The sequence below is a fragment of the Misgurnus anguillicaudatus genome, chromosome 19, assembly GCF_027580225.2.
Source record: "Misgurnus anguillicaudatus chromosome 19, ASM2758022v2, whole genome shotgun sequence".
Classification (NCBI taxonomy): Eukaryota; Metazoa; Chordata; class Actinopteri; order Cypriniformes; family Cobitidae; genus Misgurnus; species Misgurnus anguillicaudatus.
The window spans coordinates 34499169-34621064 of NC_073355.2; the positions used below are offsets into that span (position 1 = coordinate 34499169).

At 37.7% G+C, this 121896-nt stretch overlaps 7 protein-coding genes and 1 long non-coding RNA gene across 19 annotated transcripts; 7 read left to right on the top strand and 1 right to left on the bottom strand.

The window, feature by feature from the left end:
* The first annotated feature begins 2687 nt into the window (after positions 1–2687).
* On the top strand, positions 2688–13130 carry LOC141350893 (uncharacterized). 2 transcript variants are annotated; one of them, XR_012358988.1, is made up of 6 exons: positions 2688–2860; positions 4725–4851; positions 5191–5445; positions 7337–7426; positions 8760–8815; positions 12003–13130. It is a non-coding gene; the product is annotated as an uncharacterized lncRNA (long non-coding RNA). The 2 variants fall into 2 exon arrangements; XR_012358987.1 differs by having other exon boundaries at positions 4722–4851; positions 12003–13129.
* A 2539-nt stretch (positions 13131–15669) lies between these two features.
* LOC129436438 (BEN domain-containing protein 6) lies at positions 15670–36443 on the top strand. Of its 5 annotated transcripts, XM_055194571.2 has the most exons (8): positions 15673–16014; positions 16433–16492; positions 16764–16869; positions 17107–17357; positions 17627–17813; positions 21410–21549; positions 22278–22413; positions 34311–36443. In XM_055194571.2, exons 1-7 carry the CDS (start codon positions 15832–15834, stop codon positions 22308–22310), a joined length of 960 nt encoding a protein of 319 aa, XP_055050546.2. In that variant the 5' UTR covers positions 15673–15831; the 3' UTR covers positions 22311–22413; positions 34311–36443. The 5 variants fall into 5 exon arrangements, with proteins under 5 accessions (XP_055050548.2, XP_073713636.1, XP_055050546.2 ...); XM_055194570.2 differs by lacking the exon at positions 22278–22413; XM_055194572.2 differs by lacking the exons at positions 22278–22413; positions 34311–36443 and adding an exon at positions 32423–32535.
* Positions 36444–39065: 2622 nt separating this feature from the next.
* prr15la (proline rich 15 like a) lies at positions 39066–55340 on the top strand. 2 transcript variants are annotated; one of them, XM_073857538.1, is made up of 3 exons: positions 39076–40863; positions 49468–49738; positions 54165–55340. In XM_073857538.1, the coding sequence occupies exon 3, from the start codon at positions 54191–54193 to the stop codon at positions 54512–54514; it is 324 nt and encodes a 107-aa protein (XP_073713639.1). In that variant the 5' UTR covers positions 39076–40863; positions 49468–49738; positions 54165–54190; the 3' UTR covers positions 54515–55340. The 2 variants fall into 2 exon arrangements, with proteins under 2 accessions (XP_073713638.1, XP_073713639.1); XM_073857537.1 differs by lacking the exon at positions 49468–49738 and having other exon boundaries at positions 39066–40863.
* A 583-nt stretch (positions 55341–55923) lies between these two features.
* Positions 55924–58809, top strand: atf4b (activating transcription factor 4b). The gene is made up of 3 exons (XM_055194595.2): positions 55924–56082; positions 56849–57247; positions 57361–58809. The coding sequence occupies exons 2-3, from the start codon at positions 56947–56949 to the stop codon at positions 58365–58367; spliced, it is 1308 nt and encodes a 435-aa protein (XP_055050570.2). The 5' UTR covers positions 55924–56082; positions 56849–56946; the 3' UTR covers positions 58368–58809.
* A 1259-nt stretch (positions 58810–60068) lies between these two features.
* LOC129436447 (GTPase IMAP family member 8) lies at positions 60069–61687 on the bottom strand. The gene is made up of 3 exons (XM_055194594.2): positions 60943–61687; positions 60283–60864; positions 60069–60195 (listed from the first exon to the last, which is right to left on the bottom strand). The coding sequence occupies exons 1-3, from the start codon at positions 61619–61621 to the stop codon at positions 60143–60145; spliced, it is 1314 nt and encodes a 437-aa protein (XP_055050569.2). The 5' UTR covers positions 61622–61687; the 3' UTR covers positions 60069–60142.
* A 1643-nt stretch (positions 61688–63330) lies between these two features.
* adsl (adenylosuccinate lyase) lies at positions 63331–72345 on the top strand. The gene is given in 13 exon segments (XM_073857539.1): positions 63331–63545; positions 65978–66183; positions 66275–66319; positions 66401–66484; positions 66910–67080; positions 68379–68425; positions 68565–68655; positions 68819–68888; positions 68993–69140; positions 69432–69522; positions 69641–69730; positions 71848–72024; positions 72188–72345. Coding segments are annotated over 13 exon segments (1452 nt in total). The 5' UTR covers positions 63331–63400; the 3' UTR covers positions 72275–72345.
* Positions 72346–73963: 1618 nt separating this feature from the next.
* Positions 73964–78322, top strand: tmem150b (transmembrane protein 150B). Of its 3 annotated transcripts, XM_055194604.2 has the most exons (8): positions 74354–74441; positions 74787–74816; positions 75351–75434; positions 75521–75580; positions 77011–77078; positions 77151–77278; positions 77366–77543; positions 77666–78322. In XM_055194604.2, exons 3-8 carry the CDS (start codon positions 75370–75372, stop codon positions 77863–77865), a joined length of 699 nt encoding a protein of 232 aa, XP_055050579.2. In that variant the 5' UTR covers positions 74354–74441; positions 74787–74816; positions 75351–75369; the 3' UTR covers positions 77866–78322. The 3 variants fall into 3 exon arrangements, with proteins under 3 accessions (XP_055050578.2, XP_055050579.2, XP_055050580.2); XM_055194603.2 differs by lacking the exon at positions 74787–74816 and having other exon boundaries at positions 73964–74441; XM_055194605.2 differs by lacking the exon at positions 74354–74441 and having other exon boundaries at positions 74471–74816.
* Positions 78323–86477: 8155 nt separating this feature from the next.
* Positions 86478–120597, top strand: pdgfbb (platelet-derived growth factor beta polypeptide b). Of its 4 annotated transcripts, none has more exons than XM_055194585.2 (11): positions 86478–86749; positions 89791–89845; positions 93248–93433; positions 93516–93613; positions 105027–105113; positions 109692–109779; positions 110807–110869; positions 113188–113381; positions 113485–114559; positions 119258–119396; positions 119585–120597. In XM_055194585.2, the coding sequence occupies exons 5-10, from the start codon at positions 105108–105110 to the stop codon at positions 119380–119382; spliced, it is 1551 nt and encodes a 516-aa protein (XP_055050560.2). In that variant the 5' UTR covers positions 86478–86749; positions 89791–89845; positions 93248–93433; positions 93516–93613; positions 105027–105107; the 3' UTR covers positions 119383–119396; positions 119585–120597. The 4 variants fall into 4 exon arrangements, with proteins under 4 accessions (XP_055050560.2, XP_055050559.2, XP_055050558.2 ...); XM_055194584.2 differs by having other exon boundaries at positions 86481–86755; XM_055194583.2 differs by lacking the exons at positions 86478–86749; positions 89791–89845; positions 93248–93433; positions 93516–93613; positions 105027–105113 and adding an exon at positions 105547–106370.
* The last annotated feature ends 1299 nt before the right edge of the window (positions 120598–121896 follow it).

The window sequence follows — 121896 nt, forward strand, 5'->3', positions numbered from 1 at the left end:
TAAAACATATCAACACGTAAAATCAAATAAAATCAACACGTAAAACAAAAAAGCTTTGAGTAGACTATATCAAAAAGTAGCCCTCCAGATTGTTTTATCCATTGTGGTAGCCCTTGCTCACAAAAAAGTTGGAGACCCCTGTTTTAGATTATTTTAATGCTTGTCTTATTTTAAGGCTTTCCTGGATGTTTGTTGAGGCCCTCTAGTGGACACTGATCACCTGGCAGAGAAACACTGCTTTAAATGCACATACAATGCAGTCATGGTGATTTTCCTATTTTGAGTCTTCCTGGGAATCAAACCAACGAGCTTGCTAGTGCAATACCCAACTGAATGCAATACACCCTAAAAATAGCTGTCTAACCCCATTATTGGGTAAAATATGTGACCCTGCCTGTGAAAACCCATCTAAAGTCTTTTTTTTGTGATTTAGGGGTGGTTAACCGCACAGGGATTATCTTAAAACAGGACTAGGCCTTAGTTTTAATGGGAAATATAACTAGTTTTAACAAACATGCCTTACTAAAACATTACTTGTGTGCATTTTCAGGCAAAGCAAAAAGCACTGATGTATTTTATGATATATGTCAGTGCAAGTTGTTTTCCATTTGGACAGCATTTATTTTAGTCTAATCCCTGTCCGCCCCTTAATGTTTTCTAAATAAAATGATCCCACACAGTGTAAAGAACATTCTGTGAAAATATAACCTTGATATCTTTAATACTGAATAAGGTCACATCAAAGACTGAGATCAATAATTGAAATCAAACTTTAATGCTTCTAATCTCATTATTAGATTAAGGGGCGGTTTCCCGGACAGGGATTAGACTAGTCATAGACTAAAATAAACGTAAGAGCTGTCCAAACTGAAACTTGCACTGACATATCTTAAAATACATCAGTGCTCTTTGTTTTGCCTCAAAATTCACACAAGTAATGTTTTTAGTAAGGCATGTTTGTTAAAATTACTTAGATTTTTTAATTAAACTAAGGCCTAGTCCTGGTTTAAGGTAAACTCTATCCGAAAACCACCCCTGCAAGACATAAATCTGGATTTTACAGATGTAATGTCACTTTGATTCAGAAATGGAATAAAGTTGTGTCATGTTAAAACATTTATCCCTGTTTTCTCAGGCCTTTGGGTTTGTCCATATCCAAAGCATAGTTAGGATTGACACACTTTACATTTTTTGTGATAAACATTTAATAGGATTTTGTATTAATCAAAACTAAATCTGACTTTGGAAAGAAGTCGATTATCAAAGGGTTCACTTCTCAAACAGTGATGGGTCATATGCTCATCTATAATGGGCATACATGACATCTGGGGAGTACCAGCCACAACGCAGGTGTCACGTTGTTTTCTTTACATCATAGAGACAGTTGGCATATAGTGAGACCTTTGAACTGTTCCTCATATTTCACTTGTTGGCATATCTTCATGCATGACATGGGGAAATGTTACCGCTGGCCTGTTTTAATAGTTTGAGAAACATAGGTTGGTTATGAAAAAGTGTGGATGGATGTGATAAGAGGAGTTTGTGTTTACAGTTATTCTACACAAAAGTAATATGTGTTTGCATTTTGATGTTGTGTTGGTGTGATATCAAATCACAATATCACAATATTTGGTAGTTTTAAAATCAGGTGGTTTAAATATTTTTTCCATCCAGATGCAGGATATATGATCCATAATGAGAAATACAAAATATGAAAGCGCAATCTCTCTTGTATCTGCATAAACTCCACCGTTACGCAAACAAACTCCAATCATCTGACGCTGCATGGGGTAGCTGCATATATAGAAGATGGAGTGAATTAAACGAGTGTGATTGGCTGGCAGCTGCTTAACATATTCTCCATGATTGGTGGAAAAGCAGACATTGATGGATTGGTTTTTTGCTGATTGGCTTTTCTAAAAAATGACGTTTGCGCATGTAGGGCAGGGCTAAAACTAAGGGGAGTGGCTAATTTAATGTGCGCTGTCAATCATCACCTCCCAGCAAACAAAAGAAGCCGTTTATCAGTTTTTGCCGCCAACACTTTGTTTTAAAACACATACACCTTTAAATTTAGTATGTTATAATTTAAAACATGATTCAACAACACACATAATTTCACTTTTGATCCCTCTAGAGACCGTTTTTGTTTACTAAGAAAACAGGGACAAATGTTGAAAAATGACACCTATATTACATTTCTAAAACAGAGTGACATTACCGTTTTTAATTTAACTCAAAAAATAAAACATCACTTAAAAAGTGCTGAAAGAAAATACGCACCTAGTTAAAGCTATATACAAGAAGAAATTAACTCGTTTAATCGTGCGTTTCTTGGAATAATGAAATGGCAACATGTTGTAACCAGTCTGTGTTATTTCACTATCATCAGGCTTCTTATTCGTCATAGTAAATTACAAACTGCTGTCATCTGGATTTACAGTCACATTTAAATACGCGTTGTGCTGAAATTATTCCATTCACCCCCTTTCAGCCAGACCCTAAACGCCGTATGGAGAGCCTGAGCTCACTGGGCCCGCCATTTCTCTCTCTCTCCTGTTTCTCGTCAGAAAGCTCGGGTCGCCTGCCAATGCGTCTCCCAATCAGGGCGTACAGAGGAACACATGGCCCGCGAAGGCTTTTCAATACCCTCGCGTGCCGCACGCCCCATTTCAAATAAACACCCGGGTCCGCTTGGCGCGGCGGGACCCGCCATCTGCCCAAACAGAGCGCACGGGAAATAAATGCCGTTCTCCTAAACAAATAAACCCGTGCGCCGTTCAGCGCTCTCCAGCTCGCCGGGAGCGCGGTGGAGATGGAATCACGGGCAAGGAAGAAACACGATTTATCCTCGCGAATGGTAAACACGGCGACAGGCCCATGAACGTATGGGTGGAGTGGAGAGGTTTCACAGAGTATATAGTCAACAGAAAAGTAATCAGGAGGAAAGTAAAGGCGAGGTCGTTTGAGGAAATAAATGATTTCTGAGGCAGGATAGTGCGTAAAAAAAACTGTGGGCTCAAGTTATATCCGTAAACTCCATATTTCACTTTCAAGTGTTTATGTTTCTTATAAAGATTAAGATTATTTCTCAAAAAAATCTTTAGGTGACTTTACTAGTGGCAATCCACTTTGGCCCAGCAATAGGCCCTTTAATCAGTGGCGGTTCTACACGGAGGCCAAGGGTGGCCCGTGCCTCTGTAGACAAGTCCCTGGCCACCCCTGTGGCCACCCCGTGCTGACCAAATAAAAAAGTATACATTTATTTTGATTTTACACGCGAGCGCCAAAAGCGGAACTAATCCGACGCATAACGTTCTAAACGGGCAAATTAGAGCGGCCCACCCAACCACTGTAGCTGGCTGCGGGTGTTGGGTGCTGCTCAGCGAGTGTCTCAATTTGTTCCCAGTTTCCCGATGTTGAGAATGTGTATCCAGGTTTGGGCACTGGTAAGGACTCTAGCTCACTTGACATTAGGACACTGTTCACTTGTTCTCCTGTGACGTGGCTGCTTAAGCGCGGTGATCATTCACAGCTGTTACTCATCAACAACCGGCAAAACCAACATCTCGCTAACTTTTTAAAGTTTACACATTGTCAAAAGCGCTGTAATTATGCTCTTACATATACGTGCATAAAATTGGAGGAATATAATTAAATGTGTCATATAAAAATGTTTACAATTTAAAATAAATATTATTTTAAATACTGATTAGATTGTGGTCACTAACTGTCTAGCAATGTGTGTTTATATGTAAACTAAAACAAACGTTTGTCTTTATAAAAGTTTGCATTCATAAAGTTTATTGAGTAGGCTCGCATGATTTTCGGTTGGGGGGCTTTAGAAAAGAGCCCAGCTCCCCTTTTGCACCTGCACTCACTCTTGTATTAAATAAAGATTTATATGATTGTAAAGTAAGATAAAGTTTATGGGGCAGTTTCCCGGAAAGGGATTAGACTAGTCCTAGACTAAAATAAATGTAAGAGCTGTCCAAACTGAAAACAACTTGCAATGCCATATTTTAAAATACACCAGTGCCCTTTGTTTTGCTTCAAAATGCACACAAGTAATGTATTTAGTAAGGCATGTTTGTTAAAACTAGTTATATTTCCTAATTAAACTAAGGCCTAGTCCTGTCTTAAAATAATTCCTGTAACCGCCCCTATAATCTTTAAATATAATTTCTTGCCGTTTTTTTTTGTGCCCCTCTGGTAAAACACTGGCCCCTACTTGGCCCCCCTAGTGAAATTTGTCTAGAACCGCCACTGCCTTTAATTGTTATAATTTACCCTTTAATAGCTAATTTAGTTGTTAGCACGTTTTTAGGTTACTTGACAAAATATTTATGTTTGAGGCTTAAAACAGAATTAATTTCAAATTGTTAATATATTCATTTAATTTGAACAAAAATGGTGGCAATAGTAAAATACCTAAAATATAAAGAAATTTGGAAACTCTTGCACCTACAGTATTAATTTGTTGTTACATTTATGAAAATGCTTGTGGACGAAAAAAATAAGCCTTATAGCTGATGCCAATTAAATAATTAATTATCAAATTATTTATATTCAGCAGTATTTGTGTATATATATTAAGTCTTAACACACACACAAATATAGAGTTGCATGACATAAATTAAGCAATTTTGTATGCATATGTAAGTGCTATTGTCTCATTTGTTGTTTGTTATTTTTTGCTTGTGCATGTATCTTCGAGCCAGCAGATGGCGATGGAGCATCAAAATGGAGTTTGAGCTGAGGCTTCAAGAAGAGGACCTGAGGCCTTCATCAACATTTCTGATTAAATCACAACATATGTACGATATGTACTCCTGTGTCAAGCCTTGCCAGGTTGTCCATGAATCTATAGTAATCTATGAAATATCTGTCTATGAAGTACAAAGCTGTGTAAATCTTCATAAATCACTTTTATAGTCAATTTTGTTTGCATGCATAGTGATAGACTGCATTTTCTGAACGTTTAGTGAGAATATATCTGCATATTTATCACCATCACATGCTCATATCATACGGTGAATGATATATGATAACATTTATCCAAAACCAATTACATAATCCGTAGCATGAAATAAAAAGTAAGAGATTTATATGTAAAGCTACATTTTATGTAAAAAGTTACATTAAAAAAAGAGTCTCTCTCTCTTTCTCTCTCTCTCTCTCTTGTTATAGGCGGAGAATAAAGCAATTGGCCATCACTGCGTTCCGTCACACAAAGAGGCAGGGCTGTCACAAGAAAGCCGTCCTTTTAGGGACATAATCGAGACGGGCAGGACGGCATGTGTGGGCGTGATAGGCCGATTGTGTCCGAGAAAGTAAGATTGACAGGAGTGACAGCTCCATTTATTGGCTGCTGAAGTCTAGTCAGCAAAAGGGCATTCAGGGCCACCGGCTGGCTCTGCTGGCGGCCTGTGCAGTCGGCGCCTGGTGAGTAAGCATTTAGACAGCAGCCCTCACCACTGCAATGCATGAGAGAAATATCTCTGTCAACACTCACTGTGATCTTTGACTGTGCCTTTAAAGATGAAGGTCATGCATATGAATGCAATCGCTGTCGAACTTTTTCACACACATCTAAAACCAACCCCGACATAAATTGCACATGTTGTCAAGCTCCTTTGGCACACAGAATCGGCCGTAAATACCCTTTGACTAAGAGTTCAGAGTCCTGACCCTGGAAACATGTCACTTAAACTTTCTCAGCACACCATACATTACAATTCTAAAGTTTATCATCACTTAAGCCTACATATAATTTATTATTAATTATTTGTTTTCACGGTTTAGAGTAAACTATGGGATGACACAAATGGACAGATGGGAGTTGTGTTATGACTAAAAAAAAAACTAAAACAAATTAACACTGTTAAATAGTTTAGCATCTTTAAACTAACCACTGCTTAGCGTTTCTAATATGCTAAAAAAGTTAGGGGTTGTTTCCCGGACAGGGATAAGCTTAAACCAGGACAAGGCCTTAGTTTAATATGAAAATATAACTAGTTTTAACAAACATGAATTACTAAAAATATTACTTGTGTGCATTTTGAGGCAAAACAAAGGACACTGATGTATTTTAAGATATGTCAGTGCAAGTTGTTTTCAGTTTGGACAGCTCTTATATTTATGTTAGTCTAAGACTAGTCTAATCCCTGTAAACTAAACTGAGTTTTAACTATGCAGGGTTCTTACAAGCTGTTTTTTGTCATTATTCATTCCAAGTTATCATTTCAAACTTTTTGGTAACACAATAAGGTATTTTTTGTTAATATTAGTTAATGCATTAGCTAACATGAAATAAAAATGAAGAATACTTCTACAGAATTTATTAATCTTTGTTTATTTTCATATCAACAACGCAGTTTAAAAAAAGCAAAAGTTGTAAGCTGTTAAAGGTGCAGTGTGTAATTTTTAGAAGGATCTCTTGACAGAAATGCAAAATAATATACAAAACTATATGATCAGGGGTGTATAAAGACCTTTTAAAGTGAACCGTTATGTTTTTATAACCTTAGAATGAGACGTTTTTATCTACATACACAGAGACTCCCCTTACATGGAAGTCACCATTTTGTGCCGCCATGTTTCTACAGAAGCCCTTAACGGACAAACCTTTTTATTAAGTTGTCTCCGACAATGAAATGTTGCTATTGTAGATTCTTTATGCATTTCAAAAGCGAGGGTTGGGCAGTGGACTGAGCCGTTGGTTGCAATTCGCAACCTCACCACTAGATGCCACTAAAATTTACACACTACACCTTTAACGCAAGTTAACGCACAATGAACTAACATGAACGATTGTACTAACATTAACAAAAAACTATATTGGTTATTATTGTTAGTTTATGTTAGCTAATGCATTTACTAATGTTAACAAATACAACCTTATTGAAAAGTGTTGATAAAATTGTATTATTTATATATAAAAAAAGAATATGTTGGCACAATTAAATTTTTGTCTGCAAAACTTTTTAAATACATTCAAGCATAAACATTCAGATCACAAGGTTTTTTAAAATCATGAGAAATATTGAGTGATCCTTAACTTTTGACCAGTAGTGTAAATGTTTTTACTCATTGGCTAAAATACAGTTTCATTATGTTGTTTATGTTCAAATAATAAATAAGATGATTAAGTCATATGCTCTGTTAATACTAATGTGAAATCACTTGGTCTCTTCACATCCTTTTTTTTAAAGTTCAATAAACAAACGTTTTAAACTTGTAAAACCTTAAAAGTTTTAAGTAATAACCATTGACAGTGTTTTTGTGCGTGTAAGATTCATTTAATCTGCTCTGGTAACTCTTTGTCCATTTCCAGTAATGCGTGAAGCCCTGGAGTCATGATAAACAGCATCTCTCGTACCTCCAGGAATTTTCTCCAACGTGGAGGATAAAAAGCGTTCTCCCGGTGAGTTCTGGGAACTGTGATTTCTGATAAAATAATCCTGCAGTTGCAATTTTGGTCAAAAGTCCCATGTACGTGTTGCACTTGGCCGATGTACGTCTATGACAATATTTAATTCACAATTTTGGCTTCCTTGCGCACACACGTAGACATCCAAGCGCACACGTACGTATACACACATCAAACAATTTTTTTCCTTTTATATATGTTTGCATAGCCTTTCCATCAAACAAAGGTGAAAGAAAATAAATGCTCTCCAGAGGAAACATCCTCCTTACAGAAACATGCTCACTTGGTGTTACACCATGTTTGGGTACTAAAATATTTGCGTTTCGCTTTAATTTCCCCAATGCTGTTCAGTAACATGGGGTATGACCTTAAAATGGACAATCTAACTTCGAAAAAAAAGAAAGAAAGAAAAGAAAAAGAAGATAGACGCCCAATCCCTGTGCCTTATGGAAAATGTGTTTTATCCCAACCAGATCAATACGGGAGAGGTTTCACGCCATGAGAATTAAGATGATCTGTCCTTCAAACTAGTTAAAGCAGGCGATTCACAGGCTTATAAAAAGGTTGCAGAAAAAGCCACCTAATATCCTAAAGATGTCATGCTCAGAGAATCACTTAATAAAGCATATAATCGTAAGAGGCGGCCAAGACCTGAGATGACACTAAATCAATGGGCAGAATGTAACTCCAAGGCGGACCGCGGTACCTAAGCCTTGAGTTATGGCTTTCGGGATGCCCCCGGGTTCAATATTCAGCCTGCTTGCACCTCTCTGCATCCCCACCTCACCCTCTGGACTTAATTCATTTGTCCCTAGCTGAATCTGACATGTTGCGTGTTACTTGGCGCCTCGCGAGTCTCTAGGCTTATGGTATGATTAAAGGAGATGGAAGAGGATTAATGGAAAAACACAGGAATGGCGAGCTGCGATGTTGACCTAGAGAGAAGAGCATGGTGCTAATACTTAACATTGTGTTTGTTTTTGGCAAGGAAAGACAAAGGGTTATGCGTCTCATGAAACCATAAGTACGTCAGAGAGTTTATGCAGGCTTATATTGAAACAGTTGATCGCAAAGGAAATTGAAATGATGGTACTGCATAACCAAGCGGAGGTCTTGCTTAATCATTTCCATAGCTCGTGTTGTCTTTGGTGTCAGAACCCATTTGCAGATGATACCGCTAACGCACGAATGGCGATCAGATGTTAGTTGTTTTCGAACGGAGTTGGAGAGCGTTTCATAAAGTCATCATGCAAAAATGCCGGACCGCAATTGCTTTTACCGCAGCAAAAACACTTAATCCCTGTCACTTCTCCATCTTTTCCAACAGGCCAGGCGTTGCTCGAAACTTCTCATCCCGGGGAAAAGACGCTGAAGGTTTTCCAGGTTAGCTTCCCACATTCTCTCACTAATCAAGAGCCGCCTCGCAATAACGATAAATCTCTCATTTTGACGTGCGGCATAAATAAAGCAAACAGGCCTCGGTTTGATTACCCAGACTCCCCGTGAACAGACGGGCATTTGAATGGCTCTGTTATTTATCAACCTGGATCTCTCTTCCTCTCAATCTCTCCAGCGCTCAAAAAACGCCGTCACTGATTGCGTTTAATGTCTAACACATGGCCTGGCCAAGCGTTCCCAATGCTGCCCGGGGAGGTGTTTGCGTTGATTAAGAGAACCGTGTTTGCGGCCAAAGTCTCGGGTTGTGAAACCGAAAGGTTTTGGCAACGCGGCACAATTTCGAGTGTAGCTCCAGGGATTCGAATGCGTTGTGGTTAGCGGACTGAGTTTTTGCTCTCTGAGTCTTGCAGAAGCATCCAAATGAGAAAGAAATGGTGTATCGCAGCAATCGCTTATTATCCTGAGGAGTATCGCTCACTTTGGCGCCCCACCTTTCTCTTTCTTTTTCCCTATCATCCATTCAGCACTTCTGCAGAAAGCCCTTTCGCATGCTGCCTGGGGTCACATTTAACCTGGAAGTGCTCTGATTGGGTTGGGGGTCACTTCACAGGCCTCCAAATTGCTTGCACCCATCCGTCACTGTCAAGCCATTATTAGTGCTATTATCATCAAAGTCACAGTCTGAATTATAGCGCATGCAAAAGCGCCGCTGCTCGGACTTAACGCTGACCTGAGCCTGGATGACGGCGAAAAGGCCTGCAACCTCCCCAATGACATCACTAATTCCTCAGAGGCAGGAATGGCTGATGCTGAGCAGAACGGCGTTCTGGGTTAACGTTTGTAACTTCCATAACTTCAGGTCTTTTTAAAACTCACACAGAGGCCAGATTTGGTTCAACCCCTGTAGATTAACGAACAGTACAGTGGAAATGTCTCATTTCTGTCAGGAAATGCATTGAGTTTGACTTTAATAGATTGTGAGTCATAGCACTAGACACATGGGAAATTGTTAATTTTTTCATGCAGTACAGTTTTACCATCTTATTTACTCGATACTGTACTGTAAGTCACCTCTCATGTGCCTTTTCGGGTTTGATCCCAGTGAACACGCATAATTGTATATCTTAAAGGAAAACACCACCGTTTTTCAATATTTTACTATGTTCTTGACTAATTAATACATACCTATGTTTTTTTCAATGCGTGCACTTTTAATCTTTGTACAGCGCTTCTTGAATGTGTTAGCATTTAGCCTAGCCCAATTCATTCCTATGGCTCCAAACAGGGATGAATTTAGAAGCCACTAAACACTTCCATGTTTTCTCTATTTAAAGAGTGTTACATGAGTAGTTACATGAGTAAGGATGGTGGCACAAAATAAAACTTTTGTTTGGAGCCATAGGAATGAATGGGGCTAGGCCGAATGCCAACACACTCAAGAAGCGCCGCACAAAGGTCAAAAGTGCACGCATTGAAAAAAGATAGGTATGCACCAATTCATCCAAGTTGAGGCAAAAACATAGCAAAACATTGAAAAAACGGTGGTGTTTTCCTTTAAATGCACAATGATTCGCTCCGCTGCATCCCTCATTTATGACACAAGTTGTTGAATGCTGTGCCTGCACTGTAAAAAATACTTTGCTGGCTTAAAATTTTTTGTTAAATCAACTCAGATTAACAAGTCCTGTCAACAGAGATGCGTTGATTCAACTTATAAAATATAGTTGAGAAAAGTCAACTTAATTTTATAAGTTATAACAACTCACCTGTAGTTAAAACAACTCATCTCTAGTCAAGATAAATAATAATAAGTTGAAATGACTTGTAAATCCGAGTTGATTCAACAAAAAATTTTACGGCAGCAAACTATTTTTTACAGTGTGGATAGTGCATATATAAAATTGAATTCAGTTCAAATTAAATGCATTTATATAGCACTTTTACAATTTTGCATGCATCGTTGCAAAGCAAAAAGATTGCACAGTACACAGGCAAATTATTAAATGCATATAAAATACATATAAAATATAATTCAATGTATTATTGTGGCTACGGCTCTCCCTAAACAGGTAGTGTGACTAAAAATTGTTGAAAATTGAAAGATGAAAGTAACTTGTATATCACTTCTCAGATGATTGCCTCCCTAAAACAAATCCCTTTGTTGTTTTCCTCACTTTGGATTGCCAAATGCATAAATGTAAAAGTAAATATTATCAAATTAATTACTGTAAAGACACATTCTGCAAGCTACAAGTGTCTACTATGGCAACGTCTAAAGCATTTTCCTTCCTTAAAAAGAAAACATGAAACTAATTGTGATTACTGAATGTATTCTGTCACATTTTGTTCCCCTTTGTTTAAATTCTTCACTGATATGATTATTAAATAAAAATATATATATTTTAAATATGTATTTTAGTGCACTGGTAAAAAGATGCAGCATTTTTGTCAAATCAAAATATATTTTTGTGTTACTTTAACTTAAAAAAAATATTTTTTTGTCACAGGTCAAAACTTAAAATAGTAGGTTGAATTGACTTGCAAACCAAGTTGTTTTAACTTCATGTTGAATTTCTACAATATGTTTTTGTTTATTTGATAGTGAAGTGCTGTCTGTGTGTGTGTGTGTGTGTTTGAGGGGTGATTGCTTAAAAATGTTAAAGGAGATATTGAGTGGAATAGTAACAAAATCAATAAAGTTCTTACATTTTCAATGATCCCTAATGATCAGGCTACATGTCTTCATTTAGAAGGCTAAAATTATGTGGCCTATTCGTTCATACAGGTTCTCTTGTTCAAAATGTTTTCTTCATCCTTCTCATCTTCCTCTCTACATAATAAAATTCTAGAGTAAATAGTGCCATAAAGCAAAAGGCCTTGACTGGGCACTGAGTGGGATTTAATTGACCATCTGGGGGCGTCAGAATTGAACTCTGACCCCACTCTCAGCGACCCCTGGGAGAGCCCTCGCACAATTTGATGCACAGAAAGGTGGGCAATCCGGCCTGGAAAAAGGTGTAGCAATGATATAAATGAGCACACACACATAATCAGTATTCTGTTCTAAATAAAGATTTTCATGCACACTTATGGTTGATGAGTTTTGAGCGTGCTCAGCGATCTGTCACTTCATTAGACTTCCCACCATGACACTTCTTTCCTCTGTTGCCAGCATTCTCATGAATATGGAGCAGCTTGTTTAAAAGAACAGCAATGCTGCGTTAAGACCTGTCGCAGACTGACACATGAGTGCGAAACAATGCAGGCCATTCGGTGTCCAGGGCAGCGCTGGTGAACGTGAAGGACTCCTGGACAGAGATGACGTGTGTGTGTTTGTGTGTGTGCTTAAAACTTGATTTAAAAAAAATTGCATCAGTTGTACATCTTTCTATAGCCAAATCACATTATTATTCATGCCCATTACATTACTGCATTTGGCAGACTGCAGACATTTTCATCCAAACCACTTACTGTACTGTGCATTTGGGGTATTGCATATATTTTATCATATCACATTTTATCACAAAATCACTTCGTGAGCTGTCACATTCATAGTACCCGGATGGTTGTGTGATCTGAATTCTTCAAACTTTTCTCATGTTACTTTTAGTCACTTTAGATCAAAGAAAAAACGCTTAATCTGTGATTCCCAGTCCGGGGTTTCTGAACCCCACTGGATATTAAATAATGGTGAGCAGTGGTGCAGGAAACACCGTCAGAGTATTTTCGCAGAACAAACTTGTTCATGTAGCTTAAGTGATTAGGGCTTATGGTTCAGTTCCTATGGGACATGGTTACTAAAGAAATGTAAACCTCGAATGCACGGTTAGTTGCTTTTGATAAAAGCGTCTGCTAAATGCGTTAATGTAAAACAAATGTCATAAACAAATCGTTTGGTTCCAGTATTTTATACCGCTGTTTAAACCCAACCCTGCTGACCACAGTCGCAATCTCTCAACTCTTTGTAAATTCCTGTGTGTGGACAAGTCTGACAGTCACAAGATAAACTTGAAAGCAGCTCTCAGATTTAATGGGATATGGCAGCCTGTGACCTATAAAAGAACCTGTGCTGTATTTGTGATGGATTTGTTAGGAGGGAGGTGAAAGACCTTACGAGTAAAGTAAATAAAAGATGTGCATCAATACATCATCAATACTAGTCTTTTTAGGGGCGGAGTCACTCAGGAGGGGAAATTTATGAGATGATCAATGTGCATATGATACATATAATCTTTGGTCATGCAATGTTTAGTCTATAGATCAGGAGTGAAGTAGATCTGGAAGGATTAAGCTAGAATTAAACTCTTTAATGGTCCTAACTAAATGTACCCGTCACCAGGATCAATGTACCGTATGAATCATGCTTGACTATTCAGTGTTATATAATAATGTATATTATGTATATGTAAGGTGTTCAACATCCAACTGTGATATGTGAAGTTATTCTGTATTCAGTGGTATTGGTGACATTTTAACAGTTTAAGATGCTGCTTCATAGCTCAGACACTTAAAGTCTCACTTATTTTTCAACTGGGTCTCTCTGTTTCTTCAAAAACTCCTTTGAATATAAATATACATAAATCAGACTATTATAGACATACAGTATATCCACCTTTTTCTCGAATGCGGAAGTAAATGATGTGACGTATACATTCCGGTCCGAGACTTCCGGTTTTATAGCCAGCCGGTAGAAAACAGTGTAGTGGGAGCACGCATAAAACATGATTCAAGCAGTTAATATTTACTACACCTGCCCTGTACCAGTGTGAGATATATATAATCATGTTGTTGATCGTAGGTGACGGGTCTTCAATGCGCAAATATAAAAGCACAGAGACATACCAGCATCTCAGTCAGGCGAGTGTTTGTACATGGAATTTAACAAGACTTCGTGTTTTTAACCTTTTCAGAGGATGGTTTAAAATGTCACAACTGTCCCTCTGATGTGAGTTTTTTTATAAATGGCAATTTTTAATGGACTTGTTTATGGCGACACGTCGAGCTTCACGCGGTCCGACACAGTCAGCAGTATCTTTTATTAAGTTATTTGAACAAAACATAATAAACTACTAACATTACATGTATGGATTATTGTTTTCATTTTATGAAAATATTATTACATCGCTTCTTACACACTATAGACATGAGCTTATGAAATTATTTGTTTACTTTTAAAAGTATTTGCTTTTTCATTTAAAGCATAACAAAAGTATGCGCAAACACATTACGAACTATTATAAATATTAACTAAGCAGATTATGTCGTATATATTCTGTACTGTAATCGCATTTTTGTAATAATATATAGTAGCAGAATAAATAACTCAGCTAAATTAGCATATTTTTATCAGCATAATAAACAATTATTGTATTTATTGTTTACTGGCAGTTTCTATGAAAGGTTTTACTGGATGGATTTGTAAATGAAGAGTTTCGTTGCAAAACGAGATAACCACCGTTTTTTTAATTGTTCAGAAATCTCGTTTTTTGGTTGTGCATTCCAATTAATTTCAATTCAACTGCAGTTGGTTTGTTTTGATTTAAACCTTTAAAACTTAAAAAATACAGCTAAGTAGCACCATAAAACAAAATAATAACATGATAACATAATAATAAACGTTTTGACAAAAATGTTAAAAAATGGATTTATCTCGTTTTGCAACGAAACTCTTCAAATACAGATCATGATTGCATGTGCGCCATTCAGTTCTTGTGCATGGATTATGGTTAAAACAAATGTTTTGTAGAGATTTACTAGCTATTATGGCAACCCCTAACTGCACAAATTATGTCTGTCTTCCTGAATTTCATAATAAATATTAAACAGGCAGTCAAAACAGCACACTTGTGTCCTTCGCAATAGACTACCATTAGCTTTAGTGGCTCACCGGAAGTCATAAACAGGAAAACTCAAAGATGGCAGCACCCACATTTACGTCAAGAAACAGGTAAATACACACATACATTTTCAAATTCATTTGGCGAGTAGCTTAGATCATTTTGTCTTGGAGAATTTTCCATATAGCTCATTGGTAGAGCATTGTGTTAGTTGCGTAAAAGGTCATGGGTTCAATCCCAGGAACTCTCATTTTGATACAATGGATAAATTGTAATTCGCTGTAGACCCCATAGATATGTATAAGGTAGACCCAACCACAAATCTCTGGTGTCTAACAATTGAGTTATTAAAAAGATTTGTGATTTTTTTCCTATGGGAAGGCCTCTGTTGGTCTGTTGTCATCAGCCAGCTGGTATGGGAACGTTTCTGGAATTAAGATGAGTTCTAAAATCCCATGTTTACAGTGTTTGCAGACAGACGCATGACAGCGCTGGTGGCCATGACAGCATTTGATTGGCCTTTCCTCTGTGCCTTCTTTAATGAGTTACAGGATACACTTTGTTCAAGCCCAGAGCTGCTTCCCTCCCCCCATCCCTGTGGAATATCTGGATAGACCACTTTTCCACAACCTCAGGTTTTTCCACAGATACACTTAGTGCTCGCTGTAGATCACGATGGACTGCTGGGGTCAAACCATACTCGACCTCTCACTTGTATCTGTTCTCAGATACAACAGCTATGTACTGTATATATCGTCGAGGTTATGAAGATCATTAAAAATGGCCTACCTTGCTATTATTTTGCTATTCCTATTACTGTTATAGGCTACTGTATACATATTTACAGTATAATCATTTTAAAATGAGCTTAACTTAAACCAACCTTCATATTTAATGACATCATGACAGATCATTTGTTTACAATGTATTTTATTAAATATATTAAACTGTTAGAAACGTACTAGGCACTGATAAAACTTTTGTGTTACTTGTCACACAAATCTCTCCAGACGAGCTCGTGATCTTGACACGCCGCGGAGTGTCTTTAACTTTAATGGAAATGCCACGAGCGTGAAAGTCATCAGGCTGTCACGGATGTGCGCGTGGCCATGAGCGGCATGATAAAAAACCCGGCGCGAGGATACCGCGGCTAATGGACGAAAGATGAGGAGAAAAACAATAGCAAAACGCGTCCTGTATAGCGCACGCGAGGGGTGCGGAGAGCACGCGGAAGACGCGCGTCAAATCTTCTGTCAAGAGACGACGAGGAGGAGAAGATGGAGAGCAGTGAATGCAGAGGAGATCTCAGCTTATGATGCTGCTGACTATGTGAAGTTCAAAACAAGGGTTTGTTTATTGCTTATACTTTAACCAATTTTACTATTATCATAGTTTTGTTTTTCAGTTGATACGCATTCCTGGATAGACTAGAACATTACATTAAAAATGTAATTAAATGGCACATTTTGTGTAAATAGGAATGCAAATAAATATTTGTTGGTCTTTATGCATTTGACAGACGTTTATACAGTGCATTCAAGCTATTTCATCAGTAGCCTGTGTTTGTTCCCTGGGATTCAAACCTATGTCCTTTGCGCTGCTGATGCATTGCTCCCTAACAGGCCAACAATATTTTTCAAACAGAATTATTGCTTCCTTAAAGTGAGCTATAGATATTGTAAAGTAGTTATAGCAGTATAGTGTATTGTTAGAGCAGTAGTATATTCATTTTAAATAGAAATGCATTTTATTTACTGTCATGCAGGCTTTTGAAGTTGTCCAGCCCGTGAGTGATGCTCCTAGGGATGCAGAATTTACCATGGAGGTAATATGATACTCTACTACAGGGATGCTTTAGCTTTTATTAATGCACCGATAAATCTACGGCATGAATCAAGTTAAGCTTCTTCCTTAACATCTACACTAAAACGCCTGTTGAAGGTTTAAAGCTAAAGGGTTGTGCATAAGTCAATTGCAGCTATAGCTTTTTAGTTTTAAACTTGGGTTTGTGCACCTTAAATAATTACAGGTATTTTAGTTAATTAGTGATGTTTATATAAATCCATGTCAGTGCATGTTCTATTTACTGTTTACAGGTAATAGGAAGCCTCCAATCACGTTCAAGGGCGGAGCTTATTGCCATGGTGCTGAGTATGCAGAGGGAGATGGATGGCCTCCGAGAGCAAATCAGGAGCCTAACAGGTATAGAGGTGAAGTGGAGTGCACTTCTGGTTGGATTTAATTAGTTCAATGTAAATTTGGATGGTTCAAAGTTAATCGTATCTATATAGAACAGCATTTATATACACTTTTTATTACAATCATTTGTGTGTTGTTTGCTATTTATTTACTTTAAGCCTTTGCACTTGTATGCAAATTCCACCATAAATTGAAAGCTTATATTCCACCTATTCTGAAAGTTAATTATTATTTTTGCAGCTTGTGGAAAGTTGGCACAAACGCTTGAAGACTTGATCGAGAGGAGTGATCGATGGCTGAGCAGTACCAGCGGATCCGTGACTCCTAGCATCCCGAGAGTGCTGGAGAGAAGCGGCCCACCTGGACGGATTTCAACTCCAACAGTGCTTAGTAGGATAACAAATAAATGTGAAAGTTCAGATCAGCAGGGGTGTGGTCGGTATGAGATCACTCATACAATGCAAAGGAATGAAGCACTTCTCGAACAGAAAGTAAGTTACAATTTCTTGCAGTTGTGGTTTTGTGTCCCTGTAGCTCAAGTGGTACAAACATACTCATAAAATGTATAACTTGTGATGCACCGTAAGTGGCTTTGAATAAAAGTGTCTGCTGGATGCATGAATGAAAATGCATAATCTAAAAGTTTGCTTTTAAGCCCAGTTGTCTTTAAGTGGATTTGTACTGTACGGATACTGTTGGGTCGCATCTGCATGATCCGCAGTTCTCGGTTGTGATCTGAAATCTGTGTTTTTTGCTCCAGATTATCACTGGCGATCTTTTGGAGCGCTGCAACACTGGGACCACCGCTCAGAAACTTACCAATGACCTTCTGCGGAGCCTGTACGACAGAGACTGTCTGGCTTCTCACTCCATCTCAGGCATTGTTAACAGCAAGCGAGGGACACCTAAGCCAGCTCTTCCAGCCCATGAGATCCAGGCCATTCTGAGTATGTACTGCATAGATCAGAAGTTTGTGCCTTTTGCTTTGTTTAAGACCATTTTACAGTAAATACTTAGTTTGGATTTGTGCAAGTTGGCTGACTTTTGGAGTTTGTCCGAGCTCTCGTAAGATCAGGTCGGGCTGCCTAAAGTAATTAATAATTCATTACATTTATATAGCGCTTTTCTGAAGCACTCAAAGCATTTTACATATGAAAGGGGGATTCTCCTCAACCACCACCAATCTGCAGCATCCACCTGGATGATGCGACGGCAGCCATATTGTGCAAGAACACCCACCACACACCAGCTTATTAGTAGAGAGGAGACCGAGTGATATAGCCAATTAGTATGAGGGGATGATTAGTAGGCAACGGGCAAGTTTGGCCAGGGCACACCCCTACTCTTTTTCGAAAGACATCCTGGGATTTTTAATGTCCACAGAGAGTCAGGACCTCGGTTTAACGTCTCATCCGAAGGACGGTGCTTTTTTTGACAGTATAGTGCCCCCGTCACTATACTGGGATGTTTGGACCCACACAGACCACAGGGTAAGCTGTCTTGGGCCATAGGGTAATATGGCTGCTGGCTTAGTTTTACATAGGGAGGTGGGGTAAAGCAATTTTGATCAGAGCTTCTCAGTGATTTTAGTCCCGTTCGAATGCTCCATGTCAGTAATCATTAAGGACAACCCATTTACTCCTAAAACGCCTAAACCTATGTTATTCTAGGATAAATACCCTTATCTCCTGAGGGTTTTCAGAAAAAATACTAAGAATTGTAAACATCTACCAAAAACTTAATATCTAAGCCTCTGTAGCACTTAGAAACATGAAATTAAAGTAGTCGGGGGTAGATGCGCGCAGCATCAGGCGCAAATGGGTTAAAGATTACAACGACTTTTACCTTCTGTAAAAAGGTCCGGAGAAATTACTTTAGGTTAGGGCTGTAACGAGTTATCTTGCAAATGCTTGTTTTCTCAATGAATGAATTTGAATGAATTACGGTGAAATGCCGCCACATCCAAAAGCCAGGGGGCGCTCTCGTGCAGAAACTCCAATTGTGCAACAGAAGAAGTAGCATTACGAACCCTATTCCAGGAAATGTCTACAGGAACATGTATATCGCCGTTCTTCAGATTGTTTCAGGTATTTTCATGATAATAAAGAATATTTTGAATGATTTTGTTTAGCGAGTGTTGCTTTTTTAAATGCACGTTATAAACGACTCAGACTCATAATGATTTTAGATTAATAACGGACTTCTTACTGACCAAAACGCCATAGGACACGCACAAGCTGCGCATGAAACACAGAATCGCGATGCAGATTCGAGTTTTAGACAGGTCTTTTTAATGGGACACACGATATATCGTTACAGCCCTACTTTAGGTAATACTAATCCAGTGCGAATAGACCAGCTGTAAATATACACGTAAATAATAATTTTGCGGGTTTCTTTCAAATATAAAAGTGCTTAAAGAAGCATTTACTTGCATTCTAGGCGAGAAAACACGTCAGTGGCAAGTCAGTTCCTGACTACCACGACACAAAAAAAAGTCAAAATCACTTCTCAAAGGCACGGAACTGTTTCTGAAACTGACGTTCTCTCCAAACTAAAATTAAAGCACAGTGTTTCGAGTGTTTCTCGTCTGTGTCATGTTGTTTGCACATGTGATATCAAGATGAAGGTAATGTGCATGTGACGACGAGAGAGGAGACATAATAAAAGCATAACATATGTGCTACATAATGAGTTACCCCTCCCACTTTTGAATGTTTCGCTGAGATGTCTAATCCTGTGCAAATTGACCAATATTACCGATGTCCTGTGGTAACATTACATTATGCCATCTACCCCCGTAAAACTAATCCCGTCCGAATAGGGCTTTAGATTTTGAGTTGGTTTAACTTAGACAGGGGTGTGCAGTCCTGCTCCTGGAGGGCCAGTAGAGTTTTGCTCCACCCTAATCTGCAAAGTTTTGTTCCACCCCAATCAAACACACCTGATCCAGCTAATCAAGGTCTTACTAGGCAGAAGCTGTTTCTCAATGTCAAGGAAGGATCCTCGGAAGCCAGAATTTCGAGGATGCTACGTCATCGACATCCGTCGAAGGGCTGTTTCAATGTCGAGGCTCCTCGGAATTTCAACCAAGGACTGAGTCCTTCTTTTGAGAAATATCCCATATACAGGAAAGGACGCATATATTGGGGCTGCGCGATGAATCGCATGCGATGTCACGCGCGTCTCGTTAGTGGTGCCGGTTCCTTGATTCGATACGTCAGCGATAATTAATGCGAAATTGCCCTGATAATCCTTGACATTGAGAAACACCTAGAATTTCAGGCAGGTGTGTTGAGGGAAGTTGCAGCTAAACTCTGCAGGACACCGGCCCTCCAGGACCGAGTTTGGACACCCCTGAACTTAGAGAATATTGGTTGACACAAAGTTAAGGTTTTTGGGTTGAGTTGGCTTTTTTAAGTTGAACCAACAATCATATTTTACAGTGCATGTTTCCAACTCCACAAGGATGTTTATTCATGTGATTTCTTTATAGTATGAATTTTCACCAATAAACTTTTGAAAAATTAGCAAAAAATTTTATTTAAAATTTTTTTTTGTTATTATTATACGCAATATATACCCCTAATCCACCATATAAATAACTACTAAACTTCATACCTGATTCTCATTATAGGTCAGTGGTTCTCAAACTAGGGGGGCGGGCACCGTTTAGGGGCGTGGAAAGGTGCCAGGGGTGCTCCAGTTTTATGATTTCTTTTTAAAATAAATGTATTTATCATAAACTCTGTGTAATAAAACCTCAAAAAAATAAGCCTACTAACAAACAGCACTACATTGTATCATTTAATGGAGCAGTTTTCCGGACAGGGCTTATCCTAGTCCTAGACTAAATTGCATGTTTGAGCTGCCTTAATTTATAAACACCTTGTACTGTTGTATCTTAACATATATGAGTGCCATTGTTTTGACTCAGTACCAATAATGTTTTTTGTAAGGTATTTTTGTAAAATGTCCTAATATAAGGTCTAGTTCTGGATTAATCTAAACCTTGTCTGGGAAACCACCCCAATATGTTTAGTTTAATGCAGGTCCTAAGTTTGAGATTGTTTTATGTCATAAATTTTCTTTGAAGGCGCGCGAAGGGATGAACCTTTCACAAAGGGGTGCTCAAGCCTAAAAGTTTGAGAACCACTGCCATAGGTAATAGACGTGGACTTATGTATAATCTTTTTGTTCCAGACCATTAACATTTTTTATTTTTCTGCCATTATCCCATTTTGGATGATCTTAACTTGTTTTGGTATGTCTGCAAGAGTGGTGACCGCTCTGAAATGGTAACCATAAGGTCGTGGGAAAGATTTAAACTGCACTCCCTTGAATTTAGAATTAAATGTGTGTGCAAAACCAAAATAAATGGGCCAGCGATTTGGTGCCATTCGTAACAAATACAGCAAAGTGGTTTTTACTGATTGTAAGTTAGAAAATATATTCAGTTCTGTTTCATTAACTGTAATCAGGTTTTTAATTAATTGTGGTCAGAATGTTGGATTTTTGCTCACCGCTCATACATTCTTCGCAGGGACAGTGCAGCGATTCTTTCCCGGAAAAACCGATTCGGAGATAAAGGGCTACATCCGACAGAAGCTTCAAAACGAGGCCAAAAGACTTCGAAAAAGGCCACGCCCAGCTGGAGATCCATTGGTGGTTTCTTTTGAGGAGGTGGGGACAATATTTGAACCTTGAGCGTTGACTGACGCGCCGTTCGACCAGTTCCTACCGAATAGTTTAATTGTTTAAGTATTCAAAACCTATTTAAGACAATTGTAGCATTTTCTCTTTGTCTTCTGTAGAATCCGTGATAAACTAGCATATCATTTTGTCATGTTGATTACACGAAACTGTGACTTTGCATTGATTTCACGTCGCCAAACGAACCCTGGAGTTTTATCACAATTTGCAATAGATATAAAGACATGTGGATGAATAAGTAGCATCACTGCCAGACGTTTCCTTCACGATTATATCACACACTGTGCACCAAAACTTCAAATGAAGTACAGACCGAAGCTGTGAGCGCAGTGGCAGACTGTTAAGCGTCGCTCTCCTGTAAAATTACATGATTGTCACTTGGTGGGGGGGTACGCGGTGATTGATGTACTTCAGACTTGTGGAATTGTAGTCGATCACATGTTGAAAGTGTGCTCCCTGCGTGTACTGTGAATATATTTTCCGTGTGTAATGTGAATGTGTCTTTAGAAAACACATGTGCCTCTTTTATTGGGATATTCCTTACTGTGGCCTTATCAGTCATGAAACACAGCAGCTCTCATTTCGAAACCACTGTGATTACATCTATTAAAAACAACTTTGTCTGTCTCAAATGTCTGCGTCTTTAATGTGCTTCGGATAAGAATTTCTCGATCGTGTTTTTTACCTTTCCATACCAGGTTGATGCTCTGGAAGGCCATCGGGCCATTTAAGCAAATTAACCCCGCACTCACCAGCTGTAGCAACCCTCCCACCCCTCTCCGGAGAAACATCACACGACACATGGTGCAATGGACGGCGTGGGAACTGCATATGGTACATAATCAATAGGCCTTATCGCACAGGCACAACCTGAACAGCAGACACACAGCATCAGGCTAGACCATTATCAGTGATACATGACCCTAATCCATTTATGTGTCAATGATACAACAGATCGGCGTTCAGAAAAACACCGCCGATATCTTCACCGAACCAGCCGTCTTATAGACCTCGCCTCTATTTCCACTCATTAAATATGTTAACAGCAAATCAATGCTTTTCTTTTGTTTCTGCAGGTTTAAGACGTTTTCTTTGTTGTGTTTGCGTTGCGTGAATCACTTTGAGGACAGCGTCCAATTTCCTTCCGAATGTTTTCTTTTATCTTACTTCGGGATGTTAATGTTGCAAGAAAGGGAATATTTCAAACGGCCATTTGATCTCTGAAGGCTCAAGTTGATTTACAAATAAGAGAAGTACGTCGGCTTTTTCGATCCAATGTTTTCACTGCACAGCCAAACAAAACTTCAAAGATGAAGGTTGGAGCATTAAGCGGTTCTCGGGGCCCCCATCCTTCTCCGAAGGGGCCAACGCAAACACGCCTCGGCCCTCCGCGGGGCTCTCGCTGAACCTGGGTAAAACCAGCGGGGAGGACGACCGAAATTAAACGTTTACAGAACTCCGCAGAAACGCCTCCTCGTGTAGGCCCATGTGTTTCCTGCAGAGTTGTAATATGTCATCTGGGCAGTCGCTCCAATGGAGGACATATCCCACAATGCCCCGCAAGGCAGGGTGCCACAGTACCCGTTGCGGCTCACTAACACGCCTCCACGTGCCATCTTAACTTTACATTTGTCTTCTCCTACCTGTCAAGCCGAGGAAAAATGTTTGTAGGAAATCATACTCCCCAATGTTATAATGATCTATCAGTTGTAGCCTACTTCTGTGTGGTGTAATGACATTGCAGTTTTATTCAAAGATCGACAGTCATCTCACATTAGGCTATATAATCAAACTTGTGATTTTTAGGTGATCTTCATTCCATTTAAAAAATTTACATGAAGACACTAAAGTGACTTAAAAAAGTAAGGGGAGGCAATAATATGAAAAGTGCTATACAAACTGATACTACCAGTTTAGGGAGAAAAAGCAAAAATTATATGTCATATAGTCTACCCATATACATTTATATTTTCTTTTGTGTGCAACAAAAAGCTGTTTAGCTTTGTTTTGTTTTTCGAATATGGACAGCAAACCTCAGTATTGTTTTCATTAGATGTCCTGCTGTCATCTCGGGAATTTTGTTATTCTGTCTGTTATAGCAGTGAGACTGAGAAACGCCCGCTGTCATGTTTCCAACTCCGCAAGGAGGATGTTTATTAATGTGTTTTCTCTATAGTATTAATTTCCACCAGTGAGACTTTGGAATCGAATATAAAAATAGGCAAAATATGTCGAGCACAGCGATCCAAAGTCGCATGAATTTTACTGTTGAAAAAAATAAAGCATAAGAGCTAACCATTGGTGCAAACCGAACACTCATACGAGAACTGTGAACGTGAGAGAGTATCAGGATGGTCAGTTGTCAGGGCAACGCGGCCCCTGGAGAGGGACGGGGTGAGCCAAACACCTGCCCCGCTCGGATCTGTGGGGAATTATTCTGACCGAGAGCAGATGAGGACCCTTAAAAACGAGAGAGCGAGGGAGAGCGCGGAGGAAAAGTCGGGTGAAAATGCGAGCATCTGTCCAATGAGAAGAGTGGAATTTATTTATTATCGGGAGGAAGAGGTGGTTCCATGGGGTGGTTTGATTAATGTCCAGCCCTCCATCTTGTCAGTCCGTTTTTGTCTGTTGAAAGGAAAACAAAGCACGGGGGGCTGAGCAAAAGAGAGAGAGAGAGAGAGAGAGAGTGAGCGAGGAAGAGAGGGAGGGGAGAGAAAGGGGTGGTGGGGGGTGTTCGGTTAATGGCTGCCACTGAGGTTTCTTTTCATGTCGCTTGGGCCCGTCAGCTTTGATTGATGGCTCAGACAATGATTGGACAGACCCTTAGCTCCTGCTCACCGACCATGAGCATTATGGGAAAAGAGAGAGAGAGAGAGAGAGGGAGAGAGAGAGAGCTCGTCCAATCAGAATCCATAAAAGCACCCTTCTGGCCAATCAGATGGTAGAGAAAATCGAGCAAGGAGCCAAGCTGCTGTGTGTGAGAGAGGGAGAGAGAGAAAGAGAGAGAGAAAATAAAGACAGACAGAATGAATAAAAGAGGTGGAGATTTAGATGCTGTCTGTCTAATCTCACTCGATTATGTATGTGTATATAACAGTCTGTATGTGTAAGCACTCCATCCAAACCTGTTCAATCTTTCTCTCACTATCTTTCATTTGGCATCTCAAACCTCATTTTCTTTCGCTAACAACCTTTTAGAATCCGTTTGGAATTAAACCAGCGATCAGACCGACGCGTCTAATTCGTTCATATTCGCGTTCGACCTTTTAAAAACGCTTTCGTGTGAGGTCATCACATTACACACGTACCACTCTGTCTTGTTTCATCCAAGCACAAAAATCAAATCAATTTTAAAACCTGAAAATCCCAGTTTGCTTCTGCTGTAGGCACAATAAGGCATTGCTTAAAGTGACGTTTTGAGGCACACTGAAACAGACAGAAACAGGAGGCGGCTATTCTTTCGGGAAAAGCGTGAATTCAAGGGCTGTCTGTCATAATTTCCCGACTCTGAAAGAACTACTGAAGCATGATTATGACAGCAAATATTACATTTGAAAGCTTCTAGCACAACAAGAATTGTGCAAAATGATTCCTGTATTGTTTTGGGGACAGTTTTAGTCATATAGCTCAATATGATTTTAGACTGTTTATCATTTTTAACTACGTAAAATTAAACACTTCCTTATGCCTTCAAACTGGCCCAGTTGGTAATTTTTCTCATATGTTCAATAGTTGAGAGCATTATTATGCAGTATCCAATATGTTTACAGTGCATAGTATGCAATTTTTTTCTGAAAGCATGGCTACCCAATTTTATTTGTTAAAAAAATAATATAAAAAACCACTAGTATTCTATTCTGAACATTTTAGCATGTTAATCACCTGTATGCTTGGCTACTATTTGTATACTCTTAAATAAATAGTATTAGAGTAGTAGATGTTATTCAGTGCATACTGCACAGTATGTAGTGTGCACTTCTCTAGTATTCTGCTCCAAACACAGCAATCATACGATGTACTGGGTACATTTTCTATATGCATGGGCTACCTAGATGACCTTGTATGCTCTTAAACAAATAGTATTAGAGCACTAGGTTTTATTCAGTGTATATCACGTACATATATGCAGTATGCACTAATCTATTCTGAACACAGACAATGAATGCAAACAAAAGAAGTAATAGGGAAATTTTCCATATGCATGGACAACCTAGATGATCTTGTATACTCTTAAATAAATAGTATTAGAGTAGTAGATTTTATTCAGTGGACACTGCATAGTATGTAGTGTGCACTAATCTAGTATTCTATTCTGAACATTTTAGTATGTTAATTTTCTGCATGGCTACCCAGATGACCTTGTATACTGTTAAAAATAGTATTAGAGTAGTAGATGTTATTCAGTGTATACTGCACAGTATGTAGTATGTGCTTATCTATTCTATTCCGAACACAGCCAATAAAGCAAACATACGATGTATTAGGGAAATTTTCTATATGCATGGACTACATTGATGACCTTGTATACTCTTAAACAAATAGTATTAGAGCAGTAGGTGTTATTCAGTATATACTGCGTACATATATGCAGTATGCACTAATCTATTCTGAACACAGACAGTGAATGCAAACAAAACAAACCAAAGAAGTATTAGGAAAAATATCCATATGCATGGACTACCTATGACCTTGTATACTCTTGAATAAGTAGTTTAAGAGTAGTAGGTGTTATTTAGTGTACACTGCACAGAATGTAGTATGTACTAATCTAGTATTCTATTCTGAACACAGCCAATGAATGCAAACATACAATGTATTAGGGAAATGTTCTTTATGTATGGACTACCTAGATGACCTTAAATAAATCGTATTAGAGTAGGAGATGTTATTCACTGCATACTGCTCAGTATGTAGTATGTGCTTATCTAGTATTCTATTCCAAACACAGCCAATGAATGCAAACAAAGCAGACAGCATACAATGTATTAGGGAATTTTTTTATATGAATGGACTACCTAGATTACCTTGTATAGTCTTAAATAAATAGTATTAGAGGAGTAGATGTTATTCAGTGTATTCTGCACAGTACAGTATGCACTAATGTATTCTGAACACAATCAATGATCGCAAACAAAGCATACTGCACAGTATGTAGTGTGCACTAATCTAGTATTATATTCTGAACATTTTAGTATGTTAATTTTCTGTATGCATGGCTACCCAGATGATCTTGTATACTGATAAAAATAGTATTAAAACTACGTATTATTTGGTGTATAATACACAGTATGCAGTAATCTAGTATACTATTCTGAACATTTTAGTATGCAAATAGTCTGTATGCATGGACTACCCAGATGACCTTGTATACTCTTAAACAAATAGTATTAGAGTAGTAGATGTTATTCAGTGCATACTGCACAGTATTTAGTGTGCACTTATCTAGTATTTTACTCCAAACATACGATGTATTAGTGAAATTTTCTATATACATGGACTACCTAAATGACCTTTTATACTCTTAAATGAATAGTATTAGAGTAGTAGGTGTTATTTAGTGTATACTGCACAGTATGCACTTATCTAGTATTCTATTCCAAACACAGCCAATGAATGCATGCAAAGCAAACATATGATGTATTTGAATAAAGGTGCATTCGAATAAAACAGGATGGAAACATGTTTGTGTGTTTCTGTGTGTGTACAACAGAAGGTGAGGTACCTTGCTCTGGCTGAATTGAGTATTATTAGGTTTGGGAAGAGGAACATATGTAGAGGAGCTGCAGGAGCCTGGGGGGACGCTTGATCCCGTGGCGCCACTCCTCTCTTCTGCCCCCAAATGGAAGCACAAATTGAGTTGGTGGAGCTGCGTAAATTGAATTTATCGTGGGTAGGCCCCCCCCTCACCATTACCAGGCACACACTGAGTTTAGGGTCATCTGTTTTAGTTGGCAAATTGATTTTTACATTTCGGCCCTTGTCCTCTGCCACCCTTCCATGATTTCCTTGTCTTTCTGTGTCCTGTTTCTTTTTCTATCTGATGATTATAGTTGATTAGTTGTGGTATGTTTAATATTGAGATAATGGTTTGTATGACCAAGGTGGTTTACATCTATGGCGTATTGTGTGTTTCATCAGCGCATGTGATTATCTCCTTGTGTGGCGTTCTGGATCTTCTGAGATACATGAGAACATGTTGGGGGGATATAGTTTATTTAACCTGGAAACATCATTTGTTGTACATAAATTTGTCCGCAAATTGTTCGCAGATGTAGTGATCTGTGTTTATAAGACTTGTCTTCTCATCTGTATAGTGAGTGAATGTGTCCTTAACCTTTATGAAGGCACCGTGTGTGTGTGTGTGTGTGCTTTGCCACTTCAGAACAGTAGAAGTTTTGCTCCTCACTCGCTGTGATGATAGCAGCATTGTAGCAATTAATTAAAGAAAATTAATTACCCTCCTTATCATCCCAGCACACATTCATGCAACGCACTCTCTCCATCTTTCTCTAATACACGCGCGCACACACACAGATGAATTTAACCTCACTATTAAATACGCTTTAAGTGTGCATCTCTTTTTTATTTTGGTTGCAAGTATGAACTTCATCCAAGATGTTTATTTTTAAAAATAAACACAAATCAAATAAGTATATAGTGTAGTAAGCAACCCATTCTCATGAAATGCGTATAAATAGCATGCAGTGTGAAAAATCACATATTTGCATACTGTATAATACAGCAGTCCTTCATGTTCACTTTAAGCGGCGTATCTTTTCATGTCGTTTTATGTATTGGTTTGTATCTGTTTTATAAACCATGGGTGCGTTGGGTTTGGGGTTAGATTTGGGCTTTCCTTTAGGATGTCATTTAATATATAGCTTTCTTCATGTTTTTGTCTATTTTCAAACCATAGTCGCTTAAAGGAGCATTTCACCCGTAGAAACATTAATCTTTATTGAAAGTGCGTCATATTTGTAGTCGAAATGTAACATTCATTTCGAATTTAGTGCCTATTTGACCGAGAAAAGGGGTGTTTGTAGTCTCAACAAAGATATTGGACTTCCTGCTTTCAATGATGCAAAATGATGATTTTTACATCATTGAAAGAAGGAAGTGCAAAACTGAAATCTGTATTTCTCCTGTCTCAGCGGAAACTGAGGAAATGATGCATGATCATTCAAAAACATGACTGGGGTTCTAACTATACAAAGCTTAATGCAAATGGGTGAAGTGTCTCTTTAAAGTTGGGGTTAAAATTGGTGTTTGGGTCACTTTTTGTAACAAAACGTTGTTCTAACTTCAAACCCAAGTGACAATGGTAAATAAAACGGAAAAAAGGAGAAACCAAAACCTTAAACGACATGGAAAAATGCACCGTATAAAGTGAACAGGAAGGACTGGCGTATCATATCCACGCAAAATTGGAATTTGTTGTATGCATTGCACAACTTTTCAATTGCGTGCTATTTATACGCATTTCATGAGAATGGGCTGGTAGTAAGAATATGGTGCCGTCATATAAAATATATGGGGGAAAAAAGTTATTTCTCTTAGACATCAATAAGATTAAATGGAGAGCAAATGAAAACTTTTGCTTAAAGGGACATTCCACTTTTTTAGTGATATTACCCACTGCCCGAAAATAGTTCCCTTGGTTACTTTCAATACTACGCTTGTTGCAGTCATGTTACGGCAGCAAAGTCCTTGATTATTACGCCAGTTTGAGAGTATAGTTCATAGCCATATCTGCCTTGAAAATCGCAACTTTTAATTTTCCGTCTGTCTTGGTGCACGATGTGTCTATAGAAGTGTCGAGTTTGAAATGGGAAAAGATTTGAAACTCTTTGGTTGTTTTTGAGCGCGATGCTAGTGGTCTAGTCAGATTCAATGGATTGTGCTGAGCTATGCTGGGGGTGCTAGCGCCGGACCCGGAGATCGGCTGAATGGATTCCAAAGAGGTAGAAATCAAATGTTTAACTCTAGGGGAGCTGGAGAAGTAGCATATTTTCAAAAAAAGTGGAATGTCCCTTTAAGTCCCCTGCATCTCAGATATTTCTCCTGAGAAAAACACCCATAAATCTCACAAATGTCTCCGTTAAAGTTTCAAAAGACATCTTGATCATGTCACAAACTGAGCTCAGATTTGCCAAGTTTACTACTTGTAGTCAATATTATTGAAAATGTACATATTAACTCAAACATTTCTCATGAAATTTACCCAAATCCAGATTGTTTAATTTATACAATCTATATATTAATTCCACAGGTCCATACTTTAATGTATTTTAACAATTTTAGAAGAAACATCTGTAGCCGGTTGATTAAACAAAGTTGCAAAGTTAAGACTGTGTTTAAGAACTAGTCTGACCAACTAGCAGTTAGTTAGGGCTAATCATTCTTACTTTTCATTATAGGCCAATTTCACTCCACAGTAACTGATTAAAAGTTATAACCACTCTTGAAGAAATTAGGCGACTAAGTTGTAAGACTAGTGTAAGCAGTTTATAAAACTGGCAACTGAGACTTAACTGAGAACTCCATCAAAACTTGTAAAAATATTTTTAAAGTTATAGATAGTTATATAGTAATATTTGAGATCTTGTTGGAACGTTGAGTGTTTTGGTACTTTGGCAAATTTGAGCGCAGTTTGAAACTTTCTCATGCCAGGATCTTTTTCTCAGAAGTAGGACGCTTAAATAATTTTGATTTCCATTTAATATCATCGTTGTTTACTTAGAAATTAGACTACCTCTCTTTTGTGATTGTAAAGCTTTACATTTTCGATTATCCATCATTATGATGTTTAAAACGTCGTGTTTGAATGTAGTAAACGGTTTTGGCGCGTGTCGTGTCACGCAGAAGATAGATTGTGGGAGTTTCGCGAGTTTCATTTTTTCAAGTGCACGAGCAGGACATGACATCACGACATCATTAAACGATCTTGTTTTGACAGCTTCTTTTTCATACCTGTCCGTGACCATTTCTCATACGCACACTTAGATGAACTATTTCTCTTATAAGAGAACTTGCAGTCGGAGTCTTTTTCAGTGTGTGTGTACCATTCTCCCGCTGCGTACAATAGCGGGGTCTTTTCCTCGCCCATGTGCGTATGGTGAACAGGATGGGGGTTTCTGGCCTGCGGGGTTGGGCCCCTCTGGTGTCTTGAAGCAGCTTCTGAGTGAGATTGATGAGGGTCGAGACCCCCACCTCCCCCCTCCTGCCCCACCATGTCCCCCCCGAGGGCAGATACCGCTTGTACACCCCCGAACACTCTCGCTTGCCAGAACTCTCCATGTGTACGGGCGACCCAGCTGTGCCCCTCCATTCCTCCTGTCTCTCCCTTTCATATTCTCCCTCTCTGTTTTTATCTCCTTATTTTTGTCCTTTTAATTCTTGTTTTGATCCTTCGCTTTTGGTCCTGTGCTTTCAACGGTTGGGTTCATTCTTTTACGCTTTCTCTTTTCATACAAAGCTAACACAGGGTTGCATCAGTGACAAAAGTTCATTTTGAGAATTCTGATGCAACTAACCGGATGAAAGATGCAATGAAATTTTCCCCTGTATTTTGCAGGTACCCCAATGCTGAATCATTCGCTCGATATCAAATGTACACACACAAACGTTCCCATCGAGCCGAAGTTCGGAACCGAATGGAAAATGTTGGAAAAGCACCCACTATTTTCAGAAATCCTTTGCCTATTCATAAATCTCCCGTTCTGGTTATTTTAACATTCCACAGTACACCATTCACTCCAAATGGTGTGAGTAACGAGTGCTGTAATATTTCTGTACTGCAAAAAAAGTAAACCCCACAAGGCTTCTCCCATTACTTCTCATTAACTGCGGCCCCCGTGGCTGTTGATGTTATATTTTGGTTGATTAAACGTTTGTCATTAACACTTTCATCAACAATCTCTGTCGTCCTGTGATTTTGTTACAGTGAGAACCTGTCAGTTGTCACAAGCCCGGCCGTCGGTTTACGTCCGATCGTGATGAATGACTTTTATCAAACGGCCAATCAAAAATCTTAGCGCTTGTTTGAGGGCAGGCTGAAGTCAGCCGTGACGATCTCCGTAAAATGTTATGAGTTGTTGTGACAGTTATCGTGTCGTGTTTGTGATTTTATTACACGGAGGTAATAAAAGTCTGTATTTTAAAATCAGACTGACAAACTGAACAGATAAAGTTTGGGTGTTGAGATAAAATGTCAGTTAAAGGCCTCCGATTGTCAAAATTACTTACTGGTAACGTCTAACGGATTTACTTACTCATTTGCTCCGTACAGAACTTGATACGGCTTGGAGGTATTGGGGCGAATAATTCGTTTTCATTTTTAAACATGGTAATTTTCTGCATGGTTGTTGTGTTTAAATAGTGTTTAACAGATGTTAGCTATAATCTGTGTGAATTAACAAATTGTCAGCCTGACATTTTATTTTATTTTAACCTTAGGACTGTTTACGAATCTGTGAAAGTTTCGGAGCTGTTTTAAAAGCATTTGACCTCGTGACGCTATAGTGTGAGGAACCACACGACGTCTTTCTCTCCATCGCTTCGTTTTGCGTTTCCAAACAAACCCTGATTAGCCAATCAGAGACAGTTAATTGCTGTTGAATTAATGTTATGTCTTCCTGCGGACACTTTCAAGGTTTTCCTGGTGATTCCACACTGCTGGAGACGAGGCTGGAAAGCTTCGGCCTAATTTTTCATCGTGTGTCATCGAGGGCTTGAAAGATGTGCTTGTAATAACGCACAAAGAGGCTTTTCATCTGTCCGCTGCTCCCATTTGTTTCGTGTCTCGCTTACGTTTCGTCTTTCTGTCTTTTTCTATTTCCGACAGTTTTACACAGGTTGTTTTTAGATTATGTGGATGCCATCAGGCTCGCAGGAACATCTGTCCACCCTGGTGCTCCTGTTTCCTGACCCCTGTCCGGCTCCACTGTTGACACACACACAGACACATACGTCCAAAAAGTTAACATAAACACTAACTTGGTAGCAAAGCGAGAACCTAAACACCATCTTTTATTTTAAAACTGTGCATTTTCTGGAAATTATATTTTTTTTATCTTTATACATCAGTGATATAGTTTGGTATAATTCATTCCAACCATTTTCTTTACGATAGTCTGCCTCACGATTAGTCATGACTAATCATTTGCAGAATAAAAGTTTTTGTTTACATAATATATGTAATTATGTATAAATACACACACACACACATGTATATAATTAAGAAACATTTCCATGTGTATATACATGTTTTTATTTTTAAATATAATTTATACACTGTAAAAACTCGGATTTACAAGCCATTACAATTTACTATTTTTTATCTTGACTAGAGATGAGTTGTTATAACTACAGGTGAGTTGTTAAAACTTATAAAATTAAGGTGAATTTTTTCAACTATATTTTATAAGTTGTGACAACTCGTCTCTTTAAAAATTTTAAGGCAGCAAAGTATTTTTTACTGTGTATTATATATAAATATTTAATATATAAATGTATTTTATTTTTCTTAAAATTATACATGTATGTGTGTGTATTTATATATATATATATATATATATATATATATATATATATATATATATATATATATATATATATATATATATATTTTACACAATACACACAAAAACTTTTATTCTGCAAACAATTAGTCACGACTAATCGTGAGGCAGCACTACTTTACAAGCTACATATTCTATTTATTATATTATTTACAGTATTATTATTGTGTGTTATTTAAATGATTACACATACACAGCTGTTATAAAAATACAGCTATATATCGTCACCGGTTTTTATTAAAGCTTCTATGTTTTTTTAAAGCACAAAAAACACATTTTTTTTAAATGATTACAAACTGTTTTGTCTAAGTTGACAAGCACTATTTAATACTTTTTATTGGTTAACATTTGCAAAACCCTTTGACAAACATAAAGGGTGAGCAATAGTAATGATTTATGAAAAAAATATATACGAGATTTCTGAAAGAACAGCGACGATATACTTAAATATGACATTTTTTATATTTAATATAATAAATTAATAAATCACTAATGGTTCTATTTGTTTTTCTATATATCGCCTTTATATATATAAACTGTACGTAGGGAGAGCAAAGCATTTATGCCTAAAACATTGACTGAAACTGAACGTCAATAACTTTTTAAATATTTATTTGATTTAACCACATGGAGAATTAAAAACTCTGGTGAGATTGAAAAGCGTCAATGAACCATCACTAAAAACATCAATGGTGGAAATCTTAATGTGATTTAAAAAACATTATCATGACAAAAACATCAATTACCTAAAATAAGGGCATCAATATCTTTGGCAAAATATCAATATTGTAAAAACAGAGACCGATTACAGGTCACCAATCTTACCATTGTTTCCAGACATTTAAAGCATTGATTGGTTAATATTATAATGTGTCATGTAGCAAATGTCACTTTTTTAAATTAAGGGGATATTGCCGATTCGAAACGCATAGAGTGGGACCTTAAAAAATTATTTTACAAAATTAATTTGTTCTTGGTGAGAATCTGAAAGAAGCAGCTGATATCAAACATGCGGTTTTCAATATAAAACAGTGCTTTCACTTCAACATGTGTTTGCTGAAGTCACATTAATATATCAGTTGGATAAACTCGTATCTATCTCATGTCTCTCTCTCTCTCTCTCTCTCTCTCTCTCTCTCTCTCTCTCTGCAGGAGTGTGCAGTTTTGTGTTCTGTAGACGGGAGATAATAGCCTCTGGCTCTTCAATCTCTCGACTGTAATGTGTTTCTGACGCCAGCTAGTGCCTGCAGCCCCCTGGGAGGTACAGGGACGACATCATGATGGAGTGTCAGGTGCTTCAGTGTGTGTGTGTGAGAGCATGTCAGTATGCATATCAAACAGTTCCATAATGATATCTGTTTTCCTGCCAGCCGCTTTGGACTAAAGGGACCACCTTTGCTTTCTGAATTCAAATCATGCCAAAAAAGTATAGGTGCCACACCCATATGCGCGGGCACACCTATATGATACACACAAGCATGCAGACCATGCATTGTCATCGATTTGAATCTCTCATCTGTTCGATCTTATTTGTTATTTTATTGCTTGTTTCCCCTTCCTCTTTTGAGGTTCTTGCAGACTGGGCAGCAATTAAGATGGCATGGTAATGGTAACCGGCTCACATTGAGCATGATGTAACCGTCCATCACCAGCGTGAAATTAAAAATCACAACGACACATTTTGACATGATCTGCATGATAGGGGTTCCCAAATGTTTTAATTCAGGACACCCTAGGTATGTGAATAATACATATATTTAATTACAGTAGTAATACCACACGTAAAGTAGGATAGCAAAACCTCTTGTCTCATTGCTAATCTGGATTAAAACTTTTTTGTGTCATTCAACTTAACAGACTTTGGCTTTGCATGATCTATTTAATGCGACCCACCATTTGGTCCTGACCCACAGTTGAAAAACCCCTGGGTTAGGAGATCTGGTGGTGGTTAGGTAACTAAATCTCATTCATTAAATACAGTATTGGGCGGTTTCCCAGAGGGGGATTAGATTTAGTCCTAGACTAAAATAAATGTAAGAGCTGTCCAAACTTATCTTAACATACATCAGTGCCCTTTGTTTTGCCTGAAAATTCACACAGGTAATGTTTTTAGTAAGCCATGTTTGTTAAAACTAGTTATATTTCATAATTAATCTAAGGCCTAGTCCTGGTTTAAGATAATTCCTGTCTGGGAAACCACGCCTATGTGTATTAGTTGTGTTGATCAATTACGTAATATTATCTAACACTGTTATAATTTAAAATCTAGCAAACTTATTTTTGTGAAATATTTTGCTTGAAGTACCTTTAAAGCTGCAATTAATAGCTTTTGCGTCTGAGTCGCAATTTCAGTTTGAAGCATAAATTTTTTCTTTGCGTACTTATATTTACATATAGTTAAACAACATTTCCTGCTAAAATATTGACAAAATATATCAATATTTATCAATATGTATGTATTTAAATATTTTTGACATTTCTCGCAAAATTCTAACCGACGATTAGACAATGGTAAGAAAATAGGACAAAACAGTTGAGTAACCAATACGTGACAATGACACGTAAACAGAAATTTGTGATGTGGTCACGAAAAAGCGCGGAAATTTGTGACAGTATCACGATAAAGAATCAAACATTTACGTGACTATAGGTACGTATTTTTGTGAGTCTGGGCTGGATTTTGAATATTGACTGTTATGTTCTTATTTTTGTGAAATATTTAGCTTAAAGTATCTTTAAAGCTGCAATTAATAGCTTTTGCGTCTCAGTCGGCATTTCAGTTTGAAGCATAAATTCTTTTCTTTGCGTACTTATATTTACATGTAGTTAAACAATATTTCCCACTAAAATATTGACATTTGAATATTGACAAAATATATAAATATTTATCAATATTTATGTATTTCATTATTTTTGACATTTCTCGCAAAATTCTAACCGACGATTAGACATTAGTAAGAAAATAGGACAAAACAGTTGAGTAACCAATACGTGACAATGACACGTAAACAGAAATTTGTGATACGGTCACGAAAAACGTGGAAATTTGTGACAGTATCACGATAAAGAATCAAACATTTACGTGACTATAGGTATGTATTTTTGTGAGACTGGGCTGGATTTTGAATATTGACTGTTATGTTCTTATTTTTGTGAAATATTTAGCTTAAAGCTGCAATTAATAGCTTTTGCGTCTCAGTCGGCATTTCAGTTTGAAGCATACATTTTTTTCTTTGCGTACTTATATTTACATGTAGTTAAACAATATTTCCTGCTAAAATATTGTCATTTGAACAGTGGTGTCAAAAGTATTCATATTCATTACTCAAGTAAAAGTATAGACACTAGAGTTTAAAAAGACTTTTGTAGAAGTTGAAGTATCAACTCAAGCTTTTTACTCAAGTAAAAGTGAAAAAGTACTGGTTTCAAAACTACTTAAAGTATAAAAGTAAAAGTAATGTAAGGAAAAAAATATCATTACGGAAAAAAGCCTAGGCCGCACCACTATTGTGCACTACCCTATCTCCTCTAAAAAATGTTTCTTAAGGCCATAATAACTATAGTGTCATATTAAAATGTTAATGTTAAAAAAATGTGGGATGCCAGGGCCAGGGGTATGCAATGTCAGTCCTGGAGTGCCGATGTCCTGCAAATTTTAGCTCCAACCCTTACAAAACCTTGGCTACCTGTAGTTTCAGGTGACTTTTTCAGGGGCTTTTGATTAGACCTGGAGCTAAACTCTGCAGGACATCGGAACTCCATGTTGCCTACCCCTGCACTAGGCTATCTGTTTCAACCACATACGGTATATGCCCATTAAAAATGAACGCATTTTAGTACAATGCAAACAAGTACATTAAAGCAGTGGTTCTCAAACTGGATGTCGCCAGATGGTGCCAGGGGCCCCAGTTTTATAATATTTCATGAAATACATTACTTTATTATAAATTCTGTGTGATTAAACCTCAGAACAATAAGGATACTAAACAAAAGCAATACATTTGTATAATTTAACATGTTTTGTTTAATTCAAAATTCATGTTTTAGAATGATTTATGTCATACATTTTTTTGGGGGGGCTGTGAAGGAATCCACTGTACACAAGGGAGGCCGCAAAAAAAATGGTTTCATAACCACTGCATTAAAGAACCTTATATGTGTACTACTGAGCATTATATATAAATATTCAAATATTATAATGGTGCAAAAAGTCAAAATTCAGAGCAGGGCCGCTGCTGGCCAAACTTTTACAGTGGTGCCCTCTCTAGTTAAAAAACAACAAACTATAGTATGTGTGAGCATAGAAATATGCTATTGTTATCATTTATAATTGTATTTTGACAGCAACACAATCTACAATTACACACATATGCAATTATATATTAAAGCCTATATTTCTGCATCTGTACCAGTGTAGCTAATGGACTTCAGCTTAATCTAATGTGACAAAGCTGATCTTACATGTCAGTGTAAATCCAAGTAATTTTGAAGACTGTCTTTCTTGTAAGTAAATTAAAAGTCAGGTTTAAGGAAACAGCTGATGTCTATTAACAAAAGCAAAAGTTGGTATGTATGGGTATGTGTTTGATTGATTTAACACTCAAGCATTTAGCTAAGTAGGTTTTGTTAATGCAAATAAAATTTAGGGCAGTTATTACAAAACAACAGATGTCTTTAGCATAGATATCTTTGCCATGCTTCAAAACGCAACGCAGCACAATGTCATTTAAGTTGAACAACTGAAGTTACATGATTTAAATTGGTACATTGTTATACTATTTAAATCACACAGATGCGTTGGTGTCAGCAGCCAGCTATATATTTACACAGGCTTGTGAATGTGATCTGACCTGAAATTGATCCGCGAGTTTTATTTCGTCCTTTTCCATTTGAAGGCAGAATGCCGCGTTATGTTACTGTACAAACGGATGGCGGATGATATCAAAGCATCGCGAGAGCAAACTGCTCCAACTGCTTCGCATGCTTTCTAATCGCTCTCGCGGTTCTTTTAAGTTTATCTTTGCAGCGCCATCGAGCAAACTTCTGATCATCTGCAGTCAGCTGGGGGGGCGGGGATTGCGTACGGCGGGGATTGCGTACAAACCAATAGGGTGTCGGAATGGTGTATGTTTATACTTCTCATCCAACCACATTCGCATTCATCCGGATGATGCAATTTATCAAGATAGGTTTTGGGTTTTTTTAACGATGACAAGCCGGAATGTAAAAAAAGAAAACAAGCCGAAATTAAAAGAAGTAACGAGGCGATTTTTAAAATGTAAGGAGTAGAAAGTACAGATAATTGCGTGAAAATGTAAGGAGTAGAAGTAAAAAGTCGTCTGAAAAATAATTACTCAAGTAAAGTATAGATACCCAAAATATCTACTTAAGTATTGTAACGAAGTATTTGTACTTCGTTACTTGACACCTCTGCATTTGAATATTGACAAAATATATAAATATTTATCAATATTTATGTATTTAAATATTTTTGACATTTCCCTCAAAATTCTAACCGACAGACACTTTTTTTTAAATCACTATTGTAAGTGTATAATTGTGAATTGTGAGAAGGTGACGTAATTTTTGATTATTTTTCGTGATATTTTTCCGCGTTTTTTTCTTGACCGTATCAAAAATTTCTGTTTGCGTGTCTTTGTCGCTTGTTGGTTGCTCAGCTGTTTTTTCCTATTTTCAAACGATTGTCGCTTCGGTTTGGGCTTGGATTTAGTGTTTGCGTTAGGATGTCACTTTAAGTATTGGTTTATACTGTTTTTTCTGATTTTTAAACCATTGTTGCCTGGCTTTAGGGTTAAAGTTGGGTTTGGGTAAGGATGCCGTTTTATTTAAATCTAACCCTTAACCGAAGCGACAATGGTAAAAAATAAGCCAAAACAGTTGAGTAACCAATATGTGACAATGACACGTAAACAGAAATCGTGAAATGTGAAAATTCGTGACAGTATGACGAAAAAGAATCAAAAATTTACGTGACTATAGGTACGTAATTTCATGAGACTGGGCTGGATTTTGAATATTGACTGTTATGTACTTACTCAATTTATTTTTAACCTAAAAAGTTATGGATTGGAGATATAAACGCAAATCGGTTGATATTTTGCTTAGTCATGCAAAGACATTAATACATTTAAAGTGTAGATTAATTCTCCAGATACTTATTGGAACAAATGCAGATGTAATGAAGACTGATTCTGACAGAAATACAGTTTTAACTACAGGTTCAATATTTGACCCCTAGAATTGATTTGCAGGGTTTTGTTAAAATTCAACATGTGCCAAAGAAACTGCACTTCTCCAGCTGAGTCATGGTTCCTCGTGAGGTTTCTTCCTCATCTACTTAAACATCTGGGGAGTTTTATTTTCCTCTCTCACCTTCGTCCTGCGCCCGAACTCAGCATGTCAGTAGCCAGCGTTAACCACAGCACCGTGTCCCCGACCACAATCCTGTGTTTTTAGGCTTTCTGTCAATGTTACACTGAAAACAGGAAGATGTTGGCATGATGTGCGACACTGAGTGTGTGCGCCTAGTGAGTGGTTTATGGCCGCGGGGTCAACCTCTCTGAATAGTGAAGAGAAAGGGAACTCCTCGCATACACACAGGCGCACATAATTCACAAAGACAGATCACTCACAGAGCGATATTTCACTGGATCTGTGACAAGGAAAGAAGGCCCTCTCATCTGCCAGGCCTACGGCGTATGGCGGGGTCCGTAATTCACCCGCGTGATTGACAGCTGAGATGGAGAGCTCAGAAACAGGCCGGGCACGTCAGATCATCTGGTATGCCGGAATGCCACAGCGTCTGACTATTGTCTGATCTGGACAGGACAAGCCGTGTTATGTGATGGGAACATGTTTTTGTGTGTGTGTGTGAAAGAGAGAGAAAAAGAGAGAGAGAGACAACCAGCTATTACAACAGTTCATTCAGACATGTGTAGACAGCGAGTGCCCTCACATGCCGATCTGAGAAGGGTATCATGACAATAAGCGTGAATATGTGTGTGTTATCTGATCGGTGCAGGGCAGCGGTGATGTTTGTCTAATGGTTAGGTTACAGCAATTACAGGTCACTGATTCTCACGCAGACCCAGGCACATACGCACACTTCGCGCCCACACCAGCCTGTCAGATATACATCACTGACATCCCCCCTACTGAATTTACAACACGGACATCAAACGCCCCTTCAGACAGCTGTCTGACACCCTCACCTTACCTGTCACCTGATATCACCCACACATATGTAGGCAGACTTTTCCCATAGACAGAACCTGCGACGTCTTTCATCCTAAATCTATCCCATAATGCATTGCAAAGTAAAAACTGAAATTCATTTGTACTGGTTGATATTGGCCTTCTTTACTAATAAAACGCTTTGTAATCGCAATAAATTAATGCTCAATGTTCGTGAGACCTTCAAACAGTGTTTATACATCGTGACTTTCGGCAGTATGTAAGGAGAGAAGCCACCCAGAAAGCAATGACCTTTGACCCTGTCGTAATGCCAGCCTGCGGGCGTGCTGACTTCACAGACGCAGATGCACACAGCTCTTTCTGTTCTGGTTTTCAGCTGTCCGGGCCGCGGAGCCATCGGGAGAAAAGCTTACAGGCACGGAGAGGGACCGAACCCCCCGGGCTTGTTCTGGACTCAGACCATTGGCTAAAATGGACAGCTGTTGCCCAGGTAACAGGGCAGGCGGGTTTATAGATTAATGTGGGTGTTCTGGTTTTTGGTTATCAATGCAAAGCGTAGCCTCTAATAATATATATAATTAAATGCATGTTTTCCTGCATAGCACACATTTTGGGAATTGCATTAGTAGCGCAAAAGGTCATGGTTTTGATTCCTAGGGATCACACATATACTGAGACAATGTATAGCTTGAATTTGGATGGATAAAAAAAGTACAGAACCTATATGATTATTATGAAGTGAAAAAAAGGACTTAACTAACATAAAATTAAACAAAACCCATATAATAAATCTAATAATCCTACACTGAATTGTGTGTGTGTGTGTGTGCGTGTGTGTGTGTGTGCGCGCGCGCGCGTGCCTGTGTGCGTGTTCATGGCGGGATGGTTTGACAAGTCGAGGAGATTCCACTTTGCTGTAGCTCTCCAGATGCCATCACCATGGCTACATCAGGCTGGGAACCTGACCCTTGACCTCTCAGAGGGTCACTAAGTGACCCCTGCTGTTTGTACAGAGAAACTCCATAGTGACATGCAAAAGGAAAAGACATCTGGTGATGTGTTTGTGTGTGTGTGTGTCTAGCGAATTACTGGACATAATAGGGAGATCTGACTTAAAAATAGATTTAGACATTTACAATGACAGTATTTAGAATTCTTCTGCTAGTGTGATGTGTTTTTAAATCAACATTTTAATATGCTGTAATTAAAATATTATTATTATTTAATTAAATAAGAAACTCATCTATTTTTTATCCCAAACATTTTATTTTGTTTATGCATCCTCACGTTTTTCTTTTTCATATTCATTAAACATCACACGCATTTTCATTGAACAATTTGTTTTGTACTCTCGTTTCTTTGTCTTTTTCTCTGTGTTGCCCACATTCCTAATGAATGCATCTTCTTCTCTAGACTCGCTGAATATGCTCTCTATCTCTGCCTGCGACCCAATTTGCATGCGATTTATTATAAACACTATGCAAGATTAGAATTAGTGCATAATAGGATGTCAGTCGTGCCCATATGGTTTACCAATTATGCCGGATTTTTAGACTATACATTCATGCATATATCTGGCTAATATTCTTTGCACACAATCATACCGCAGATGTTCTAATCCTCACTTAAGTACATACTTTTAGTGCGTAGTATGTATGCAAGTATGCAAACATGGACGCGGCCTCTTTTATTTCAAGTCAAGAAGCTTTCCTTGTCATTTCAAGCATATAAACCAGTGCAGTACAAAGTGAAATGAAATGTTTCTCAATGATCATGGTGCCAGTCCAGTGTTGGGTGTAACTAGTTACTAAGTAATTAGTTACTGTAATTTAATTACTTTTCCCTTGAAAAAGTAAAGTAAGGGATTACTCTTATTTTTCTTGTAATCTAAATACAGTTACTTCTGATGTAACTAAATACTGTGTATGGACTCTAAAACAATTATGTATACTATAATACAATAGTGGATTTAACATGGTTTAAGTTTACAATTCTCACTATTAACTGGTTGATTATTAGCATTAATATTAATGAGATGCTGGCTGTTTATTAATACTTAATAGCACATATTAATGCCTGATTCTGGAAAACCTTATTTTACTTTCTTAACCCTCCCCATTTCTACCAATACTTAAAATTAACAACTTGTTTAGTATTAAAAAGCAGTAGTTGGAGTATATTGAGGCAAAAGTAGTTAGTAGTTAGTTAATAGAGACAATTGGACCCTAAAGTGGGACCAGAAAAATTGATGTACTTTTATATATTATTTCTTCGTGCCATTTCAAGCCTATCCTTGTATCATGTACTTAATAGGATTTAGAAAGTAATAAGTAATCAAATACTTTTTGGAGAGAGTAATTTGTAAAGTAATCTAATTACATGATTGAAAATGTAATTAGTAACTAGTAATTAATTACTTTTTTTGAGTAACTTACTCAACACTGGTTAAAGCAACACAGAGATAAGGACTAATAAAGTAAAAATGTTAACCAAGCAATGCACATAAAGTGCATGCATGCAACCTAGTGCAGATGACTCAGGGCCGGATCTGCACCGGAGCGGCTGACTTTGTGATCCGGTGTAGATCCGGCTCGGCTCACAATACAGACAATCATACAAAAGTATGATTGTAAACATCTCTGTATATATTTTAGCATCATAGACATCATTTAAAATGTGATATGCATTTATTTGCTTCAAAACATATTAACTGTCAATGTTTCTGTAATGCTTCAGTAAAACATAAGGAAGCATTCACTTCCAGTGAAATCAGCGATTAATGTAAACGTCACATCGACAAGTTGAGAAGGAGCCCGGGGCCCAGAGGAGCACGGGGCAATAGTGCAGGATAATATACAGAGCAAAAACATGCCGGAGTCCTGCAGAGCCCGAACACACATCCTGTCTCTTGTAAGACTCCGACGTGCTGAGGTATATCACATTTCCATGTTCCATCCCCAGAACGCTGCCAGTCAACGCTCCTGCGATACACAGTATGTGTGTTCGAGTGTGATACAGCACATATGGCCCAAATGATCTGGCAACTCTATTTATTACACGCAAGAAGTTAAATTGAGCTTTATGAAGAGTGTGCGAACATACAGATCTGGCAGCAGCCGACCGCCGTGATGTTACACAGGCCTGAATGAGTTTGTGTGTGTGTCTGGAATTTCTATATGGGCTAACATAGTTAGTGGCCGTTTCTCTCCCAAGCACGCTGAATCGAGCTCTGTCAACTGGTTTAACAAAAAAAAAGAAGTTTTCCACATCTTGATTACCGCCATCTTCAATCACATCTCATTGGACAGCCATAAGGGAAGCCGCATTTTAATTAGTCATATTAATTAATACAGCTGTTAGAGTCTCGGTCCACCTCCCTTTACCACCAGAATTCACGCAACATTGTACTTCTTAAATTTGATCTTACTTTCCAGGTGCAATTGATTCAAATTAGCTCCCCGTAAGAGAATTTTCTTGAAATCGTATTATTGTTTGTAGCCAGATGACTTCCATTAATACATAAACCTCTCTTTCTTTCTTTCTCTCTGGAGTTGTGCTCCCAAGAGCTCGAATCCAATAAAGCATCTTTAACTACCATCTGCCTTGAATTATAGACTCATTACCTAATAACCTCCGATATAGACAAACACAAAATTATGTCTTGATATTTTAATAATGCACCTGCGTAATCGTTTAAATTAAAGTCGCAATTTAGACTCTGACAGGTGTTACAATGCCTATATGCGTATTTACAATATACATTTTTAATTTAAAACGACGACCGCAGATCGTTATAGAAATAAACGTCTGGATGTGCACCGCAGTCGCTTCAGTCTCCGCATGCCTTCCAGAGATGATCGTGCCGGGTTTTATTGTGAATGAGTGATGCTGCGTCTTCAAAAGCAGGACAGATCTGCAGCACTTACGCTGGATAATTCAGAGCGTCGTTTTATTACACACTTTATTAAAGCAATCCGACCCAAGACGAGAGGCTGCAATATCCACACCATTATTTTTCCTAACGTCTGTGTGATCTATCTCTTTGCATTTTGTGGTAGTGTGTTTGTACAGTACACAATTGGGTATGTAGGCCTTGTTATAGCTAACTCTACATGAGATAAAATAGTAATATGTGACCCTCCCTGTGAATACCCTTTTTTACATAAAATCATCCTACATAATGTAAAGAACATATTTTTAAAAGATTGAAATTAAGATCCGAAATCAAACTTTGATTGAATGCATCGTTCATCCAAACCCCCAGATTCTTTGTCTCCTGTGCATCTTTTGTATTTGGATTGATAGACGTCCAGCACATCATCTGCAAGTCCAGCTGTGCAGATCCGGACTCACTGATGTGTGTGTAAGTGTGCAAGTGTGTGTGTGTGACCAGCTGAGTGAGGTGAGGTGTGTAACTCGGGTCCTGCTGATGTATGTGTTCGGCATTCTTATGGTAATGGTGTCAGATAGCATGTAATGAATTCATTATACAGCCTTATTACAACCTCATCTGCACACAGACAACCACCCTGGGACATACTGTACGTGTGTGGGTGCGAGTACATTAGGAGAGTACGTTCGGTGTGCGAAAACATTATACGGCCTTATAATTCCTAATACAATAATAATGATCGTGCACATGTTGGCTTATGTCATTTTAACTGTTGAACATTTCATATTATTTAAGGGTAAAGCATTTAAAGGCTTGTATGTAATCACATTCTAACACAATTTCAGTCAATTTATTTATCACTTTTGTGTACAAATCTGAGAATGTATGTGTGTGCGCGCGCTCTATGTAGATATCAGGGTTCATACTGTGAGGTTACTACTTAGATAAATCTCCTAGATAATAAATTATGCATGTGTGTGTTATGCAAATTAGAATCTCCTCAACCCAGCCTTGTTCCTTAAGTTATTAACTACCGATTTAAGTTAAAAACAATACCATGTGTAGGCTTACCAGATAACATTTTAAGCCCAGAATGCTGAGATGTGAACAGTTACCGTTTCAAACTTTAAAGCAAGCTGGGAAATACTAATTATTACATATGACATGTTATATATTATAATTACCGATACTGATGATGAGGAGGAAGTGTGATATGTGGATGTGAATGCAGATGGATCGTCGGCTGTGTTCGGAATGTTACAATAGCGTGCTGTACACTTCACAATGTTTACTGCATACTGCAGGGTCACCGAAGATAGTAAGCAGGTTTATTAAGACAACGACATATAGAAAATTTGCATAATGCAGGGTCACAACCACCTAAGTAAAGTTTAATTTAAGTGTATGCACTTGAAAATAGTGCTAGATTGTTTGAATGCATATTTGGGTAAAATATGTGCAAACCCAGTCGTTGGGTTTAAATTAAATGGATAGTTCACCCAAAAATGCTCTTATGCTGTTGCAAGCCTGTGTACATTTTTTTGTGTGAAAGAAGGGAAGATATTTTGAGGAATGTTTGTAACCAAACCAATCATGAGCCCCATTCACTTCCACAGTAGGAAAAAATAATACTATAGACGGTTTCAGCAGTAACAACATAAACGAGCGGCTGTCGTGGTCCGCACGTAACTTCCGGTAAACTCCGCTAAGAATAAATAGCAACAAAGTACTTTAAACGTAGTTTATTTATATAATCAGCAAAAAACAACAACACATACCTAGGAAACCAAAACATTTGTTATTTTTGACGAGGCATTTGTTCAAGAGATCAGTTTAGCAACTAGTCAAATCCATTACAAATACGAAACCGGAAGTAAAGTTCGGATCCAGACGTGTATCGCGTCAGCACACATGCGTCCGATGAAACCGTCTATAGAAGTGAATGGGGCTCATGAAACAAACATTCCTTAAAGGTGCAGTGTGTAAATTGTAGTGGCATCTAGTGGTGAGGTTGCGAATTGCAACCAACGGCTCAGTCCACTGCCCAACCCTCGCTTTTAAATGCATAAAGAAGCTACGATAGCTATCACCAGACAAACATTTCATCGTCGGAGACAACTTAGTAAAAAAGTTTGTCCGTTAAGGGCTTCTGTAGAAATATGGCGGCACAAAATGGCAACTTCCATGTAAGGGGACCCTCTGTGTATGTAGATAAAAAGTCTCATTCTAAGGTTATAAAAACATTAATGGTTCATTTTAAAAGGTCTTTATTCACCACTGATAATATAGTTTTGTATATTATTTTGCATTTCTTTCAAAGGATCCTTATAAAAATTACACACTGCACCTTTAAAATATCTTCCTTCATGTTCATCAGAACAAAGAAATTTATTCAGGTTTGTAACAACATGAGAGTGAGAAAATGATGACAAAATTTAAATTTTTGGGTGAACTGTCTCTTTAACCTATGTTGGGTTGTTTCAATACATGGTTTGGTCAAATATGGACATTTCCTAGGTTGATTCATCCCAACAATTGGGTCAAACCATCGGTTAAAAAAACCTTAAATCCAGTGTGGTAGTGTTTTACTAAAAATAAAAATGTAAGTAAGGGTTAAAATCAAAACAAGCACTTCATGTTGGAGTAGGCCCCCACAAGAACCTTGTGGGTAGGCCTACCTCACAAACATTCCCACAGACCCATTCTTTCTCTCTCGCCATCATCTTCCTCTCAGCTTCATATTCTCCATTACGCAGGTTTTTAAACACCTCTTGTACTGCTATTAGAGAAAAAGAAGCCGAAGAAGAAGAAGTTCTGCACTATTTACCCCGTCAGACTATCAATCAACGTCGCTCTCGCTGCCCCGTCTTGGGCGCAAAGACAGCGCCGCGCGGCCAGCCATTTGTCAAAGCGGCCCCGGAGGCTACGCATGGCTGTGTCCGGGGAGGACGGCCTGTCGTCGGGCCGACGTGGATGAACGAAAGCGCTATGCAAATTAGTGGCTAATCTGTGGCGGAACACAGGCGCGCTCGGCTCGCAGGTTCCATTACTCCTCTTTAGCTCGGTTGATTATGATTAAACTGATGCCTGCCGATCGGTTTTAACCCTTTTGCCCGCCAAAAAGCAACCCGGCGAGGATGCTTCGGTTTGGCTGGAGGCGTGCGGAAGATGAACTGTCTGTTTATGGAAATAAATACGCTAAGTTTGAGACTCGGGCCTCAAGTCACGAAGACTCCCAGCGGAATCACGAGTTGAAAGTGCGAAACTTTGCTTTTCAGTCTCATTAAAACAGCATAATTATAACAACGTTGTGGTATGGTAGACACGTACAATAAAGGTGAATATCTGTGTGAGCCACAGCACGAATGTGTTGGGTTTTGGAGAGCTGCTTTTCTTTGTCAGCAAAATGCTGTGTACAGCGTTGCATATAGCGCAAAAAGTCATGGGTTTGATTCCCAGAAAACACACACATACCTGTATAGCTTGACTGCACTGGAAGTCACTTTGGATAAAAGCGTTTGTCAAATGCGTAAATGTAAAACTCAAAATGTAATGTTGAATCCAAGTCTTGTTCATTTAGTAAAGAGATGATGGGTGAAGAAGCGGAGATGTTTTGATTGATAGGATCCATCATACCACTTACCGTGTGTGCACGTGCGCGTGTGTAAAGACAAGGTATGGTAACCTGAACTAAAGTCTCTAAATAACATGAGTAAAATTTTGGAGACGTGGAGTAAAGAACAGTGTCATTTTTATTATTATTATTCATTTTTATTTGGTATTAAAGGTAAATATCTTTCATTTGCATTTGTCCAATGTCAAACCAATCTAAAACATTTTCACTTTTATCATGTATGCATTTGACAGATGCTTTCATCCAAAGTGCATTCAAACTATACATTGTCCATAAGCAACAGAAGGGAATATTTGACACTTAGCACTGTTTTATACTTGCTTTATTCTTTCCAAGACCATATGAGATTGTTTGCTCTATATTGTGGAAGAGAGGACAGAAAATATGGTGCAAATAAAATGATGCACTTAAAAGAGAGCTTCAAATTCCTTTAATAGCAATAAAACAACATTATGTAACAGCAGCATGACACAGTCCTCTCTTCTACTACTCCATCATCATTGCCAGCGGTCTATCTGTCAATTTCTTTCCCTGTATGGACTGTAATGTGACATAATTCTTTCAAAAGACTGACACGGTGTAACTGTTTCAATTTGTTGTGGTCCTTAAGGGCCAAGACCACTACTGCCACCTGCTGGCTGAATGAAGACACCACATTACCACAGATTACCACATCCTTTATTGCTTCATTACTATTCAAAAACACAGGGACACTTGTTGTTCAAGAGTTTTGTCACTGGAGGGCGCACTTCAACAACAAAGACAAAAAAGCAATTCCAGGCTCTTGTTTTGCAGAACAACGATGTTAGCTGTAAGTTTATTTGGTTAAAAATCTTCATCTGTAATTGCTTTCGTTCAAAAGTCAAGTCATAAAATCGTCCAAATGCCTGAAGTGCCAGACATTTGCCTCTTTAAAAGTAAAACGACTCCTGTCATGCCAAATGAAGTTTCCCATCAGAAGCTATAAGATGGTGATTAATGGACTGTGTGTAGTGCAGACGGCAGATCTTGGCTGTCATGAGCGTCCTATCAAAGCAGATCGAGTCCAGCTGGTGCTGGCCTGCCCCGCAGCCACGCTCCCTTCGAGTGTTTCATGAAATGTGACTCGTTCTTATTTAATCCCCGTGTGAATGAACTGTACATACTGACTGGCAATGCCGCCAGCACACAAAGTGGACCAATCACCCATCAGACAGGTCACAGCAAACCACTGGTCATTCGTGTTCCTCAACCCTAATTGGACCATTGGACTCCTGGCATTGGGCCCTGAATGGTCTTTTCCAGGCTGGGCTCATTTTTTTGTTCTTTCATTAGTTCTTCTTTTTTTTTATAAACATAACATCACATTTCAGTCAAGTCAAAAGCTTGTAATTTATATATCCATTTATTGCATTACAGTACAGTTCAGTTTTGCCAGAAGGTAATATCAAGCGCCAATTAAGCTATTATTCTTCTACACCCAATCCATGCATACATTTGCAATTGTTTTATCTGGCTGATGAAACTATAGCCCTGTTTATTCAAGCATCAGAGGAAGGAGGGATCCAGTGTGTTTGTGTGTGTGACAGCAGGAGGGAGGAGTCACGCACCTGTGGATGTACACCTGGTTTCCAGAAACAGATAGAGAGAGAGATTCAAGCCGGAGAGGTGGAGAAGAGAAAAAAAGGAAGGAAGAAACAAATTAAAATTAAGTAAAAATAAATCAATCAGTTTGAGGGCCAAAGGGCTTATGACCTCACCTGCCGGATTCGACTGTTAAGAGCTAAAGGACTGAACCAGAGGATACTCACCTGAAGTCGGATAACAACAGTCTCAACAGACATACATTCACCTGTACAGGTGAGGACGTATTTTTATCACAATTCACCGGGGAGACTCTAGTTGAACATTATTCTACAGGGTTTAACATTCATGTCGCAATTTAATTATTAGTTAAATTACTATACTTTACTATGTTGCTATGTGTTAAACAAAACATAAAGTGCTAACTATTTTATAGTCTATAAATGTGTGCTCATGGCTGTATATTTTAATGACCTTTGGACGGAGACACATTTGATTACACATTCATAGCAAACAGTGAACTTTTATCATCCGATCTGCACAATACGGAGGCTTTGATATTTGTGTTTGGATGGTTATTACAAGGAAGAGCACTCTTTGAAATGCAAAACATTTTTCAATACAGGTGCATTTGAATTTAAATATTAATCCGGATAAAAATGTGGTCTCGACAGCAAGCCTATGCTATACCGATGCAATTCAGGCCTGTGGAGTCAAACATGCTTTACTCTGTGATGTTAAAACTTCAAGATTTAAATGACAGCGAAACAGTGTCAACTCTTATGCAATACCTCTGGCCTCATTTCACCTGCATTTGCACATCACTTTATGTCTTTTGCCATATATGTACTTATTATGTCCCGTATCAAGCATCGGCTCCAGAGAGAAGATCTCCGAGGAGCTCCAATTAACACCTGATGTTCTTTCCAACCACGGACAATAATAAATAAATTAACGGAAACGCCTTTAGGGATTTCTATTTAGCGACTGTAACTAAATAGATAGTTGAAGATAACAAAAAATAGATACGTCTTGATAAACATCGTGATGATGAAATAAACCACAACACTTTTTTGAAGAAATAAATCGCGTGATCTGAAAAATCAAAGGTTTGGTTTGGCGACACTGAAACTGTATTTGTTATCGTGACCTGTTAATCTTATCATGAGTACTTTATTATGAGTTGGCCATTGATATGGTTCGGGAAAAAAATCACAATCTTTTTCCTCATATGGAAAACCACAAAATTAGATTGAGATAACCTGTCAACAGTGATCTGTTGTCCTGAGGGCATGGGCAACATAAGTAGGGCCTCATACAGGATGAGTCCCATTGCGTGCAAAGAGAAACCTTCCTTATCATAATCCTGGCAAAACCATTACAATGCCCAAGGCAAAACTGTGACCGTAAGAGAGATGAGGAAAATAAAAACTTGCAAAAAAGGCCATATAGCCAATTTCCTTCATATTACAAATCTCACTTAAAGTGTACACTATAACTTTTTTTAAGTTAAACCAACTTCTTTTTACAGTCTAATAATTAAAATAACTAAAAAGTAGGCTAAATACATGTAAGTGTAGTATTCTTGCATCACATGTTTAACAACCAAAGAATAGTTACTCAGTGTACATACAGTTAAAATGCACCTGTAATGCAATACATATACGATTGTCAAAACAAGCACTCTCTTTCTCTAAGGTTAAAGCACTAAAGTTCAAAAAGCACGGTTGTGGGTTGAAAGAGAGCTGGCTGGCACCTGATCTCTGTTTGCTCTCGTAAACATTAAAGCAAGAGTCAAAGCCCTCAGCGAGTGAACTAAATTAGCATACTGTATGAAAATTACTACTCTGTTGCCAAGCAACCGGCACTTAATGGCCAACTCCTTTCCTGTCAATGGTGAGTGGACGTTGCCACACACAACTCCCATTGGATGCGAATGGACTTGTTATTTGTTATTTTAATGAAAGCAGGAAATATGATCACGTACAGTAAAGCAGTACATTTTTCAAGATTTTGTAAAGATTGTTTATGTAATATGAATTAACTTTGAAATGTTTGGGCTTTCATGTGTGTGTGTGTGCGTGCGTGTGTGTGCATGCTTTTTATTTACAAAGTATTCCACCATGTATATTAAAGGTGTGCTTGCTTTTATTGTACTCGTGTAATGGTTTACTTCAAAGAAGCCATTCTGGCTTGTGTTGACGTTATGGATTGTTAAACTCTTTCTAGATTGTAAACTTTCCCACAATAGCCTTTTATTTTTTGAAGAGCAGCACGTTGTTTCTGTTTTGATGGCCTTCCCTGCTGAAAAGACCAGCCTAAACCGGTTGGGTGGTTTTGGATGGTGTAACAGGCTGGTTTTAGAGGGGTTTTGGAGACTTTTTTGACCCACCAACTTGAACAGAGTCAATCCCTGCCAGCCATTTTTTGAAAAGTTGCCCACCAGCATTTATTGTGATTTTCACAAAATGCATTTCAGGACAATTTTCTTATAAAAAGATATAAACATACAAATATATCAAATGAAAGAACAGAGCCTCTGCTTTCAAACAAACAATAAACAAACAAACAAAATCGAAAAAAAAGTTTCATCCTATCTATATTTTTCTCTGCTTATAAACTCTTAAATATGGGTATTTTTCTTTAAAAATACAATTTTGTTAGCAAAAAGCATTTTTGTGAAGAAATTTTGTTAGATATCCGATTGAGAACAATTATTAAAACATACACAGAGTTTAAAATTAGTAAATAACGTTTTGGCTTCAGTTTTTTTCTAGTGGATAATCGTGGTATTGCAGATTAACATAACAATTCACCAAGAACACGTTTGTTTATGCAAATGTTTTCTCTTAATTGAAGATATAATGGCGGGGAATGAGTAAACAAACTTTGCCATGCTAGGAGAGCAATCTTAAAGGATTAGTCCATTTTCTTAAAAAAATCCAGATCATTTACTCACCACGTCATCCAAAATGCTGATGTCTTGCTTTGTTCAGTCGAGAAGAAATTATGTTTTTTGAGGAAAACATTCCAGAATTTTTCTCATTTTAATGCACTTTAATGGACCCCAACACTTACCAGTTTTAATAAAATTGCAGTTTCAAAGGACTCTAAACAAATTCACACGAGGCATTAGGGTCTTATCTATCGAAACGATTGTCATTTTCGGCAAGAAAAATGGAAGGTATGCACTTTTGGACCACAGCTTCTCGTCTTCCTCCGGTCGTGTGGCGCACCAGCGCGACCTCACGTAATCCGTCAAAAGGTCATGGATGACGTATGTATGTGAAACTACGCCGCAGTGTTTACAAGTGTGGAGAAAGAGGACCGTTTCCATGTTGTTGTATGTGGAATGATACTAATTAATGTCTTTGTGTCAGTTTATTGTTTAAAATGGTCCGCAAATGTGGGTTTTAATTATTGGTGTCCATTAAAGTCCATTAAAATGAGAAAAATGCTGGAATGTTTTCTTTAAAAAAACATAATTTCTTCTCGACTGAACAAAGACAGGCATCAACATTTTGGATGACATGGTGGTGAGTAAATTATTTGGATTTTTTTTAAGAAAATTGACTAATCCTTTAATGTGGGCAAGTGTGAGTGGAATGTGCATCCTTTAAACAGCTACTTCCATCTTAAACCAGCTAAGACCAGCCAACCATCTTAGGCAAGTTTGGTCAAGCTGATTAAGGTGGTGGGTCAGCTGGTTTTCCTAAAAAGTGTCAAAAACCCTTAAACCGACCTGTTTAACCAGCTACAACCAGACTGGGAGACCAGCTAAAACCAGCCAACCAGCCGGGTGCAATCGATAAGGGTGCAGTATCTTTAAAATGCTGTGTGCTAATTCCGTAAGGGCCCATGTGGGTTATAGTCAAATAAATCACTTAACACTGGTCAATGTGTGAACCACCATAACAGTGACCTGTACAAATGTATGTGAAAGTCCAAGCTAACATGATTTGAACAATTTTTTATTTCCAAATAAGAAATGCTGCAATCGTTAGGCCACTATTTAAATTTAAGCAAATTGGGGACACTGACCATAGGTAACTCCTTTCAGATTTCTTTGCCTCTGTTGAAGCACACGAAATGTTGTTTTAAGCATTTTCAAATCAAGCAAAGACAACACGAATCATCAGTTTTTCCACAAAATCTGATTGAAATGCTTCCTGGACATCATTTAGCACTTATGTTGTTTTTATGCGTAGCATTTCCATCCAACTAGCATATAGCTTTAGTTTAGCGTGTGTGATATCTGAGGCCTGTAACCAGACCTGTACGTATTAAACTTAGCATACACCTCTACCATATGGTGCTTATTCAATTACACTAAAAAATTCAGCAGGGGTTACCACTTCGAATGTAAGACACGTATCTTACATTAGCTTCAGTGAAGCGCTCATCTTACACATTAGGAAATTCAATGATGTGCCATCTTAAGGTATTGAAACAAATCTACTAACCCAATGCTTTTACACTCTTAGAAATGTAAAAAAGCTGTACCAATATGTACATTCATATGCACTCTTTAGGTATTTTTGGAAAATTTACTATCCCAGTTAGAAAGTATAAGTACATATGTGTAATGGGCAGATGCCAGGGGCACCAGCCCTTTGTGGCTAGAGGGCACCATGAGGACCTAATATGTCTTTGACTTTTTAAATGTATTACATTTTAAAGATCTCATTCTGTTCCCTTGCAGAGTGGTTCGATTCTGTTATCATCTTCATGGCTACCGCAGAGCCTGCCCCATCCTGGTGGAAGCTGACCTTTACGCGTAAAAAGAAATCAGAGCCAAAGGTGTTGTATGAAATCCCAGCGGAACACGACAGCAATGCCGGAGAGCCACCCGGCACAACCGATCCAGCTGCTGACAGCCAGTTCAACGCCCGCTTAGAGCGCATCGTGGACAAGACGGCAACGAAGGGCCGCCACGTCAAAGTGTCACATTCGGGGCGTTTTAAAGAGAAGAAGAGGATCCGATCTACGCTAGCTGAGAACCCAGAGCTTTTTCCTGAGACTACGAGTGAGAGTAATAAAACTGATAAATAAAGGCACTGTGTAAACACACTCGCACGCAAAGCAGTCGAGAGGGCCTCGGTCCATGCAGCACTTTTCTATTGATGTCATTTGCAGTTTACAATCACCTGAGGCTACGTTGTCTAAAGAAAGACAGGATCTCTGAATTAGTGACTGACTCATGTTTGGGAACAAAGAGATGTAGAGAGCCAAAGATCAGGTTTCTGCACACAGCAGGACTGCTATTGATTTTTTTATCTCCATGGTAGTCCATTGATATCAACAATGATATGAGCCGGTTTTTGTTTGCTTGTTTCTCTGTATTTTATGTGGTGTATTGCAAACTAGAATTAAAGCTACCACGCATTTGATTCTACAGATTGAAGAATTCATTCATGGAGGTTGTTAATATATCAAAAGAATTTTATTGAAATTTATAAAATAGATATTTTGTGAAGAATAAATTGGTAGGTGCTTAATACATACACTTAAATGTGTTATGATCTAAATAAAGTGTAAAAACGTTTCTAAAATATTTTATGTTTTAAAATAAATACGCCTGTTGCGGTAAGAAAAACTATTTTAATATTTGTGTTGGTATATGTAAGGTATATATGTTTTATTTTGTATTTATTATAGAGGTTTATAAAATTTAACCGACAAACATGATGGGGTTTTCCATTTTAATTTGAATGTTTTTATATTGATATACATGATAAAATGTTTGCACACAGCCTAATTTAATTTAATTGTTTGCTTAGCTGGCATTTTAAACTGAATTTTGTACAAAATTGCATAAGTTGTATTTAAATATGAGTTCTGCCTACTATAGTAACTAAATAAATTCATTAATAATTAACCATGTGCACTGTTTCAATTTTTTCTTCCTGTGTTTGTTACACCCATCTTCTTTATTTGGTTCTAACGTCAGTCGTTTAGTCTTTTGTCTTCAATACAAACACTTTTATTAGGACAAGTAACGTGACATGTATTCAAGTCCAGCAGAGGGCGGCAGACACAACTTACATCCGGGAAACTTAGCATACGACTTTGACGTAAGACATAATTTATTTGCATTTTATAGTGATTTCATTGATTTTAAGCTCATAATCAGTAGCTAATTTTTCATAAATTTTTAAACACACACTAATATACAAAACAAACCTTTATATCTATTTTAAATCTGTGCAACCTACATTACTATCTATAAAAGTGTGCCCTAATCTAATGTGTTTCATCCTTTCATATAATCTACATGTCAAAACAATGAAATAATGTTTAAATTGTGTGTAAATAATTTTTATCTTTACAAATTTATCTAAAACAGGTGGGATTATGAGGCGTCTGCGCGGAGTAACAGAAAAGAAAACGCTCTGGTGGAAGGATTTGTCTGCGCTGCGCAGGTGCGCTGCGGCCGTATATAAACTCCTACTCGACGTCATCACCCGCAGTTTCGTCTTTTCCGCATCTGATTTTGTAAACACTCGAGCGATTCTGCTCTCCGCCGAAATGGCCGTGTGAACTGCAGCCTGTAGACAGCGCCCAAACTCCTCAGTGCATCAGCATAGTGCACTGGCTCCGTACATTTATAGCAAAATGGCGTAAGTATATTTTTGTTGTTGTTTACAAATGTCATGTCGTCTCAGTCAGGCGGTTAGAATGTCCCCGGTATTACCTAATAAGGTTATCAATTTAATAAACGATTTTTGATATGTTATAGTAAAATGTTACTTTGTATGTTGTTATAAATTGTTAAATAGTGGAAATATTACAATTACTTCCGCCTCGCGCCACCGGTCTGTCAGACATTGAAACATTAGTCGACGGATATGTGTTCGTTTCTATTTTAAAATGTGCCATTTTGTATTGCATTGGTGTACTAAAGTTATTCCTTATCGGTCAGATCACGTTTGACGCAAAATATCTTACGTGAACTCGTTTAGTTGACTTTTCTTTGTCACCTCGTGTTGTTCATAAAATGGCGCACGTTCCTGAAAAGGGAGCGGCGATCCCCTGAAATGGCGGAGTCTTTCACTAGCGGAATTAAAACAATGTGACATTAAAATGCTTTTTTCTTGAATTTGATTGTTCAATCTAATGGCAACTTACAATTGAGATGACATTCAGCGTTCGGTTAGCTAGCATTTAGGTTTTATAAATATAGTTCGTCCAGCTGACTCGAAGTGATAAAGTGTCACGTGGTGGAAGTCCATATATGGGCAAAAATGTAGGGCGTAGGACAATGACGTAAACCATAATAATAATAATAAGAAATACGTAATTGAATTAGATCTTTTTTAATTGTATCTTTGTTTATATAAGTTTGTTAAATAATGTTGTGTATAATACTATACATTTTTTCTTCAGGTCCTTTGAGGCAACTCTCACCTTCGCTGTAACTGACAGCACAAAACTACTTAGATTCCCCCAAGAAGACTCGTTGATTCCACTTGAAATAGACAGCCATGTCTTTGATGAGCTCACGGTTTGGCCCGGACGATATGGAAGTGCTGCTTTGGGACCCATCATCACCGATGGCTGACCCACTGGAGTCCTTCCTAGACAAAGATGATGAGGTTCTTCCTCTTGAAGGTGCAGAATCACCCCTCTCATCTTTCCCTTCCTCTCCATATACTTCTCTCTCCCCACCCTGCACTCCTCTCTCCCCTCAGAGGGGACAGAAGGCTGGGCTCGACCCGCTGTCCCTGTCCTGGATCTCCTCAGATGAGCTGTGCCTCGACAAAGATGGCACAGATATTGGCAGAGGTGAGGTGTAGGAATTCATTTCAATGGTATTCTGTCTTTAATACTGAGCACTTATTCCAGAATGAACATTAAGCACTCGCTCATAATGGTTAATCTTTGATGTTTCCCTTTAGAACGTTCGTTCAACGAAATGGATTGGATGACTGAGCGAATTGACTTGAGTGAGTTCGATCTGGACTCTCTCATTGGCTCATATGACTCTGAGGATCCACCCAGTTCCCCCGAAGAACTTATTGCATCTCTGGAGTCCCAGATAGATCTAGAGTCCCTGCCCCTACCTTCTGAAGATACTCCTGCACCCTCTCCAATCACCCCTGCTTGTTCACCTCCAGCCTCTGTTCCTGAAATTGATCCACTTACCAACCTCTTATTAACCTTAGATACTCCAGTAACTACCCCTTTCATTCTCTCTACACCCTGTGTAACAATAGATTCCTCCACTGTGGTACCCGAAGCCCAGGCTGAGCTTGAGATCAAGTCAGAACCAGCCTCCCCAGTCCCGTCTCCTTCCGTTGATCCACCCGAGTCTCCCACTGACATGCTTGAGCTCGGCTGTGAGGTAGACATCTCTGAAACCCAGAGTCCGCCTCCTATCGAGCTCCGCGTGCCAAAAATTGTCCTGTCCCTGTCTCCAACCCGCATTGTTCTTGTACTTGCTCCCAAAGAGGAGATTAATGGGATGGTTACCCTTCCAGCCAAAGATGAGGTGGTTGTGGAGAATTCCATAAATCCAACTTCCCCCAAACCTCAAACACCCCCATCCTCTCCCCGTTCTCGCCCTTCTAGGGTAAAGCCCTACTCTCCACCCGATTCGAAGCCTACCCAGAATCAGCGGTCAGAATCGCCAGCCCTCACAGGAAGAGTGAAGTCAGCCGGCGGCCCGAAGGTGGTAGTGGAGAAGAAGCTGAAGAAAATGGAGCAGAACAAGACGGCAGCTACGCGCTACAGACAGAAGAAGAGGGTGGAGCATGAGGTCCTCCAGTCTGAGTGCACAGCTCTAGAGGAGAGGAATCGAGAGCTAACGGAGAAAGTGGACTCCATTACAAAGGAGATCCAGTACCTGAAAGAGCTTATGGAAGAAGTCAAGAAAGCTAGAGAGAGCAGAAGTGTGCGGGCATAAAAAGCTAAGAAAGTTTATGTGGACAGAGAGGCTTGAAGCTGAGAGAAATGGACAGTTTCAGCATAGCATAAAGTATAAATGCCGGCATAAGATGATGCTGGGGATGTTAACCCTTAAAGTAGTTTTGATACTTAGCCAGTTCCTAAGTAGTGACTCTTGTTTTTAACATGTCATATATCAACAAAGTTTTTTTAAAGTTATTTATTTCTAGTTTGCATAAGTGCAGTATTAAGAAATTCATTTTGTGTTGGTCTTGTCTGTAATGACGTTTCCAAATGATAATCGTATACACTTAAGTCTTCCTGTTTAAATCGTAATATGTAGAAATGGTGTGGTGTGTATTAATGAATTGCATATAGAACTATTTTGTCATGATAGAGGCATTTCATTGTTTATCACCGAGGGTAAATTGTTCTTGTTTAATAAACTTGAAAATACACTTTATTGACTCCAATTTTCACTTTTCTTGTTTAAAAAGCAAATTTGGTTTTAATAAACTAAACTAACTATATAACTTATTATTTCTTTCCAAAGCAATATTTTAAAATGTTTTTGGTAAATACAAATTAAAAATGCACATGTTACTGTAAAATAATTGTTCTTTATTAATATGAAAATATGGTGAAAACAATTTAAATCCATCACCCAAGTTAATTTTTTAGTCGAAGCAATCTTGTTGTGGCGTATTGCAGGTCGGTGAATATTACTAAACTATAGTTACACAATGACATGTTAAGTTCACATACATCAAGGCAAAATACAATGTTGTCATCACAGTTCTAAATTATTATCAGTTATTAAATTTAAAAACCCTGAATGATCAACAGTTAAGGAATTTCCTCTAAAATCTAGGAGCTATATAATTCTGAATTTCAGGTGTGCAAAATAGCTATAATACAGTACAAGTGCAAAAAGTATAATATAGCTTTGAATAATGACAATGGTCATGGATGGAACCGTTTAGGTCCATTATCAATCATGCATTTTTACAACACTAGCAAAACACCTGCATTGAAAACATTTTATGCATGTGATGCAATCAATATTTTAGGTACACTGCAATAAGGTTGTATTTGTTAACAATAGTACATGCATTAGCTAACATGAACTAACAGTGAGCAATATAGTTTTCAGCATTTATTAATCTTTGTTAATGTTAGTTAATCTGGCATTAACTAATGTTAACAGTTACAACTTTTTATTTTAAAATGTATTAGTAAATGCTGTAGGGCAGGGATGGGCAACTTCGGTCCTGGAAGGCCGATGTCCGGCAGAGTTTAGCTCCAACTTGCCTCAGCACACCTGCCTAAAAGTTTCTAGTATGACTAGTAAGACCTTAATTGGCTGCTTCAGGTGTTTTAAAATTATGTTTGGAGCTAAACTCTGCAGGACACCGGCCCTCCAGGACCAAAGCTGCCCATCCCTGCTGTAGGGGTTAGTTAATGTTAGCTAATGCATTAACTTATGTTAACAAATACAACATTTCAGTAAGAAGTGAATTACTTTAATTTGTGGTCTGTGATTCACAGCGACGGGTTCAAAAAAGTGTCTATGATGTCATCAGTAAGTGCTATGTGTTTCTACCATGGATGAAAAACTTGAAGAAAGTCACTGTTTTGGTTTGATCCTCAAGATGACATACAAACAGTCAGAATGGCGCAGAATGAGAATACTGATTGTGTTGGGATCCATAAGAAAATTGTTTTCCCATTCAGTTTTATTGACTTTTTTAGTTCAAGTGTGCTGTGGACGTGCAGTTACCATGGTCTTATTCATTATTGCAGAATGCATCTTCCACTTGTTTCTTCCTCATCTAGTTCCTGGTTCACTGCAGAACAAGAACACAATGTGCAGATTTACAGAACTGATCATACTTCATACTTGATCATATCATGAGAGGGCTTGAAATACTCACATTTGACCGGTAGGAAAGGTTTCTGGCCATTCTCTGCCACCATTTCCTCTATTTTCTGCAATAGTTCAGTCACCTGGGTCTTGTCCTTGCTGGCTTTGGTACAGTCCAGGACATGATAACAGTTCCAACAATGCTTCATAAGTTTCAACAGCTCACCTCCATCCTGTTGGATATGATCTTCGATTGTTGTGCCATACAGCCAGTCGCCACATGAGAACAGCACCAACGTGTGTTGACATGCCTCCTCACCGAACATTTCCAAATGGTTCTTGAGGGCCTGCCTCTTTTTGGGAGTTAGGGTGGAAACCACTGGGATGACCAATAAGAGTGCGTGTGGGCCTGGATGGAGAAGTCCTGCCCCTTGTTTGATTTCCTTTTTTATGTCGCTGGGTGTGCGATGGACAGAGAACCAATCCCAGCCTGGCGTATCGACGATCGTGAGGCGCCGACCATCTACGAACGCTTGCCGACGGACAGATACCTCGGTAGGCCGTCCAGGTTCAAACACACGACAGCCCAACAGGACGTTACCTGCGGAGCTCTTACCAGCTCCACGCCAGCCAACTAACAGCACCCGTAACTCTGTTAAAAGACAAAAGTAGAGCATTGCGCAATGGAATTACATATATTATTATTATTTTATCATCTGTGAGACCCCACCTCTTGGTGGAGATCTAAACATTGCCTGTGTTCTCTCCACTTCTGTGACTGCATCCTCTTCTCGTTCCCCTTGAATCTCTTCAACTTCAAACGTAAGGCTTGGCCTTTCCATTTCAAAGAACCAGCCCTGATTCTCCTGCACCATCTCCTCCACTTTCTGCAGAACCTCGCCAACCTGAGCGCTGCCATCCGACAAGGTGTTATCCACGGCATGATACCTGCAGCCACACCTCTCCACCAGTCTCTGCAGTGCTGCCCCTCCATCCACAATAAATTCCTCCACACCGCTGTCTTTAGGCAACTGGTCTGCACAGGTGAACAAAACCATGGTGTGACGCCATATCCCTGCTCCCAGAGCCCTGACCTGAGCCCACAATCTTTGCCAGTGGTGCTCGGTGAATGGTGCTCCAATAGGAACCACCAACAGCAGAGCGTGGGGTCCAGGAGAGCACTGATCAGCGATGGATTGGTGGTTCTCCGAGTCCCTCTCATCAGTGTCTTCGCTTTCCAGTTGCCATCCTGGGGTGTCAATGACCAGCAGTCTCCATTTGAGAATATCTATCCAATGCTGTTGCTCTGTTAAGGACTGGTCAGATGGACTTTTCTCTTGCCTTAAGATCGTACTCTTTGTCGAGGTTTTCCCAGAGCCCTTGAATCCCATCAACAATAGGCGCCGCATGTTTGGACAAGATCCCTCAACATTTGAAAAAGAGAAAGTGATATAGAGGGTGATCGAAACTACTTGCGATATACATGCAGACCACGTTCACAACAAATGTGACCTCTCATTTCCTCTAGACTGCTGGTGAATATCATTTAAGACAGGATTTCACTAACTATTTGAAAATTTCATTTCTGATCTGATTCTCATGCTGATCCAAGATGTATGTTTAGCTGCTTTATATGTTGTTTAACTAAAACTTTCCAGCCTACATTAGAAATCCCCAGGGACACAGGAAATGAGTCAGCTGTGGATGTCCGGGATTTGAAACATTTCTTAAATACCACCGAGATGCATTGAAGTTGTTGTTTAATGTCACTTACCAACATTTAAATCAGAGGAGACTGTAGCCATCTTGTGTGTAGCTGGTCAGCTGTCTCTTCGTTCTTGCCCCTTTATTTTGTCCAAGCAGCCAGTTGCCAGTGCTCAAAACATGCTCTATCCCCCCTTTCTGTCTCTCCTACTTCCTTGCGCTCTCCCTCTCGTTGATTTTCTCCCAACCCTTCTGTTTTGTTTTCTTTCTTCATGGGATGATACAGACAGAAACCAGCAGCATGAGAGAGCAAAGGTAACGAAGAGTCAAAGACAAAAGAGGTGGCGTGTGGATAGAATTGTAAGCGAGTTCATGGGAATGAGTTTGACAGTAAGCAGCCTCCCACAGTTCTTCTCAGCAGATCCTTATGGTGATAAGGGAGGTGGGACGTGGAGGGGGGTTTGGGGGGCTCCTGCTTTCAACGTGTAGTGTTGAGGATAGGGGTGGAGCAAAAGCTGCTGCTAGACCAATGAAAACATGGAAGTGTTAAAATCTTCCTCGCCCACCCGATTCTGCAGTATGACTTAAACCTTGCTGCATTAAAACACTAGAGGGAGTGAGAAACACCACAAAGACAAACTGTGCTGCACAAACACAACTCACATAAAAAATCATACTATTTATTATGTTTTCATATCTTCTCTACAGAAACATTTGTATAATGTAGGCTAATGTATAATGACGAGTGATAATAATGAAAACACTGGACGTTGTACAGCATTAAATATCTATTTTTAAGTTGTACTTCAAAAACTTTGTAGCAAAAAGTATACTTTTTTCTTTTATCTTCTACATGAAGCTGAATAACATTCAGACAGCATGCATATAGCATGAGAAAAATAACTTTGCATCTCTATCCATTTGAATTTCACTTAGCTTGTTTATTTAATTTAAGTCAATTTAATACCACCTATAACCCCACATAATATTGTGTTTTCGTCTTTGCCTACTGTTTCCTTTCCAAAGCTAAACTTGCGTTACAACGCTGCAGCCACCAGAGGACGTTAACATAGTGCCGTGTGGATCGGGATTGCTAGAAGGGATACAGCTACGGCGAAATCTCGCCGAATTAGCGCCGTTTTCATCCTTATCCTACCACCAAACCTAACTATAAACCCAACATTCCACGGGATTTTGCCAGTTACTGCATCTTTTCTAGCCAGTCCCATTGTTTTCATCCTAATACTACTCCCAAATCTAACTCTTACCCAACATCTCGCGAGATTTGGCACTAACTGTATTCTCTCTAGCCAAAACCGTGGATCAGACCTACGCTACACACTCCTTTCCAGTAGGTGGCGGGAATGCGCATTTTAAGTTGGCCTGCCAACCGCTATTAAACTCTCCAGAAGGAGACAACTGCACATTTTATTGCACGCAGTAGGTGCCCTGTGTGTGCAGTAAGTTACTAGCCCGCCGCAGACATGGAGGGATCCGGGGACGAGTTCATGAAATACCGCTCACCTCTGGTGTCTCGGTACGCCAGCAAAGAGATGGCTTATAACTTCAGCGACAGGAAAAAATTCACAACATGGCGAAAACTTTGGCTCTATCTCGCCAAAGCTGAGAAGGATTTGGTGCAGTTGATTTCCTTAGTAGTTATTATTTAATAAATATGCATTATTCATTAACATTGTTAATTACACTAGTGTTATGACCCTGACGTGTATGACCTTGAATAACTACAGATCGCCTAAAGTTGCCAAGTATGAGTCTAAAAATAGTGTGAATGGCAGTGCATATGAGTTGTGTTTCAGTAAGTTAGTAATGCATATTACAGATATCGATTTACTGAAAACCCACATGGAAGAATACTGTAGTATACATTAGTATTTACTATAGTAAATGTAGCAGACTTCACAAATACTGTAGTGTTTTGAACAGTACCATAGTAAGAATTAAGTAATACTATATTTATTTGCTATATATTTATATATACTATAATATTTTACAATATAAGTTACTACTATTTGCGATAGTAAATACTAAAGTATACAGCAGCAATATACAGACCAGTACAATGTTATGAAAGAGATGCAAACATGTGCATGAACTTTGCATACTTCTAATAGTAGTACCACGATGCATTTTGAATGCTGTCATTTGTGATATGGGTCGCATGTCTCTATAGCCGCCTTTCCACCGCACGCCACAAACGACGGCCGTTAAACCGGAAGTCATTCATTTCCTATGGAGAGTCGCAAAGGGGCTGCGTGAAGTGCCGACCATCTGCGGATGCGTAAATATTGCCGTCGTGTGCAGTGGAGCGGCGGCTATAGTCCATAAGATGAGATGACAGTGTGTTTTTTATATTTACATAATGGTAATCAAATAGTACCCCTTTAACTAACTAAAATCCTAGCATGTATAGCCATAACCGTTGTATCTCCCAATCTTTGTATGTGACACAGATTGAGCATCACTCAAGAGGTGTCTCCTGACCCATGAGCAGATGTTTCCCTAATATTAATTAATGAGAGAAGGTTGTAAGGCTGTTTCCAGATCAGTGGCAAGATCCAAGAGCTAAATCAGTAAATAAATATTAAAAATACTTTAAGGCCAACAATAACTCCAGCACAGATCAAATCTCTTAGAATGGTTATCTGGATAAGAAATTGATATTATTGACTGTTTACCTTGTGCAATTTGCTGGTTTAGCTGAAATGGGTAGAATTACACACTGGTTGTCTGTTGTTGTGCGTGTGTACACAGACCTGTGATCATTCAGTAAAGGCTATTTGATAAGCAAGGGTTAAATGGTATTTGAACACAGCTGTCCAGTCACATGCTGCTGATCATCTGACTTATCTTATTATGAAGACGTGAAGAAAGACAGACATGTCCCCCACACACAATAGTAAGGGAGTTATACTGTACAGAAATATACTGTAATATATTCCCTAAGACACACTATAGGCATAAACGGGAACAGATGAAGGTCTGGGACAGTGTGTGTTTTTAAAATAACCTTGTAAATGTCAGTGTAAGAGGAGATTGTCTCTTGAGGCCTTTAGTCTCCCAGTATCTGTAGCTAAAGATGAAGCAAAATTGCGTGTATATCATTTGGCTTGTAGTTCATTTTAAGCATTAATGTACATGACTGTGTATAAATACTTGTCTTGTGCAACTATAATATTTATATTATAGCACAAACGTCCCTTTTTCAGTTAACAAAGCTGATAAATACTACATAAAATTAACTATTGAAGTTTACTTCATTAAGCACTAAACAATATAGTCCCTTAAAATATTTCTATTGGCGCAATGCGTAGCTATTGTTGGACTTTAAATGTCCTGCATGTTCTTTGAATGAGGAGGTCAGACACCGTAATAAAGTTAAATCATTTAATGAATCTCATATGAAGTATTACAGAGTTCTGGGTCACAGCTTTCCCTGTCACTACACAAAACCAATGCGGGTTTGCCAGCGGTCAAGCTGCAACTCTCGCCCATCCCTTGACCCAAAATATTTATGTGAGTTGAGTTGGGGTGGGTCTCCTCAGACGTCATACTTTCACGTCTGCTTTTGAAAAGTCCCTGATGCACAGATAGCTGTCGTAGCTTGCACAATATAGTTCTGGCATCCTGTTTATGTTCTCACCTCCACTGGCCGAGCTGACTTTCTGTAACTCAACAAGTTAAACACACGCACAGAGCACAGATTCATGCAAACATGACCTTAAGGTAAAACATTCTAAGCCCTACGCAATGGATTTATATGTAAGCTTTGATCATGCACAGCAAATAATACTATCAATCATAAGCATAACTAATTTTAATACTATGTGGTAAAATGCTAAATATTAATACTTATAGGTGCTTAATAATATTAGAAGCAATGCAATTATTAATAATGCAAGGATATAATGAAGACGTGGGGAATGTTTTCTTTTTCCTAAACCGGTGTTTTGAGTCATAGCTGTTATTATATTATGTATACACAGGAACGCTGTACTACTGACCAATGAGCATCCGTTTATTTTTCTTCCACCCACCTCTGCAGGATTTGGGCCTGCCTATAACCGAAGCCCAGGTGAACGAGATGGAGTCTCACTTGGAGGACATTGACTTTGTTGTGGCTGCTGAAGAGGAGAAAAAGTTGCGGCATGATGTCATGGCTCATGTGCACACTTTCGCCAAGTGCTGCCCCACTGCTGCTCCCATAATTCACCTGGGCGCCACTTCCTGTTATGTTGGAGACAATACGGTAAGAGGAACCTCTAAAATTAAAATCCTGTCATGTTTTAAAAATGTGTCAATGCTTGTGAGGTGTAACTGATTCTGTTCTTTATTTTCAGGATCTGATAATGCTGCGTGACGGATTTGATATTCTCCTTCCAAAGGTTTGTGTGCATGATATTTAAAGCTTCAAATAAAATCGCTGCTGCTGCAGGGAAATGAAACTCTTGATTTCTCTTTCGTAGCTGGCTCGTGTGATTGACAGGTTGGCGGACTTTGCAGAGAAAAATGCTGACCTACCGACTTTGGGTTTCACTCACTTTCAGTGAGTATCTGTTCATCTCGGTGTACCAGAACACACACACGCGGGGTGTGAATCGTCACTGGTCTCACTATAAGAGTCATTTACAATTATTATGTCATCGATTCAATTCTATCTGATATCTCGATACCTCATGATGCATTAAAGCATTTCTTTTATATTACTGCATCTGTAAGTCTGTCTCCCTCACACTTTTACTGTTGCAGCTCTTTCTTGTCAAAGCCCCATTGATGAGGTGTGTATCGCTTTGAGATGCAATTTGGCATCTGTAATGTTTTGATTGAGTGCCTCACATCCCAAAGAACTTTCAACAGCGTTCCAAGTTCAAAAATATGAAATGCTTTTCATCCCTCCACTTATGTGTTTTGTAACATGTTAAACCTCCTCTCTCCTCATGCCTTACCTTCTCTTTCCTCATGCCTCCTCTCTCAGCCTGCACAGCTGACTACGGTCGGGAAGCGTGCGTGTCTCTGGCTGCAGGATCTGGTCATGGACATGCGTAACCTTCAGCGTGCTCGAGATGACCTGCGTTTTCGGGGGGTCAAGGGAACCACTGGCACTCAGGCCAGTTTCCTGCAGCTCTTTCAGGAGGATCACGATAAGGTGAACATGATGATCATGAGAGTGCCCTGGCTGATGATAAAGTGAAGCTGAACAATTGGCTTTATTCCTATTGACTAAAGGAATAGTTTACCCCAAAAGATAAAATTCTGTTGTAATTTACAGGGACACTCATGCCATCTCAATCTGTTTTACTTTTTTTAATAAGTTAAATATTATTCAAATGTCATTATATTATTCTCCTATATTGTACAAAAATGGTAAGTCTCCAAAAAGCACATACAGTGGCGGCTGGTCAATAGAGGGCGATATGGTGTCACCCTTCCTGGGCACACACACAAAAATAATGTAAATATATAAAATTATATTTATATGATGTGACATGATAGAAAATCGTTTGTGGAAAATATGTTTTCCCCAATGTCCCTGAACATTTCAAGTTCAGCTGTGGGGCGATCAAGAAATCGCCCAGAGGAGGTGGGTCTTTGTAGACATTAGCCAATTGCTGATTCAATAAATTAAAAAACATTTAAAGGGAACATATCATGAAAATCAGACTTTTTTCATGTTTAAGTGCTATAATTGGGATCACAGTGCTTCTATCAACCTAGAAAATGTGAAAAAGATCAACCCAGTAACTAAGTTTTGGTAAACCATTCTCTGCAAGCATGTGAAAAAATGGGTAATTGAAAGTTGGCTCCCCGTGTGATGTCAGAAGGGGATTTTATAATAACACATCTTAATCTGCAACTATCCAACGACGGAACTGGCATTTAGTGCGGAGATCAGCTTATTTGCATTTTAAAGGACACCCAAAACGGCACATTTTTGCTCGCACCTACAAAGTGACAATTTTAACATGCTATAATAAATGATCTATATGGTATTTTGAGCTAAAACTTCACATATGTACTATGGGGACACCAAAGATTTATTTTACATCTTAAAAAACTCTTGCGAAATGTCCCCTTTAAGATACAACATACAATTTTGCCAATCATCATCTCAAATCTGATCCAAAATGGACAATTTTATAAAAAAAATGCAGTAATACTACATTATAATGCCTATAAGATAACTAAACGTTTGCCAAAAATGTGACAAAATTTAGCACCCCTCCCCAAAAATAATAAAATAAATTTTGCACCAGCCGCCACTGCTATATTTATTAACCCGCTGGAGTCTTTCTTTCAATTATGAGAGGATATTTTCATTTTGGGGTGAACTATTCCTTAAATTTGAAAAACTTCATCACTTTTATCCCAAACATTGTTTTGTTATTGAACCGATAGGATTAGTTTGAATTAACAGATTAGTTTTCACTGTGTATTTTTTCTCAGGTGGAAGAATTGGATCGAAAAGTCACAGAGATGGCTGGATTTAAAAAGTATGCTCTCATAATTTCTTACACACAATGACTGCTAATAAAGTTTCCTAATTTGTTATTAAATAGTACTTAACAAGAGACCAGGCTAACTTTGTATATGTTGTATGTGTGCCTAAAATCTGTTTATCCTTTCTTTCAGATCGTATTTGGTGACAGGTCAGACATACACTCGTAAGGTGGATATCGACTCGCTCAGTGTGCTGGCCAGCCTGGGAGCTACAATACACAAGGTCAGACACAAATGATGAACCCAAATCAGTTTAATTAGTAAAAGACTTGTGTAAATAAAAAATTGCCATTTTATCGACTAACGGTGTCATAGCAGATGGTTTTAGTTAAACACATACTGCCCTTTTCCCATGCTGATGTTGTTTTTGTTATATTTTGGTGTAGATTTGCACTGATATCCGTCTCTTAGCTAATCTGAAAGAGATCGAGGAGCCATTTGAAAAAGAGCAGATTGGTGAGTGCTTATGAAACGATAAGCCACAATGGCTCCTGTAGCGTATTTGTTTTAAAAAATGCATCTGTAGTATGATAAACTTAATTTTTACTTTTTTTCTTTAGGCTCCAGTGCAATGGCGTATAAGAGGAATCCCATGAGGGCTGAACGCTGCTGTAGTCTCGCTCGCCACCTGATGGCGCTGATGTCAGATCCCTTGCATACATTATCTGTGCAGTGGCTTGAAAGAACCTTGGACGACAGCGCTAACAGGTACACACTTCATTGCACTATTACAATTATTTTATGCTTTAACTATCTAAACATACAATTATGTACAAAAAACTAAATATCATTGAAACATTTTCAGATCAAGCTAGGAAGGTTTTTCTCAAAACATTTTTAAGAGCTGTTGTTGAAGGGAAAGACACATAAATAAGAACAACAGTAAACATTTAGAAATTAATTTGTTGATAATATGATTTGTTATAAATTTTTTATATGTTTAAATAGCACTGTATTAATGTGAAATCTCTTATCCGGTTTCTCTATGTGTGTTTGCAGGAGAATCTCTCTACCCGAGTCCTTCCTCACTGCTGACATCATCCTCAGCACCCTGCAGAACATCACTGAAGGACTGGTGGTCTATCCTAAGGTCTGTGTAAAATAAATAAAGATTTATAATTTGTAAGGAAAAAGTGATCTTTCAGAATTATTTCTTAAGGCTCCGCAAATGTACCACTCGTAGATCTGTTGTTTCTCTCTGATTGTAGGTGATTGAGAGGCATATTCGTCATGAGCTGCCCTTTATGGCCACCGAAAACATCATCATGGCCATGGTGAAAGCTGGAGGAAACAGACAGGTTAGATAAACCAATTAGTTGATGAATGAAACTTGCTGGCTGTTATCAAAAGTAGCAATAAGGAACCATAAAACCAACCACACAAGTAGTTAATTATATTTCAAGTAGTATGAGAGATATAATCGGAGGTGCTTTCGGTGTGCAAAGTCATAGTTTTTTTCTGGTTATTTCAAATGGGAATATTTTTAATTGTTTCAGCTATATAACTGTGCGTTTACATCAGATGCGGAAGAGGTGGCAAAAACGTGCTATTCGCGCATAGTTGGATGCTTGAATATTTTGAGTTTACTCGCTTCATTCTTGCGTGAAAGTCGCACGTGAAATTCTAGTCATTCGAGACATTCACTTGCAAATTTGTGTCATGGGAGGGGCTTAGATAGCACAAATTGAGTATATTTACCAGATTGTTCGACCTCCTCACTCACTTTATTTCAAACAAGACAGGGCTCAACATAAAGGACTGCCCGGTGGCCCGGGGCAAGCGTGAGAGATGTTCGGGCCAGTAAAGCATATTGTCACTTGCCTGATCGGGCCAGTGCTTCACCTTCAGTCACTAAAATATATTTTCATCAATGTATATTATTTAACATATTGGAGGCAGACATTTACTTGGGTAAAACACGGCAAAAGAAACAATGCAATATTTTGCACAATTTGCTGTCAGTTTGCAGTTAAAGCAGAAAGGTTGGAAGCCTTTTTTTGTTGGAACATGTCTGTTGTATATGTATACAACTATATTTGACATTTGAATTATTATTTTTAAATATGTGACACTGACATTTTTTTTATTGGGGCTGGTGAAAATTTTGGCAGGGCAAGTGAAAACCTGAACCACTTAAAAAATTATTTGCGTTGAGCCCTGCAAGATCCTTTAAATTTCTGTAAAAGTATGAAGATGTCTCGAGTAGCGATGATGATTGTCTTCCATTGTTGTTTTGTTTTTCTGCCTCCGCTCCCTTCCTGTAATCATGTCACTTCTAGATCTAAGCTAGATTAAACGTAGCGCGAATATCCGACGAAGTTTAGATTTTTCAACTCTGATCATGTGGCAACGCTTAATGGTCCATTCACGCTTACTGCACCGCAGGATGCCTATTCACGTCTTTGCATTGCCTTAACATGTAAATCACTCGCGCTTGCCTCCTCTTCCACATCTGGTGTGAACGCACCATAAGACATGTTTTACAGAGAAAATTATATTGTTATGGCCTGTATCATATTGTAATCCATGACAAAGAGTGCCAGATAATTAAAACAATTAAAAATATAACCATTGAGTAAAAATGACTTTGGACACCAATTGCACCTACAATTATATACTTATCCATGTTAGATTTTTACGATGTTGAACAAACATAATTTAAAGTCCCAATGAAGTCAAAACTGACAATTCTTATTTTTTAAGTAGTATTGCAGTGTTTATTATAAAAACGTGTCCATTTAAGTCATTATTTTAGTTTAAATTTATGTGCCCTCATAAACTTCAATCAAAAGCTGTAAATGGCGATCATTTTCTGATGACGTCAGCTAGATGGCTTGGGCGGGACCACCTGTTATCTCCACCCCCTCCAACTGTCAGTTTGATGCCAGCTCCATTTCTGAATGAAACGCCTACTTTTCTATAGCCTATCAAAGCATGATGGAAAACACAAGCCACGTCTACTATTTTTCTCCTGTGGTATTCTATTTACTCGGAAATACGTCACGACTCGGATTGCAACTTCCGATTCCTGGGGACTTTTAAGTCATCGCTTTCATTATATGTAAAATCTTGGACATTCTTTCATAAATAACTATCATTGTCTTTTTCCATAAGAAAGGCACATGGGTTTCAATTATGACTTAAGTGAATTAATCATAATAGAGTTGGGTGAACTATTTCTTCAAATTATTACTGATTGTTAGAGAAATGTTTCATGGGTGTAAATTATTTTTCTGTGAAACGCACGGCACACCAACCTGTTAAATGTCTTAAAATAACCACCTGAGCAATGTTTGTAACCGTGGTATAAGCGGAATAATTGACTCCAGTCCTTTGAATTATTTGAAAATAATGGACACCAAAACTGTGTATTGTTTTTAACATTGACTGATACAGTTTGGTCTTATGCGCACAGGACTGTCACGAAAAGATCCGAGTGCTTTCCCAACAGGCTGCAGCCGTGGTCAAACAAGAAGGGGGAGATAATGACCTGCTGGCTCGGGTTCAAGCTGATCCATATTTCACCCCCATACTTGGTCAGCTAGATGCTCTTTTGGACCCCAAAACCTTCATCGGCCGAGCCCCACAACAGGTGAATATGGATAGACCTAATAGTTTTCTCTCTTTGTAATTGTTTAAGAAAACATTATTATATAATCATACCTTACAATTAAGAATGGGTCAACTAGTCAGTTAGATGATTTTAATTTTATTCATCGTCATTTATTTAATTTAACTCTCCTTTTTCTTTTTAGGTTGCAAGATTTTTGTCTGAGGAAGTCAAACCTGTTTTAGAGCCATACAAAAATAAAATGGATGTAAAGATTGAACTAGAATTATGAGACGTGAACCAAGACTGTACGACTGACACATCAACGCTGTATGACAATGAATAAATGTTTTCCTGATCATATTTTCTATGCTCGTATAGTAATCTTGAAGTGCAAACAGTATTATGTGACACATACACAATTATGTTACGTAATAATCTGATATTCAGATAATAACAAAGGTCTCTAGGTTTCCATGGCGGTTTATGACTTTATTGACTGCTATTAAATTAATGAGGGAGAAGGGCAACAGATTACGCACTTATTTATAGGTGTATGATCATACTCATGCATCACTGTGGTACATCATGAGCAAGTAGTCGTAGTGCATCGTTTTACAGAAGGTCACTGTACTGTTGTAAATGTCCCAAGGCAGAATAGTGTATTTTCACTGGACTGGGTTGAAATTTATGGACCCTGAATGGCTCGTGTGGTTGTGGAAACTTTTGTCATAAAGTCATAAATCAATGGCACTGGCACAAAGTCCACAGGCACACGTGGTTTGAAGCGAGCAACAGTAAGCTACCGTATTAACCTGAAAAACATCATCTTGTACCTCAGAAATAATGCTTTTCAAATTCCCTTTGAATTTATGAAATAAAGTAAACTAGTTTGTTAATGTTCAATTTGACAAACTTTATTTCTTCCATTAAACAATAAACAACAAAAAAAGTGACTATATTGTTTATTACTAATGTTACTAATTGGTTGAGCAGCCAATCGAATTTTAAGGTGGTGTGTTTTTTTCTGTATGATTATATGGTTGCTGCTGTCACTTAAGTATCTTTTTTTTATCTAGTTTGACCCAAAACAGGTGATGTTTTTTTATCCAACAAGGTGCTAGAAACTTCCAGGTTAACAGCATCATCATTCTTTTGTTGCATGTAAGGCTGCACAGTAATGTGTGGTCTTCTGCTGTGGTCCACCTAAAAACAAGTTTGACTGTTTTTATTTAGAAATGCTTTTCTGCATATTACCATTGTATATGCTTCATGTGCCTATTTTAATATAAGGTTGATTCTCACGAAAACTTGGTTTTAAAAATGACACGCATGAAAATGTAAAAATTGCTAAAATTTACTTTTTTTCCCACCAGACATTGAAAAACAAAGTCTGGAGTTAATGGGAACATTAATTTAAAAACTTATCATTTAACACTTTTTGTAACATAATTTAAAAAATTAGTCCTAAAAAATCTCATTACCGCAGCAGTCATAAAACATCAACACTGACATATTTTCAAAATGACAATGACAAACCTGAAAGAACATAATTTGGAGATTCTGCACATGCATTTAAAATCAAAGTATTATGCTTCTATTAATTAAATTAACATTTAATTAGCATCTGTTGCGGTAATGATAATCAAAATGTTGTGTAAGCATTCTGACAAGACAATATTTCAAATTAACTGTAAAAAAATGATCTTACCTGGTAGCCATCTTGAAGTAACTGGTCCATGTGCTTGGTCACTCAAAATCAAACTTTATTAAAATTCTGTATGTGTGCTTAAACTGTTCTCAAAAAGTGTTGCGGAGGATGAGAATATCAGGCATGGACACATCATTTTCCTAATTTTTCTTCATTATTATTATACATGAATATTCAGTAAATATTTTTTCTGTCATCTAAAGTAGTCTAGCAAAGCATCCATTTATTTATTTTTTCTTAATATTTTCATGTTAATTTGATTAAATTACAACATAACGCATGTTCAAACACAGCCGGACACATTGTGGTAATGAGAATTTCAGCAGAAAATGAGATAAAATTTACAATTATAAATTCTTATGTTGAAATCACACATTGTGCAAGGTAGAACACAGTATTGTGTTAATTCTGATGCTTTTTAATGTTACTATATTACACATTTTAAAGCTAAAATCATTAGTGCCGTGGTGTTTCAATGGTTTCGTGAGAATCACCCATAAAATGAACTCATCTTGTAAGATGGAGTCCTTAATCTTGCTCCTGAAGATCTGTCTTTTTGCAAGGTTAAGATCCAACCATAATAAAGCAAAAAATGTAGGTGTGTGTTATAATTTGAAACCAAAATATATCCTGTTTAAATAATGCAGGTGTGTGTAATATAAGCATTATGGTAACAGAATCTTGGGAAACCTGTGAGAACGCACACACTTATGTATACATGTACAAGCAACGCTACACGTGTGAGAAGGTAAGTTTATAGAGGTACGCCTCTGACCGTACATACACCTTTGTGTCTTTTCAAAAATCTTTTGTTTTTCTGCTTTTCTGTTATCAAAATGTATCTTTTTAAAGTTTAGGTTAGTATAGTGTTACAAAGATGTTCGGCCAAGATTTAGACAATATTCACAGCTGTAAGGATGCCAGCTCATCTCAATGGTTTAGATAGTTTGTCAGTATTTAGACAAAACTATTGTTTTTACTTTCTTTTGTCCTGAATAGTACTATTTGGATTTATTTTGGCATGAATTGCATGTTTTTGTTTTGTTTAGCAAGCTGTTTTAAAGCTGTTTGTTCCTCTTTTTTTTAATAACAGCTTCGTTCTGAGTTTGAAGCTGTGATACAGGTATAGGATATCGCTCTATATCTACTGTCTAATATCAGTTTTAGGCTTTATAGCTTTACCCTTTAACCATGGTTTTACTACAGTTTAAACCGAACAACCGTGGTTACCACAAAATAACCATGGACACTGTACTAAAACCATGGTTTGCCAATGATAATCAATACACCAAAAACATGTTTAGTGAGAAAACACTTTTTCTTAATAGTATAGAGTTAAAGTTTTGCTATTTGAAAATCTGGCAGTTGTTCACCTTGAATAGTTATTTTTCTATAAGAAATACAAGTTTTAGGCAATTTTTATTAATATATTAGACAGTAGACCTTTAATACCACTGTAAGAAGTGTTTGGAGAAAAACCTACCTTGAACATACTAAATCAGTGATAAAAGGTAAAGGGTGAGGTTGTCTAGGTTTCAATGATTCTGTGGGTGAGACATAATTGATGTATACAACATTCCACATTGTTTCTATATACAAAGTTCACTTTACAGTACAATATGTAAGTCGCTATTCTCAAAGCTTGGTGTATCTACAGGTGATCTGATAGGTCCATCATGTGGGCATGGGCATTGCTACCTGTCACCCTGGCAGTGTTTGGCACTATTGGCCTTTGGGTTGTGTAAGTCTTTCTTTTTCTGTATCTTCTCCTTGTTTTTTTTTTTTAAATATCTCAACTCTCTATCTATCGGATTATTTGTGTGGCAGATATGGCATAGCTGTGTCCAATAACACAGTTAATATAAAGGAAGAATTTCCTTACATCAGGTATGTACTTACCAAAAATACATTTCTCTGGGCAAAAACATATTTTGAATTATATGCTAAATACATTTTGTAGAAAGTAATGCTCAATTGAATATATTTTTACATTTGAAAATATATTTATTTTTAACCTTCATATATCAACATATATTTTCAAAATGCAAGCATATACATTTCTACTTTTACATCCCATATGGCAAAAAGGTATTGTTTGCCAAAATATATTTTAAATATATGCTGAATACAAAGTGTAATTGAAGTTGAAAATATATTTAATTTGAACCTTTTTAAACTGTTATGTTTACATATGTTATGATTTTCTTCCAATGCAACCTACGTGAATATATTTCCTTGGATTCAAATATATAGAGGGCTAAATATATTTTTTAATGATTTAAAATTGTTGAAATAAATTAAATTAAAAATGTATTTTTAAAATATATTTCAAAATGGCCCCAAAATATTGTGAAAAATATATTAAATATATGTAACATATTCTGAAATATATTTCAGCAAATATATTTTTGTATGTTATGAAATATTTTTAAAAATATATTTTATTGATGTATGGGTTTATTTCCTTGATGTGCTTTATTTATGTACACCACTGTTTAAAAGTTTTAAAACAATTCACTGTGTATGATTAAAGTTAAAGGCGGGGTGCATGATTTTTGAAAAACACTTTGGAAAAGGGAGTCAGCCGAGTACCAAAACACACTTGTAGCCAATCAGCAGTAAGGGGGGTGTCTACTACCTGACATCAGTTGTGATGACGACACAGCTCTTCGTGATTGGTCGCCTCACTGATGACAACGATCACATGTGTTTCAAGTTTAATCCAACCTTCAGTTCCACTATTAAACATTATAAATTCCTGTTTTTCTAACAGGTAAAACACGTTAATATGCATACATATGTTATATTGTGTTGTATAATAAAATAAAAATGAAAATACCAAACTAATAGAGAGAGGTATTGTAATAATATAGGCTTGTTTCACATTATTTTCGGCATACAGTATAAACAGCAATTAAAATATTAGATATAAAATGTTTCTGGTTGCAACTTTTTATTAAAAAGTTTGTTTTTAACAAATTCACCATCTAATTCACTTCATTCGCGATAAAAAAAGGAAATACGGCGCACGCGTCACTACGGCAAGCAGCAGGTGTCCGGCTTTACGTCTCCGTCTTCAGCTCCTCCCTCGACTGCAAGCGGCAAACCAAGCCGGTCAGTCTGCACAGCGCCGGATGATCTCGAACACACCTCTTGGCTTTCAGAGATCATGCACCCCGCCTTTAATTGTGTAGACAAAAATATTATTGGGCCAACATATTATTTTCCTTTATAACTAAAATTTTGTTAGAAAATAGAATAAGAAAATCACTAAGAAACCATAAAATAAAAAAATTAATTGGTATTATTTTCTTTAGCACATGTGGCTCATACAACCCCCAAAGTTGTCTGTTTTCTCAAATCTGCAACATATGCTGCATGCTAGGTGAGTCATTTTCTTATTTAAATTAGTTAAATATTGTGAGTGACCCGTGTCTCACATGCTGTCTTTCTTCAGCTCTGTGGATCATCTCAATTAGATTTCAACAAATAAGGGATTTTGGCTGTGCATCCCGAACAAACACAGCCAGTCTGGTGATTGGCTTCATCTCCAGTATTGGTATTTCTATTCTTGGGAACTTCCAGGTATACATCCACACTTCACTTTTTTACTGTTTGTGTGCATATTTTATACTTTATTTATACATGTAATTTGCTGATGTCTTCTCACAGCCATCAGTACTGCTGGGAGTTCATCTGCTGGGGGCAGCTTTGGCCTTCTTCCTGGGTTTGGTTTACTTCTGGATCCAGACATGGCTTACCTACAGTGCCCAGCCGTCACGTGACCGGCGATGGGTGGGGCCAGTACGCATCATTCTCTGCAGCATGTGCACATGTTTTGTCGTCTGCAGTATCCTTCATTTGAGAGTTTATTTCTGTGCAAAAAAGATGTTTTTGCCAATGCATTTTTTTTTAATAATAGCTTTCTCAGTTAATGGTTGAATATTTTTCTTAACATACTGTTTTTTTCAGTGGTCGTTCTGCATATCACAGGGTATCGCTCTGAGGCCGCCATATGCGAATGGGCTCTGGTTATGTGCTTCTTTGCACTTTTTGGGGTCTTTGCGGCTGAATTCAGACACATTGATCTCCATAAGTTGACCGTACAGAAGGAGGGAATGAAAAAAGCTAACGAGGAAAATGGTGTGTGGACGCTACAAGAAAGTTTATGAAAAGTGGCCAATTTTCAAATGTGGCCCATGTGTGAATCAAACACACACACAAACTGAAAAGAACTAACCATATGGTTGAGGAGGACCACAAAAACAATGTTTACGGTTTCTACTATCACTTAGACCTTTTACAAAGTAAATTATATGTTGCATATCTTATTCATTAACACATTATTGCCAAAAGTGTACAGTGTCATCTATTTCAGTAGCCTACTATCTTCAGCAATACCTCAGACTTGCTGTCTTGGGCTTTTTTATAGCAGTATGAGTATTTCTGTATTGTTTACATATTGTAGTTTTCGAAGTATTGTGATTTAATCTGTCAAATGATCATAACAATGGTGTTTTTGAATGTAAATAAACCTTTATATTAAAAATCTGCAGTTATAATTAACTTTACAATAAAGAAAAAGAGAAAGAAATGAAAGTAATACGCTCAAAGCTTATAAGTTCAATGCAAAACATAGCTTTACATGCTTTATTACTTTTAAGAGTTTATTTCAATGTATACCACGAGGCTATGGAATGCTTTATTCTGATTGGTTGAGAAATGTTGTGGTAATTGTGGTATATAAGGGGAATAATTGACTCTGGTCCTTTGAATTACTCAAAAATAATGCACACCCAAGGTGGTAATGCGGCACGACACTGTTATAATTCAACGGCCCGTTATCAATTATTCCTTACATATTTGACAAGGTTTAAAAAACATGAACGAAAGTGTATTAATATTTATAAAAAAAACAATGAGGTTCTATTGGTTATTACGTTGTTCATTGTTAAGTGTTGGCAAAAATATTCTTCCGCAAAGCAATGTAGTTCTTTAAAAAAAAGCAAGAGTAACCCATACGAAGTGGCGCATTAATATGTAACGCGGTTGCAGGTGTACGAGTCGTCTTGTGGAATTTGCACGCGACTAGTCAACGTGTTACACCGGATAGTACATTTTCGTTTTATAATTATACAGTTTCTTGAGGAAATAGTCCTTCACTTATATAGCTGAACTATTTTTGGCTGAGCCAGACACACAAGTATGTGGACATTTTGTTATGCGGTTGCTATGGTGAGTGATTTAAAGCACAGTGCTGCTTCTAATTAATAACTTGAATTCATTCTCTGATACGTTGGGCGTCCGTCCATCAGGATTATTCCCCCGTTTTATTGTCCACTAGGCAAAATACTTCAGAAAAGTAACCTGATTTTTAAGATCTTGATATAAAGTATGATCCATGTACATGTTGAGACGAGTTACGCGGCAAAATTGTAATCCTAGAGATGCTTTCTTTCGATTGTATGTACATGACGTCAACACCAGAGGGAGCTCTGGGCATGTGGTTATTGCCTAATAAGTTTGCATGACTCGCTTGCATTTGATCTCACATCCAAGACAGGTGTATCCAGTTTGTGTGTTGTCAAAGTTGTTAGAAAAAGCCACATAAAAAATAAAAATGTTCATATGTAACGGGCAGTAATGTTGGTGTGGATAGGCTAACTAATTCAAGCTGGGCTTTTGTCAACTAAGTTAATCCATGTTGTGGATTTGGACTCAAAAGAGCTGGACTGTATTTTCTGGTGGGAAACAGCAGCAGAGAGCTCTCTGTGATCCTCAAGACACTGCATTCTTTCTCACATACTGTACACACTTCGCTTTCAATGGGTGGAGAGAGAGAGAGAGAGAGAGAGAGAGAGAGAGACAGTGATGGGGGATAAAGGGAAAGACCTTGAATGTTTCATGTTGAAAAGTCCTGGGAATGAGTCCTTATTTCTTTCTTGTTTCTATTTAAATGTCCTTTTATGATTCGTGTTATTCTATAATCTGTATGCTTTTGCATGTCTGCATGTTTTGTTTGTGTATTTTGGGGGATTTGGGTCAGCTGAGAAATTCTGTTGTCCAAACATTGACATATTCGCTGCAAAAATAGTTAGTATATAGCTTCAATTGTTATTAGATGTGGGGTAGAGAAGGACAAACCTTGACCAACGTCATTTATCCAGAATGAATTTTGATGCTACTTTTTATGTTTTGTTAGAAGACACTTTTATTGATGGGAAGTTGCTATAGGATAGCCTCATTGTTTTTCAAATGATGTTTAATACTTGGAGAGAGAAATTTTCCTATGGGATTATTTAAAGGTGCATTGTGTAATTTTTTTAGAGGGATCTCTTGAAAGAAATGCAATATAATATACATAACTATATTATGAGTGGTGTACAAAGACCTTACATAATGAACTGTATTGTTTTTATTACCTTGGAATGAGCCATTTTTATCTACATACAGCGCTGGTCCCCTTACATGGATGTTTTGGTTGGTTAACGCGGCATGTTTTTCCAGCAAAGTTAACATTTTTTATCTACATACAGCGCTGGTCCCCTTACATGGATGTTTTGATTGGTTTATGCGGCATGTTTTTCCAGCAAAGTTAACATTTTTCAACTCGTGCGTTTGCGCAAATAAAGCGGAATCGTGTCTACCGCTCCACACTAAAAGCCTCATTCACGCCGCGAGACCTACAGACGCGGTTCAACGTGTCTTTTACATTGAAATCGCTTGACGCCTCTACCATGGCTGGTCTGAACACAGCATAAGCTGTTGGTTGCAATTCACAGTCTCACCACTAGTTGCCTCTAAAAATCTACACACTGGTCCTTTAATGCGTTGTGCTTGATCTCCCCCCACAGTCTTTATCCACCGTGAAATTTGCACATGCCATCACTGTGACCTTTGAATGGTCTGAACAGGCATTTAATTCAGGGGCGAAGCTGAAGGGCTCTGGTTTTTGGATGCTATTGCTGCCATATTTTGCTAAAGGGCACAGAGTCTGGCTGGTTCTTATGTAATGCACGACTGTCCCCCCCCAAGCGTAAGTTTGTTCTATCATTGTTTTAAAGTGCATCATGCCCCAGGTCTGCCATGACTTTAACCTTGACCATAATCTCTGTTCTCGCCTGCGTTATTCCAGATTATTCTTATCCTCTGCACAGCTCCTGCTGGACAACAATAGCACTAGCCCACTATCTGCAAAGCAAACGGTCTGCCTGCCACCTTTTACACACACGGCTTATCAGCAAAAGGCCAAAATCCTGCTCGGAGAAAGATGAAGCCAAAATGTCAGAAAATGCAACTTCGTTGAGTCTGGAATGTTCCAGCTATGAAAAAATAAGCAGAGGCGTTAAAAAACTGATTTACGCCCAAATCCCTAATCTCCTCGATTTATAATCTAACAGGTCTGGAATTTCCCAGCTGTTAGAAGCGGGTGAAAGGGGTCAAATGTCTTGCTTCTGTATCCAGCGAGTGGGCATCACCAGTCATGATCTCATCCCGAAGCCCTGGCACCCTTGAACGAAGAGCTGCCCTTTTGCTCAAAAATGCCAAGTGCACAACATTCCTACACACACTCTGAAAAGTCCCTCATCTCTGAAACACTGAAATGCCCTCTTTGCCCTTTCTTAGAGAACAATCATACAAGACTTAATGGCCAGACCGGACCCCCGCACACAGACCAACACAAGATGTGTGTGATGGGGATGTGGGTGCACAAAGTTCATCTGAGGAGAGCAGCAGGTGTGTTTGTTTGTGGCGAAACAGAAAAGATCTTTAGAAATGTCAGAAGTTATTTATTCAGGAAGAATTGTCTGTTTTAATAATCGGAATGTTGTCATTCCTAACATTTCATTACCATATCTTGTGCTTAAACTTGCTGTGTGATTTCCACCTTCTTGTCCATCACAATTTCTGCCCATCTCATCTCATTCCATCAGGAAGGGGAGGTATGGTGTTTTTTGGGGGGTAAATCTCCAGACAGTGCCAAACTGTGGGGTGCATAAAGAGATGAAAAACAGGAGCGGGTGAAAAGAGACTGTGCTGAATATGGTAACGGATAGAATGACATCACACAGATTGTTGGCGTATGGATCTAGATAATTACACAGATACATATAACAGCTGTCACTGATAAAGATCCTTTCTGTTCACCCACACACACATGAGATTGGCACATGCTGCTGTTTGTTGGCTTGATGTTTAGATCTTTCAGTATGATGTTTTTCGCTGGATGGTGCGTGGATCCTCAAACAATCGATCTATCATAAAAAATCTAATTCGGCAGAACTAAACTCAAACTCCGATTTCAGCTCAACCAAACCAAGTCTGTTTTGCTGGTTTGTGCCGCAGCGTAAATAGTAATTACTCACCGAGGTCAGCAAATGGGTGTATCTGAGTGAGATCTAAAGTTCCTGGGTTCTCTGACTTGGGTCATGTGGTTCTTCAAAGTCCTCTGGGTAGATCAGTCTCTTGTTTAGTGGTGGACGCAGGTTGCATGTGCGCTTTGAAACATCTGTGGCCCAGGCTCTTTGCATTTATGCTTGATGTGCTGCATGTTGGAGTTTCACATGGATCTTACTGATTAAAAATAAGTGTGACATGTTTGTCAAGTATGCAAGGCACATTAAGAGCTCAGTTCATTTTTATGGCTTTTTTATAAAGAGGTGATTGTATTTCATTAAAACAATATTGGATTTAGTCGTAACAGTTTATTAACTTCAGATACATGTTCTTTCATTGTCTGTGTTAACCTTTACATGATTGTGACTTAGACCTTTTTCTTTGAATACCATGACCTTTTCCGGGATCAGAGGCCTTAAGGAACAGCTACTGAAAATTTCAAGCATGTTGTTATAACAAAGTTATCATGAAGAACTATTGTATAATGTAACCCTGGTGACATTTCATAACTTGCTGGATGAACGTCTGTTCCAAAACTAAAGGTGTTAGACTGTGCTACAAGTGCTATAGGTGTATAACGATTGTATAATATATAATAGTCTAAATAGTTGGCTACTGTATATTTCAACAATTTCTTAGAAAACAGCGATAGTTGCTACAGTATTTACACTGTGACAATATCAACATTTTCTTAGCGATATGCCTTTTACAGCAGGTGAAATTTTTTATTATTTAATAAATAAAAGTATTACATTTGCAGTAAGTGTAAATAGTAATTATGCTATATTTATATTGATATTTACAATTTACACCTTATTTTTTTAGATTAACGGGATGCAATAATAACATAGAGTAAGGGTTTTGTCAAGTCTGTTTTGTAGTCCTGGGCTGTTTCTCAATATGCGTTCTTCAGCGATCTTGCGTCCTCGTGTCCTCGCTCTACGTCATCATAAACGGTCGAAGTTCATTCCAATTCTCAAGAACACAAGGACAGAGGACGCATGAAAATACCCGGATGTGTTCTTGATATCGAGGATACATCGAGTGCAGACTTGCTGAAATCGCTTTACGCCCCAGAAGTCATTGCGGCAAAACTTCCGAGTTCGTTCTTCCAAGGTCGCCTGGCAAGACCGATCTCCACGAAGACGCAAGTCCATTCTTTGCGTTCTTGGAATTGAGAAACAGCCCTTGTTCATGGTCCTTGTAATTTTTATGTTTCCCTACCTAATTGTGCCCAGGTGTGTCTTGTTATCATTGATTATTGTCTGTATATCTAGCCCTCATGTTGCCATTGTCTTTTGCGTTGATTGTATTGTACTAGTGCTTTATACAGCATGTTTTTTATGTTTTGTTTTATTTACCAAGTTTCATGTCATGGATTATGTTTTTGTTAGCGATGGGAGAAACTTTAATTGAATTAATTGAACCAATTTCTCAAGCGCTCGAAAGACCTTAACTCTTTCACCGCCAGCAGTTTTAAAAAAAGTTGCCAGCCAGCGCCAGCGTTTTTCATGATTTTCACAAAAGTTTAATGCCTTCCAGAAAATGTTCTTCTTCAAATATATAAACATACAATATACCAAATGAAAGAACAGACCCTCTGCTTTCAAACAAAAAAAAAACGTTTCATCCTACCTTCAGTAGTTCTTTTGTAATCAGCTTTTGAATATGGGTAGGTTTCTGCAAAAACACCACATTTTGAGCAAAAAGCAGAGATAATTCCATTTTTGTGACGGACTTTTCATAGAGATCCCATTCAGAGCGATCTTTAAAACAGACACGGACATGCAGCAGCTTGCCATAGGGCAATACTTCCGGTTTTAAAAAGTTGCGGAAGGGCGCCACCTGGTGGATAATAGCGGTATTGCGGAAAGACGGAAATACTCGTTTTATCTTGATTGACGAGATATCTCGTCAATGGCGGGGAAAGAGTTAATAGACCCCTTCACGGTTCACGTCACAGGCGGTTCACACTGCGCATGTCGGGGTCAGAAAAGCCATTACAGCAGATTGAGTTGCGTATTATTCGGTATCGTCAAAAATGCAGAATCGTGCAGAATCTCAAAAACAAAAAAATACAACATCTGCGACTGCAAGCAATTAACGTGCAGACTGGAACAATGCAAATATCAAAGAGGCTTGTGTTTGTAGTGCTCACTTCATTTGAGGTAAGTCATAATTTTTCAGCCCTGTTAGATTAAACTAGAAAGCCTAAATGGTATGAACAGTTTGACCATGCTGCGTGCGCACCCAATAGTCATTCAATGTTTACAAACCTTGAAGGGGTCTATATGACGCCACCTGCTGGTGAAAATGTTGTAAAAGCAACAAGATCTCAATCCAGACATTTACTCTTTTTTTTACACATTAATTGCAAAAAATATGTTTTTAGGAAAAATTTATTATTTAACTTAAAGCCATAACGTAAAAGTCTTTTTGTATTTTTAAAAGAAAGCGTTATTAGTCTAAAAGATGAATGTTTTATGAACTTGCATAATAAAATAACTGACCCGAGTTTGCCTAACCATAATAGACTCCTAGTGGTGAACCATTGGATTTTCTAAACGTTTCGAATAAAGAAGCCTTGTTTGCTAAAATAATGGCTACTTAGCCAATGTGAAACATGCTCTGAACCAATGATTTGAAACAACAGATTCATAAATGTTTTGAGGCTTCATGAGAACTGCTTCGAAATCGCCTGAAATCACTAGTTTTTGTTTGGATTCCCATTTCACGTCATGGATTATGTTTGTCTTTTGGATTTATTAAACTTTTAATCTGCACATAGATCCAGTTTCATCTATAATCTGCGCAACATGTTACACATAGACTGTAAATTATTTTAAAAGTCGCCATGAAACGGAAGTAGCGATTGTCTTATTTTTCCCGTCGTGATGTATATCCAAGTGAAACGGCCTCTGAAATTAAAAAAAGGCAGGGGTGGAAATAAGTGTGGTCCATCGAGAACTGATCGGATCGTTTGAAGTTGGGTTGCTGCTACTTGATAACTGCTGCAATCTTTTCTCAGGCCCCGCCCACCTGCCATACCTTGTGACTGGAAGTAAAGGGAGATCGTTTCAAAGCAAGGGAGTTTTAGCGTTTTTGATTGAAGAATATGAGGGAATATGAGGGCACAAAATAATGAAGCTCACAGATAAGTCTTTTGTAAAATACTATAATATTCCAAAAGTTTTCATTTCAATTTCATTGCGACTTTTAAATTATTAAACGGATGCTGCATTATTAGGAGAACAAAAGCCCTCCATGCACGGACCCCTCTAACCCTTCCTAATAAATACTTTAGTTTTTAATATACAATCGTTAGGCACTTTATTTCCACTTTTCAAACATTTTCTTCATTTTTATTCAAAATGAAAACCCCTATTTGATAATATATGTGATAGGAAATGGGAGAATATATGGTTGGCAAAAGACAGATTTGAACCAGTGACATTTTGATAAATTGTAAATTAGTATGAATATAGAGTTTATCAGTCCCAGGCTACAAACTACCGACATCATGCAAACTTTCATCCCGTGTCCAAAGACAAGCTCCACTCTTTTTACATTTATATTTATGCATAGGTAAATGCTTTAATTCAAAGCGACTTACCATGCATTACAATGTATACATGTTTTATCAGTGTGTGTGTGTTCAAACCCTTGACCTTTTGCAATGCTCTACCACTGAGCTATACAGGAGCACTTTAGGAGAATAAGGATGATGTTTGAGAATATGTTCAGAATAACGCAACAGAAGTTTGTGTATGTGTTTGTGTGTTGACCTTTCTGAGCTAAACTTGGCTTGTCGGTGTGAATGTGCTCTCAGTCTATTGTATTCAGACCTGTTATCATTGTATTGCAGTTTCCTCTGTTCAAGAGAGAAAGACCAGGAGAGAGTTAGGTGAGCAAAAGCTAGAGAGAGTTGAATCTTGGCCGGGATGAGGTTGTTAGAAATCTGGAAACATAATTGATATTTAAGGGGATTGACGGATAAGAAAGACCGTGGTTGGATGCAGCCAGCTCCCAGTTTGGAATTAATATCTAATTGAATCTCTAATTGAATTGTTAATTATTAAATCATCCTTAAATTTCTGGAAGAAATGTTTTGTAGGAATGAAGAAACATGAGAGAGGCTTTGAGAGGCCAAGTGATGTGATTTGACAAAGAATTTTGGCACAGTGTGACTTCATGTCCACCTGCAAATTCCCCTCGCAATCCATTTCACACAATACACCCACTGCCCCACACTCTCTGCTCCACCAACAGGGGGTGCACTTGTGTTCGGTGGTATTTGCGTGACTAATTCTGACACTCTTCATTGCCCACTCACTGTTTCACTTTTTTCTGTTTTCCTCTCTGTCTCTCTCTGTCAGATCAGATGTATGGACAAAAGACACAAGAGTCAGAGAGTGGGAGAGACGATGGGGCTGTTGCTATTGGCAACCTGGATACCAACACAATGATGACCCAGGAAATACCCTGTGTCTTCAGGAATAAATGAAGGCATTGATGGGAAGAGAGACCGAACTTTAGAGAAAGAGAGAGAGAGAGTTTATGTCTGACACTTCAGAAGGACTCTGTGAATTTGAAGTCCTCCATTGTCTGCTGTATGAGGCTCCAGCTCAAAGATGACAAAGATGAACTGCTCCTAGATCTGTATGTGTGAGTCTTTATCCTTGTCTACTGCCAGCTAAAGTGACTTTAAGTCACTGTACAACCAGATTGACTCGATGTATTAACACAATCCTAAACTAAACAAAACTGAACTCATAGTATCCTTAAGAGTTTTCTCATGTCAAAGGATTTTGCACAAGGCTTAACAGTTTGCCAGCTGCCAAAGTTACTAATTGTGCTTTTAAGTAAAGGTGTCAAGGTTTGGGGGTTCTTTTGAAATAATAGTTTAATGGGTTTGGCATCTTTCTAAAACAGAACATGCTTTTAGAGATATCTGTCTTTCCCCATTCAAGTAGATAGGACTTTATTCTTGCATGACTGAAATAACTGCTCGGAGGCGTTACAAACATCCTAAAGGGACTTTGATCTATCCATTCAGAGAATTAGTAAGGTTTGAAGAGTAAATGCATGGATGAGGTTTTTCTACTCAACGCAAATAATTTTTTATACTGGCCCAGGTTTTCACTTGCTCTGCCAAAATTTTCACTGACCCCACAAAAAAAATATTTGAATGTCACATATTTAAAATAATAATTTAAAAGTCAAATGTAATTGGATACATGTAATATAACAATACTATTTACTAGCCCAAGCGTCTCTCACGCTGGCCCCGGGCCATCGGGTAGTCTTTTATGTTGAGCCCTGCTACTACTCTATGTAAAGGTGACCAAAACATTCATGCATCTTGTAGTCTTTGAGCAGGAGTTTGGTTGTATAAAATATGTATATAAAAATATGTATACCTTAAAGGAAAACACCACTGTTTTTCAATATTTTACTATGTTCTTACCTAAACTTAGATGAATTAATACATACCTATCTTTTTTCAATGGGTGCATATAATCTTTGTACAGCGTGTCGTAAATGTGTTAGCATTTAGCCTAGCCCCATTCATTCCTTACGATCCAAACAGGGATGAATTTAGGGTGTTTTCACCCCTATCCCTCCAAACGCTCTCTGAGCAGTTCAGGGTGTATATGTGAACAAACCAAGTGATCTCGGACGCCCGGAGGTGATCTGAGTACAGTTCGCTTTTGGGTTCTTTTGTGGTTTAATTTCTTTGAGATGTGAAATCAATGAATTCCCGGTCGGCTTCGTGTGACATTTTGACGTTGTATCAAAATCAACTGCTCTACAGAAAGCTGGGGTCTGAGTTCTTATGAAGTTGTGACGTAAACAAGAAAGGGTCTGAGATCACTTCAGTTCTGAAGAGGACCAAAAAAAAACTGTATTGTGAACACCAAAAGGACTGAAGTCACATTCAGCTAGTTCCTTTTCTGGTTCACTTTTAGTGAACTGGGTTTTGTTCTTTAAAAATGAACTATATGTGAAAACACCCTTAGAAGCCACCAAACATTTCCATGTTTTCCCCATTTAAATGAGTAGTTACACAAGTTAGTATGGTGGCACAAAATAAAAAGTGGTGATTTTTTTATCCGCTTAAAAAATCCCACTTTTTATTTTGTGCCACCATACTTACACGTGTAACTACTCATGCAACAGTCTTTAAAGGACAAGTTCGGTATTTTACACTTAAAGCCCTGTTTTGAGATTGTTTATGATGAAAAAGAATGGTTTTGACTGAAATGTGGACATATGATGCTGGCCCGATTTTTCGGTTTCTGTTGTATCAGCCCCCACCTCTACAATAGGTGCATAGGTGCACTGGAACAATTCTTCCTAAAATGCATTAAAATTTCGTTTACAAAGACGTGAAACTCACCGAGTGGTCAGGGTTGTTTACTGATATGCTCACACAAAAATCGCTGCAAAAGATGCTTTCCAACAGGTGTTTTAGCCTTCGTTGTAAACTTGTGGACCTATTTTCCCAAACGCCTCACACCCGTACATTCTTCCGTTGAGAGCTTGAATAATAGACACTCCAGCCCAGTTGGTGGTGATAATCCGCCTTTGCCAATTGCATGAATACAAACAAAGTTCCCGGCGCGGAGTAATATCGTATCACAGCACATCTAATACAAGTCAATGTAGTTGGACAAAAACTACGATAAAACCTGTTTGAAAGCATCTTTTGCAGCGATTTTTGTGTGAGCATATCAGTGAACACCCCTGACCACTCGGTGAGTTTCACGTCTTTGTAAACGAAAGTTTAATGCATTTTAGGAAGGATTGTTCCTGTGCACCTATAAAGCCATTGTAGAGGTGGTGGGTAATACAACAAACACCCAAAAATTCTCGGGCCAGCATCATATGTCCAAATTTCAGTCAAAACCGTTCTATTTCATCATAAACAATCTGAAAACAGGGCTTTAAGTGTAAAATACCAAACTTGTCCTTTAAATAGGGAAAACATGGAAGTGTTTGGTGGCTTCTAAATTCATCCCTGTTTGGATCCTAAGGAATGAATGGGGCTAAGCTAAATGCTAACACATTCACGACACGCTGTACAAAGATTAAGTGTACGCATTGAAAAAAGATAGGGATGTATTAATATGCTGCATTCAAATTGACCAGGCCAACTATTTTTTTTTTTACAACTGGAAGGGTGTTCAAACAATGTAGGCAGCAGTACATCCTGACATTTACTTTCTGCCTGGCAAGAGCTCCTTCTTTACTTTTTAACACATATTTTTCAGGTGGTCGTACATTCTGACATGAGTTTTCTGTCTGACATGATGTGCTGTGTTTTTTAAAGTGGTAGTATATTTTATTTAGTGTGTCTCTTGACAAGTACACTACCCAGGTCACCCCAAGAAAGAAGCTTATTTTGTCAAACAAGAATTACTCTTATTGGTTGCAGTTCATCCTAAATGGGTTTGTCAGTATTTCAGCAGCTTAACAAGAGTTTCAGATAGCTAGCTAACTTTAAATGTTCCTAAAGTAGCTATTACCATCAGCAGTGCAGTATAGACGTGAATTGTGGCGTTGTCAATTTAACATAAGCTCCACTGCCCCACTTTTTCAGTGTTAGAAGATTAATAGAAACATCCTTTTAAAGAGGTATCCAAAGATTTACTTCATTCAGAAATGCATCTGATAAATGAATGTGTTGCTTGTTTCAGAAACCTTCTCAATGCTCTGCAGGAGATTACGGGCCAAGATAAAAGCACTCCTACGGTAAATTCGCACACGCCATCAAAGTTATCCTCCTATTGTTCCCCTAACACTCAGGAAGCCTGCATGATGTGTTATTGTTGGATGACAAGCCAAGTAAGGGAAGAGAGCAGAGAGAGAGAGAGACGACATTATTTGGTTGATTTTGATGCTAGCATGCTTTTACTACGGTACTTGCATCCAGCTCCTACATGTATAGAGATTCAACATGTTAAGGTGCAAAAGATCATAGGAAAAACAAAAGCATGTTTTCAGGGATGCCTAATGAGTACAGATTGAAATATCCTCCATGCGAAAGATAACCATTGCTTAATTACAAACAAAACAAAAAATTTGTGACCCTGGACCACAAAAGCAGTCATAAGTTGCACAGGTATATTTAGCAAAATGTAGCAATAGCCAACAACAAATTGTATGGTCGAAATTATACATTTTTTAATGCCATAAATCATTAGGATATTAAGTGAAGATCATGATTCATGAAGATATTTTATCAATTTTGCACTGTAAATGTATCAAAAGTGTTTTTATCATTAATAATATGTGTTGCTAAGGACTTCCTTTGGACTACTTTAAAGGCGATTTTCTCAATATTTTGATATTCGTGCACCCTATTCCAGATTTTCAAATAGTTGTATCTCGACCAAATGTTGTCCTATAATAACAAACCATAAATCAATGGAAAGCTTATTTATTAAGCTTTCATTGACCTTTTTGACTGGTTTTGTGGTTCAGGGTCACATATGATTACCACAAATTTACCATGGTTTTGCTACAACAACCATAGTTAAAGGTGCAGTGTGTAATTTTTAGAAGGATCTCTTGAAAGAAATGCAAAATAATATACAAAACTATATTGTCAGGGGTGTATAAAGACCTTTTAAAATGAACCGTTATGTTTTTATAACCTTAGAATGAGACGTTTTTATCTACATAGGCCGAGGGTCCCCTTACATGGAAGTCACCATTTTGTCCCGCCATGTTTCTACAGAAGCCCTTAACGGACAAACCTTTTTACGAAGTTGTCTTCGACAATGAAATGGTGGCTATCGTAGCTTCTTTATGCATTTCAAAAGTGAGGGTTGGGCAGTGGACTGATCTGTTGCTTGCAATTCGTAACCTCACCACTAGATGGCGCTAAAATTTACACACTGGACCTTTAACCCTGATTTTTTTGTAGTGAAACCATGATTTTACAAATTAATATCAATGTACAAAAAACAAAGTACAAAAACATAATAACTATACTTTTACTATAACAAAACCATGGTTAATTTGCCAAAAGGGTGATGTATTTCTTTGTAAAATGCTTGGATTAAATGTCTTTCTACTCGAGCCAAGCACCAATCGGAAATACATATTAATTAGATTTTTTTTAATATTCATTAGATGCAGATTACTGGTGGGATTTTTCTTCTGAGAAATACGTACATTGTAAAAAATTTGCTGTAATTATGCAGCTGGTTGCCAGTAACTTACTGTAGAAGATAAAGACTGAAAATGTTTTATGTTCATTAAACTTTGAACAAACTATTGCCAATAAATAACATAAATGTAAAATCTACAGTAAGTTGGTGGCAGCTAATCATACATCATTTTAACATGAGTGCGAACATTAAATCAAATTACATTTATTTTAATTCAGAAATAAAAGTTAATTTGACAACCACTGTATGGTCAGTGTGAATTTTTTGTCACATGAATTTCACATAAATACAGTATCCAAGATGTCTGGAGATTATATTTTACACTGTATTGTGTTACATTTTGCTGAATTAAACACTATTTTCTGGACATCTCAGGGTCATGTTAGTCCAAACTAGCCCAGTCAAGGCTTCTCTGCCCACTTTCCTCAGACGGTCAGACAGCTAGCATTGTTTCACATACAATTTGCTTTGTGTTTGAACTCAGTAAGACCACAGAGGAAAAGTGAGAGAGCCCTGCCCTGATGCCAGTTAACGTCTCCATGGCCTTCCTCAGACAGTCAAATCAGTATATTTCTTAGTCGTCTCTCTTTCTTATTAATCACTCCTCAGCCTACTGCTGAAAATAACAGCTTTAATCAGCATTAGTCCATATTTATACTGGTCAGTATTAATCTAACTGGTAGACTACTATGTTGTTCATCAAGAACAGCATATCTCATTTAATATGTGACCCTGTCTGTGAAATTCAGGAAACAGTCTCATAATGTAATATTGAGATTGTGAGCTTAAGTTGTTTTCAGTCATTTATTTCACATTGATTTCAATCTTTGACATGACTTTACTCAGTCAATATTAAAGATATCAAAGATATATTTTCACAGAATGAGTAATGAGTTAAATTACTATAAACTTTAATAATCTGCCTCTATCTTTTTAGAGTTTGGTTCCAAAACGCGATAAACGGCATTTAATTTTTTTTTGAGTTACCGCCAAAATCAGTATTGTATCAGGTCAGTATTAAAAAAGTAAATTCTTAATTTTACGCAAAATCCGATATTCGTCGTGTTATTCTGTCATCTTTTCTCCCTTTTTTCCAAAGCGCAATAAACACCACTCCTCATTTTCTGCAGAATGCAATAAATCCACTCAACCAATCACAGCGCACCATTCTACGCATTGTAAACAATAATGGCAGCGCGTTGAATACACGGAATCCTAGTTTTCCTCATCTTATACTTCGTGATCAACAAACAAACAAAAACAAAATAATAATTTGATGGCATCGCTAAACCTGTGGTGGGTTTCTTTGACGGGAAACAAACGTAAGCCATTAAAATCTAATAATTTATGCGAGAGGCACTCGGGAGACGGAAAAATGTCGGCTGTTGCTTGTTCTCACACGATAGCATCAAGTTTCTGTCATGCTAAAGACCTTAACACATTGACCCCAGGGGATCTTATGAAAAACTTTCCATTATTTTACTCGAAGTCAACGAAAATCGAGCAGGACCAAAACATTTTACAGCTGATCGTTGTCAAAAAAAGTTAAGCGATGATGTCCCAACAGTAGCAATGACAGTGTTCTTAATATGACAAAGTAAGTGTTTTGATTAATGACATTAATGTTTATTTTTTTAATCAGTGGATACCACTAGTCAACTAAATAAATATAAAATGGAAAATATGAATGTACATTTATATATTGATTCAATAGATCTATAGCATTAAAAAAAATAACTTTAGGATTTATTGCATTTTGTGGAAAAAAATAATCAGTTTTTATCTAATAAATTATGGATCTGATTTTTTTATTTTTTTTAACCTAAAGATGCTATGTGAAAGTTTGTAACAGAAAATGGTGGTTTTTATCTTGTCACTTTCTTAGTATAGAAATCACATTTTTACTGAAATTAGTCAAAATGGATTTATTACATTTTGGAACCAAACTCTTCATTTGCTTTTTTGTGTTTCATTCCAGGTATTGACCATATCTGTGTTCGCCTCTGATCATATTGACTAGCTGACTAAGCACACAAGAACGTGCTGTCATAGAGCAGATATAGGGACAAGTCACAGGAAGTTGTTGTGCAAACAGGAAAGACAAAATGAAGTGCGGGACATGACGTCAAGGAGGAAATACAACCGTGATGTACTGTACGCACCTGTAAGTCCCTCTGTAAACTAAATGCTGTGTTTCTTTATCTTCAAATATACTTACATTAGCTCTATGTTGGATTGTCTTGCAGACTGCTTTGTGTTGACATCTCGTCGACACCTCTAAGATCAAGCTATGTTCATCTTCCAAGATTCAAAGCTTTGCATCCAGTGCATCTAGCAAACACGGGTATGTTAGAAAGCGTTACTTTTATCGGAGACACCCATCATCCAAGTTACGCTTAGAGTCAAGATTTTATTTGTCTATTATTGTGGTACACTATACTGTATCTCAAATAAATCGGCACATGGTAACAAAACCGATTAATCGCTTCACATGTCAGTCAGACAGTTGTTGTTCTTACATGAAGCCCATGTCTGGCTATGGGAGAGCATTTCGCATTGTATGTGTATAGCATACATCACAGTTGAAGGTGTCGAGCTCCTCAGGAGGTGTGCTGAGGTCATGTGTTTCCTGACAGAGGAGTAACCCAGCAGACATGGAGGCATTAAGATATTAATACCACACGGTGTGGAAGTCCCCCTCCCACTTATGCACACGGGAAAGGATGAAGGATACACTCAAACCAGATACACATCCTAATTCAGTAGGAAAGTAGTTGAGGGTAAACAAGGTCAAAGGTCACAAAGCATAGACAGGTAAACGGCGCGTATCTGACCGTCATTTATCTCGTATGTCTTAAAAAGAATTGCTTTAAAGGCTGGTAGGTAGGAGAACAGATATTTAAAGCAACTTTTTTATAGTAAGAACCTGGCACTGTTTTCGGTCTGAAATGGTTGAGACACACGCACTGGTTTTCAGAATATAGTTCGAAATGGTTTGTATTGTGTCAGCCGAGCATTAGATTTTATCCACGTCACAATAGGGGGAAATGCACAACAATACACTGTAACTGGGTCGACCTAGACTGCTTTAAATAAAGACTGCCCTGCCTGCAAAAGTATTCTGGCCAGATTTGAGTTATGAAAAGGAAATAACTTCATTATTCTAAAGTATTTATAAGTGCGTTATTTATTGCATAAACGTAATACAAGGCATTTGTTCATATTTTTAATGAATGATTCAAATCAACGTCCCTCTGTAAATGTAATATGTGACCCTGTCTGTGACATGCAGGCTAAAGTCTCATGAGCATGAAAGTCTGAATCCAATTATTATTACTTTGAAGTGACCTTACTCAGTCAATATTAAAGATATCAAGGTTATATTTTCATATGTTCCTCTACAAGATGATTTTATGTATATTATTTTATTCAGGATTTTTATTCAGGAATTCCCAATTTAGTGTTGTTAATATTATTTCATTGCCTTGATGGATAAATATTCAAGGGATAGTCCCATTCACTTCCGTACTAGGAAAAAAGAATACTATGGAATAGTGTTGAGCGAATTTCACTATTTTCAGATCGTCCTACACTGAAAAAAAAAACTTGTAAAATTTACTTAAAAAAATCCTCGTAACAATTTGCACAAACTTTTTTTAAGTAAAATTTACTGCTTTTTTATAAGTAAAACTTACCTACTAAAATCATAAAATTTACTTAAAATTGCATGATAAAACATATGTTAAATAATTAATTAAATGTTGCTTAATTATTTTATTTAGAAGTTAGATTTATTTTAATCGTTTAGGTAAAGTCTATTAGGTTTTTTTTGAAAATTGAAGCATTGCTGTCCTAATAATATTAAATAAATCGTATTTTCTGTTTGTTATTTTCTTTAACATATTAATATGGTCCTAGTTATTTTTAGTGTTATAAATGGCATTATAACACAAAATTCATGACTGACAACAAGTCAGTCATTGAATAAACTTGATTCGGAAAAGGAAAAGCAAACAAACTGTGTTTTTGACATGCATTATCAGCACTGTGGAGAGAAATACAATACAATGTTCTGAACAGGGTTCATGTAAAGAAACACTGATCACCTGAACGGTGACTTCACAAAATTATTATTTACAACAAAGCAACATCAATAATATAAGAGCTTAAACCTTTATGACATTTTGCTAACAAATATTTAAGTAGTTAAAGTTCTTATCAGTTCTTATTCTGTGATAAAGCTTAAAAAATAAAAATATTCAGGCGCAAAGAATTGTGGGTATTCCTTACAACATGTGCAAATAAATGTAAGTAAATTTTACTTAGATTTTTTAGTTTAATGGATTTAATATTTTTAAGTAAAATGAACTAAGATTTTTTACTTGATTCTGCTAAAGTTTTTGATTAAAATTTACTTAATTATTTTAGGACTATGTGCAGTGACTATAAAACAGTTAAATAATACAAGAAAATATCTAATAAGACTTACTATTCCCACACAGTTCATTTTTACCATGAATTAATTGTGTATTTATCATCATTTCACTTAGGAAAATCTAGTTCTCAATAAATGTTAATATTATTATGTAGAAATTATGAGAGTTAATCGAATAAATATTACTAAAAAGTTCGTTTTTTCAGTGTATCGTCAGCCTGTGAGATCAGCGATACACAATAGTATTTATTTATTTATTTATTTATTTATTTTTACTTATTTATGACAAGTCACTTGATTGGTGGACAAAACGAAGCAAGGGCAACACTGTTATGCACTGAAAAAAATGATTCATTGAATTTAATCAATTTTTTTAAGGTAAGTGGTTGCAATCAATTTATTTAAGCTACATTTAAACAAAAGTTTTATATTTTACTTTATTTTACTAATCTTTTTTGTTTGAATGTAGCTTGGGTGGGTTGATTGCAGCCACTTACCCTAGAAGAGTTGATTGAATTCAATGAATAATTTTTTTCAGTGTGTCTGCAACCTCCTTAAAACTGATGCCAATAATCCATCTGCATCATTAAGTCCAGGCGCTCTAAAATTTCCTGCGTGCCAGGGACTGGGAACAACAAACTCGGTTTTAACCCTCTGCGCGCCTAACAACCTATCTAGTGCAAGGAAATGTCAGAGCCGCGCGTATTACAAGTTCAGGTGCTAGAAGGAGTCCATGACGCGCGCATTCAGGTTCGAGCAAAAGTCCAAGACGCGCGCATTGAAGCCCACAAACCCTCTCATGCGAGGAAAAGCATGCAATGCGCATGTTATTGTGACACTATGATGATAATAATAACTATTGTTATGAAAGCCTGCTATTAGCAATATGTCTGACAATCGTCAATACACGATACTATCGTCTATAGGAACAACCATAAGTGAATGGGGCTCACGAACAGTGCGATTATGAACATTCCTCAAAAAATCTTCCTTCGTATTCATCAGAACAAGGGAATTTCTACAGGTTTGAATAAATGATTACAGAATTTTTATTTTTGGGTGAACTATTCTTTTAATACAGAGAGTATTATATATAGCATTACTTTAGGAAGCTCAATTAAATAAAAACTATTCTGAAAAATGGCAATGACAGCCAAAAATAGGGATCCGAAGAGCTCAGCATTTGTTTTGGCTTTTAGAAATATTAGTTAGTGGGCATCTCCGTTACTGGAGTCAAATAATTTCTCATTTCACGGGGAGATAAATCCACATTCCCCGCATTACCGCAACCCGAGACACGGTAGAAATGAAGCTGCTGACAGAGAGAGAGAGAGAGGGGGGGGCAGCTTGTCATCTCTTATCTTAAATCATGTAATACCAGAGGGCACATGCTGCATGACAACCAGAGCCAGACTTACATATTCATTCAGTCAGTCGAATACAAACCCAGATAAAAGTGTGATGTGTCTGTCAAAATGTTTATAGGAACATCAAGAGTTTGGGATTAAAGCAAAGAAAATGTCAAAGACAAAGTCGCCTCTCTCTTAGTTTATTTACTATATTGTGTATTTTAGCATAGTATCCATTTCATTTAAAACACAAAGCACCGTGCACAAAATCTCTGTGTACTCGACTCTATAAATCCAGCTTCAGTTCGTGTGTGAAAAAATGTGCATTTTTGGCTGGCATTGTGGGAGGAACACTGAGGGAGGCGTTTTGTTGTGAGGGGATTTTCCCAGAGTTTACACACACAGGCCCAAAATCACACCATACAGTACAGCCATCCCATTGGGACACCTGCAGGCGGCTCACCAACTACATCAAAAAACCTGCTGCCATCAATCATCACTGAAAAGATGACATTTTTATCACCCAGACACATGCAGTTTCTTCTTAAAAACACAAACTTCTTTACCACAAACTCAAACTCAACACTTGATACACACATCATATTTGTGTGTGAGTGAGAAAGATATCAAACTGCATACTGCTTCTATTTCTGCCTATAAAAATCTTCAAACACTCACATAAAAACATCCCACGACATGTCCACAGTCACGTATACAGTACGAGCATAAAAATGATTGAAGAAGCAATTCAGTTTCAGTGAATAAAAGACACACTGCATACTCAACAGGCAAATGCACACTTGTGGAGTTTGTAATGTTTCATCGAGTGTGTCGTGAAGATGACTCTTTTTGAGACAGAGAAAGCTTTATTTGTGGCCAAATGTGAACTGTGCTCACTAAATATTTGAAATCTTTTAAGAGACCCAAAAGGGTCAAAGGTTTCTTGGCTCTAGTTCGCCATGGCACGAGTGAGTCACTTTTCAAAAGCTGTTCCCAAATGAATCTAAAAACATCCAGCTGCAAACGAAATATCTGTGTAATACTGCTAAAAAAAATGCTAACTCGAGATTTTAGGGAATTTTATTTCTTTGTGGTTTTGCCTTTGAAGACCCTAATCCAGAACTAAAACCATGTTTGGTTTGTTTCGATTTCTTTCCCATCCTTGTGAGTGAGGAAGAATTTTCCAGTCAGCGGTTCAGTGCCTCATGACCTTTGAACTAGGAAAGTGATTCTTCAAAGAATAGGGGACAATGCAATGCTCAACATGGTCAAAGAAATCCCGCCTTTCAATTAAAACGGTTCAACGGTATTTCATGTATTCTGACTTATTAACACAGTTATAGAGTTGTTTCCTCATGCTAAACATAGGCAAAGTGTCAAAAAAGCTGTTGGACGTGTTACCGAGTATTTCTGTGCCTGTACAAGTTTCTTAAAGTTTTTCAAATACATGGCCAGATGACGTATCGGGGTAAGCCAGTATTTGTGTTTGACTTCATGCGGCGCTGCGCAGACCGATCGGCGGCTGACTTGAAGCAGTACATTCCGGTTAGTAATTTTGTCCGACTTCAGCTGGCGCTGCAGGCACGTGACTGTGTCATATGGTTTTTAAGTACCGCGAGAGCGTTTCGAGAGTAGCCGGCTAGCTCAGCCGGTGCAGCTTCTCCAGAGCGGCTGCACGGAGTTGTGATGACGACACAGCTTTACGTGATTGGTCGCCTCACTGATGACAACGATCACTTGCGTTTCAAGTTTAATCCAACCTTTAGTTCCACTAATAAACATTATGGGGCGGTTTCCCGGACAGGGATTAGACTAGTCCTAGAGTAAAAAAATTTTAAGAGCTGTCCAAACTGAAAAGAAGTGTTCTTTGTTTTGCCTCAAAATGCACACAGGTAATGTTTTTAGTAAGGCATGTTTGTTAAAACAAGTTATATTTCCTAATTAAATTAAGGCCTAGTCCTGGATTAAGCTAATCCTTGTCCGGGAAACCACCCCTATAAATTCATGTTTTAAAACAGGAAAAAATACTTTAATATGCTTAAATATGTTATATTATGTCGTGTAATAAAATAAAAATGAAAATAACAAACTCCATTGGTATTTTAATAATATAGGCTTGTTTCCCGTTATTTTCGGGTATACAGTATAAGCAGCAATTAAAATATTCGATATAAAATGTTTCTGGTTGCAACTTTTTATTAAAAGGTTTTCGGGTATACAGTATAAGCAGCAACTAAAATATTCGATATAAAATGTTTCTGGTAGCAACTTTTTATTAAAAGGTTTGTTTTTATCAAATTCAACATCTAATTCACTTGCGATTAAAAACAAGGAAACACAGCGCACACTTCACTACGGCAAGCAGCAGGTGTCCGGCTTGACGGCTCCGTCTTCAGTTCCTTCCTCGACTGCAAGGGGCAAACCTCGCCGATCGGTCTGCGCAGCGCCGGATGATCACGAATACACCTAGTGTGTTGCATGACTCGTGACTTGCTTCTCCCGCAGCTCGTAACTCCTCCTTCCGAAAAGAGGAACTATATTTTATGGCGTAATAGCACTTTTGGGAGTACTTCGGGAGTACTTTGGCATTTTCAATTGTATATTAGTAGATAAATTAACATGTGTCTATATAACGAATAAATCATTATTTTGGCTAAATTAATCTGGATAGATAATTTTAGTCAGACTAAACATTTCATCATTTCAGAACAAGAACAAGCTTAAATGCTATCTATAACAACTTACATTTTATCCCAAATGTTACATGGTCGAAAATATGTAGAAATATAGCCTATACGAGAACAAATTACAGAACAAAAATATTTAGCTCACACGGACGGAACGAAAAGCCGCTAATTAAGCGGATCTCTGTAAAATAGAGGACGTGCTGAATCAGTCGAGTCGGCAGATTATCATCAATGTTTATAATGTTCCAAGCAGATACTGTTGATGAAACAATTTAATATCTAAATGTCCAGGTAGTCAAGTGTTCAGTCAGTTAATACTAAAGGCACCGGCGTTTTTGGCTACAGCTTCATCCACGGAGTGGCCACTGTACATACACAAATAACTATAAATGTTTTTATTTTAAGTGATTTTAATGCTGGTAAGCAATCAATTATATTATGTAGGCCTACAAATATATTTGTATTTGTGTTAATCAGTTGGATTAAAGTTATTTTAATCTTTAAAACTGCATCTAGATGCAGACGATGCTACAGTTATTCTGTCATCTTAGTTTCATTTCTTTCATTTATATATAAGGCTGGCGACTTCCTTAAAACAATATTTGAGCTCCGTAACTTATTGCTAGCCGTTTTTACAGATTCTCGAACTAGCAAATTACCAATGGGCATTCTGGGATGAGAGCGAGCGGAGCGGAATTTTCGGAAATGCGCTATGCGCTCTGATGGAAATATACCGCACCGCTCAAAGCTCTTCCACATCTTCAAACCTTACGAAATTTAACCATGGTTTTACTACAGTTAAAACCAAAAAACATGGTTACTGTAGTAAAACCATGGTAACCGCAAAATAACCATGGTTTTGACAACCATGGTTTTCAAAAACCATAGTTAAACCATGGTTACTGTAGTAAAACCATGGTATTGCTGATAGTAAACAATACACAAAAAAACATGGTTACTACACTTTTACCACAATAAAACCATGGTTAATTTTCGTAAGGGATACTATTTGAATGTACCTGTGACGAACCGTGTTTCGTCAGCTTCTCTGACAGTTTTTTCCAGTTCCGAGCTCCCACTTTTGTAAATAGTTCGTCCGCGTCTGATCTGGAAGTGGCGACAGCAAAAACAAAAAAAACCTAAATCGCGTGAAATTGAGTACTCCATCCATGGGAACTTGTGATAGTAAAATGTAGAGAAGGCACGATTAACATTTCCAATGAGGCGCGTAGGGAAAGAAGAAATAAGCTGTTTTGGCCCAATAGCTTTCTCCCCGAGGTCAGCCTATCCAGATCCAGATGCGGCAGGTTGAACTTGAGCGGGTAACTCCGGTGACACGGTGGCGGCGCTGCTCGATCTCAGGCCAGCTTCGTTGTTCTCAGATGCGGCCTCGATTGCTGTGTCTGTAGCAGCGCTGCAGCAGTGGAATTAGTTGAAGCTTCAGAGTTAGAAAACTCCACACTTGTACTAATGGGCTTATTAAAGAAACGACGAATGTCCATTTTGTTTATTTAGCATGTAGACTAAAGCGGGAACAGAACGGGAAGAGTCTCTACTCACGTAAGTTAACGCAATACTTTAAGATCCGCCAATCACGTGAAAATTAACTTTTTCAATACAGTAATTAAAAATAATTTAGCATTAACTTACTCATTATTCCTTCAAAAAATATAGAAGATAAGACAAATAAAATGAGAAAATATGAATTCTGTATTTTTTTATTAATTTTTTCAAAGCAAAGGCAGGCATTAATTGGCCCCGTCTGGGGGGGCATTGCCCCCCCTGCCCCCCCCAAACTCCGCCCATGTATGTGCACGCACACAGATGATAGAGGGATGTATCAACAATTCTTAGTTAAGGTAATAACATATTTTAATATTGAAAATGAGTAGACTATTCCTTTAAGCGTTGCATATAATAATCTTTGCAGCACATCCTGCTATTTTATTAAGGTTGTGATTAAACTGTTTTGGAGAGAGATTACCTCTCTTTTAATATGGAAAGACTTACACATTAATGCCTAATGTCATCACAGCATTGTATGTTGTGAGGAAGTTCTGTTTAATCTGTGGAAAACTCCGGTTTGGGGTTGTGAATAGATGCACACTTGTGCACACAGATGAACACAGTGACCAATTCAAGCGGAAGAGGACAACAATAACATGTTGTTTGATGAGAACAAATCAATGAGTAATCCAAAAGTTCCAAGTGGAGTCTCTTAATCATTGTAGAAGTTATGACAATTGGCCCTATTCAAAAAGCGATGCAGCAAACGTCCAATGCAGAGGAGTGTCCATTTGTCAAAATAATTACTTCATCGAAAACAACATTCTATAAATGTTACATTTTTTGATTTAAAAATGGTTTACAATTACTTTTAATCTGTGCACTTTTAAAAATAAAGGTATCAGAAAGGGGGGTTCTCAGTGATGTCATAGAAGAACTACTTTTAGTTCCTTAAAGAGTCTTTCGGTCAAAGGTTCTTAAGATTATGGTGTGGTTTCTTACCTTTTCTCTAAAACATTTTTACTTCAAAGAGCATTTTGTGCAACATAAAGGTTCTGTAGACGTTAAAGGTTCATACAGAGACATCAGGCCATTTCAGTTCATGATATTCACTGGGTTAGACAGAGTCCCAAACTCCATTGATAATTGATCTGCCACACACACTCAATGCAAGTGAACACACCCATGAATCCCAACAGCTGGGTTTATACTGTAACGGCTCTGTGGTGCTAAACAATGGTGTTCCTCTCGGCTCTTTATCCGGTCCATTGAGCCCTGTGGTTTGCCAGTGTACCGCTTCCTGCCCTGAGCTAAGATGGTTATGACATCACACCAGGACACAGTCACAGTGATCACAATGATGAATAATCTCAGCCCATGAAGTTTGGCCCATGGCTTGTTAAATAAGCTTTTGATCCATTATGGTACAATGATTACTATTACAGTATGTACAAACGTGAATGATACATGATGAAAGAATCTGAGAAATACAGCAATATCACAAAGATGCAAAGATGAGAGGCAGGAAAGACAGGAAAAAAATGATAATAAATGGGAGATACGAAATGGAAGAGGGAGCGTGGGAGTTACAAATCAAGATGAATGGAGAATAAAATAATGAACATTTTATTCAATAGAACGGAAGAGAATGTGACCAGACAAAGAGACCGAAAGAGCGCTAAATAAAAATTGGATTAGTTAGCCAGCCAGCCTTGTACATATTCGACCTCTTGACATGTCCTTTTCCTAATAAGACAGATCATATCTGTACACACACACACGCGCGCGTGTCAGTGATAAGTCTCTGTGGTTAAGGCACACAGCGCTCATCGTGTTATCTGACCACAGTGCTCTTTTGTTTGTGGCCATTGGCGGCTGCCCACACATTTTTCTAGCGGACTGGACTTACATGTGCTGTACAGCGCTTCAATAACATGTTTTAAGTTTATTATGAACAAAAACACTGGAGATGATATAAGTAGTATTTTAGTTAAAAGGTATTTAGAATTTGTAGCAGTTTATGGACAGTTTCTCCTTTGACCTCTCAATATTTTCCAGCAGTCAAACTTTTGGACACACTTAACACTTGAAAATGCCCATAATTTATGTACTAACGTATCATAATCATTAAAGGGGTCATGACACGAAAATCTGACTTTGTCCATGTTTAAGTTCTATAATTGGGTCCCCAGTGCTTCTGTCAACCTAGAAAATGTGAAAAAGATCAACCCAGTAACTTAGTTTTGGTAAACCATTCTCTGCAAGCACGTGAAAAATTAGGTAATTGAAATTTGACTCCCCTTATGATGTCAAAAGGGGATCTTATTATAATAATACTGCCCCTTATTCTGCACTATCCAACCACAGCACTGTCATTTAGTGCACAGAGAGAGAGAGAGAGAGAGAGAGAGAGAGAGAGAGAGACAGCGAGAGAACATAATTGACAGCACAATTGAGTTTCAATTGCAACAAACCACCATCATTGTGATCAGTGTTTGAATTTCATCAGCTCATTTGCATTTTGGAGGACACACTCAAAACGGCACATTTTTGCACACACCTACAAAGTGTCAATTTTAACATGTTTTAAAGCAACACCAAAAAGTTTTTTTACCTTAAAATAATGTTTCCAAAAAAGTTTCAGTCGTTCATCCACTCGAAACAGGGTGAATGGCACTTTCACGTTCGCTTTGCAGCCCTCTATCGGCCAAAACCCCACTAAAGAAGTTTCCAGCCGTCGGGTCGCGGTCCTGTAGTTCGAGTGAAAACTACAAAAACTTGCTTTACGGCAGACCTACAATCCAATCAGAGCCAGCTATGCTGCAGTATTTACGACAGTGGTAATGGACAATTCTGCTTCTAACCTGTAGGGGAAGCAAAGAGCAAAAACTCTTTAGTGTTGCTTTAATAAATTATCTATATGGTATTTTGAGCTAAAACTTCACATGTGTACTCTGGGGACACCAAAGATTTATTTGACATTTTAAAAAAAATATTATGACATGGCCCCTTTAAAGTTTGCATCAATGCCTCAAAGTTTGATTTCAATAACTGATTTTAATCTTAGACATGCCCTTACTCAGTCAATATCAAGGTTATTTTTTCACAGAATTTCCTTTACATTATGTAGGACGATTTTATGTAAAAAAACATAAGTCGAGTTGATACAGACAGGGCCACATATTGGAGTAATGTAAAATAACCTCCCCACGAAAGCATCATGTCTACACGATCCTTGTGTCATTTTATGGGAAAACCGTTTAATAGACAGAGAAGACTTTAGACATGTATTACTTTTTTTTGCATGAATTTGTGTTATGTAACAGGGCAGTTACCTTAGTTTATACTGATATTTAACATGAAAACGCATTGTGCAAATCTGGAAGGTCATAATATTTTAAATAGCTCCAAAGAAATTTGGTATTTAGACACACCTTTTGATTCCATCAATGGGGGCGATGTTATGAAAACATTTTAAAGTAGGCTACACTGTAAAAATGCTGGGTTACAGCCCTTTGGGTTGTGATTTACCCTTTGCTGGGTTGTTTCAACCCAAAATGCATTGTTTGGTCAAATATAAACATTTCTGGGTTAATTATACGCAACGGCTGTTTTCTCGAGAGTTATATCAGCCATAATCCCATTTATACCATGCAAAAGAAACATTACTTATGGTTTTCGTTTATTATGAATTTGAACTATGGCTTCTCAAAGATGCTAAGTAAGAATTATCATCTCTTGAATGGATTACTTATTTTGGCATTTTATTGTATTTTACAGCCCCGCACTGTACGCTTTTATTGTATTCTGCACAAGATCTTTGTTGTTCCGGCGAAGACAAAACGTCATACAGCTCTGAACATGAGGGTGAGTGAATGCTGACAGATTTTCATTTAGTTTAACGAACAACGAATATGCATTGTTTTATAGTAGTTTGCATGAAAAAGGTAAATAAATATTGTCTTGCTGTCCATAAAAGGGAGGGCTCAACCTCAAGCACGAGTTTATATTTCTTATAGGGCGCCTTGATTGGTCAGACAAGGTGAACATGCTCCAATTTAGCTGTTGTTTAAAACTCGATTATATGGACATATATGAGTCAAAGTTTCAAGGTAAAAAATCTGAATGCACAATAGCAATGTTATTTGGTTTTAATGGAAACTATGTCGGTATCTAAAATGTGCATCCTCAAGCATCCACAAGGCTCGGTTTTTCTCACCCATCCCCTCCCTGTCTCTCTCTCTCTCTCTCTCTCTCTCTCTCTCTCTTAACGAGAGCAGTCCTGCCTATAAGGGGACGGTAAGATAAGAGTCCACTGGAAATCCTAAAGTCTCATTATCAACGCAGCACAGACAGCTTGCGCGGGGCCGTGCACGCGCTGGACATTGATAAGAAAACTGCAAGACTAATTTTATAACCTATACGTATGTCGCTTTCATTACGGACAATACGAAGAGCTGGACGAAGAAACTCTTTTGTATCCCACATGAAAAATCTTGGATTGGAAAGACTTTTTAATATTTAAGTGTTTTTATAGTTTTTAAACGGTTATCAGTGAAGATTCTCAATTTCACAAAAGGTCCTCGCATGCGTCAGCTTTATGTTAAAGTATTTTTTTTACTTTAGAAACTACCTTGACGTTTCTTAAACTAAATTATTTGTTTTAAGTGACCAGTAGTATTTTTCTCTGTACTGGATATTAAAAGAGTCGTCTTTTTTTGGGACTAGACCATGTAAATTGGCTATTTAATTAAATTCATCTCAAGCTGTGGGATTTTGGGGCTGTGCTGGGAAACCTCTTCGCGCTAATCCGCAAACTGCCCTTCAAAGGACTTCAAATGGGCCTCAGAACGGAGACTCAATCTGAATGTTTGCATACTGAGAGGAATGTCAAGCCTGCGCAGCCTCTGAGGGGCTCAAAACTGCGCTTTCATTAACCTGATATTTGTTCGCGAGCCGCTGTCCCGCGCGCCCGGTGCTGAGCGTCTGGTGCGTGCGCGTCTCTCTCGATGCGCGCTGTCCCGCGGAGCCCCGCAGCGGCACGGCAGCAAGATGAGATCGCGGATCCCGCTTCTTCTCGCGGTGCTTGCAGCGGCGGCGTGTCTGCGGTTCGGCAGCGCGGAGGTGAGAAAGTGGATTGAATGTATTGAATCTCAACCTGTTGTCTTGGAGAGTTTTATAATTGCATTCTTGTAGTGTCTTTACAGTGCTCGTGTTGTTACCCTGCTAAAAAAATAGAAACCATCACAAAAGTTTGTTGGCTGTAATGTATTAACTTAGTTATTCTGGTTTCTAAGGTGGGTTCATGTGGGATGTTATCTGGTGGATGGGAACAAATCCTACTGGAATAAACTCTAAGAATTATATAAAGAAATTTGCTAAGCAGTGAATAGTTCATAATGCAATTTATAAGGCAAATCTTTTTTTTTCAGTGTAATCGTGTATGCCGTCATGTTTCTGTGAAATACAAAAGCTAGACAGGTCACCATAAATAGATTGTTTATCTCTATAGGAAGAAACAACACAATGCAAGGGTGGAGGGGCATGAGAATAAGTAAATAATGAGAGATATCTAACTGATATTCCTTCAAGTGGCATATTGCTTCTGCTTCATATGATTTTAATGCTCCTGACATCAGTATTAATGTGTTTGTAAGTGTCAAAATAGTTTCAGAAGAACAGTTTATAAAAGTTCAATGAAATCCAGAAACAGGATTTGTAATCCTTATCAGAGCATCTTGTTGACATTATGAACCAGAGATCTCCAAATTCTAATGTGTTTGCCCTTCCTATGACCACAGCAGTTGTGTTTTTGCATGAGGCCCTTAATCACAATATGACACTTCTGTGACCCCTCCATACCCTTAAGGTCAAGCAAGACTTATCATACAGCGTCTGAATGTTTTTATGGAGGGTTTAATAAAATATGTGGACTAAACACACCTTAAAATAAAAATCACAGTATTTAATTTATGGTTTGTGTTGGACGGACCACCTGTCCAGGGTGTTTCCCTTCTTTTGGCTCAAGATGTGCTTGCGTAGGCTCATAACAACAAGTGGATTTTAAGCTTGTATTTTACATAACATTAAATTGCTTGATATTTCGACTTGTGCAATCTCAAAAACAACCTTTTTTATTCATGTAAGCAAACTGGACTTTATAGGAGGAAGTGTTAATGCTAAAATGATCTACCTTGTTGGTAGGGAAATGCGAGATCAAAACCGAGTTTAAAGCTGTGATTATAAGCCCTCTTAGCTTTTCAGGAGTTTCCCTTGTAAGAACATAATTTTTCATCTTTTTAAGCCGTGGGATTTGAAAGGAAAAATCCACGTTGTACAAATAGGCATGTAAGTCAAATTCACTTGATTATATGTTTTCACTTACGGATGATACAATTTAAACCATCCGTGTTTGTTGTATTATTTGTTGCAGCTGCACAAAATGATGGTTGTGCATATTTGCACAGACGTGTGTGTGTGTGTGCACTGTCAGCACATGTGTAATTATGTATCATTACTCCCCAACATGGACCATGCATTCCACCACTCCTCCACAATCCCAGAATCCTTTGGGCCCGTCTGATACTAGGAGCACCCAGTTCAGGTTTGGGTAGTTCAGCACTAGTGATCAACCGAAACAAGCCCTCTACATCCTAGACCAGGCACATCAGTGTGTGTAGATGACACTGAGGCCAAATGCAAGTGGGACAGTTTGATTGTAGTGAATGGATGCCATCTGCTGTGTGTGTGTGTGCTGTGTGTTTTTTGTTTAAGTGTGATGCTATATACTGGATATTTACATTGGGTGGCCATAAAGCAATTAAGTATAGTATGTGTGTGAGTGAGAGAAATGCATTATAAATGTGAATCGTATGGGTGTGAATGAGTATGTGCATATGCATGCATATATCTACAAGCATATGTGTTTTGTTGACATTCTCAAGGGTTTGAATACACAGATTACCACGAATCAGGATATTAACATGATAACATTTCAGCCAACAATGTTTACCTGCATATTTATTTATCTTTTAAAGGAAAACACCACCCTTTTTATATTTTACTGTGTTCTTGCCTCAACTTGGACTAATTAATACATACCTGTCATTTTTCGGTGCGTGCGCTTGATCTTTGTGCAGCGCGTCATGAATGTGTTAGCATTTAGCTTAGCCCCATTCATTCCTTAGGATCCAAACAGGGATGAATTTAGAAGTCACCAAACACTTCCATGTTTTCCCTATTTAAATGAGTACATGAGTAGAGCACTAAGTTTGCAGCACTTCGACCTCGGCGCGAATTAACATCATCACTCCTGACTACTCCACCCTACAGCACTTCGCTGAGGTCGAAGTTCTGCAAACTAAGTGCTCTTCCACCATACAATATAGTTCTAATTTTTGTGTTTCTTTTAAAAAATCACTTTGTTTTATTTTGTGCCACCATACTTGCTTGTGTAACTACTCGTGTAACAGTCTTTAAATAGGGAAAACATGGAAGTGTTTGGTGGCTTCTAAATTCATCCCTGTTTGGATCCTAAGGAATGAATGGGGCTAGGCTAAATGCTAACACATTCACGACGCGCTGTACAAAGATTAAGTGCACGCATTGAAAAAAGATAGGTATGTATTGATTTGTCTGGGTTGAGGTGAGAACATAGTAGAATGTTGGAAAAACTGTGCTGTTTCCCTTTAAAAGTTTTTCTGTGCATGGACAACTGATGACAGAGAGTTTAAATGTAAAGATACATTTTGAAAAACTTCAAAATGAGAAACCAATGAATTCATGACACTTATGAATTTGGACAAAACAGAATCACAAAATCCTAATTCGATGTGTATTACTCTTTAAAAAATGCTAGGTTAATTTTGACCAGCTGTTGGGTTAAATTAACCTGGAAAATGTGTATATTTGACTCAGAAATGGTTAAAACAACCCAATATGAGTTAAATTCAACCCAACGTGTTGGGTTCGTCCCATTTTGACCCAACATTGGGTTAAAAACTCAGCATTTTTAAGTTCATACTGCATGGTGTACAGGTGTGGTCCTTTGCCAAATTCTTCAAACCACCAGCCAGTAACGTGATAATCTGGTTGCTTAAAAATCTCCATCCTTCCGACAACCTCCTTTATCCGTGTCTCTCCTCTTTATGCTCACCTTTCCTCTTTGCACCTCTTCTGCTCCATCTTCGCCATCCCCCACTTCCTCTCTGCCCTCCTTCCTGCGTCCTGCATAAATGCTGCCAGATGAGCAGAGGGTCAGTGGCCCACGCCTGGACATGCTGTATGAAGAGAGCTATTGTGTCCCCAAGACCTGCATTGACACCCTGAGACAAACCAGCATCCATAGCGCTCTGTTCCACACACACACATTCACTGGAGGCAAACAAAAGATGAATATATTTCAGACTGATGAATTTCGGACGTCTGTCTCTCTTTCTCTCACAGGGCGATCCTCTCCCGGCCGCTGTGGTTGAGCTGGTAAAGAGCGGATCGGTGTCCTCTATGCAGGATTTGCAGTTTTTGTTGTCTATAGGTAAATTTCACTCACAATCTGTCTCAAAGCTCAAATTTATTGTATGGATTTTCATTTGTGAGTATCTGTCAAATCTCAAGTTTGATTTTAATCATAATTAAAATTTACAGGTAACAGCTTTAGTCATATAGTTTAACAAAAAAAAACAAGGGAGTTTTCCAGTTTGTGGTAAACTCTGCCTCTTTGGACAACACAAGAGGCATTAACTCTTTACATGCCGCTCAAACATAGACATTTCTCAGACCGTGGTATCAATCCCCGGTATCGGGGGGCTTTTAACGAGTACGAGTACTTTAGAAAATGTGGTATCGAGGCTGTTATCGAGTATTAATTCAAGTCTTAGTTATATTAGGACATTTAAGTAGTTTAAGTAGTTAAACATTACTGGTGTGCATGTTTTTAAAATAAGGCACCTTAAACATACATTTTAGTCTGAGACTAGGATAAACCCTGTCCGGGAAACAAAATGTTTAGCAAAACTTTGGCATGCTGTAACTCTCTGAGCAATGCTGTAAACTTTAGGTTGTCCCATAAATAGGCCCAGACAAGTCTATTTATATTGCACCTTTTTTCTGAACATTTTGTGAAATAAATTTATGCATAACATAAAATTTATGGAGCGGTTTCCCAGACAGGGACCAGACTAGTCCTCGACTAAAATAAATGTAAGAGCTGTCCAAACTGAAAACAACTTGCACTGACATATCTTAAAATACATCAGTGCCCTTTTGTTTTGCCTCAAAAAGTAATGTTTTTATTAAGGCGTGTTTGTAAAAACTAGTTATCTTTCATAATTAAACTAAGGCCTAGTCCTGGTTTTAACTAATCCCTGTCCGGCAAACCGACCCAAAATGCATAACAAAGCTGAAAGTACCACATTCCTGTGCTGTCTTTAAAATTGCGTTTCGCACATTGGTCAGTGTTGATTAGGGGAGGTCAACAAATTATAATGATATATGCAAAGAATAAATAACGTAAATAAATAACAGCAGTATTATATCACACTTTTGTTTAATTTGCTCTCCAGATGCCGAGCCAGATGATCAGCATGACAATGACAGCAGTAATCGTCTGCCTCGGAGTCTTCTGGGTTAGTTTAAGTGAATTAGTTCTTCTTTCTTTTGTTTATTGGGCCAACTGTTTTTACCGGCCTCCCGGAGGTACCTTTTCTTTCCTTCTATGAACGTTTTCTTGTTTTGTTGCTCAATTAAATTACATATCCAAAATAACATGTTATCATTCCAACATTTAACAAGGACTTAATATGTAAGGAATAATTGACGAGGGGCTGTCAAATTATGCAAAAATAATGCACACCCAAGGTGGTAAAGCAGCATGACGCGAAGCGGATTTTCAAATAATTCAAAGGACCGGATTCAATTATTTCGCTTATAGTTACCCCAGAAATTGTTCTGATGGTTATTTTTAAAACATCTAACAGTTTAGGTGTGCATTTATCGAAAAATAATTCATGCCTGTGGAACCTTTCTCAACCCATCAAAATAAATCATTTAACAGCCCCATGATGTACATTTAGTATTGAACAGAGCTATTTCGACACATCACCTGCTTAAACTAGACTGTGTTTTCTTAGGATGATGGAAAGATGCAGGTTTTTGTCTTGAAATACAAATATGCAAACTTATTGGAGGAATCTAGAAAGAGAGAAAAAAAGAACCTCACCAATTTAATGTTTAATATTAATGGTAATTGTATAAATGACAGAGTTGTATAGTACTAAAGTATTTTTACTTTCTTTATAAAAGTACATTTTCAATTATTCGTATTTTATCAGTGTTTTTCTTTGGAAAACAAACATTCCAAAACATATTATCATAATTTTTACTCCACTACATTTCATAATTTCAAGTTTTTGGTTTATATTTAATATTTAAGTACATTAAACATCTAGTAATTTTTCGAACTTTTACTTAAAGGATTAGTCCATTTTCTTAAAAGAAAAATCCAGATAATTTACTCACCACCATGTCATCCAAAATGTTGATGTCTTTCTTTGTTCAGTCGAGAAGAATTTATGTTTTTTGAGGAAAACATTACAGGATTTTTCTCATTTTAATGGACTTTAATAGAGCCCAACATTTAATACTTAACTCAACACTTAACAGTTTTTTTCAACAGAGTTTCAAAGGACTATAACAATCCCAAACGAGGCATAAGGGTCTTATCTAGCAAAACGATTGTCATTTTTGACAAGAAAAATAAAAAAATATGTCCTTTTAAACCACAACTTTTCATCTAGGTCCGGTCCAGCGCGACCTAACGTAAATGCGTAGTGACGTAGGGAGGTCACGTGTTACATATATAAAACGGACATTTGCGGACCATTGTAAACAATAAACTGACACAAAGACATTAATTAGTATCATTCCACATACAACAACGTAGGAATGATTCTTTTTCTCAACACTTGTAAACACTGGGGCGGAGTTTCGCGTTTGTCCTCTGTGACCTCTTGACGTCATGACGTATTGGGTGGGGTCAGCTAGCGCATCACGACCGGATCTACATGATGAGAAGTTGTGCTTTAAAAGTGGATATTTGTTATCGTTTTGCTAGATAAGACCCTTATGCCTCGTTTGGGATTGTTATAGTCCTTTGAAACTCCGTTGAAAAAAACTCCGTTAAGTGTTGAGTTAAGTATTAAATGTTGGGCTCTATTAAAGTCCATTAAAATGAGTAAAATCCTGCAATGTTTTCCTCAAAAAACATAATTTCTTCTCGACTGAACAAAGAAAGACATCAAAATTTTGGATGACATGGTGGTGAGTAAATTATCTGGATTTTTCTTTTAAGAACATGGACTAATCCTTTAAGTAAAATTTTTTTTCGTACTTTTACTCAAGAAAGTAAAAGTACACAATTTTTATATAATTAGGCATTAAATCAATTTTAATATGCAATATATAATGAATACACAGTATGATTCTATGCTTTAGAATGTAGTGAACATTTTTTAGTAAAGAAAAGTAAATTTTTTCCGAAGACAAACACTCTGATAAAGCACAGATGCTTGGAAAATTTAACTAAAATACTTAAGTATTATTCACCTCTGATAAATGAATAACATTCAGAAGATTAAGGGCCATATTTACTAAACGGTGCAGATAAGAGCGCAATTTCAAAAAAGCGCAGATTGGAGTGGTAATATGCGGGTTATTTACCAAAAAAGTGCAAATTATATAATGCAGGAGCAACAACTGATTTCTATAATGACCAACGCAATCTACTAAGAGCAGCACCAATTAATTCAGGGTCACAAATAAGCAGAGCTGGTGGATTTAATATCAGTGCATCTCTAGTTACAAGGGTTTAGTGTTAATGTTTTTTTGCTTTGGTCATGAAAGACATAATTGCAAATCTTGTGTATGTGTTTCTGTTTGTCTGCAGATGCTCAGCCCGCTCAGCAAGCCGTCTGTAAGGTCAGGACAGAGGTTATCGAGGTCACCCGCTCCATGTTAGACCGTAGTAATGCAAATTTCTTGTTGTGGCCTCCGTGTGTGGAAGTCCAGAGGTGTTCAGGCTGCTGTAATACCAAGAGTCTGCAGTGTGTGCCCGTTCTCTCACATACACGATACCTACAGGTATACACTCATCTATAAACTTTTTCGGGGTATGGCCCTCTTGTGTACGATGCATCTCTGAAAAGCCTAATCAAATCTCACAATCTGCTCTTTGCACTCTCAGGTGATGAAGATACAGTACGTGAATAAGCGGCCGCTCTATGAGAAGGCCGTCGTCTCTGTCCTCGATCACGTAGAGTGCCGCTGTCAGCCGGCCCCTCGACCCGCCCAGCGCAGGAAGTCATCCAACGGCAAACAGGAGCGCTCGGGAAAATCTCGCTCTAAAGGTGAGCTCCACCAAAAGGATGAATTCAAACACAACCAGAGGCTCAGCTTGGAGGACCTATTCACCCAGAGCTGGTTACCCAAAGAGAGGCACCAAGAATCGGGAGCACCAGACGCTGTTTTACCCTCTGGGGATTTCAAGCTTCATTCAGGTCGTGACGGCTGGGGTCTGAACGAGACGCAGTATGGCGGGGGCAGAGGTCATCACCATTACCCCGTTGATCGGAGGAGACATCATGGCAACATGAATGACACGGGGGTGGGGTCAACAAAGGGAACCACAGTTCCATTACCGAATCACACAGAGCAAATAGAAATTGAGAAGGTGGATTCGTCGCTGAACAATTTTACGAAGGCTGTTGAAAGAGATCGATCGAATGCACTATTTGAATCGCAGAGCAACGCTAACCGGAGTATTATCAATCAGACAGCTGAATATAAGATCACAGCAAATGAATTAACAAATAAAACTTTAACGCATCAGTCAAACCTTACACGCGAAAGTAATCAAGAAATCGATCAGTTACAAAGACACAAAACCAACTTTGCAGTAGGGGCCGATCAGGATGAACAAAAGGCCCCATCCACAGACCTGACCAATCGGACGGATCAACACATGTCTGATTCCACAGAGGAAGCCAATCAAAATCAAGGAGATTGGTTTCTGTCTAATAAGGAACACAATAAGACTATAGATGTTGAGAGAGGTGAGGATGAAAGAAAGGACAAACGGATAAACGTCAGCCCCGAACAAAAGAAGAAGGACGACGAGATGGAAGACCTCATACTACTGCAGAAACATCTAGAGGAGGACAAACACAAACATCACCTCAAAGTTCAACAAACAAACAGGGAAGAGGATGGAAAACTACACTTGCTTCATCACAAACAACACACAACCACACAACAAACAGGTGGGTGATTCTCATGTAAACTTGGTTTTAAAAATGTCAAGCATGAAAATGTAAAAATTGCTTAAATTTACTTTTTTCCCATCAGACATTGAAAAACAAAGTCTGGAGTAAATGGGAACATTAATTTAAAAACTTTTACTTATCATTTAACACTTTTTGTAACATAATTTTAAAAATTAGTCCTAAAAAATCTCATTACCGCAACAGTCAGAAAACATCAACACTGACATATTATCAAAATGACATGACAAGCCTGAAAGAACATAATTTGGAGATTCTGCACATGCATTTAAAATCAAAGTATTATGCTTCTATTAATTAAATTAACATTTAATAAGCATCTGTTGCGGTAATGATAATCAAAATGTCGTGTAAGCATTCTGACAAGACAATATTTCAAAATAACTGTAAAAAAAATGATCTTACCTGGTAGCCATCTTGAAGTAACTGGTCCATGTGCTTGGTCACTCAAAATCAAACTTTATTAAAATTCTGTATGTGTGCTTAAACTGTTCTCAAAAAGTGTTGTGGAGGATGAGAACATCAGGCATGGACACATCATTTTCCTAATTTTTCTTCATTATTATTATACATGAATATTCAGTAAATAATTTTTCTGTCATCTAAAGTAGTCTAGCAAAACATCCATTTATTTTTTTTTCTTAATATTTTTGTGTTAATTTGATTAAATTACAACATAACGCATGTTCAAACACAGCCGTACACATTGCGGTAATGAGAATTTCAGCAGAAAATGAGATAAAATTTCCAATTATAAATTCTTATGTTGAAATCACACATTGTGCAAGGTAGAACACAGTATTGTGTTAATTCTGATGCTTTTTAATGTTACTATATTACACATTTTAAAGCTAAAATCATTAGTGCCGTGGTGTTTCAATGGTTTCGTGAGAATCACCCAGGTAAAACAACCATAAAACAAACAAAATAAACATCCATGTCTAGTAGAGTTTATTCATAGCCGGACTAGACATCTGTTCCTGTTTATTAAATAAATGTTGCTTAATCAGCTGCAGGATTGTGATTCCCAAATGACAGTGTATACAGTAGCTTGCGATCTATAACGTAATGATTGAAGCTTTCATTGTGAAAATGTTGTAAAGAAATTGAAAGTAAACAACAAACTCATGTTGCCTACCAGATATGATTGCTTGAACTTTAATAACGTCTATCAATCTTAAGACTATATTTTTTCCATTTTGACAAATATTTCCATTTTGATATGTAACAGCTGTCTCTTAATAAGAGACATCACGCTTAAAAAGATGCTTAAAGGCATAGTTCACTTAAAAATGAAAATTCTGTCATCATTTACTCACACTCATGTTGTTCTAAACCCGTATGAGTTTTTTTATTTTGATAAACACAATAGAAGATATTTTGATAAAGGATGGTAAGCATACAGCTGATTGTAACCATTGACTCCAATAGTAGGAAAACAAATATTATGGAAGTATTGTGATAAATGATGGTAAGCACACAGGTGACGGTACCCATTAAGTTCCATCATATCTGTTTTTCCTACTGTGGAAGTCAATGGTTGTAATCAGCTGTGTGCTTTATGCCCTCATTTATCAAAATATCTTCTATTAAATATCATCGGAAGAAGGAAATTCATACGGGTTTGGAGCAACATGAAGGTGAGAAAATTATGTCAGAATTTTAATTTTTGGATAAACTATTTAATTTAATAAAATAACCTTTCCTTTCTTAGCTTTATGTAATGTAGAACCTTTCTTGACTGTAAAGAACCTTTAGTGCCCTAGAAAGGTTATGTGTATTACACATCATGGGTTATTATGCAGTCATCACTTTAGGATTTAATATTGCTGTACTCTGTATAGTAACAATTAAGAACCTTGAATCTGAGAAATTAGGATTAACCGGTTCTCGCCATAAATATAGTCATAGATGCTGGAATGGCGTGAAGAATAAATAAATTAAGAAATTTAATGGAAAAAGAAAATTTGGAAGAAAAATATTAACTCTTTCCCCGCCATTGACGAGTTATCTCGTCAATTAAGAGAAAACGCTTCCCTGCCAATGACGAGGATTTCCGTCTTTCTGCAATACTGCTATTATCCACCAGGTGGTTCCGCAACTTTTACAACACGGAAGTAACGCCTCACGTGAAAGAGAAAGCACTCTGTGTATGTTTTAAGATCACACTGCATCTGATCTCTTTCAAAGTCCTTCGCAAAAATTGAATTATCTCAGCTTTTTGTTCAAAATTGGGTGTTTTTGATGAAACCTACCCATATTTGAGAGGTGATAAAAAGAGAACTAATGAAGGTAGGATGAAACACTTTTTTTTTTAAAACAGAGGGTCGGTTCTTTCATTTGATATATTGTGTATATATATAAATATTTAAAGAAGAACATTTTCTCAAAAAGACATTAAACTTTTGTGAAAATCATGAAAAATGCTGCCGCTGGTTGGCAACTTTTTTTTTAAAACGCTAGCGGGAAAAGAGTTAAAGGGCACCTATTGTCCAATTTACGTTTTTACATTTTCTTTGGTGTGTAGGTGTGTATTAGTACATGTTAACAATATGCAAAAGGTACAAACCCAAAAGTAAACGATGACGCAAGTTATCGTCTCCAACGTAAATCTCTTTTGTTGGACTACAACAAACACACGGATTCTAGGCAACTGTTTACTTCCTGGGATTGGTGATGTAGTAAAGACAGACATTATCATAATTCCTCCCGCTTCAGACTTAAAGCCTGTAAGTTAGCATTGCATTGTGAGCGAATCTTTTATACATGGTAAGAGTGTCGCATTTCCGTCTGACGTCAGAGGTATTCAGGCCAATCACAACGCACAGAATAGCTGGCCAATCAGGAACCAATCGATACGTTTTGTACAAAATCAGTCCATTCCAGTATAAGAGAGTGAAATCTGGAGCAACAAAAATGTACATTATGTGGAAAATAATGTGTTTTTTGAACCTTAAACCACAAAAACACAATGTATTATACCAAATACACAAAATAAAGTTTTTTTTTAGAAATGAAATAGGTGCACTTTAATATTTCAAATTTTACAAACTAAAACAAGTAGCTTCTTTGGACTTCAAATCAGAAGCACCATTTACTATCATTGTAACCAGTGGCGGCTCGTGACTGCTCTTCCAATGGGCGTAAAATCAAAACATGTATTCGGAGTATCATGTGTGTTGCTCGTGTTTTCAAAATATGTGTTTGTTGCTTCATGTGAATGATGTGCATCGCTTGTTTTGTCAAGGTAGGTGCCTGTTGCACATGCGTCGGAACCATTTGTAATAGAAGAGACGCTTACGTGCACAAAATACACGCAAGACACTCCCTTAACAATAAACTCTGATTACGCATGAAATTATGCGAGTATCTAGCAAACGCGAGCGTCTCTTTTGTCATAAACCCTTTAGACGCGTCTGCAGCAGGCACTTATTTTGACAGGATACGTGATGCACATAGGATAACTCGACGCGCAGAACACATTTTGAAATTACAAACCACACACACGAGGGGCTACAAACATGTTGTGACGAGCTTCCCATTGTGCACCCTCGAAAAAAGAAGTCACCGGCCGCAACTGATTGTAAGGCTTTAAACAGACAGAATGTTTTCTAATATACTGTAACTTTGATTGTGTTGGTTTGAAAAAATTATAATATGGGTGATTCTCACGAAAACTTGGGTTTAAACATGTCAAGCATGAAAATGTAAAAATTGCTTAAATTTACTTTTTTCCCATCAGACATTGAAAAACACAGTCTGGAGTAAATGGGAACATTAATTTAAAAACTTTTACTTATCATTTAACACTTTTTGTAACATAATTTAAAAAATTAGTCCTAAAAAATCTCAGTACCGCAACAGTCAGAAAACATCAACACTGACATATTTTCAAAATGACATGACAAACCTGAAAGAACATAATTTGGAGATTCTGCACATGCATTTAAAATCAAAGTATTATGCTTCTATTAATTAAATTAACATTTAATAAGTATCTTTTGCGGTAATGATAATCAAAATGTCGTGTAAGCATTCTGACAAGACAATATTTCAAATTAACTGTAAAAATGATCTTACCTGGTAGCCATCTTGAAGTAACTGGTCCATGTGCTTGGTCACTCAAAATCAAACTTTATTAAAATTCTGTATGTGTGCTTAAACTGTTCTCAAAAAGTGTTGCGGAGGATGAGAACATCAGGCATGGACACATCATTTTCCAAATTTTTCTTCATTATTATTATACAAGAATATTCAGTAAATATTTTTTCTGTCATCTAAAGTAGTCTAGCAAAACATCCATTTATTTTTTTTCTTAATTTTTTTGTGTTAATTTAATTAAATTACAACATAACGCATTTTCAAACACAGCCTGACACATTGCGGTAATGAGAATTTCAGCAGGAAATGAGATACAATTTACAATTATAAATTCTTATGTTGAAATCACACATTGTGCAAGGTAGAACACAGTATTGTGTTAATTCTGATGCTTTTTAATGTTACTATATTACACATTTTAAAGCTAAAATCATTAGTGCCGTGGTGTTTCAATGGTTTCGTGAGAATCACCCATACATTGAAGATGGCTAGAGTAAATCATAAAGGATATTTTCATTTTTGGGTAAAGTTTAAATGGAATATTTTTGTTGATATTTCTTTTCTTCTTTCCAACAGGAACTATATCTCCTCCACTGCAGCGTTCTCCTCCACGCACACCTCCCAAACCACCGCCACCGAAACGCAAAAGAAAACAGCGAAACCGCATTAGCAAATCAGCCATGAGAGCCCTGCTCATGTAGCACCAACAGAACAGGTGAGCTGCCGACATCAAATGCTGAACATTCATCACCCTGTGTCCAAAACACACTTGCAAAACAGCTTACTTGTTTTTCAGTCTATATGTTCACAGAGAATTAAATGGATGACATTGTTTAAATAAAGTTTAGATATGTATGGCAGTTTAATGATTATAATTGTCTGTTTCTTTCTCTCTATTGCCAGAAAGATGGGGCTGCAGTCTCTCCCATACGGGATCTTATTTATGTAACCACCGTGTTCTCGGACATTAAGAATTACTGCACTAACCACCTGTCATACAGACTCAAAACTCTCACGTGATGTTCTTATTTTTCACCCTGATTCATGAGGAAAGGACAAATGTGTCGCAGAATGTACTGTAGATGAGGATTGACTTTCCCATTGGATCCTCTTGCATGGATATTCGAGCTGAGATATGGGACCACAGTGGGATATGAGGACAATGTTCAGAACATTGGAGGTATGGACCTGCACAGTAAGGGAACCTGCAAGAAGTGGCCTGAAAAAATACATTTCCCATGATCATAAGAGACAGTTTAGTGCTACATTCGATTATGTTAAATCATCCAAGACAAATGCGGTTGTAAGTTTTTTATTTTTGTTGTGGGACCAATGCTAGGCAACTGAGACTTCAAAAGAAAGAAGAGCATACGTTTGGAGATTCGTGAGAAACTGATGACGCTATATTTGGTATTATCATCAAATACAAATATAGGAAACCAAAACATGATTTGGTTGAAATGATGTACTTTTGCGTACACGGAAAGAAAAAAGAAAGGTTAAACAAAACTTTGCAAAATCCTACTTTAATGCATTACCAGGCGAATGCACAAACTACCTTTGCTATAAATATTATTTTTAATTATTATTTAAGCGATTCTTAACACTGGAAATTCACACAGGATGAAGAAAGGGAAATGAATTCTTCATACCTCTAAGAGTGTAAAGGTGCTACATTATAACACAAAGCAGTAAGAGTTTTATCATTAATATTATTTATTCTAAATCGCTGAAGAAACCATGTCTTATAAAACACTCACCAAAAGACCAAAATGTGGATTTTTGAAGTATGGTTCTGCACAGGTCAGTGTCTGTATGTCTGTGTTGAATCTGTACTAAACTTTGCAGATGGTGCAGAATTTGCACCCATTTTTATACATAGAATAAAACTGAAACACTAACCATCAAGGTGTAAATGATGGTCTTATTTAACTTATAACGGTTTGCAAATAATGCTCAGGTTAATATCTTTGGTGTGAAAACCATTTCATCTACAGTATGAGAGATCCTAACAAATAACTGTAGTCATAGTTATCATCATTGTGTGTCTGTACATGTCTGTTTGCTTGTTTGTAAAAGTTTCATGTATATGTGAGAGAGAGAATTGGCTTAAAGGGCACCTATTATGCAAAATTCAATTTGTACTTGTTGTTTGGACATAAATGTGTATTGGCAACCAACAGCCCTACAATGAAAAAAATCCACCCACTCCTTATTTATAAACCATATAAATCCAAAGCAGTCTCATTAGACGTGCCATTGTGATTCTCTCGTTAATGTGATGTCACACTGATAAAGCCCCGCCCATGGCCACTGACTGACAGTCATGCAGTACCATAGTTTTCGCCCTCAGCAAGTTGTTGCCATGTCCCAATAGGGAGATACTGTTGTCTCAGACTGTATTCACATGAATCAGATCTATTTTAAATGCTAAGTGCTCACTGTTTCTTTTGGCAAGGAAATGAGGAGCTAATTTGCATTTCAATGTACAAACACGAAAACAGCACATTTTTGCTTCCAGTTTAGTATAGCATTTTGAAAATGCTACAATAAATGATATGTGAGGTATTTTGAGCTGAAACTTCACAGACAAATTTTGGGCACACCTGAGACTTTACATCTTATAAAAATATGCATAATATGTGCTAAAGCTTTTTTCATATTCACTGTAAAAAATGTGATGTAATTATGCAGCTGGTTGCCAGTAACTTACTGTAGAAGATAAAGACTGAAAATGCTTCATGTTCATTTATCTTTGAACAAACTGTTGCCTTTAAATAACATAAATGTAAAATCTACAGTAAGTTACTGGAAACCAGCTGCCAGTAATACACTGTAAAAAAATCAGTAGAAATTACAGTGTTATTGAAGCAGGGTTGCCGGTAACTTACCGTGGATTTAAATGTACACTCTAAAAGAACAAGCGGTGCTATATAGCACCAAAACTGTTGCTTTGGATCATAACGATAGAAGAACCATTTTTAGTGCCATATAGCACCGGTGAAAGCACCAGTGAAGCACCAGTGTAGAACCATATAGGGGCCATATAGCACCACTATAGCACCACATATGGTTCTACATGGCACTATGTGGTTCTGCACGGGTGCTTCACTGGTGCTTCGCTGGTGCTGTGTGGCACTGAAGGTGGTTCTTCTATCGTTGCGATCCGGGGCGGCTGTTTTGGTGCTATATAGCACCGTTTGTTTTTTGGAGTG

What these genes read in the sequence shown, in the direction of transcription:
- LOC129436438 (XM_055194570.2), top strand. Translation starts at nt 15,832, where the DNA reads ATGAGGAGAAAAACAATAGCAAAACGCGTCCTGTATAGCGCACGCGAG. An exon ending in ATGTGAAGTTCAAAACAAGG is followed by an intron (nt 16,015 to 16,432) that starts GTTTGTTTATTG and finishes ACTGTCATGCAG; the next exon opens with GCTTTTGAAGTTGTCCAGCC. An exon ending in AAGCACTTCTCGAACAGAAA is followed by an intron (nt 17,358 to 17,626) that starts GTAAGTTACAAT and finishes TTTTTGCTCCAG; the next exon opens with ATTATCACTGGCGATCTTTT.
- LOC129436447 (XM_055194594.2), bottom strand. Translation starts at nt 61,621, where the DNA reads ATGCGGCGCCTATTGTTGATGGGATTCAAGGGCTCTGGGAAAACCTCG. An exon ending in GTTTAGATCTCCACCAAGAG is followed by an intron (nt 60,865 to 60,942) that starts GTGGGGTCTCAC and finishes GTCTTTTAACAG; the next exon opens with AGTTACGGGTGCTGTTAGTT. An exon ending in ACCTTTCCTACCGGTCAAAT is followed by an intron (nt 60,196 to 60,282) that starts GTGAGTATTTCA and finishes CTTGTTCTGCAG; the next exon opens with TGAACCAGGAACTAGATGAG.
- atf4b (XM_055194595.2), top strand. Translation starts at nt 56,947, where the DNA reads ATGTCTTTGATGAGCTCACGGTTTGGCCCGGACGATATGGAAGTGCTG. An exon ending in TGGCACAGATATTGGCAGAG is followed by an intron (nt 57,248 to 57,360) that starts GTGAGGTGTAGG and finishes GTTTCCCTTTAG; the next exon opens with AACGTTCGTTCAACGAAATG.
- pdgfbb (XM_055194583.2), top strand. Translation starts at nt 106,299, where the DNA reads ATGAGATCGCGGATCCCGCTTCTTCTCGCGGTGCTTGCAGCGGCGGCG. An exon ending in TCTGCCTCGGAGTCTTCTGG is followed by an intron (nt 110,870 to 113,187) that starts GTTAGTTTAAGT and finishes GTTTGTCTGCAG; the next exon opens with ATGCTCAGCCCGCTCAGCAA. An exon ending in CACAACCACACAACAAACAG is followed by an intron (nt 114,560 to 119,257) that starts GTGGGTGATTCT and finishes TCTTTCCAACAG; the next exon opens with GAACTATATCTCCTCCACTG.
- tmem150b (XM_055194603.2), top strand. Translation starts at nt 75,370, where the DNA reads ATGTGGGCATGGGCATTGCTACCTGTCACCCTGGCAGTGTTTGGCACT. An exon ending in GAAGAATTTCCTTACATCAG is followed by an intron (nt 75,581 to 77,010) that starts GTATGTACTTAC and finishes TATTTTCTTTAG; the next exon opens with CACATGTGGCTCATACAACC. An exon ending in CACATGTTTTGTCGTCTGCA is followed by an intron (nt 77,544 to 77,665) that starts GTATCCTTCATT and finishes TGTTTTTTTCAG; the next exon opens with TGGTCGTTCTGCATATCACA.